General features: G+C 41.7%; 1 protein-coding gene across 1 annotated transcript; it reads right to left on the bottom strand.

The window, feature by feature from the left end:
* Positions 1-35,711: 35,711 nt before the first annotated feature.
* On the bottom strand, positions 35,712-89,801 carry WSCD1 (WSC domain sialate O sulfotransferase 1). The gene is made up of 9 exons (XM_007426936.3): positions 89,595-89,801; positions 68,307-69,000; positions 58,644-58,758; positions 56,001-56,185; positions 50,904-51,025; positions 42,153-42,330; positions 39,419-39,583; positions 38,902-39,102; positions 35,712-36,543 (listed from the first exon to the last, which is right to left on the bottom strand). Exons 2-9 carry the CDS (start codon positions 68,731-68,733, stop codon positions 36,191-36,193), a joined length of 1,746 nt encoding a protein of 581 aa, XP_007426998.1. The 5' UTR covers positions 68,734-69,000; positions 89,595-89,801; the 3' UTR covers positions 35,712-36,190.
* Between the last annotated feature and the right edge of the window lie 54,378 nt (positions 89,802-144,179).

Consider the following 144,179-nt stretch of genomic DNA (forward strand, 5'->3'; position numbering starts at 1 on the left):
AATGGAGAACTTGGCAGTAAAATCGCAAGTCACAGTCATGTGATGTCTTGCTTAACGGCCTCAGGTGATTTGCAAACAACTGCAGTGGAAGTGAGGCTGTAAGTCTGTCATGGTCATGTGATATTTCGCCTAGCAATCACATCCCTTAGCAGCAGAGTTCCCAGTCCCAATTGTGGTCACTACATGAGAACTACCTGCAGTCATTTATTTGTTACTATATTTCTATACTGCCAATGTCACAAGGGATCCTGTTAGATTGCAAGATATTCATTACAAACCATAAGATAAAGAATTGAAAGCATAAAAGCAGTCAGGCCTCGTTTGGTATCCAAATCTCAGCAGCTTTCGAGATTAAAAACCTTATCAAATATTTTGAGAGGCAGTTTGGTGTAATGGTTAAAGGTACCAAGCTAGAAACCAGGGGATTTATGAGTTCTAGTCCTGCCTTAGGCATAAAGCCAGGGAGGTGACTTTCAGACAGTCACTCTCCCTCAGCCCCAGGAGGAAGGCAATGGCAAATCACCTACAGAAAACTGCAAGGACTTCCTCATGCAGCAGTCAGGAGCCAAGACTGACTTAAAGGCACCCGAAAACGTTTCCCTGTTTTCCTAATGTCATCAGAGAGGGTGTCTAGGGGCAAGCTATGGGAGTAAAAATGGATAAGGTTTGTCTCCTGCCCCCTCCTCCCCAAACCTCTCATTGGAATAGGATCCTCAACATGTCTACTTAGGATTTTAACTTAGCCTAGCCCAGTGTTTCTCAACCTTAGCAAATTTAAGATGCCTGGACTTCAACTCCCAGAATTCACCAGCCAGCTTGCTGGCTAGGGAATTCTGGGAGTTGAAATCCAGACAACTTAAAGTTGCCAAGGTTGAGAAGTATTGGTTTAGCCTGTGTAAAATCATTCATTGTGTTACTACTTCCTCTGTTATATTGGGGAAATGATAAGGATGTTCTCAAATCAAGCTTTACTCCTAGTGACTTCAGGGAGTTTGCTTGGCATTGAGTGAATTAAAATGCCCAAAGAACTTCAGTGACACGGCAGTCCTTTTTCCATAGCAAAGGGGCTTTATTCACCCCACCTTCACCCCAAGTGTGCTAAGCTAAATTCAGAGCACAGCTGTCATTTGGTGCCTGGTTAGGCCCATGTAGTTCTTCTGGCCCTCTACACAGACTTCAGACCAAATTTCTTAGGAACATATTTCAAGTCCTCTGCTTTGTCTCCAACGCAGTTCTTCGCTGCGAGGCTGGCATCAGTAGGATTGAGTCCAATGCCTGATTATACATCTTCACATACGGGGCAAAATATATTTTTTGTAAGGTCTGACATCTCGACTGTCACAGACAATTTTCAATCATCCTGGCTCAAAGCAATAGGCAAAAAAATGGAGCTGCTTGGATTTTCACTAACTCAACTCTGCACATTTGACATCCAATTAGACCTGGCAATTCTTCCCAAGGATATGCTCCTGACCAGCTTGTTCACCTCCCTAACCTGCTAGATGCCTAAGTCAAATTGCAATTCCTAAATATAGAGGGGGGATCTCCTCGGCTTAATTTGTTGGCCTCCCTCCTGCGGTCCTAAAAGAGATATACAAAGGTATCCCATTTGGGCTAACGTTTTGCCCTGCGGTGAAGAAACAATTGAAACAATGATAATACATTTTATTGTATTACCCATTTTATGCTGGCACATGGTCATAGCTGATAACCCCATATTTCAGCAAACTTCCCAGTCATTCTGATCAATTTTACTTTTTTTTTTTTACTTTCAAATACTCATTACTCTAAATGTAGCTAAATTCTGCCACATCATATACAAAATGCACATAGGTATGTTTGTAAACTGTTTTATATTATCTGTTGTATCCTGGTCTTTGACCACAATAAAGACTTCTTCTTTAATAGAAGTAAATTGCCATTGCCTTCGTTCAGGATTTTTTTTTCAACTTCCCAGTAAGATCTCCAACCCTTGGATTTCCTGGTGGCCTCCCATCCTAGTAACTAGGTCCAATTCTGTCTAGTTTTATTTTGTTTTTGGTTTTTTTTAGAACAGCCAAGGTTGACTAGCCTGTCACCTAGGGGAAGCTATATGGAGGGGGTCTTGCTATCTAGATGCCAAATGGCTGCTAGTACACATCAACCCTACCAGGTAGACCAGACCAGGACATCACTCCACAGGAAGGCTAAAACCACTTTTATTGAGATTGGCTATAATAACAGAACTTTGCAAGTCTGGATTTGTGGTACCTCTTCCCCCTTCTTATACTTGAGTGAATCTGGGTGGTGTCTGCCTGAGTCATTTTCCAAATGTCATCTAGTTGCTCCAGACTTTAAAAAAAAATGTTCCAGCCCTTTTTAGCTAGGTAACAGTTCTTGCTTGATGGAAATAAACAAGGTCATCTTCTGTACTCTGTATAGTGCCAGTCTTCAAAAAGGAGAGGACTTTGCTGTCTCACCTCTTTCTCAGATCTGCCAAGACTGGCAATGGATGAAGTCCGTTCATGGAAAATTAGCAAACAACAATTTGACTTCCATCCTTTCCGTTGATCGGTTTCTCCTTATCCTTCAGAGAGCCTACCCATTGAAATTACTCCAAATGTTGGTAGTGACAAGGATAAATGGAGGATTTGCAGCTTACCCAGAGATAAATTGCTACTAAATAGCTGTTTTCATTTCTCTCACATTGATTTTAATATTACCAGGATTTTTCAAATAAGCTAGTGCTGCTTCTGCTAAGAAACTGGCTGGCGTGTTTACATATCGAAGGAGCCATTTGTGCCCATGAGAGATCAATCACATTGAAACACAGCCGTATGGAGGGACACCACCATGCAGTACTTAAATGTGGTCCGGGTGGAGGTGCTTTCAAAACAGATTCAGAAGCATTTTGGCTTCTGCAGACTTCTACAGGCCAATATCTCTTTCCAATCGAAGCAAATAAGTGTAGCTCAGGGTTGAACTGTGGACTCCTTGGGGTTCTCTGAGCTTGGTTGTTTTCTTGCAAATGTTTCATTACCCAGCTAGGTACTGAAGATGTTACCTAGCCAAGTAATGAAACGTTTGCAAGAAAACAACCAAGCTCAGAGAACCCCAAGGAGTCCACAATATCTCTTTTCTGTGCTTCTTTTGAATTGTTTGCACTAGATATGTCAGGTTTTAGCAAGGTTCAAGACATTGGGTTTTGGATCCAGTAGGAGTTTACTGTCAGTCAAAGTACAGTAAAATACTTACGTTAGGGTAATTTAAGAAGACATCCTTCAATAGTAGGAAAGTTTGGCCATATGGCACTGAAATAGCCAGCTCACTTCACAGTGAAGCTCATCTCAGCTGGGTTAATAAAATAAGGTTGCATGTTGAGTCCTTGCATGGCCTGCTTCTCTCCAGCTGATAGAGTATTCACAGCAGTTCTGTTTGTATATAAAAAAGGGGTGAGTGGTCCTAGTGAAATCCATGCAAGGTTCTCTTCTCTTCATTTCAGGAGAGCAGATCAGCTTCCTAACAGTGTAGCAGAAAAACCAGAAACAAATCTTAAAAATCAGGGATGTTCTGGGCTACCTTCTGAGAGGCTCTTGCCCTTGTTGTATTAGCTAGGAATGATGGAAGCTTTGAACTTTGTCTTGAGTTCACCCAAAGGGGTTTTCTTTGCTCAGCCTGAAATCAACCCCCCAAGGAAGCAGGAGAGAGGACACTAAAATCCTAACAAAGACAGGAACCGCTGGGACTGCTAAAATAGGTGGTTCCAACATATATGCCCCAAAAGGCCATCCTGGCTGTCTCTCCAACCAGCAGGACTTCTCATGGCAAGAGGAAGCAGAGCAAAACAGGGTTTTCTGCTTTAGCTGTCAGTTGTTTTGTATATCACTCTGAGCATTTTGAAAGCAGATGCTGTTTCTAACCAACCATAAGCATCATCGCTTCCTTGCTTGTCATCTCCCCCCACTTTCTTTAGAACAGAAATGGCTGCAGCAACCTGTGGGTGTACTTCTGGTCCCACTTCCATTCCTCCAAAGTGAGAAATACATTTGTCCACATCTGTGAACTGTCCCACATTCTCTGTGGCTGAACACAATTATTGGAAGAGACTTCTGCCACAATCGATAGGCCTTGCTTTTAAATAAAAGCATGCAATTTACCAGAGTGCAAATTACTGCAGCCTGGATTGATTGGACTTGGTAAACAGTCTATCAGGGAGAAATAGCTCCTTGACTCAAACTACCAAAGAAAAAATTGGCTCAGATCTCTCTTGTGGAACTAGACTAGAAAGAGTGATCAGCAAAACCTGTTCAGTACAATTTCATTTATTACTATCTTTTATACTGGGAACAAAGCAAAAATGACATCAATTCCTCCTTTCTCCTTTCAGATCACCTCTACCTTTTAAAGGTGTGATTGTGCATGCATGCAGTTATGTGCATCTTTTAACACATGAATACATAACTCCAAATCAACAATCATCTGCTGATATTTCATGGTATCTGATGTTTGGATAGAGTGCTTTGTTCTATGTTGTAAGACTTTGTGGCAGCCCTGGTAGCCAAGAGTTGGAATAAGAGTCCATGTAGACTGCTGGACAAAGCTCTTGGTGAACATGAGGAACATCCCATTGGCACCCTCCACAGTGGTCACCAAAACTTTGAGACAACCATCTGGTGGAAGCTCTAAGGGAGCGCCTTGGCCATGCACTGCATGATTGTCTAAAGCATGTGTTGAAGCAGCTTAGCTTGGATGATCTTCAGGATGTACTAAGGAAGTTCCAGGCTGGCTTTGCTTGATGCTCATCACAGATAAACCCCAACACAGCAAAGCAGAGCAAGGCTCTTGGCCAAAATTTATGGTCATAGATTAATCAGCAGCAAGATGGATGGATTTGATTACAGCAGCAATGGATGCACCATTGGAAGACCTGAAGGACTAGGTTGGGGACAGATCCTCATGGAGAAAATCTGTGTGATCTCTAAGAGTCAACACCAACTTGATGCACATAATCAGGTTAACCATAAGAAGCAGAATTGACAATGGGTTTTGAAGATGTGTTCTATGTAGTCTGTGTGGCACGGCAGACATCAGTAACAAAAATAAGATGCACAAGAAAAGCAGAAGCCAACAATAAATTAGTTCTCGAAAATATATGAGAGAGTTACTGTCCAGCATGACAAATGTGTGCATCAAGTGGTGTATTAAGCTTCCAACCGGGTTACTGAATTAACCCATTTTCTAGATTTACTTGATATATTGAAACACAAGCTAACAAAATGTCCTGGATTCACAAAAGATGCAAGGATGCATGGACACACACACACAAGCTAAACAACATTCAGACCAATCAAATATAGCATGTTATACATGTTCTGTGAACACCACCAGTGAGTCACAATGGCTGCTTGCAAGATGGGTCATGGGCATTGTTCATGTAACATGCAAACACATGCAGCCCCCCCCCCCCCAATCATATCCAGTGATTTTCTGTATTTATCTCTGATCAGGGTAGCATCTCTCAGACATGGAGGTCTTTCTGAACTCATGGCTCCTGTGTGAAGAACAGGTGGCAGCTGTGATTAGGAAAGCTTTTTCCCAAGGTCCATCTTGTGTACCAGCTGTGCTCATTCTCATGCCTTAGTCACCTCCCAGCTGGATTACTGTAACGTGCTCTACATGGGCTGCCCTTGAAGAGCATCCAGAAGCTACAGCAGGTCCAGGATGCAGCCGCGCAGGCATTTGGGCCATTTCATGAAATGCCAATGAAACAGTCTGCTCTTCTGGGTGCAATTCAAGGTACTGGTTGTCACCTATAAAGCCCTCTATGGCATGGGGCCAGGATACTTATGGGATCATCTGTCTCCAGTCATTCCTGCTCATCCCACCAGAACCAGCAGGGTTGGCATCCTCAAGGAAATAACATCTTGTGGGACCTAGGAGTTATGTCTTCTCTGTCAGGGTGACTGCCTATGGAACCATGTCCTCCCAGGGATCAGGATGGTCCTGACCCTTCTGGCCTTTTGTGAAAGGTTGAACACTTGGATGTTTCCTCAGAGGCTTGGGTTGGGAGGTTGAACCAGCCCTGCGGGTAAATTCGTTTGTTTTGGTCTGTATGGATTGAAAATGGAATGTTTTAGACACGGATGTATGTTTTCTCATTATCGTTATCATTTCTATGTTTATGTTTTATTGTTTTTAATCCTCTCTGTACCATCCAGAATCACTGTTGTAAGATGGGCAGCTGTATAAATTGTTTAAATCCATCCATCCATCTGTCCTAGGGCTACAGGCATATGAACAAAGATAATGAAGTTAATGGAGTTTGTTTTTTGATTGATTTATATAGCCGCCTATCTCATGTACATGACTCCAGGTGGCTACAATAAAATAAACAAAATACATAAAATACACATATAAAAAATAAAAATAAAACACATAGCAGCCGGGCATCATCTAACCAATTAGCCACACAGCCAGGAGAGGGGCTCTATTACATGCATAGGGCCCCAGGCTTGGGCACAAAACCAAGTTTTCAAGGCTTTACAGAAGGACAGCATGGATGGGGCCAATCTAATCCCATGCAGGAGGATGTTCCAAAGAGCAGATGTCCTGGCAGAAAAGGCTCTCCTTCTAGGTCCTGCCAGCCAACCCTCCTTGGCTGATGGTACCCACAGCATGCCTCTCCTGCCAGATTGGGTAGGATGGCTAGAGACAATTGGGGAGAGATGTTCCTGTAAGTAACTCAGTCCCAAGCCATGAAGGACTTTAAAGGTGATGGCAGCTCCTTGAGTTGCACCCAAAAGCACACTGGAAGCCAATGAGCCTTGTGGAGCAATGGTGTTACATGTGCCGAGTAACCAGCGCCAGTAACTGCCCGTGCTGCCACATTCTGCGCCAGCTGAAGCTTCCAAATACTCTTCAAGGGCAGTCACAGGTAGAGTGTATTGCAGTAGTTCAGTCTGGAGGTCACAAGGACAGGAGTGACCATAAGCAGCCCCCCCCCCTTCCATTCAGGAACATGCACAACTGACACACAACTCAGAGTTGTGCAAAGGCCGTCCTAGCCACAGTGCCACCTACTCTTCAAGCAGGAGCCACAAGTCTAGGAGGACCCCCAGATTGTGCACTGGTTCTGTCTGGGGCAATGCTACCCCATCCAGAACCAAAGATTGAAGGTCCCTGGAACCAGGAGGTCCAAAAACCTAGAGCCACTTGGTTTTGCTTGGGTTGAGCTGAAGTCTGTTGTACTCCATCCAGGTCCCCACAGTCACCAGGTACTGAGACAGAACCTCCACAGCATCACTCAGGTAGCCTGGGGTGGAGATATAAAGTTGGTTATCATCAGCCTACTGATAATACCTCATCCCAAACCATCAGATGACCTCACCCAGTGGCTCAATGTAGATGTTAAGCAGGTCAACATCATGTAGATGTTAAACAGGTTAACACCTTCTTTCTGCTACCAGCACAGAGACAAAGTTCTAGAGCAGTATTTCTCAACCTTGGCAACTTTAAGATGGGTGGACTTCAACTCCCAGAATTCCTCAGCCAACCATGCTCCATACTGGGAATCAGTAAGCCTCTCTGACTACTAGTGGTGACATCCATTTGGACGACATTTTTATTTAATGTAAAAAAAAAAAGCTGAAATTGCTAACCAGTTGTGCAGTTGCTAATAACATGTTGATGATGGTCACTTCCCATTTAACCAGGGTGTCTGTGATCATGCAGGGTTAGCAGAAGAACATTCTTCTTTGTTTACTACTCACTTAAGCTTGTAGGCTTCTTCAATTATGGCTACCCCCTGGATTTTTGCAATCCAGCCCTAATTAAGCAGGATATCAAACACCACTTGCTGGGATCCAGCTGATTGTTCTCTTCTGTCATGTTATGGTAGGGACAATTAATCTCTCTAGGCCAGTAAAGCATATTTAAAATTTGGAGAGCTAACTCCAGGTGCTTCCACAAAATGAGCAAGGCCTTGCTCTTTTGCAACCTGGCTCAGGTGGGTTGAAACTGAGATGGTTGAAAGAAATCAATCTTTCAAAATATAATATATATTCAAAATATATAATCGATCAAGTTACTGTTAGAATTATCCCCTTGCATTTCTTTCATTTATTTAATTAACAGGCCAGCCAACTCCCATATGACTGTGGGCAGCTTTTTAGTAGGTTATGGGGGAAAGCTCTAGCCTGATTACACAACTTTCTAAGGACAAAAAGAAATATTCTTCATCTACAGGTAGAGTGACTGGATGGGTACCAAAGATGCTCATTACTCCCTACTGTATGCTCCCTTATTTTTTAACTTCCTTTTATTCTTTGTTTTATTTTTATTTTTATATTTTAATGTATTTATTGACTGTTTTTAGCTTTGTTGTATGCCGCCCAGAGTCGCCTGTGGTGAGATGGGCAGCTATATAAATTGGAATAATAATAATAATAATAATAATAATAATAATAATAATAATAATAATATTAAAAAATAGAAAGATTCATTTTGGGGATGGATCAGAAACCCTTTGAATTGCAAAGATGAGAAAATGTCTTCAGGGCAGTCTGCAGGATGGGTCAATAAAGAAATTATGACCTCATGATTGAAACTGCCCTTTTTTACTTGATCTGTAAGGGGCGGGCTTCAATCACACAGTCCCAGCTGCCATCTTGACTTTTTCCTCCCTTTCAGAGCAGATAAATGGTCATTTCTGGCCAAGAGAAAATTGTCTTGACCATCCAGGAGGAGAGATTGACTTGAATTCTCACTAAAATCATCTCTGAGTAATCACGTGCCCTTAATATGTAATGCAATTAACTCAAGTCAAACTAGAAGGGCCTTCTCGAAAAGTGAAAAAATCAAAAACATGTTTTTTTCCTCTCTCTTCATGCCATGATAAACTCAATTTCTTAGACTGAGAAATATTTTATACACCCTTGATCCTGTTGTGATGATTTTCAATGGGTTCTGGCACTTCTGCTTTGCAGAAGAATGCCTCGCCTTATTAAGCTGTCAGTTCACATACTTGAAAATCAGTTAATTTCCAGATAAATATGCTACTGACTTAAAAGATAGGGAAGATATTTTTCAATCTTCTGACCTTCCTACCTGCTCCCTGCTTCTCTGCTGTACGTCTCCACTTATTTTGTAGCATCTGTGAAACACTCACAGATTTTTGCTTTTTAATGACATTTGGTTTGGCCTTTAGTGTCTATTCTCTATGTCTGAATGACTGCCAAACTGAAGCGTTGCTTCATGTATCTACGGCCTTTACTATTTGATCAGCAAACACCTGGAAATCAGCCCAGAAATCAGTCAGTGCAATAGCCTAGTCTTCACTGAAATCATATACAGTAAATCTAGGTATGACTTCTAGTTTGAGTCCTTTATCATATGAATTGCAGGGATACTATATCTGGCTGCAGGGATTTGGATGAGCACTGGATGGCGGCAAAGAGAAGAGAAGAGAAAGCCCTCTGCTGCCATCTAACCACCATCCAAAGTTTTGCAGCCCAGATTTGGAACTCTGAACTCCAAGGTTGCCACTGTTCTGGCAGAAAAGCTAGATCAGGTGTACAACCACTGTCCCCTGTTGGGCCCTGCATGACCTGGGATAGACTCATAGTTGCCATGGAGGCCACAAACCCCCAAGCTACCCCAGACCCTACTCCCAGAGAAGGCAAAGTGAAGTCCACCAGGACCATAAGCCTGGGAATCTCCAATGCCAGCCTATGGAGTCTAGGAGCTCAGCCAGGGAGGTTACTACACATCAGGGAGGCTGGTACCGCAGCAACAGTTCCAACTGATCCCTAGAACCCATCTATCTAGCTAGCTGGATGGAGTATCTAGAAGGCCCTGGGAATATAGGGAAGAAGAGCTAGCTATCATCTATTTCTACAGAGGAAAAACAGTACAAATTTTAAGTTAAACGTAAAAGAAACAGAGAAAAGTAATAGAAAAGTGAAAAAGAAATAAAGAAAAAGAGATGGAAAAGAAGGGAAAAAATGAAAGGAAGAATAATAAGAAACGGCTTCCAATCTTAAGAGCAGTTATAAGTATATTTATATTTTACTCTCTCTCCCTCTCTCTCTCTCTCTCTCTCTCTAAGGTTACATCAAGGTTTCCTTCTTCCCATAATCTACCCTATCTAATCATCAAATCCATAAATCTTCATTTGTTTTCTTTTTTTCAGCAAAAAGTCCATAAGGGTTTCCAGTCACTAATAAATGTAGAAGTTGATCTTTCTCTAAGCAAGCAAGTTAATTTTGCCGTCTCTGCTAGTTCCATCATCTTCACCAACCATTCCTCCAGTGTAGGTATTTCAGAATCTTTCCAGTTTTGTGCATATAGTAGTCTTGCAATGGTGATCTTCCATGGCTTTTTTCTAGTTGTCTCTCTACTAATTCCAACAAAAAAAGTTCTGGTTTCAGATGAATCTTAGTCTTTAAAATTCTTTGTATCAGTATGTATTTGAACCCAAACTTTTCTGGCTTTTTTATGTCCCCCAGGCATGATAAAATGACCCTTCATGTTATCCACATTTCCAACATAAATTTGAAGTACCTTTATACATTCAAGATAATTTTTGTGGAGTCATATACCAACGGTACATCATTTTATAAAAATCCTCTTTTAAATAATAACATAATGTGAATTTCAATCCTTTCAACCACATTTTCCCACTGTTCCATCAATATGCTGTGTCCAAAATTCTTAGACCATTTTATCATACACATTTTATCATATTCGTCCTCCATTTCAAATTTCAGCAAGAGTTTATACATTTTGTCAATTGCATGCTCATCATTTGTACATAATTCAACTTCAAATTCTGTCTTCCGTTGCTCAATTCCAAATGTTCTGTTATCTACCTTGAATCTTTCTCTTAACTGTGCATATGAAAACCATTGAAAACAGAATCCCTCTGCAACCAGCTGTTCTCTTGATTTCATCTTATATTCTCTATGCTCTTGTTCTAACAGCTCTCAGTAGGTTAACCATTTCTCTTTACCTGCTGTTTCTTTCCTATAAAATGCCTAGAACCCAACTTAACTGACAGGATATCACATCCAGCAATCTGAGGAGCAGCACCCCTGAAAGCCAACAGAGACTCTCGGATGACAATCGCCACACCCCCACCCCTGCCCTGGAGTCATGGCTGATGCCACACCCAAAACCCAGCTGTACACATCTCTGAGAGGGGGACGTCCCCCTCAAAACCAAACCAAGTTTTGTTGGTACATGCCAGGTCAGCTCTCTCATCTGTAATCAAGTCACAGATGTGGGAGGCCTTATTACTGACTGACTTGGCATCCAGTAACAGCAGCCAGAATCCAGGGGCTCTGACAGCCTGTTGACTGGGAACTGGGGCTGGCACAGGCAGCTGAGCTCGTGTCATCAATAGAAATCATGCTTGACTTGAGGGAGATTCTACCAGTTTGTTTATATCGGATGAGCCCTATGTTCTTCACCTTGGCATTGTGGGTTCAATTTGTAGAAAGTCTCATGGTGACAACCCATGTATGGAGGAGTAGGGCGATGTATTAGACAGGATGCTTCAGTCTTTGCTTCCAAGAATTTTCTGCTTCTTCACTGACAGATTTTGAAATAGTTCTGAAATGTTCTCACTGACTTCTTCACGCCATTGCTATTGAATTGGCTGAAATATTCAATTAGTTCCATTCCAAGAATTTCTAATCAATATGGCATTGTAGCTGTGGAATAACATAATAACAGTAATCATTAGGATAATTCTATCCTCAACTTGTTGACATTCACAGCTGACAGCACATCTTTAATTAACACTTGAGATATTACTCCAAGATAAATTGTTCTTCTTTCAAATTTATTTGATCTTCTTTTTTGTGTTTCTGTAGCATATGTGAGAAATAAACTGGGTTGACCAGTATTTAGCTCTTGAGTTTACTGTTCAGAATATTAATGTGTTTTTCTTGTGGTGTTCACTCAGACAGCTAATCATAGGAACACTTAAGAAGTCTGAGAGGGAATATAATAGCAGTTTTCAACTATCTAGAAGGCTGGTCTCATAAAGACAGATGAGCTGTTTGTAACTGTGAACCATCATTTATTTGCAGTACCTGTGGCTTCCCTAAACCATGGTGGAAAAATTGTAGCACCACTTCCTAGTGATTTCTCAGCAGAAACAAAAAAGAAAGAATTAAAAACTGTGGTCTTAAGCTATGCTTAATACACATGGGGAAAGCCACCTCAGAACTCCCCAAGTGGAAAGTGAGAGAGAGAGAGAGAGAGAGAGAGAGAGAGAGAGAGAGAGAGAGAGAGAGAGAGACCAGCCATCAACCCAACAGCATCCTCAAAGAGAAGGGAAGATCCAAGGGGTACAGAATTATGAAAGCATGTGTTGCACTGTCATGACATTGCAGACATGTTCCAAAAGGGCAGGCCTTGTGATGTGACAGTGTGATGCTGCTTTTGTCAACCTGAGAAAAGCAGGAAGCTTCTGCAGAGACCCACAGGCCAATTCCAACTGTACCTCTTCTTATGATTTATTATCTGGCTGTCAGCATCCAGTGGTCCTTGGTCACCATTTTTTTAATGTGTCCCTTCACTAGCAAAATGGAACCTCTGGAACATCATCCCACCCAAGGTGAGACTGGCCCCATCTCTGCCAACATTCTGGAAGTCCATCAAAACCTGGCTGTGTCAACAGGTACGGTGGTCTCAAAGGAATGGTGATTTGATGAGGTGGCTCCATTGTCTGTAACATTGAATGCCCTCTCCTAGCCTTTTAATAACAATACTAATGTTTTTAATTGTAGAATGCCTTTTAATGTTGTTATTTTATGGGGTTTTTTATTGTACACCACCCAGAGTCATGTTTTGTGAGATGGGTGGCCATATAAATATGATAAATAAAATAAATAAATAAAATGTGCTCAATCTTTCTGAAAAAGATGGCAAATGCTTTTTTTTTCCTTAAAGACTCAGAGGATAGGACCTAGGTTCCATTGAGGATAGGACCTAGGTCCCCATTAATCTGCAAGATTGTGGTGGAACACCCTAAGAAAGATCTTGATAGGAAGATCAATTTAGCAGTAGAACTCATCACCTCAAAGTGAAGTGTGTTCTTCTCAGTGAAGAGAACAGCTGAGTACTGGGCATTCCCTCATTCTGTTTTTCCTCCATTCAGTAAGAACTGGATTAGACAGCCTATACTGTACAGGTGTGACCTGCATATTTAAGGAGAAATGTACAGTTTTCATGGTTTTCTCACCTCAAAATAGTGGGACGTTATTCAGCAATCCTGGTCAGAGTGATGTTCTAGGTCCACCAAAACAGAACTTGAGAAATACAGATTTTACCCACCTTTGGCCTACAAACATCCTTCAAAATTTCAGGGAAGGAAGGACAGAAGGAACAAAGGAAAGGGGGGGGGGAAATCTTCCTTGAATAAAGTCTAGGTAAATGCATGAAATGTGTTCCCTCAAAGATTGCCCCAGCCCTCCACTGCCTCCTTATTTAGAAAAGGAAAATTATAGTATTATTCTAGCTTTTGCATTTGTCTTTTATTATGCTGCAACTGCTTTGCAATCACCTTACCTGTATAACTGTTGCATGCTTACATATATCTTGTTAAACCCCTTTGTTGCTCCAGTTAGATTCAAAGGCAGAATATAAATCAATCAAATAAACAGTCAGGCAGAGTGGGTGTGTTCCATGTCCCCTCAATAAAACAAGGTCACCTTATGGGGCTGAGAATGCATACCTTCTCTCTCACAGTCCCTGCCCTCTGAAATGTGCATGGTGCCCACCTCTCAGTGTTATGGAAGGCTCGTTAAGACCCGGCTCTGTTTCCACGCTTGGGGTTAGTGTATTAGTGGAGCCCCTGTTGTGGTTTTTTTTTTTTATTGTTATAGTTGCTTTGTGGTCCAGGCTATTATGTTTCGTTGTCATGTTTTAACTGCCCAGGGTATTTTGGAGTGGGAGGCTATAATAAGCCATCATCATCATCATCATCATCATCATCATCAAGATCACCCATCTAGACATTCACCCAAACCATCCCTGCTTAACATCAAGGTATATTGTACATCTTCCCTCCTGAGATTAGGATGGCCCCAACCCTTTTGGCTTTTCAGAAGGCCTTGGAGACCTGGCTTTATGCCTGGACTTGACACCGACATTTTTTTTAAGATCTCTTGGCTGTATTTATATTTAATTTTCTGTATTGTTTTAATTGTTTAATTGTTTTTATTATTGTTAGCCACCCAGAGCCACTGGTCTGAGATGGGTGGCTATATGAATGAATGAATGAATGAATGAATGAATGAATGAATGAATGAATGAATGAATGAATGAATATTGAATGTTCTTAACTTTCCCAGTAGGAGTCATAGGAATGGAGGAATAGAGGAGGGGGGGGGGGGAGAGAATTCTATCCTTAATTCCATCCTTAATGTGAGCATGTGAGCCATGGAATAAAATCAGATTATACAGCTGAAGTGAACTAAGGCCAAATTTAGACTGAAGCTGAAGTGGGAACCCTGTATCTCTATACCTTTGATGAAAGAAGCATATATCCTCTTTTCCTTTCTGATTCATGCTCTTCACTGTTTGATTAATATTATTCTTGCATATTTTCCCCCCGTATAATTTTAATGGTGATTGTCAGAGAGACCAGGCTGTTCAGATCTTTAGCCAGGAGCCCTCAGGGCCTAATTAATTTTAAAAATCTAACAAACTGGCGGTTATTCTTCGGCTGGCCTGATCCTAGGTTTCTAATCCTCAATCAATCAAGTATTTGAGGATTTTAAAAATGGGTGTCTGCCATAGGCAAATGACAACTTGTACATCATGATGTCATTGATTGATTGATTGATTGATTGATTGATTGATTGATTGATTGATTGATTTAAACTTCCACAACTCTGGGCAGCTAACAATAATTTAAAACCATAACAATCAAACCAAAACATTTCTAAAAATGCCAAGACTTATAGTATATACTGCCTTTAAATGCCAGGATGCAAGTTACACAATGATGTCATTCCATGTGTCTTCATTTTGGCATTATCACGGTTTGCTGTAGATGCCACTAATGTCCACACAATATGTTTTCTTCTCATGTGTGTCCCATGAAGATTATTTGGTTGACTCAACTGAACTAGCAAAATCCAGCATGAACAACAGGGCCACATGTTGGTCCAGCAGGAAAGAGCCTATGTTTTCATAGGCCTCTGATCTTCTTCTTTTCTCACTAGTAAGCTTTCTGCAACTGAACATATCCCATGGCTCAGCAAAATGTTTACAGGGCTAGGCAACTCATGGGTATCCTGGTTCCCTTTACTTCCCCAGAATGGGACACTAGGAGCAGTTTCTTCCTAAATGATCCAAATAGATGGGACATTCTGGTTGAAGCAAGCAGTCCTGAACCCAGAAGCCTTGCCATAAAACTTTGTAGGTCAAAGCCAGCACTTTAAATAGCATCTGGAAGCTAACAGGTAGCCAGTGCAGGGTCCATAGTAGGGGTGTAATATGCTCCAAAGATGGGCACTCTTTAGCACACAGGGTACTAATTGCAGCTGCCAAGTGATCATTAAAGGCAGCTCCATGTAAAACGTGTTGCTCTAGTCTAACCAGGTGGTAATGAGGGCTTGAGTTACTATAGCAAGGTCATCTTGTACTGTGGTACACAACTGGCAGACCACTGAAGCTAGTCCGAGGACCTTTTAGCTATGGCCTCCACCTGCTGCACTAACAGGAACCACGTCTAGAACAACCCCCAAACCACAAGATTTAGGGGTTACTGCCTGTCCATTCAGAGATAATACTGCTATGGAAAGTTCAATGGACAAATAATATCCCCCATCTTGTCTGGACTCAGCTTCAGCCTTTGTTGTCCAATCCAGATCCTGACAGCCTCCAAGCATTGGGAAAGAACATCAAAAGTTTCTCCCCATACCATGCAGTGGTGATGTAAAATTAGGCATTATCGGCATACCACACCCTGAACTGTGAGATGGCCCCTCCCAGTGGTCTTCTACAGATATTAAACAGCAGGGGGGAGAGGACCAACCCCTATGGAATTTTGCAAAGTGGGAGCTACTATGCTGACCTCTCCTCTTCCGCCTGACTGAAACCACCTCCTGAAGAAGGAGTGGAACTATGACAAAGCAGGGCAGTCTCTAACCCAGTAAGGTGCCATGATTGGTGGTATTGAAGGCCACTGAGAAATCTAAAAGGATCAGGAGAAGCACAGTCCCCTTACCCAGGTCCTGATAGAGGTCATCCAGAGTGATCCATGCTGTCTCTTTCCCATACCTGGGCTTGATCCCTGACTAAAAAGGATCCAGATAATCCACTTCATCTAGGGTGCTCCATAGTTATCTGCCACTAACCATCTCAACAACCTCCCCAAATAATGAAGCTTGGAGACCAGGCAATAATTATCTAAGTCCTACAGTTCCAGGAGGATCTCTACAGGAGGAGTTCACCATTGCCTCTTGCTGGCAAAAGTCTCTCAAACAGAGGCATTGACAATCTCAGGGATCGAGATGGTCACAGTACCCCTGGCCCCACAAAGGAGCCAAGATGGGCTAGGGTAAGCCCACAAGTAACAACACACAGCCTAGACAGCACCCCATTCACTTTCTTGTTGCTCACAGGTCAAAAGGAGCCCCAAGTAATGTGATAAAATTACTTTGGCAAGTGTAATTGAAGCCCCCTGTTTTTGTTTTTGTTTTCTTTGTTCCCATCTGGGTGTGCTGTTTTCTTATTTTTAAATATTTTTAACCATTTGTAAACCGCTGGGAGTCGGGTGGCATATAAATTTGATGATGATGATCCAGATACCACCTGTAGAGGAATACTGAGATAGCCTTGAAGAAAAGATGTGGCTCCCATTAGAAAAGCACCATTTTAGCCCTGAAAAGGAGAAGGAAGTGAGGAAGAAACTCAAGGGTAAAACAGGGAGAAAAGGAAAGCCAGGCTTTCAAGATTTTGTTATTATTCTCTTTAATAATGAAATAGAGTTAAAACTGTGGTGTTTTCCTGACCTGGCCTGCCTCTTTTTGTAACAACTGTCACATATTTTCTTCAACACTATCTCCATGTTCCTCTATACCATCAAAGATTCTGCCCATGTGGAATCAGGATTCTGGTGAATATGAACCACCTTTTCAGCAAAATGCTGTGCAAATTAGCAGAGGATAAACAACTCCAAATAAGGCCACTGCATGACAGCCAGCCAATGCAATAAGAGAGAAGTAATGATGCTCCACCTCCCTTATTGGCACAATGTAGGCATGAATGTGGGGATGTTCTCAATCAGAATCATTTTGCCTCTTTCTCCACCAGTGCTCCAGGCATCGTTACTGTCATTTCATTTCCCAGGGTCCTCAATAAATTAAGGCACCGACTGCAATCAGCCAACAGAAAGAGGCCATAATAAAGCAATCTCACCATGGCATGACATCATGACATAAATGGGCTATCTGTGTGACGACATCTTGATTGATCGGTCATCATTTTGACATCACTGTGGGATTGTTACAGATGCTACTCGATTCTCCTGATGTTGAACCAGCTCCCACAAGCCTCCACTAGCAATGACCAATAGACAGGAATGATGGGAGCTACCATTCATAATACACAAGCAGCAGTCACCAGCTTTCCCTTGATGTGGACCACCACATTTTTTAAAAAACTTGTAAGGACCGTGACATAAACCAGGGGGCGTAAATAGGATGCCTGTGGACCATAGCACATGTCATCCTTCCCAAGTGATATCTATGGGCCCCCAAATTATTTATTTATTTATTTATTTATATACACACACACACACACACACATATATATAGTCTTAAAACATAATAAATGGCCAGATCTCACAAGATTACTAGGGGCAAGAACAGTAGCATCTTATGACAGCTCAGGTGAGAATTCCAAATCTTGCAAGATTTGGCATATACCAGACCAGAGACCACCTGCAGTATCCTCATAGATCTCCATTAATCTCCAGGTGCCAGCCTGGAAATAATTTATCCTATAGAACTCTATCTTGCCCATCTTGAGTTATGGGAATCCAACTTCAGATTCATGATGGGCAAAGCAACTCTTAGTTCATAATTTGTTTAACAAGTTAGGAATCCAACTCAATAAATGTGGGGATAATTCGTATCCCACAGGTTAAATATAAGAGGGTAATGAAGTGAATCAGATTCCTCCTGCATTTCACATGATCTAAAAGTCTCTGAATGCAGAATGATACGAATTCCAACCTGATTGATTAATTATAAATTTACCTACCTCTGACTTGTCCAGGATTAGAACTGGGGGCTAAGAGCAGGTAAAGTGAATCTGAGTTCTTATTCCCACCCCCACCAAAGGGGTTACTCATGGCCACAGAGGCACATAAAAACATAGTCAGTCTAAGGATCATAGCCAAACCAATCCAAATTCTACTCAGGTCTCAGAGGATAAAGGCAATGAAGGTCAGTCTAGGCTGACATTGGGAAGGTCTGTCAAGTAGGTAAGTTTCAAAGCAAAAGTGTAATGGGTCACATAGACCTGTAAGGAACAGATGTACCTGAACTTTTGTGCAAAATGTTCAGGAGAGCACTTGACACCTTAAACAGTTACCAGCCTCCAAAGAGTCAACCAACATTTTTATTTTATTTTATTTATGTTATTATTTTATTTTTTTCAATAAATTAAAAACCATTCCCATCATGAATACAAAAATTAAAATACACAGCAGCTAAGGACAATACCACAATCAACAGTCACTAGTGCAGCCAGGAGACGGGACCCTTCACACACACAGGCCCCAGACCTGGGCACTATTACTTTAAAGATACAGCAACCAGTTGTTTTTCTTCCCCTCCTCCTTCTCCTTCTCCTTCTCCTTCTCCTTCTCCTTCTCCTTCTCCTTCTCCTTCTCCTTCTCCTTCTCTTGAGATTGGAACTTTCACACAAGTTGAAGATATTTAATTACAACTTGTTCCCAACATACTTATCTTGGTTTTCATGGAGAACATTCACAGAACCTGTTGAAAGTTTCAATTGTCCATCTACTTAGCACAAGGAGTAGATGGATGACACTTTCTTGTCTTTCACTGTGGGCACCATCAAAATACTTGGTTAGCCTTTCCATTAGGAGTTTGATCCAAGCAATGGGAACTTCTAGATCCTAGTAATAATTTACATTACTCAACTTAGAAATTTAACATTGTTGCACATAATTCCTTTACTATTGTCACACAAAGACACATATAGGGACTGAAAGATTTTAGTGAGAATATTCTTTTTCATCTTCTTTTTTTCTTTTTAGAAAGTCTAATTTAGAAAGTCAAATCCTTCAGGACAGAATTTCATTGCCACAGTGATACCAGAAGACCATGAAGAAACACAGGCAGAGTTTCTGTGTGGAAACTGACAAACACATTATGCTAATTATGTAAACTCCTCAAATAAGAAGATTATCAACCAGAAACTCCTTTGACAGGGTGACAGTTTAACTGCAAGTCAAGGTATGTTTTTTAAAAAAATATATAGCTGAGCTGGAAGAAAAAAGTGACATTGCTACAGGAATTCATTGCTAAAGCAATACATTATGCTCCATATTCTATGTTTAATTTCCCATATTTTGACTGTGCTAACTAAATATCTGTGTATGTGTTTAATACATGCATATGCATTATATGAAAAGCAATATTTTATGCATAAGATCATATAAAATGTGTTTTTCCGATGTTTTATCAATGCTCATGTGAAAAGAATCATGGGGAAAAGGAAAAAATATCCATTTGTTTGCCTAAAGTGATAACCCAACTCTCTACCCCAAAAAATTTGTTCTAGGCTACTATTTGCAACATATTAATGAATTAACTGAAGTAGGAGTCAAACTATTCATGTTCCATTTCTGGAATTAATTTAAGGTTGTGCCACTTTCTTTTTTTTCTTTTTCTTTTTCTTTTTCTTTTTCTTTTTCTTTTTCTTTTTTTGCAAATATTTTCAGTATATTTGTGTACCTAGTGGGAAAAAGTCAGGGCTGTTATTTTAAAGGCAGGCATGCAGGCAGGCAGGACAGGAGGAAGGAAGGAAGGAAGGGAGGGAGGGAGGGAGGGAGGGAGGGAGGGAGGGAGGGAGAGAGGACATTTCCATAGCATACTTCATTTACTGAATTGTAGGTTGAGATAGCCTTGGCAACAGAATGTCAAGAAGGAGGGGGAGGAGGAGGAGGAGGAGAAGAAGAAGAAGAGGAGGAGGAGGAGGAAATAGGAAGTAAGATGACTTTACTATTCTCCCTGCTGAAAAATAAAAAAGCTAAGTTCCTTGCCTTACATTTTCAAAAGAATAAAAAATGAAACATGTCCTGCCTCTTCCACCCACCACTACGTTTTTCCAGAGGGCAACAAAGCTGTAATTAAACTTAAAAATGCCAATAAAGTTAGAAACCAGGAGGAGTGCAGTTCTGGGCTGAATCCATGAAACAGAAAGGAAATGAAACGGAAGCAATGGAAAGGCAGTTTCCAGTACAACACCAGCCCCCCAGTGTTGAGAAATGAAGCAGTGTTACAGGATATTTTCCTCTCCTTCCTTGAAGAGGGTAATGGTCCCTTGAGGGCAATCTGTCAGTCAGGGGCCTCTAAAGAAAGGGGATCAAAAAAGTCAAAATGGCAGCTGTGACCACATGACTGATACCCCACACTTTTTTATGTGCATCATGGCTACAGTAACCATACATCCTTTACTATAAAGGGCAGCCCTTTATTTCGGAAAGCTGTCCTTTAGATTTCTTTATATTTCAAAAACTCACTTTTGTCTTTTATTTTGGTTATTTAACTTTTACTAGACCAAAGGATACCCCTTAATGCAGTCTTTCATGTTCATGGGAAAAATATGGGAATTGATTTGTCTTTTTAAAATAAATGTACCTATACAGTTTGATTTTAGATATGTTTTATGAGAATAGGCGTTTTTGTAAAGCTTTTCTTGGTTTTGCTCTTGAATTTTCCTTTGTAAAGCAAAGTTATAAACATAAACAATTAAAAAACATTATCCTTATGAATCACTTTCAGATTTGCCTCTTTTTCAGGTTTGTCCTTTACTTTTTCCCAGAAAATATGGTCACCATAACCATGACACACATTAAAAAAGATGGGGCTTCAGCTGTGTGGCCATGATTGCCACACTGATGTCTTTTTACCCTTCCTCACAGATGCCCTTGCTGTCAGGGGCCACATACCACTAGTGGGAGGGCTAAGCCATTTTGGGAAGGCCTAGAGTTAGGGATGTTTTTCTCCTTACAGACAATGCTTTTTTTTGTACTGTGTGATCTATTATTTTTTCCAATATTCCCTTTTCCTTCTGTGAGAAGGCAGGGAGAAGTGAGGGCCTCAAACGAACCATGTTTGCTAGGGGAGAGCGCTGTGCACCATGGGGCAGCCTTGGGGGGACGGCAGGAGGGAGGATGGGCAGAAGGCACACTCGCACCAGAGTGGAGAGGGACGGCAGGAGGGAGGAAAGACTGCAGGCAAGAGGCACGTTCGCACCAGAGTGAAGAGAAACGGCAGGGGGCGGCTGTCGGGTCAAGTGGGGATTGGAATGTGTATTGCGCTGATTGGATTCGGAAAGTGGAATGTCTGCGGTTTTGCGGTTAATTAGCGGCGCTCCGGGGCAGTAAAAAAGGTGAGATTGTGAGCCAAGCCCTCGCAGGAGGGGGAGGACAGATAGGGGGTATAAAAACCTGTCAGACCTTGCTTCGGGGTTCCTCCATTGCTGCGGGAGGGACCCACCTTTGCAAACGTGCCCAATAAAAACTTCTGTCTACTGGACAACCGAACCCGTGTCTGTCGTTTTCTGACACTTCCTTTCCCTTTCTTTTCCTTTCTTTCTTTTTTTCCTTTCTCTTTTTTTCCTTTCACACTTGTTTTTCCTTGCTTTATTCCTCTCCATCATCCATCTTTTCTTTCTCTTTCTCCTTCCCTCCCTGTCCCTTCCTTCATTCTTCTCCCTCCCTTTCTCTCTCTTCCTTCCTTCCTCCCACCCTTTTTCTCCCTCCCTCTCTTCCTCCCTTCCTCCCCCTCCCTCCCTCCCTTTCTCTTCCCCTCCCTCCCTTTCTCTCCCCTCTTCCTTTGTCTTCCTTCCTTCCTTCCTTCCTTCCTTCCTTCCTTCCTTCCTTCCTTCCTTCCTTCCTTCCTTCCTTCCTTCCTTCCTTCCTTCCTTCCTTCCTTCCTTCCTTCCCTGATAAATGTACTTCTTGTCTTTTCCCTAATCAAACAAGTCAATTTTTCCATTTCTGCAGATTCTGTCACTTCCACTAACCATTCCTCCGTTGTTGTTGCTATTTCAGAACCTTTCCATCTTTGTGCATGTAATAATCTTGCTGCAGTTACCATATAAAAGACTTTGTGAAGGACTTTTTAAAATTAGAGTTGGGGGTTGAAGCTTTTGAATTTTGCATGGGGGACTCCTGCCCTTAGAAAATTGTAGAGGAATTTCTCTTCCCTTGATGTAATTTAGAGAAAATCACCCACCTGATTTCTATGCCTACAAATTTCTCTGAGAATTTAGGCCTTCCCTGTTTCCTAGATAGATCTGGAAGGAGGAGCAATGCATTCAATTGACATGGAATTCCATGAAAGACATGGAATATGTTCCAGAACCTAAGAGCAATTTCTCCACTCTAAGGAGGACATTTGAACTCCAGACCTTCTTCTTCTCACAGGGCAAGTCTTCATCTTTAATCCTCACCATTTGGCCCTGCTTTATTAATTTTCCATTAAACTAATTCCTATGGAAATCTAATATTCACTCTTAAAGCAGAGCAACTCTAGGCACATTAACCTCCACAAAATAATTGAAGGCTAAATGTTAGCAGGATAGCCCCCTCAGTGTCACCTCCCAAGAAACTAATATGTCTTTCACTGGCATGGAATATAATGAGATGTTCAAATATAGAAAACTGAGTTACTGCTTCTTTCACTTAGAACATTTATCCAGCCTGGTCCTTCCAACTCCTTAACTGCATTGCTTATAATTTACTTTTGACCTTGTTTCATCAAGATCAATCTGTATGGAGGCTATCTTTTGAATTCTTCTTTATTTTATTAGTCCTGAATTGCAGAACATCTTTACACGCACAAATTACATAGTACTGTAAGTTGTTGTGTATATTTGGTGTATTTGGTTGAATACACACACACACACACATATATATATACAGTACATACATACACCTCACTATATATATACCAGGTAGTTGCAATATATAGTTGTTAGTTGGGATATATATATTGCTGTTTGCCGTAGAGCTGACATGAATTTACTTAAGGGGAGAGGAAGGAAGAGGAAAATCTCCACTGTAAATTTGTAGATCTTGATGAGATTTATAAATATTTCATAAAGAATTGACTGTGTTATTAGGAAGAGCATATTTCCCCAGCTCCAAAGGAATGTTGGCTGTGGCTACCAGCCTGAGAAATAAGATAATGATCAGATTTGGTTGGTTTGTTTCAAAAGATTATTACATCCAAGGAGTGAGGAAGGGCAGATTGTTTCTCATGTAGTTAGGTCTTACCTGGTTTGGCTATCAGCTGGTGGTTGGTTTAATAGTGGTTGGTTTAATAACCTTCTGGAAACCAACAGGCCAGGCCCCCTTGGTTTCTCCTGCCTGGGGCAAATAGGACTTCCCAGACACCCATTCCCAACTCTTGCAGCCTGTTCTCATTAATCTTAAGAATTAAATTAAATACATTAAAAAGTTCTCATGAGAAGGCTCCTTGTGTAATGCCCTCATTGGAGCTTATGGATAACGTGGGAAGCTAGAGAGTCCGTAGGACCCTGGAGAACTGATTGCCTATGTAAATTACAGTAGAAAAATCACACCCCTGAGAATTTCACTAATACTTTCCTCCATTCTTTGGTTCCATCATAACTGCTCAGAGAAGAGTCAGATAATTTGAACAGATACCTTGCAGAGGGCTTTTAAAATTAGGATGAGGGCTAACCTTGAGAATGCAGGTTGTTCTTCCTTGGGCTCTTGTGCCACAGTGCAAATAGGATCAGTTTGCATAAGCATGTTTCTGTCCCATCCTAACATGTTTTGATTGTTCAGGAGCAAATTGGGCTGTGTAAAATTTCTAAGGGGTGGATTGCTTTGATGCAGGTTTATGAAAAGCACTTCTTCAAAATTACTTTGCAACATAACGTGCTTCCCTGTTACAAGGAGTGAAGCCAATGAAACAGTCGTATGTTTTGGATTGCTTTGAGCCAGAGCCATCCATGGAGGAGGGGGTCAAATAAGTCAAGATGGAAGCCATGTTCCATTAGTACATCCAAGGAGTGAGGAAGGGCTTCATACAATTGAAGCTTCACTCCTTTTTGCATGACAGATATAAAAAAGAAGGAAGGCTTTGATTGCAGGGTTACCCCACCATCTTGACTTGATTTCATCTCCCTGTGGATACCTTTGTTGGGAGCCAGGCACTGCTAGAGACATTACAAGAGACTTCTGTGCATGCATAAAAGGCTCTTCCAGCTCCCAAGATGGCTGGCTGAGGCAATGTACAGCCAGCTGGGGAATTCTGGGAGTTGAAGCCCATGCATCTTCAAGTTTTGTTTGTTTATTATGTATTTATTCAATTTGTATGGCTGCCCATCTCAACAGGTGACTCTGGCTGGCGAACCATCTTAAAATAATTAAAAACACTCCCAATCCCAAATACAAAGACTAAAATATGCAGCAGCCAAGGAAGATACCACAATCAGGTCACTAGCACAGACAGGAGATGGGTCCTTTCACACACTTGGAGTCCCAGGCCTGGGCACAGAACCAGGTTTTTAGGGTCTTATGAAAGGTCAGCAGGGTGGGGGCCATCCTAATCTCTGGAGGGAAAATGTGCCATGGGGCAAGTGCTACAACAGAAAAGGGTCTCCTTCTGGGCCCCGCCAACTGGCATTCCTTAGCCTATGGGACCCAAAGCATGCCCTTCCTGCCAGACTGTATCGGATGGGTAGAAACAACTGGGAGAAGACAGTCCCTCAGGTAACCCGGTCCCAAACCATGAAGGGCTTTAAAGGTGACCACCAACGCCTTGAATTGCACTGGGAAGCCCACCGTCAGCCAATACAGCTCACAAAGTAGTAATGTTACATGTGCTGAGTAACCGGCGCCATTTACTGCCCCTGCAGCTACATTCTGCACCAGTTGAAGCTCCTGGATGCTCTTCAAGGGCAGCTCCATGTAGAGCGCATTGCGGTAGTCCAATGGGAAGTCACAATGGCAAGTTGCTGAGATTGAGGAATACTGCTTAGCGACCACAATTGGGACCGGTAATTCAGTCACTAAGCAATGTGGTCGCTAAGCAGAAAGTCATGTGACTGCAACTGGGCTTACAACCTCACTTCCCCTTCAGTTGTTAAGCAAAGCAACTCGGTCGCTAAGTGAGCCACAACTGGGCTTACGATTTTGCAGCACTGTATTAACTCTGCTTGCCGCAAGCAAAAATGCACACCTGTTGCAAAGGATGCAAATGATGATCACATGACTGCGGAACACCACGGCTGTCATAAATGTGAGGACTGGTTGCAAAGTTATTTTTTTAATGGTCACTACATGTGGCAGTTGGTAAGTGAGGACTACTTGTAGAGTAAAGCTCTATGAGATGGTCCACATTTTTGAACCAGTTTTTAGATCTCTATTTAATTTGATTTTTTAAAAAATATATAATGGTAATTCTTTCAATGTTTCAAGAATTCATAAAGATTGGTTTTGTCAAATATGTATGCAAGCCTAATCAGCCACCATTTATCTTGTTTTTTAAAGGTTCCAGTGTGGTTCTTTGTATTCAAAGTATACCAACATTAATTTAAAAAATAATCTAAAATTACATTTTGAAGTTCACACACATGCAAACACACTGAGAGAGTCTCAGCAGGTCTGGGCTGGGACATATAAAGCGTTCAACTGGAAAATAATAATAAAAAAACAAATTTCAGAAAAAAACAGCAGCAAAATGTTCCTCCATTTTTGCCAAGAAAACTACACAGACGTGTCCTTAAGTCATCAGAAGTCAGGCTTGATTTAAAGGAGAGAGGCCTGCGTGCGCATACACATATATACATTGTATATTTAGTCACATTTTAAAATGTGTACTTTTTTAGGGTGTTTTTTTTAATGGCAGATTGATGTGATTCAAAATGGAACTGCATAATAAGTGGACATTTCAGGAAAACTCTAAATAATTGGGGGGCATGTTCCTTAAAAGCCAAGTCATGTTTTAACAAATAGGGCCTCCAGCACTTTTATAATCGAAGAGTCATCTATTAACAATAGCTTTTCACTGACGTTTTTAGAATGCCAGATTTTTTATACCTGAATACACTATATGGTAGACCTCAGTGGCTTGGAATGGGCATGTGACGAGGGCCTTGGAGAGGATCACTCCTACATAGCCTCTTGCTGCGGATCGATCCTGGGATGCTCCTTGATTCTCCGAGTTGCTCCAGGAGATGAAGTGCCAGAACAGATGCTTAGAGCCCTGTTGGAGAAAAACAAAAAATGAACCCAACTAAGAACAAGTAAGATCCCACATTAGGGATTACATCCTGTTGATAAGACCAGCAAAACATAGCTGAAGTTCTGCTTTATCATGTCAACAGATTGCTGGGAGGGAATGAACTATAGGATCATCTGGATGACCTTCAGATGAGCAATTTTCTAGGCATCTGGTAAGTAAAGTTGCTCAGATTCACTCGGAGTTGAACTCTGACTGGGTAAGCTTTGCCAAAGTGATGAAAGCTGGGGCTTGTGTGGTTACTTGGGGCACGTCTGAGCTGAAATGCCTGAGATGATGGACAGGGTCCTTGAGTCTGGGCACCTGTTTATTAGAGCCATGCTCCTCCTGGCTGGTGAAGGTCATTAGTGGGGAGTGACATGTGAAGTGATAATATCTGCTTCACTGAGAGAGGGGCTGGTACTGTCTGTTTTGAAGGAGGTGTTGGGCTACAAGAAGTCTTTGCTGGACTGACCATCCTGGGCAATTTTTATCCAGTCTCTAACCTTACCTTTCTGGAGAAGGTGGTCAAGAAGGTGGTTGGGCTACAGCTTCAGAGGGATCTGGAAGATATGGATCATCTAGATTCCTTTCATGCAGGTTTCAGACTGGGACATAGTACTGAGATGGTATTGGTCACCCTTGATCTCTCAGCAGCTTTCAGTACTATCAACCATAGTATTCTTCTGGACTGCCTGTGGGGGGTACATTGTTCTCGTAGTTCTCCTCCTTTCTCTGTTCTTAGGTCCGACCATGGTTAGCAGGAGGGGAAGTGATTGAGTCAGTTGCCCCTGACAAGTGGGAGCCTCAGAACTTAATGTTCTCGCTCCTCCTGTTTAACAGTTGCATATGGCTACTGGGTAGGTCATCCATCAATCCGGGTCAGTTGTACATCTCAACCTCAGGCCACTCAGGTAATGCCATCAAGTCTTATCCCAGTGTCTGGAGGCTATGCTGGTCTGAATGGGGAAGAACCGGCTCAAACTCAACCCTGGCAAGACTAAGTGACTATGAGTATTTGGATCACCTGGTCCATATTTACTCCTGAAAAGAGTTGCACTTCTGCTTTCAGGACCTGGGCACAATTTGGGGGTTTTCTTGGGTGCACAAGTCCTGCTCAAGGAGCAGGTGGCAGCTATGCCCTGGAAGGCCTTTGCACAAACTCATCTACTATGCCAGGTGCATATACCTGGACTGAGAGACTCTTAAGACAGTTACTCATGCTTTAATCACCTTGAATTTGGACTATTGCAGTGTGGTCTACAGGTGGCCGCCCTTGAAGACCACTCAGAAATTGTAGCCAATCTGGAATGTAGCAGCATGGGCACTTATGGGCATGCCACGTTAGGCCCACATAATACTTCTGCTTTGTGAGCTGCACTGGTTACAAGAAGGCTTCTGGATGCAATTCAGAACCTGGGGGTTCTCCTGGACTCACGACTCCTGCTCAAAGAGCAGGTGGCAATCGTGGCCAGGAGGGCCTTTGCTCAACTACATGTTGTGCCCTTTCCTGGATCGGGAGTCCCTCCAATCAGTCACTCATGCCCTAGTCATCTCCCGTATAGACTATTGCAATGCGCTCTACATGGGGCTACCCTTGAAAAGTATCTGGAAGCTTCAGCTGGTTCAAAACGCAGTTGCGCAGGCAATTTTAGGTGGCCCAAGGATGGCACATGTAACATCTTTGGTACGTGAGCTGCATTGGATCCCAGTTTGCTTCTGGGTCCAATTCAAGGTGTTGGTTATCACCTTTAAAGCCCTACATGGCATGGGACTGGGTTACCTGAGGGACCGTCTCACCCCCATTATATCCACCCGTCCCACCTGGTCAGGCAGGGAGGATATGCTGCGGACCCCGTCGATGAAAGAATGTCAACTGGCAGGGTCCAGAAAGAGAGCCTTCTCTGCCGTGGCCCCCGCCCTATGGAATACTCTCCCTTCAGAGGTGAGGCAGGCCCCAGCTCTCTTGTCCTTCCAGAAAGCAGTCAAGACCTGGCTCTGCCAACTGGCATGGGGTGAAAAAAAGGGCAACCAAACCTGGTTTGGTTTGGGGGTGGCCAGCACCTTGAAGACGCTCCCATAGGTTAACATCTTACTGATCATCAACATCGTGGAAGGTATTATTTGTGTATGTGTTTGGTTTTTATTCTATTTTTATTGTCTTTTACATTGTTTTTATTGTATTTTAATATTTATTGCTGTTTTATTGTAAACCACCCAGAGTCACTTTTTGTGAGATGGGCAGTATCTAAATTTGAAATAGAAATAAATAGAAATTCAAAATAGCTATTATCACCTAAAAAGCCCTTCATGACATAGGGCCTGGTTATCTGAGGGTCCATCTGTGTTCTATGGTTTTTGCACATCCTATATGATCCAACAGCATTGGTGTGCATCAGTTAAACAGTGTGACCTGATGGGACCCAGGAAGCGGTCCTTCTCTGTCACAGTGGTTGCTGTCTGGAATGATTCTCTCCCTGCCCAAGTTCCATACGGCCCCCACCCTGACCCTATTTAAAAGACCCCTTACAGCCTGGTTCTTCCCTTAGGCCTTGGGCTAGAGTGGGATATTCGATTTGCTAATGTTGGTATTCTTCTTCCAGGCATATGTCTCTGTATTGTTTGTATTGTGTTATTTAAAATTGTCCAGATTTTGTGGTTTCCAAAGTTGGGATAGGATCAGGCAGCTTATTCAACAAACAAGGATACATGGAGAGATGTGCCACAGAAAACAAGCCGTAACATATTCTGCCTCAAAGCCATAAAATAAGCTCAAAACACCGCCAGAAGAAATTCTCAAGAAATTCTCAAGCATCCTGGGAATGTGAGAAGGGAGAAGCAGGAGCTTTTTCATAGATGACAGGTTTGAATTAACATTGAAATCTGCCTCACGTTTTTCCTCTGTGAAAGGCATATTTGTTTCTCTACTGTGCTTCTCTATAAATCTGTACACTTTGGGCATGGAATATGTTTCTGCTTTGACCTTTGGAACGATTAGGCTGATGAGTGTTTTTTAGCTCAGCGGCTGCCTTTGTGTGTATTTTTTTTTTTTAATTGTCATGCATTTTATGGCGTTTTATCTATTGTTAGACATTCAGTATCATGAATTTGAGACGGGCAGTCACAATAAATAAATAAATAAACAAACAAACTAGAGATCCTTCCTTCATTATTCTTAAATACAATGAATAATATGTACATTCAGAAGATACATTTCCCACTATTATTTCTCAGAGTCTGGTAGAATCTAGATCAGTGTTTCTCAACCTGGACAACTTTAAGTTGTGTGGACTTCAACTCCCAGAATTCCCCAGCCAGCATGCTGGCTGGGGAATTCTGGGAGTTGAAGTCCACACAACTTAAAGTTGTCCAGGTTGAGAAACACTGATCTAAATGATCTAGATGATGATAGATGATGGATAGATAGACAGACAGACAGACAGACGTGTTTTCTCCTCCATCTTTATCCTTAATGAAAAAAATCACTCCAAATTTCAAAGCGGATTTTAACCTGGGTTGGGATTAAAAAGAGGCATACAAGAAGGAGAGCAGAGCTCATTGAAATGAATGTGAAAGAAGTCCAAGTTTAAAAAAAATCAAATGCTCTCCATAGCATTAAAGAAAGGAGAGGACAGTTCAGCAAATAAGTCTTTATTGCCTTCCTTTGTTTTCCCCTTGAACAAATCCATCTCAGTTGGATAGTAGAAAGTGCGCCATTAAATAAGCATTCCTGCTACAGGGAGGTGATTCAAGATTTTCCAAAGGATTCACAATTGCAGTCGTGACATTCACTGGACTGAACAAGAGCTAGGCACAATTAGCCACAGTCCAAAACTCCAGCTCCTGGATGTGGCATGGTGTGGATGGAAAACAGGATCACAGTCTCATTATCATTCACCGTGCAGATTTTATTCAGGATGGGAAATGAACAAGGAGCTGGCCCCTCCACCTAAAGCAAACCATCTGCAGGGGGGCAGGCTTGGTGGGTTGTGTGAATGTAGCCCAAGGGTAAAATCGGCACCTTCAGATCTGAATGGTAGAAGGGTTGAACACTGGGATGCAAGAACAGCACTGTGGACAGAAAGCTGACTGCTAAGAAATACAAGAAGGTAGGACTTTGAGCATGGGACTGAGCTGACAGGAAGGAGAGTGGTGGGTATACAAAGTCAGTGCTGCACAAGCTTACCACTTGGGGTAGACACTGCAGGTAGTCCTCGTTTAGCAACTGCCTCATTTAGCAACCATTCACAGTTACAACGGTGATGAAAGAGTAACTTTATGACCAGTCCTCACATTTATGACCTTTGCAGGTCTGTAAAGCAAAAGAAAGCTGAAGTAAGATTGTAAGCATAGTCCTGGTTTCACTTAGTGACCACTTTGCTTAATGACCTATTGCCGGCCCCAGTCATGGTTGCTAAACAAGGACTATCTGTAGTAAAAAAACTGTGTGCTCGCTAGGTCCACCACCATATAATCATTATTCATGGTGCGGGGTCATACAAATGAAATTTATTATTTTAGGGAGTCACTGCAGCATCACACTTGAGAAACCCCATTGTAATACAAGGGCATCTGCAGCAATGGTCACTGGCTTCCAAATGGTGGGTGTGGCCAGACAATGAAGCCCCACCCCTTTTGAACACATGATGTACCCACCCTATTGAAGCCAATGACTGTCACTGTGGATTATTATGGTTGGTTGCACAGTCAGCCAGATGTTCAGACTGGATTTGGCATTTTTATCCACCTATCGAGTCCTTCCCAAGGACCTGGGATAGGCACATGTTATTGTTTGATGGTGTTAAAGGTTATTATTATTATTATTATTATTATTATTATTATTATTATTATTAAACTTGTATCCCACCCAACTCTCAACCACTCTGGGTGGCTCATAACAATCAAACAAAGAAATTATAATTCAATCAATCAAACATAAAAAATAAAGATAAAAGATGGCAAGTGTGATGAAGTCAGGGGTCTCTCGCCAAAGGCCTGGGTGAAGAGCCATGTCTTTGTAGATCTTCTAAACAACAGCAAAGTGGGGGCCATGCAGATCTCAGGAGGAATCTCATTCCAGAGGACAGGCCCTCACTGCTTAAGCAGAGAGAAGAGGGCTGCTACTAAAAATCCCTGGGGAGGAGTTCCCCTCCCATTAAGGTTTTTCTGTGGGAATGAATGGAAACCTAGAAAGGCAGGGAGAGATGATTTGCAATGAAAGCTGGGAAGACACTGACACAGTCTCTTGGCTGCAGTCACTACATAAACTACAATGGCCCCATATCCCCCCCCCCCACCCCCAACTTCTCAGGAATGCTCTTCTCCTTTTGAAAGAATTTCTAAAGCCAATTCTTTTCCATCACATTGAATGAGAATTGATGGGGGGGGGGGGACGGAGGAGAATTTTCAGGCTTGGCACTAATTTAAGCCTTTGGGCTCTGTTGTTACTGGAGATGTGTTGGACGGGCAACACAATTCGTGATTTGACAGCACTATCTTTAAAGGAATTGATTAACACAGCAAAGATGTATAAAAAGATAGGCTAGTGGAATAATTAAGTCAACTCTTTCTCTTTTGTATTTTTTTTTTTTAAATAGAAGAGTGCATAAGATTTCTAGCCTCTGTCACAGCAAAATGCCCTGACAGATTGCTTGCCGTGGTTCCTAATGCTCCTTTTCATGGAAAACAAAGAAAGGTATTACAGAAGCAATAGCTAAATTTCTGTCTTCTGCATGAAAAAGCATGCAGCGGGCTAGGTTTTGTCCTGGGTCGCTGAGCTGGTTGATCATTATATATGCCAGTGTCTGCTGGATTATTTGGTTATACTGAGATTCATGCTTTTAATTTTGGCACCTTTTTGCTGGGAAATTTCTATAGGCCTCTGACCTTCATAAGTGGATTGATTGACTGAGAAACTGGTTGAAGATGTTGAAGGTTCAACATTTGCAGGAGCTGAAAGAGCCGTGGGTAAGGGCTCTCTCTGTCTTTAGCACCCACCCCAAGTATTCTGAAGTCCCTCTCTCTCTCTTTCCCCATCACCTTTCTTCCCCAGAAGAGAATTCAGGTGTTCTCCTTCTCTTTCTCTTTTATTTCTCTTTAACTTTTAGAAGACCTGAGTAGATTACAATAACCTCATCCATTCTTTTTTCTTTAGAGTGCCTTTAGGGAAGAAATGGGGAGGGGAGGATTGGGTCTACCAAGCGCTGAAGTTGCAAGTGGCATGCTATATCTGGAAGCTCTCTGGGCTGAAGACTCTGCACTTACACTTATTGTCCCAACTCTGGTGACCAGCTAAATCAGACCACCCATCCTCAGTTCTTCTATTTCCCAGAAAGCTTCTCCCTCTCCAGCATCTCCAACCAAACCTACATTTTCAGTCCTTTCAGCTAGAGAGTGGTGGAAGCTTATTGAGACTAGGGTACAGTCTGTCTGTCAGATCAACCTGCTTATAGGGTGGTGGTGGTTGTGAGGAAATCATTACAGGAGGAGTATTTGAGCGCCAAGAGGAAAGGCAGGATATAAACTAACAAATTGAGAAAAAAAAGGTGTGGCTAATCAGAAAGGCGGTGCTTCAAAGCATCTATCACTTCTCAGAAGTGAGTAATCTCACTGGAAAGGGGATTTGAGCTCCTCCCCCACCCCCCAATGCCATCATTATCCAACCCAGTGTTTTTCAAACTTGGTAACTTTAAGATGTGTGGACTTCAACTCCCAGGATTCCCTAGCCAGCAAGGGAATCTGGGAGTTGAAGTCCACACATCTTAAAGTTGCCAAGTTTGAGAAACACTGATCCAATCTGTAGAAAGAGAACATAGAAGAATCTGTACTGAGAGTTCCATTCTCTTTCCTACTGTTCTAGATCACTGAGAACCTGTTTTTCACCTTCATTTCCAGAACAGAAGCTCACTGTCCACACATGTCTTTATCTAAAGAATTCACAGGTCAAAATGGGTGGAAAAACAATCTTGTGCACTGGGCCCTTCCTGGAAGATTGAGCTATTGAAAAATTCAGGCACATTTAAGTACTAATGACTAAGTCAAGATTCATCCATACTTTGCCCATGTTTGGTTTGACAATAGGAATAATAACCAAGATTAAGCTGGTCAATTCATCCCAATTAGCTCCTTTAAAAGGGATGTTAGGCCTTTTTCTAATATATTTTATGATTCTGCTGGAGGACTCCTTATGTGAAGAAGAGGAATGAAAGATTGAAAACCAAGAAAACTGATATGCTTGTAACTTCCAGAAGTTGAGCCAAGCAGCACTGTGGAGGATGCAGAAGTAGTAGATGAACTAATAGAGCTTCTGCTAGATCCTACAGCGAAGACTTTTGTAAATGCAGGCTATTTGCTGACCTGAAATAAGCTTTGCAAGACTAGAGATTCTCCCACAGTCTCAGAAGTTAGTCACAGGAGTAACAGGACAGGGAGGGAACTCTTTAAACTTCAGTATATACACAGTTCCTTCCCATTTTTCCTGCTGTATCAAAATCTGTATATTCTGACCTTCTCTGCTCTCTATGCTTGTGGATGCATCTTCGTTTTTATTCTCATTTAACTTGGACAATTTGGAATCTGGTAGTTCCTGGACTACTCTGGACTTCTTATCAGTTCACAGTTTGCCCCTGTATTTTATTGCTTGTTTAGGTCAAAACTGTTACAATTCCTTTAATAACGTGGATTCATGTGATCCGTAGAGGGTAGAGTTGCCCTACCTGTGCAGCAAAAATCATGGTGACCACCTGAGGGCAGCAATGAGATACAGGATTCTCTATTTTGCCATGTAGCAGTCACATAGATAGATAGATAGATAGATAGATAGATAGATAGATAGATAGATAGATAGATAGATAGATATTGCAATCCAGATATGGCAACTCTTGAAGCTGCTTCATAAGGTAGCACAGCTCTTCCACCCACACCCCTCTTCCAGGACCAGAGCAAAGCCTCCATATTGCTTTACCTCACCTCCTCCAGCAGTTCCAACAGCCGCAGGATACTTTTATTCCTGTGCTGTTCAAAAGCAGAAGCCTTTTTCAATTACTTGAACTCCCAAATCAGGCTGGAAGGTGATGCAAAAAACTTGTTGAAATAAATTGTGTTACATTTTCACATCCACCAGAAGAATCATGTTACCTCTGGTATACAAAGCACCTTGTTCAGACAAATTGAAGCCACCTAGACCTAATAAGGATCAGAATTTCCTAGACCTAATAAGGATCAGAATTATAGAAAGATCGTTTATAACAGTGTGCTGTTACTGGCTGGGGAATTCTGGTAGTTGAAGTCCACACATCTTAATGATGAGTTTGTAATCAGAGATTCCCTGAGCCTTTATGGCAACACAGGGGAAAACTGCAAGATCTGAGCTGGAAATTCTACTACATTTCATATTGTTGGTTTCCATACGCACTGTCCTTTTGTGGCTGTTTCAATCGACTTCTAAACAGTGAAAATATATTCTCCCTAATTTTTGTTAAATTTGTTAAACCATTTCTCTTTCTGACACCCTGACAGTTTGGCTTGTGTAAATCAGTGGCTTACTGCAAGGATTTCTACGTTCTGTTTTGCAAATGGCCATTGTCAATCATCCGTGCTTATCCATGTCTATACCTTATGCATTTTATTTCTCTATTATTTCTCAACATAGAACTCAGAGCCTAAGCAATTGGCAGTACTTAACTAACCTTGGCTGATCTCAGAATAGGGATGGACCTAGTCTTTAGCTCTACCTCTTGAGTATCCAAAATTCCTTATATATACCTTATTCAGGGTCACAATCCATGTCTCTTAAAATGAACACACTCCACATATTTGATTTTTTTAGGTGCCAGAAAGCCATTGTGTTTGCAAGGTTTCCGGAAATGTTATTGTTGCTATTATAAGCCAATTAAAGAAATATGTTCGTGAGAATAATTTCCTCCAGATTAATTTCATTCCTAAGGCTATAATCACCAACACACCTACCTGGGAGTAAATTCCATTCTACTCAGTGAGACTTAGAGCTAAATACACACATACAGGATTATACTATAAATAAGGAATAACGAGGACAACTGAACTATCTTCAGCTATCATATCCCAGTTGAAAAGTAACCCCAACCTTCTCCTAAGGGTAGAGACAAACCTTTTAAAAAGCCATGAACAAAGAAGGAAAAAAAGACAAAGACAATTATTTTTTTCCCATTAACTTGCTTCACTAAAAATATTTATCAGGATGAGTTTAAAACAAAGGAACAAATGAACAAAAATCTCAGGGGAAAAATACACATTTGAATTGCCAAAAACTTCTATAAAAATGTTTGATACTCTTGAGAAAGTATTGCTAGTAGGCAGTTAGGATAAGACAAAGGACACTGTTGCTTCCCCGCCCCCAGCCACATTTCCCAGAATTAGCAGTGCACAAAAATGTTAAAATTTGTAGCCATTTATAGAGAAAAGGACACACACAGGCAGAGATGCTAATGGCTTTTGCCTTGGTTTATAACCTAATTTCCATCCTTCATTGCTTGCCTTTCATAGCACTTAGTGCCCTGAAGACGGTCCAAGTCTTGAGAATTTGCATTCATCAGCAGACTCTGTGCAAATCTTGCTTTTAAATGCTATAAAAGCCTGGCCTTTTCTTTAATTTCATTATTCGGATTTCCTTAACAATGCGCCAAGCTGGCTGCAGGGCATCATCTGGGCAAATACATTTTTGGCAGCCCAGTAAAGTTACTGTCATGTAGGGCTTTGTCCACAATCACAATAAATTGATCTATCAAGTCTTTCATTTCCTTTGTGAATGGTTCAAAACTCTTCTGCTTGGCTCCCGATCGCTTGAAATTCCCATCTCGGTTGTTTTCCACACAGAGGAGCCGGTCGTAAGTCACTGTAATGTTCAGAAATTCAACCATTTCCTTCAGTTTGGGGAGAAGAGCTTCTTCTAAGTCTTCATAATGAACAACAAGGAGACGTTTGCCATATTTAAGCCAGTCAAGCACATGAGAGGCCCACCATGAAGCATAGCTGTTTACAAAATCAGGCCATTCTGTGGGGTGAGAAATACAATAACGATGTATTATACATCTGCAGATGTGGCTTTTCAGAGGACTGTGCAGAAAAATGCTCTTGCATCTTTTTCCTGTCAGTGTTCATACAGTTTGAGGAAGGAGAATTTGCCTTGCAAATTTCCTCCCTGGGTAGGATGTTCCTGGCACTTATTTAGTCATGAGATGGTCAAGAGATTACATCTCGTTTCATTGTAGCATCCTCTCCAGAAGGATGAAGTCTCTCTTATTCCAAATGATAAAAATAACCAAAGAGCTCTGCTGATTGCACACATTCATGTTCTCTATCAGTTGAAGCCAACTGCCTCTAATACTTAGGTAGTAGGTAGCCATAAGGACTACTACCTTTGTAAATGTGTCTAATCCATTTTTTTTTTTTTTTTGCCATTTAAACTGGTAGCCTTAGTTTTAGGGTGTGTCTGGCCCTCGGATTCATTCTCCAAAAGCTGCTTCTGAAAGTGCAGGTGAATGAATGTAACACCCATCTGCCACACCTTAAAGCAGCCAAGCCTTTTCCTAGGATTGTGCAACAGTTGCGCAACAGTTGCACAATGTGGCAGCTGTGTGATCTGGAGAAAGGACGCAGCTGCTTTAAAGAGTGCAGATGATGCTACATTCATATTCTAGAGCAATTGGAGGGGCTTGAATCAAAACCACTCAAAAGCCCTCATTTGTTTCTGGTTAAAGACCCAGCATGACTTGCTGTATGTATGTTATGTGAATGATATCCTGTTGTGTCTGTTTTGGCTCATTGGCCAGATGGAAAAGGAGGGCTTTGATAAGACTTCTGGACAGCGAGCAAAGAGAATTAATTGCTTTGGTGCCACACTGAGATGTTTCCAGAACTTCAGAGCAATCCCTGAAAATATCTGGCTTTCAAAGGGAGATGTTTATATTGCAGAATTGGATGGTGTCTGAAGGACGGCTTAACAATTGGTGCATCCCCTTCTACAGCTGAATTCTTCTGAGGAGGAATGAAATATATAATACATGGAATAGAGTGGGATTGGGTTACTTAAGAAATGAGTATGATAAAACAAGAAGAGATACAGTAGAGTCATAAATGTGCAGGTGTAGAGGAATCTGCAGGATCTGAAAGCAGTGTCTCATCATTACGTTGCAAGCTCCTCCCCTTCCATGCATATGTGTGACGTCATAATGCATATGCAAAAGAAGTGGCCATTCCAGCACAATGGAGGTGCTGAATGAATGTGGATTGAAGATGAGAGTGAATGCCCAGTGCATAAGAAGCACATTGAGATGCTCTGATCATACAGAGGAAATGAAGGAAGGCTCAGGTGCAAAGCAAAAAGCTGCAGGAAGAGGGATTGGGTTGTGAGGAATGGGGAAACAAAAAAAGAAAGTCATGCTTGGATGGGGTTGATGAGATCCTGAAAATGAGAGAGGTGAGAAATGTGAAGAACAAAAGGTGCATAGGTGTAGTGGAAACGAGGATGGTTTGCAAGTTAGAAATGTTAGAGGCACCCTGCTTGGTACTGAAATTTTCTTAATTTCCTTTCTTTTTTTCTTTCCTTTAATTTCTTTGCTCACTACGTGTTATTCTTTTGCTGTGCTCTGCTTACCCTGAAAGGAAACAACGTGATGGGTATGTATTTGTGCATATACTGTACATATGCAGATAAGAACGAGAATCAAGAATGTGGTTTATGTGGTCATTTTGGAATATACACGTGCAATGAAATGGCCATCTAGTCTGGCAAGTCTCTTTCCCTGCCAGAGGACAATTCAATGTTAGTGGGAAGCCCAGACACTGCACAAAGTCAAGAGTGTTCCATCTCTGTTGCTTTCCAACCACTGATCCAGAACCATTGATAACTAATGCTGGATAAAGTCAATAGCCATAATGTCTAGAAGCCAAAAATCTCATTCTGCAAATGCTGTCATAGAACAGTATAAATAACATTTTAAAATAAAGCCATTCAGCTGGCTAACACAAGAGAGAAGGCCTTTTCTGCAGTGGTCCCATTTCTCTGGAAGGGTTTGCTCTCAGGTTGGTCATGGGAAGGATTCAAAGAGGTCTGATACATCTACATTGAAAGTGACAGCAGCTCCCGATTTATTTGTGGGCGAGAAAAAAACTGCTATCGCTCACTTTAAAGCCCGATACGTTCTCATCCCAGAATTGATTAATCATCTGGGGAGTTGCCAACAGATGCTATAGGCTGATCTGGTGATGATTCAAATTGAGCCTTCTCTGTCACCATCCTGAACCTCATTTAGACTGACCCCAATCCTCCCATGGTAGGGAGAAATGTTCATAGTGGATGTAGGCCAGAAAGATGGTAAGAAAGCTAACTTTGCTGAGCTGGCTTGGTTACCTTTACTTTTCCAGTTTTGATCTGTGGCATATCCAAGATGGCCAGCACACTTCCGGTTGAATTCTGCCACCAGCGATTTGTACGGGTTGCGTATCAATAAGATGGCTGAGTCAAACATTTCAATTTCCTTTCTGCCACTCTCATGTGTTTTGACACAAATGGTTCTTCTGCTTCTCCAATGATCCTTTTCTCCTTTGAAACCTGGGCAAGATGTAAAGGCTTGGTTACCATTTTCAAAGTCTTAAAGAGTCTTGGATACATGTAACCTGAGAAAATACCTTCTTCTCTATAATTCCTCTCCCTGTTCATTGAAATCATCAGAAGTTCACTTACAAATGACATAATTGTCATCAGGTGGTGACTCAGGTCAAGCCTTTTCTGTAGCCACCCTAGTCCAGAGTTGTAGATTGCCCGTTGACCCACAAAAGATTGCCTGCTTCTAATCCACAGCCTGATCCAACTTGGCTCAGGCCAAGTTAATTTCAGAAATGCAATCTAAGGAGTAGTCAACACTTACCTTTATTATATAGAGTTCCATCAAAGTAATAGCTCCCTGTATAGGATCCTGTGGCATGCTCTATTAAATGGCGAACCCACGTATTTCCAGCTCCTGGGAAGCTCGACAAAGCAACAAGGGCTTTCGATTTGGTGGGGAGAAAATTCCGGTCAATACAACGGGTATCTGCAAGCAAATATAGATGACACATTTGGACCATAGTAAAATCAAAACTACTCCTGTCATTACTTATTAAGTTGCCTTTTTGCTAATACTGTCATAGACTCATATAATGTAATAGTTGAAAGAGTCTTTCAGGATGATCTGTTCCAGCCCTCCATCCAGTTCACCTACTATTACAGCATTCTCAACAGATGGTCATCCAGCTTCTGTTAAAATGCTTCCAGTGAAGGTGGTTGTGTCACCTCTCAAGGTAGTCTGTTCCATTGTTGATCAGCTCTCACCTTTAGGACTTTTTCCTTGATGTCCAACCAAAATCTAATTCCTTGTGGTTTAAACCCATTTTTCCTTGCCCTGTTTTCTGAACAGCCCTGAATAATTCTGCCCCATCTTCAGATACTTGAAGACATCTATCAGGTCTCCCTACAGCTTTCTTTTCTCCAGGTTAAGCATGCTCCAGATTGTCAATGTCTTTTTTAAAATGTGAGTCAGATCTGGGTCCAATATTCTAGGTCACACGGGCATTCCTGAGGGAGGAGAGGCAAGAGGGGGAATGACAAAATGGTTTAATGACAACATTATGCAAATGTTGCCAATTATGTATTTGTATCAGAGATCATTTTAGTATCATAATTTGCTGTGGATCCAGCCAATACAGATAGAAAAGAATGATATCCTCTTATTTTAAAGTCATGTTCACTACATATATCGTTAGTTTGACTTAGAGAAGATGGGCAGCTATTTCAATGTGATAAATAAATTTAAAAATAAAATAATAAACAGGCAGACCAGCTCCTTCTTCCTCACCCACAAGAACTTCTGCAGAGATCTTGCTGAAACTGTCTGTAGAAGGCGGACCTAGCTCACAAAAACTAAGCTATAATGTGGTTCATTGATCTTTAGCTCACAAAGATTGTGTCTATCTCCCCATTATGGTATATTATTACTAGTGAACCAGGCCATCATAGCTTGCTCAAAGAACCAGGATTAATAAAACCTGGCTTAGTGTTATGGTTTTGTTTTTTTCAGTTCTGGGCTCAGAAACGTTCTTCTAGGCTAAGCTCATATGAAGTTAGGTAATCTGTCAACCAGCATGTTGCGGGAGTCTTCAGATCCTGAGTGAACCAAGTCAATATGTTAAGCTGTGATATATTTTTTGGGTATAGCATGCTACGTAAACGTAACAATTGTGTGCTATGAAACCAGGTTTAGACTTAAGGGTATTTTGTGAACCTAGTCAGACTAAATAGGAGGTATTGCTTATTTTTAAAACATTAACATTTATTTATATTTATTGATTTTATAGCCTATCTTTCTTCAAGGGAATTGGCAAACTTTTTTATTTTTTTATTTTTTTGCTAGAAGCTGTACTTTTTATTCTATTTTTTCTGGGGCTATTGGCCAAAGGAGTGGACCACTGATGTAACAAGAGGAGGACTGGAATTTGGAAATGATTTCCCTCCCTTTCTCTAGAAAGGGCAGTTAGAGATCTTTTTATAGATGGGTGTGTTCACACTTGGACACATAGGCCCACAGACTGACATTCTGTGGTCTTTCACTACAAATGGCTTCCAGACAACATAAAACAAGATGAACTCTGGTAAAATACAGTTTCAAGGGGGAATGCTCTGCAGCCGTGAAATGAATGCAGCTCAACCGGGGGGGGGGGGTGTGGACAGGAGTTTAAAAAAAAACTGTAAGTCACTCTAAAAACAGCACTAAAAGCACAGGGAAGCAGAACAGAATATAGGGTGAGAGTTTATTTACTTATTACATTTATCCTCTGCCTTTCCTCCAGGAGCTTAACATAGTAAACAAAACATTTTCTCCTTCAATGTTAAGCCCACAATAACCTCATAAAGGTGGTTGGCTAAGTGTGTGTGTGTGTGAGAGAGAGAGAGAGAGAGACTTGCCCAAAGTCATCCAATTTGACCTTTCTCTATCAGGTGACAGATTTGAAACTTGTGTCCTGGTCCCAATTCAACATAGTAACTGCTACACTGCACCATACCAATTTGGACTCTGTGTCACCCTACCTTATCACATACGCCCTTGGACATTTTTAGTGGAATGTTAAATTGTGCTCTAAAAAAAGGGCAGGACCTCTAGAAACAAATCATTCCTAATCACGACGATGAAATGTGTGTGGTGATGTCACAATGCAAGCTTCACCTTTTTCTATCTGTGTTGTGACATCGCGTGCAAGTATGTAAGGAGTGGATCTTGTGTCACCATGTTACAACACGTTTCACCCCTTTTCTCCCCCTTGTGTCCCCCTGTCCCCATGTGTCTGCAAGGGTAGCAAGTAAGGGGGGGAATGACAAAAGATGGGCAATTTCCAGATGTGCGGTCTTTACTTCCCAGAATTCTCCAGCCAGGATGAGCATTGCTGACAATTCTAGGAGTTGAAATCTGGATGTTGTGCAAGTCTAGAGTGTTGTAGAAACACAGTATATTTCTTTCTTCATTTCTCAATCCCTGTGTGTTTGTATGTGTATATACTATACAAATATTGATATGATGATAGATGATATAAATATAAGCAAAGTAGGTCTCAATGGACTTTCTCTCCTACCTTGGACTGGAGTTTGATAAACAAAGCGATGGTCTTCTGCATTTGAAACTTCAGCTGTACCGCTGACATTTTCAAGCCTGCTGCAAAATGATCTGTCGGAGCTATTATGCAGTGGGAAATTAATTGTTGCAAAGCCACAGTGGCATTGGGGTCTTCTAATGACTGCCAAAGGGAATTCCTAGTGAGGAAGAAAGTGGAGAAAAGCAGGCTGTCAACTGTAGTCGCAAACATCAGCGAATATCAGCTAATGATAGAAATTAAATTCTGCACTCTTTTGAACTTCATTTGCAATCTCTTGGGACCTTTCCAGGGGTAGATTGTATCAGATGAAGAGGATTAATGACGGTGTCAACTGATCAAAACTCTAACAGTGCAATCTAACACAGCATATGTCTACTCAGAAGTAAGCCCCATTGAGTTCAATGGGACCTACCCCAGCAAATACACAATGAATGATAGTGTTTGTAAATTAGTGATAAGACTTGTCCTCAGATATTCATTTTGACACAAAACAATGTATTAAAGATGCATACATCTGTAAATAGGTCAAAGTAATTACTATGATTAAAGAAAAATTATTCAGTTACAATTCCATTTGCTTCTTTTCTCCCTAACTTGCATCCATTCATAAGTCCACTGCATGAGCTTGTTCTGGTTTTGCATTAAACCTATATTTTTAACTAAAGAAAGGATGTGTGTATGTAATAAGTGGTATTTGAATAAATACCTGTGATAGAGATGAGAAGTATTTTTACTGATCTGTATTTAATGATGGGCAGAGCAATGCTAAAGGATGCTGAAATTATCAAACAATTGCACATATTGCAAATGCTTATAAAATAATCCTCAAGGTTTTGCAAAATAGACTTTATGAAATGAGAACTGTCAGGGGTAAAAGCTAAATTCAGAAAAGGAATGGATCACATTGCCAGCATCTGACGGATAAGAGAAAAAGCAAGGGAATCCAAAAATATGCCTATTTGTTTAATTGACTATATATTAGCTTTTTGGATGGACTACAACTAATTATGCATAGTGTTTAAAAACATGGATGCAACAGACCATTTCAACTGCTTATTATAGAATTTGGATGATGAACAGGAAACAAGAATTAGAATATTACAGTGACAATGAGTTCATCACTTGAAGACCTGAAAGATCAGGTTATGGACAGATCGTCATGGAGAAAATCTATCTACGTGGTCACTAGGAGTCAACAAGAACTTCATGGCACTTACTAATCAAATGGTTCAAAATGGAAAAGGAGTGTGTCAGGGTTGTATACAGTCACCTTATTTATGTAATATCTATGTGAAACATATCGTGAGAAATGATGGACTAGAAAAAATAAAAACTGGAATTAAAATTGCTGGGAGAAATTTCCACAACCTTAGATGTGGAGCTAGGCTTTCAGATGATATTGTTCTGTAGATTATTACTGAACGTGTCTGTATTTAGGTGGTTTAACCTGAATTACTATATGTATGGATTGTAAATTGCTCAAAATCTGATTGAAGTGATATAGAAGCCCAAATACCCTAAGCGAGGCATCATTTTGATAGATGGAAGCAACAAGGAAGACTTTTCATGTTGAAGGTGAAAAAAGACAATGCAAAAACTGCCCAGTATTAAAAACTAAGGTTATGTCAACAGGCAATGCCAATCCAGAGCAAACAGGCAGAGAAGAGGTTGAAATAGTAATAGACTTTCTCTTCCTAGGCTCAGTCATTCAGAGGGATGATAGTTGTAGCAATGAGTATAGGAACATCTACTACTTGGGAGAAAGTCTATGATGAATCTAGACAAACTAATATAGTGCAGAGACTTCACACTGACGACAAAGGTACTTATTGTCAAGGGCATGGTTCTTCCTGTTGTAACACATGGCTGTGAAAGCTAGATTATCAGAAAGGGTGAGCAAAGAATGATCAATGTCTTTGAATTGTGGTGCTAGGAAAGATTGGAGAATATCTTGGACACCAAGAAGAACAAATCATTCAGTGCCAGATGAAGTAAAACCAGATAGTAATAATAAGCTAAAGTTTAGATACTTTGGGCCCATATTGTGAAGGCAAGAGTTATTGGGAAAGATCTTGATGAAAACAGAAAGCAATAGAAAAGGGTGCCCACAGAAGACAAGGTAGCTAGATAATATCACTGATGACAGAAGTAGAACTTGAGAAACAATTACTGACCAAATCCTGGTGAAATTACATCTGTCATGCCCAGGGATGTCAACACGGGACATACATTAAAAAGGGGTGGGCTTCAATTGGCTATCATCATCTTGACTTGGAAGATCTTGTCTCAGAAGCTGCTCCCAGCAATGTCTCACAGGAAAAGATTAATTTGGATTAAGATGCTGTAGAGATGCATGACTTTGCACCCTGTGAAGTTTTGTCTTCAAATCCAAAGCACTACCAGCCCTAATACCTGCCATTATTCGTACAAAGTTTGCTGTAGTGAACCTTTTCTTTTCATATAATTTTAAAGAAATAAAAGAAGACATTTATTTGGTCCTACTGGAACTGGAACACCTAAATATCAATCTGAATAAATGTATACCTCTATCTGTATATTATGGAACAGATATGACACATACTTTCCAAATTAACAGAAACTGCTTTTTTTGAGTGTGGTCCTCTCAGAATAATCACCTACAAAGCTTTTATATATATATATATATATATATATATATATATATATATATATATATATATAATTTGTGCATTTGTGTGTATGTGTAGAATTATCTGCTAAAAGCCATTTTATGCTAGAAAACATTGCATGCCATTTTGGATGATTTGGGGTGATTTTTTTAAAAGAAATTCAGACTGATCTGGAATTTGGATGGAACAAACCCATCCTGATACGTAACAATGAAGGCCCAGTCTACAGGTACTGTGCTATCTCCCAAAACAAATCTTTCTAAAGATCTTCTCTCTCAATTACTATAAATATTTCAGTGTAGTTTTTTTCCCTCCAGAAGTTGCATCACAACATTTCATGATGCAAAAGTCTGAAAGGGACCATATTCCAATCTACCTATTATTCCAGGAAGTATAAAACATGGGGAGGTTACTTTTGCCATGCAAACCAAACAAAATCACCCAATAGAGTGTCCATGTTTGTTGGGACTTCTGGGAGGTGCAACTGCAACGTATTTGGGGGCACTAAGCTGGAGAAGGAGGTTCTCTAGGATTACAACCTAAATCTCCCCCAAACTCTACCTTTGGAAGAACTGTGTCCATTAAATAATATAACACATTGGCGAAATTGTTGCTTTCTTCTCATTTTATGCAGTGAAAGGCTTGGGTAGACTTTGGAAGGAAGCCCCATGATCCAGTAGGCCTTATGGCTAAGTACGTGTGTTTAGGGTCATCTTTACGGATCAGGGCATCAGGAAAGAATGAGTCTAACCTTCTCCTACCCAAGCAATACAGAAGGTCAATTCAAAGCAGGCAGCAGCTATCAATAACATTGAATGTGTCTGGTGAAAAGGACCTAATGCTGTTCTCCTGAAGAGAACATAGGCTCTGTCGGTAATGATCCCCTCCTAATGAGGTAATTTATGGAGAGTCCCTAAGGCTCTTTTTCCAATGTTCCATCAGCATGACAAGGCATTAAATAGTTGTCAACATAATTGGGTTCAAACTGTCCCCTTCGGACTTTCCCTTTAGGTTAAAACCATGGCAGGGGAGAAAACAAACTGTGTGGGTCTCATTAGTCCATTTTTACAGGATAGAAAGTAATTCAGTTTGATTACATGTAAAAATCCATTTTCTAAGAGAAAGGCATTTGCAGATTTCCTTTTTCTTGGTAGAGATGAAGTCTAAGAAAATAGTGAGGACTATCTGAACAGTGCTGAGCTGTGATTTGGACTGTTAAATTGTATGCTCTGGATACACAATGCGACTAAGCAGCTCAGTGGAAAAGCTTATTAGCTGCCTTTGCATGATATGCTAAGTTTGGTTAGTGTTAACCATAATTGAGTTTTCTGTGGCTTAGCATATTACCTAATCTACTGGTTAGATTATGGTTCAATGTGTAGTGCAAATCCAGAAAACAGGTTAATTTAGTAACGAGGTTAAGAATAGTGTGTGAACACCACCATTGAGTTGGAAGAGACTACTTAGGTCATCAAGTTCAACTTCTCACTCAGACAAGAGGACAGATTAAAGAATCTCCTACAGATAAACACCCCCATCAAAGTGGTGTTCACCTCCAGTATGGATGGTTCAATTGTTCTAACCACTGGCGTGCGTTTCCTAATGTTCAACCAGAAGTTGCCTCCCTGTAACTTAAAGACATTATTCTGTGTCCTGCATTCAGTGAACACAGAAAACAAGACTTGATCTTTTCCCATGTGATACCCCTTCTGTCAGTTGTCTTTGTTGAAAGTTAAATACACTAGATCCTTCAAGAGTATGGCAAGACATTTAAAATTCACAGCAGTGGTTTTGAGTCCAAAATGTATTCTTCTGACATCCCAGTGAGCTTCTGACACTATTCAGGACATCCTGGAAGTGTTTTGAGCTGAAAACAGCCCCACTCAAACTGGAAATGTCTCATGCTCACTATGAAAACATTTCTGGAAGGGCAAAACAACCTGTTTTGAACTCAAAACAATTGCTTCCTCCTCAAAAGAGATGTTTTGAGCCCAAAATGTTTTGAATGTGAAATTTGTACACTCCCACCCTCAACCTCTCCTAATAGGACTTGGATCTTCCTAACCCTAACCTTATTAAAACTCCTGGAACCACATACAATCGGAATAGTAGAACCCTGCCCACATTTTATTAATCCTTTTGTTATTTAATCCTCGTTGTACAGATTAGCATTTGCTCAGGAGTGTCTGGAGGAAGGGTCAAAAATGTCAAGATGTTGATCACACCCCTGCAATCAAAACCCAGCCTAGTTTTACATGTGTGTGATGCCTAAAAAAGGAACAGGTTTTTTTGGTGCAATTGCAGTCTTGATATTTTGACTGCCCCCAGAAGGCCACCCCAGGGCAGAAGATAGGACCTGGGGAAAACAGAACTAGCTACAAGCATCTGCCTTGACACTTTGGATGGACATGATGGTTTCTTTGGAGCTGTCACCCTGTTCAGCCATAGGCAAGCAGGCATGTGCGTTATTTCAAATGCTTATTTTTATCTTTTGTTTTTAAATCTGAAAAACAGCATCCCTTTCTCAGAGAAAGCCATGATCCATCTGACATTAAATGAAGACAGCAGGAGCAAACTCCTTTTTGTTCCTGTGGAAGTGAGGAAGAGAAATGTGAAAAATGTTTGTTATCATGGAAATAGTACTTAAGGTGAGGTGAACCCCAGACACCTGGGGGTTGGGGCTCTAAGAAAAACTAGTTGCACCATAATGGGTCCAGGCCTGTAGACTCAAAAAGGGGGCTGGATGTCTTCCTCACTTTAACATTGCATCTGAGCTCCTGCCATCCTCCTTAAATTTTAAATTGTCCTTAATGGGCTATTTGTGGGTGGTAACAATGACTGGTGCTCTCTCCAGATGGCCATTTAGGTGGGTCCCCTCTTATGAAGATATCCATCTGATGAGCCATTTTAATTTTTTACAATACTATCAGAAGACTGCATTGAGGGAAATTGCATGCTGACACTGAAAAATAATCTTCTAGTATAGCTTAAGGGTCTGCGTAGGAGAGTCAATGTGATATAGTATGATTGAAGTGTTGGATGAGGGCTGATAGAATCCACATTTTGGTCCCTGCGTAGCTCCAAAAACATATGGGTTTCAGATTAGTCATTCTTAATCAGCCTGTCCATCTTGTAGGATTGTTGCAAAGATGAAATGGAAAAGGAAAAACCATATATGCTACCTTGAAGGGGAATATTTTGGGAGCTTTGGGAGAGGTGGTTGGTAGGAAGAAGCTAAAAGGGTTACAACAGATATTTACATCAACTGACCCTTTTCATTTAAAATGTAGAAAACCCAGCAGTGAAAATCAGATATTTGCAGGCTACTTTGGGGGTTACAACTTGGGGCCAGGTGCCTCATGCAGCCCTCAGTTAAAGGTTGCCCATCTCTGTCCTCAAAGAAAAGGCAGTTTTACTATCTAACTAATAAATAGTAGATGATACTCTGTCATGCTCAACTTAGATGCAGATCTAAACACTTAGGAGCACAGCATGATTTTTTTAAAAAATTCAGACAATAAATAGATTTAGGTTCCTGTCGAGTGTTTAGAAAATATGATAGAACCAAAGTGTAATCTCTGAAATGTCACCAAATTTAATTTATTGGCTATTGGTCTGTCAAAGGAAGCCATCTCGTTCAACATGCAAGTCTCTTACTTATTTCAGGAGATGAATCTCTTCTCTGGATGTTTTACCCAACAACTGGAACATTTGGAGATAATCGCACTACTTTGTTTACAATATTGTGATTTATTTTATTCACCTGCTCAGACAAAAAGCAATATTCAGTTCTGGAGAGGACCTCTTAGAGTTCCTGTCTCTAAGACAGGCAGACCTAATTATCTTTCTCTTTTTATTGGTGAAAAAGATTGAGGGAGAATGCTTGAAGGGTGGAATTTGATCAAATGAGAACATCTTTGGGAACTACAAAAAGGTAACATTTTGTAGGAAAGAGACTATGTGCAGAATGGGAATATGTGAAGAATCATAATTACAAGACTAAATAGAGCTGATGGTAAATGTATTGATTTGTTTGTTTATTCAATTTATATAGCTTACATACATGACTCTAGGCAGCTTGATATCCATGAAACTGGCAGTCATATACTCCACCATGAAATTGTCCTAATCTATCATGAAAGTGTTGGTTTTTTAAAGAAATGTTTTCACTGAAACTTTGAATAAGTAGCAAATCATATTCTTGTTTTTGACATATCCTGAAGTTTTCCACAGGGCAGAACTAAAATATATTGTCCTGGTGGGGGGGGGGACTCTTCTTATTACCAAATTTTCTATATGAAATTTCCCTCTTTTTGTGGTTTACAGGAAGGGAGACATTAACAGGTACCATTTTAACCAAATAGGTTTCCATCACAAGGACTAAACATAAATAAGCCATTAAAGTCCCATTACTAGTAATCATGTAGCTTTATATCCTGGATCTTAATTGTTTTAAGTGATTTGTGGAACTGGAAGATTCTCCAGATCACAAAGGAAGCTAGAATAAACATATGTGACGGGGATTGGTCATAACAATAAGCTCGACAGTATTAGACCAAAAGTTTCTTTATTACATTTGAATGAAGTTTCACTTTGAATTGTCAGTTTGTAGTTGATCTACTGAACCTCTGCTTCAAATCAAATCTTAAATCACCAAATCATTTTCAGTCATCAAATTGAATTAGGTGCCTTCCAGTCAATTTGGTAATTCAGTGGATTGTTGTACAAGCATACATATTAGCAAATCAGATCAAGTAAATCAAATCAGACCAGATCTATGTTTTGGTACTGAATTGACCTGACTCTGCAGATCAAAGAAATTATTCAAATCAAATTGTTGGGAGTCAAGTTGATAACAGTGAGAGAGGGAGAGGGGGAGAGGGATGGATGGATGGATGGATGAATGGAAGTCGCAGTGACCAACTTTTGGATTTGGGGTAGACAACTGCGAGTAAAAACAAGCCTTCTCACATGTTGTTCTTAATGTGCAAAGGCTCAGGCAGTGAAGAGAATAGAATCACATGTATTGGTATAATGCCCAAGGTCTGCATTTTGTGACTGCCCCACCTTTTCAGTCCTAAATTTCTCTAAATGGATTTTCCATCTGATACCATTAGGTGCCTCTGCATGATGGCAAACTCTGGAATTTGCAAAGCAAATGAAGCAAATTTTGCAAAGCAAAAGCTGTATAATCAATGTGTATTTTGTTCTGATACAAACAAATGAATATGCGTGGGAGGAGGGAGGGAGGGAGGGTGGGAAGGAGGCATTTATGTTGCAAATCACATTTCTATAATTCTAAAAGGTACAAATCCTGCATTTTTTGACTATGAAAAATGAAGTGTTGGGTGAGCATAAAATAGGTACCCTAATCAACAACTGTTCAATGGAGTTGCAGATATGCATCCTACAGCCTGCTTTGGTTGCCATTAATAGGCTCATATTACATCTTAAATGCAATTACAGATATATTTTCCATCCCAGAAGCTTCTAGCTTAGGGGAGAAGTTAGGAATCTGAAGACTCAGAACTTACAAACTTCTTTCACAGATACTATATATCCCAAGAGACTTATCTGACCTCAATTGTCAAGGATTGGTGATATAGGTTGCTGTAATTTTGTAGCAGAAAACATAGGAAAACTGTAGTGTGATGTGATGTGATGTAATAATAATAACAATAATAACAATAATAATAATGGAGCAGAATAGAAGAGAAAGAAGTGGAGAAAATCACAAAATATAAAGACCTGCAAATAGAAGTAGAATGACTATAGCAAAAGAAAGCAAAGATAGTACCAATAGTTATAGGCGTCTTGGGTGCAATCCCGAAACATCTGGAGCACCACTTGAAGACCATCGGCATTGATAAAATCACCATCAGTCAGTTGCAAAAGGCAGCTTGACTTGGAACAGCTTCCATCCTGTGACAATACCTTTAACCCCATCAAACAACATCTGCCTATCCCAGGTCCTTGGGAAGGTCTCAATAGGTGGATAAAAATGCCACATCCAGTCTAAACATCTGGCTGACTGTGTGACCAACCATAATAATATGGAAGGCAGGAAGAAAGTAATTCTTACTTTTTGGGAGCAAAATTCAGAGCACATCTCCACTGTCAAATTGGAATGTATCAATGAGGCTGGTAAGATGTTTGTTAAATTTTCTGGTATTTTAAAACATCCTCGATAGATAATATTTTGCCCTGCAAAGAAAGGCAAGAAGTTTCTCTTGAGTAACAGCAACCAGGATATCCTCTCACTATCACAAGGAATGTGCATACACAGACACACACACACACACTGTATATAGTTATATGATAAAAATATGCTTTTGTTTCTATGAGGCTGCACACAATCCCTGATTTCTAGTTTGGTCCACCTGCTTGTTCCAAAGCTTGGTTTGAAATTAAACCCCGCTCTGAGGGGAGGCAACACCATTTTTTCTTTTGAAAAGGTCCCCTCTATTCTATCCCCTCCTTATTCTCTCTGCAAGGCTTTGAAAAGCTCTTGATAAAAATCTGCAAAGTTGTTCCTGTTCTCTTCCAGGAAAGACCTGGAATTTCAATGACTTGCAAAACAGCTTCAGGAAGCCCCTTGTGTATTTGTGTGGGGGCCCTTTTACCCACATCACTTCTTCATATTTATTCCTTTTCAAAGGCAGGAAGATTATTTCATCTTTCAAATATAGAACAGATTTCTACTGTGATGATCAGAAATAAAAACATCTAAGTCCAGGGGGGTCCATTTCCAAAAGTCTGAAAAGTTTGAATGATATTCAATTAAATAAAATAAGGTATCTAGGAAGGTCTGCCAAGCATCCTTGAAAGCTGGGAGACTTTAATGAAGGAGGAATCCATCGATTGTACAAAGACATAATGTTATATGTTTCAGTTTGGCTTTTGTCCTTTAAAAGGGGACTGGATAAATACATGGAGGACAGGTCTATTGAGGGTTATTGGTCTTGAAGAAGCAGAACCAACTGTGGGTTGGAAGCAGCATGCTCCAAACACCAGTTGCCAGGGAGACAACAGTGAAAAACAGTTATATCTCCCTCAAATGCATAGAATCATGGAATTGTGGGATTGGAAGGTACCACAAGGATCAACTAGTGCAGGGTCTCCAAATTCTTCAGCTCATCGACCCCTTCATGAAGTTTCACATTGTTTATTGACCCCCAAACATTTATTATATGAAAACAATTTAGTAAATAATACTTTAACTAATAGTACTACAAATAACAATAATAACAATAACAATAATAATTGACCTCTTGGATAGTCCCATCAACCCTTGGGTGTCGATACTGGCCACTTTGGGGAACTTTGATCTTCTGCAATGTGCAGGAAAACCATTAAGCCATCCAATAGAGAGGTTCTTCAGCCTCCAGAGATGGAGAACCTTCAACCTCCATAACTGGTGTCCTGCTTACAACACTCCAATGGGATCTGCTTGGCTGCTGTAAGAAACAAATGCTAGAGAACTAAGGTAAACCTCAGCTTGGTCTAGCAGGAATATTCTCATGTTCTAATCATGATTTATGGGCTTTTTGTGTTGGACCAACCATATAACTGTGTTTTATTTTGATGAACATTTCCTGCCTTTGTACCAGTTTTTGATTCCAGTTACTGACAGAAAATTCCGAGTGGTAGGGTTTTATTATATTTTGTTCTGACATTCTAATTTTAAAAAAAGAGGATAAATAAATTAGTCCATTGCTAAGGAAACATGCCAAGGAAGTAATATCAGATGATCAAAACATTTCATAGGGCAAAGCAGGGTTGTGCTTGCTTTCTGAGTATTTTGCAATGAGTCAAACTCCCCAAAGTGAGTGATGCTATAAAAATATATGGGCGAGAATAAAAATGAATGTTGATGTAATTAAATATAAAGGTAATATAATTAAAATAATTAATATGACTATGCACACATACACATTAGCTTTTCCTTCCCAACCAATTCAAAATTGCAAGGTGTTTGTAAGTTTTTTAGGGATTCTAGGAGTCGCATCCAAGAACCTGAGCTTCTGCATTTCCAGCAGAAAACAAGAAAAACCTGGGGGGGAAAAATTTATTCTTGATCATTAGGCTTTTAAGTGAAGTGTTTAAAAAGTCCTGGTTTCATTAGAGAAAAGGCAGGCTTCAGGAGACTCTAACTCCCTTATTAGAGAGTTCTTAACCAACTGATTTTATTTGATGAATCAATTAACCTTGATTAAATCTGCATATGAATGACAACAAAAAGTGCTCTCGCTCTCTCGCTCTCTCTCTTGCTCTCTCTCTCTCTCTCTCTCTCCAGATAGGGTGCAAAACTGCCACATCAGGACAGAAGAGGAAAAGTCAGACAGAATGGGAAAGTGCTTTTTTGGATACACACACAGACACACACAGACACACACTTCCCTTTCGGAATCTGTAAATACCACTATTAAAAACAGTTTACCCCCCAAAAAGTTTCCAAAAAAATGCAGAGACTGCAGTTCTGCAGCCAGATATTTTTGATTAAGCTCCATTGAACTCTGTAGGCTTTATTTCTAAGTCAGTAAGAATAGGATAGGAATGTCAGTCGCTTAATATTCTCCCCAATTCGTCAATTAAACGGCCCAACTATTTTAATCAATAATAACACTTTTTAAACATTTATTTTTGGTGTCTCACAGAGCCCAAGTGGTCTCTATGATACCACAGTTTAAAAATCAGAATTTTGAAAGGTTCGGGAATATTCCCCATGCTACTCCCACATCCCTAATACGGGGAACAAATAAGTAAATAAATCCATAAACCCTAGGCGGCTTTCATACTTGGACAAGTGTTAGCACTGGTGCAAATTTGGAAAATGGGCCAAGAAGTAGGTTAAACTCTGCAGGTTATATGTCCTTTTTATTTGCAGAAGCAACAGTTTTAGCATTCCTGCTCCACAAATAGTATTCATGGGGAGCTATATATTTGAGCAAAATAAGAATGAATCAGAGATTGAGATATATTATTCCCCACTCTCTCTAACAGGATAACTAGAAAAGAATGAAGAAGAAAAGGGTTTTGTTTAAAAACAAAAAGAGGAACAAATTTTGCCCTGAATGCCCTATTCATTGCAAAGTTAACTCTTATTCATTATAGGTATTTTGCAGAATCTTCCATTTTTTTTTTTCCTTTGGTTCAGTCCCTCTTTCTATCTATTATGCTTTAAAGTCATGTCTTAGAGCATATGGGGAAAGGGGTGCAAAATACCCCATAATTTAGAACATAGCATCCATAATTTAATTTCAGAGCATCTGCCAGCACTCTGAATTTATGCAGAAATTTGGTACCAATACCAGTGCAATTTTCTTCCTTATTTTATTAGTTTAACCCCACCTCTGTAAACCAACAATAATTAGGGCTGGAAGTATGGAAATGGCTGAAATTACTGTGTTACCAGATATACCATCTCTGGCCCTTGACAGCAGGGAGAAAAATTCACAAGGTTTTGGGCTCTGTCACCTAGCTTTCAGTGAGGACAAGTTGGAGAAGTAATTTTCTGACCAGATCATGTTAGCTAGATTTCCCAATCTATGGCTTCTTCTGCTCTGAAAATCTTAAAGCAGAGATGTGAAAAGTGAAGCCATTTAGCTGCTTATTCCCACCAAGGTTCTTTTTGCAGCCCCTCGAGTCCCCCAGAATTAACCAACCAGTTGAAAAGGTAAAGACAGGTTCATATAGTTTTCTTGGCAACCATAAAGGGGCATCCTATTGCATTCATCTATTATTTCTTGGAAAGGCATGACAATTGATTGAAAAGGGGGTTCCCTTTAAATATTTAAATATTCTATATTTAATACAGTGAAGGTCACTTGTTGATTTGCATCTTACTCTGAATAAATCTTATACACATAACCCTTGACTGCAGACTTAGTAATTTGATTTAGATTTAGAATCTTTCTATTTTCAGAGATCATCCTTTTGATAAGATGCAAACTTATCACCTTCCTAAAAAAAATGGTTCCACTAAGTCCCCCCCCCCCCCCCATGATGTGCACTTGAAATCTGCCTTCTTTTAAGTTAAGGAAAGTTCCATGCACCACATCAAGAGCACAATGTATGTATGGGTGTGTGTTGATAGCTGCAGTATCTTATATGTTAATTTTATATCCACTCTCTCTTCTTGGAGGAAATATTGTACGCTCACTACAACTTATAACATTTGTCCATTACATGTCTTGTAATGTCTGACAGGACAAAAATTCATTCCCACAGGAGAAAAATACTTTCCTTTAGAAAATGAACTTAGATGTCCCACTCAAGAGATACCCTTGGTAATTTTATGTAGATAGTCATCTTCTTCTGCATTCCAAAGAGTCAACATAACTGCCTACTAATTCCAAAGCATAGCAAGACCTCAATTCTGAACAGTTCATTTCTACTCCATGATCTGCCACTAGAGATCAAGAAAAACAATTCTTCTGCAGATGGAGACTGAACATTTTTTTAATACAAAATGGATTTTGAAAAGTGGGGAAGGTCCCCAAGGTGTGTCGGGGGGAGAGAGATGGAATTGTACCTGCCCCTTTTTCAGTATTTGAGGTTTGGGGATTTTTTTTTAAAAAAATTGAAATAGGGACATAAGTCTATTGGAGGCCTAGTGCACTTATCTGAATGCTTTTTGTTCTTTTCAGCTCAACAAAATGTTGGAAAGAACTTATGGGGAGGACTGCATGCTTGTTTAAAGTGACCCCATATTTGCACCATTTGCTGCTTAAGTTTGACCTGGGGGATTCTGAGGTCTGCAAAAGAGGAGGGGCAAAGGAGACACCAAAGCCTATGGATGACTGGTTTTCCATTTGTACTACAGATGGTATATTATTCAATGAGCCAATGGCATTCATCAGCTATATGCCTTACAGAGGAATGATTAGCCGTACGTCTGTAGTGTTCCAAGTTACTCATTTTTGAGGCTTAATTTGGCTATGAAACCTTTCCCAAGGTTTAGGAAATGTTCTTTTGATAGCCCAGACATGTCAAACTGGAAGTCATCTTGGAGAAAGTAGGCCATCTTGGGAACAAAGGCCCCATGCTGTCCATAGGGCAACCATGATCATATTTCATCTCTGCGATTTTGGAAATAAAAGATCATTAAGGAAGCATGCATTCTGTTGCCCATCCCTATTGGGAATAAGTACTGACTTAAGAAGCTTACATCACTTACGTCGTTTAGGCCCTGCCTGGGATTCCTCCACCTGGTAAACAGAAAGCCTGTTGATGCCTCCACAGATGGTCCCTTTCTCCCCTTTACACTCATTGTTGCACTCTTCCTGCTTTGCAATATTGACCGGCAGCTTGTTTCCACAATAGCATTCTGCTCCATATTCCAAGCCAGCATATTTATAAGCCCTGGACAAAACCAAAAACAAAATTCTTCCAATGTAATCATTGTAACCTACAGCGAAAACAAATATTGAGTGATATTCAACAGGAGAGAAAAAGAGAGAGAGACCTGGGAGTTGAAGGTGGGGGGAGTCAAGGGGGAACATGAACTTTGATTATTTTTAACCTGAATTAAGTTTACTATAGCTTATCAATGTATTGAAAATCCATACTGTTTAGAGAGTTTCTCATTCAAACTATTGTACAGAACCCAGAAAAAAAAACAAAACTTAATTCTGTAACCAGGTTAAATATTTTGTACAAATGCAATAAGAGGAATCAAATATATTTCTCTACCCTCTCTAAATGTGATATGGAGCCTTAGATGATTATAGACCCTGATGAATCTACCTCTTTTGTCATATATTATACAGTATATACATATACATATATATTAGGTGGCCCTTCAAAAAATTATCTGAGCGGCTACTATATTGACTTTAACTTTGAGACCAGGACTATTCTGATCCTGAGCTGTTCCAAAAATAACGTATGTTTCCAGTAAAAAAGAAATCCTGGGATTTGGCATTCAGAAACCCTCTTTTCTGAGTAAGACCCTTACAGATCTGTCCCAAAGTCCTATCTGATGACTTTGCTTTGAGGAGGGTTGCCAACTGTAGTGAGATGCTTGCATCACAACTGCCACTTGAAGAAGGACAATACTTTGTGGGACAGGTGGATAGGCGCACTGATTAAAAGAAAGAGAAAACTTATACAGTGATACCTCTACTTACGAACGCCCCTACTTATGAATTTTTCGAGATACGACCAGCTCCGGCCCCAAAAATTTACCTTGACTTACGAACTCTGCCTCTACTTACGAACCGGATCCGCGGCCATTTTCCCTGCTGCCACGTGGTCGTGGCTTCCTGTGGGTGAGATCGCGGTAGCAAGGAGACGTTCGGTGAGGCTTGTGGTGTGTTTTGTGGCGTTTGGAAGGTTTTTGTGGCGTTTGGAAGGTTTTTGAGGTTTAAAAATAAAATGCATATGTTTCAGAACTGTTTAGCCGTATTTACATTGAACCTTATGGGGGAAATTTACCTCGGGGTGCGACCAAATTCGGAGGGCGGATTAGCGGTATTTACATTGAACCTTATGGGGAAATTTGCCTCGTGGTGCGACCAAATTCGGAAGCCGGAACGGATTAACCAGATTTACATTGAACCTTATGGGAAACTTTACCTCGACTTGAGACCAACTCGAGTTGCAACCAGAGTCATGGAACGGATTAAGTTCGTAACTAGAGGTACCACTGTATATACAGCCAGCAAATTCCACTCCTACATCCCCTGCTGATGTTTACCTAATTCTAAGAGGTTTCTTTTTCTCACTCTTCACCCAAGAAATATTTGGACTGCCAAAATCCAGACAGCCACTAGGCAGCGGCTAAGAATGAGCCTGTCCCTGAATACATCCATTTAAGCCCATCCCTTGCTGAATTATTGTTTTTTCTTAACATTCAGCTACAGTCTGCCTTCTTGCGACTAAAGACCAGGATTTCATGTCCTGCATGCTGGAACAAAAGAGAACAGATTTTGGCTTTCTTTGGTCTCCGTTATACCTGCTGAATCATGTGAGGATCAAAACAGAATTATTTTCTCTAAATTTAGTGATGCAGTTTTTGATTCTAAACTTCCATGCAAAAGTGTGGACACTCAGGAAAGTTGCACGCAAAAATAATTGAAAGTGGAAAAATTAAATGCTACTTGTAGCTACAGGAACATCCTCAGGAGGCCAACAGCTGATCAAAACCTGAGCTTCCTACATGCATGCAATGCTTGCAACCCACATTGGGCAGGGCGTTGATGGCTCAATCACACCCACCATTTTGAGGCTGTTGGCCCTCTTTGCCAATGCTGCTGTGTAATAGTGTGTAGGAATGACCTTGGGAGATAGGAGACAGGGCCACAGACTAGGCAACAGTTGGACAAACAGCAGCTGAGTCAGCAGAAGGAATGGGGGCATGGCAAACGTCTCAGAAGAGACCCTTTCTAGTTTCTTGGACTGTAAAGGCGAGGGGGGGGAGATGTACTTTCAGACAAGAAGCACACCCAGAAGTACTAGCTCTATCTTTACTGTAAGGTTGCATTAACAAAATCTTGCAAGTCTGAAAGTACATTTCTCCCCCCTCGCCTTTACAGTCCAAGAAACTAGAAAGGGTCCCTTCTGAGACTTTCCCCCACCCCCCTTCATTGCTTCTGCTGGCTCGGCTGCCTCTTATCTGACCATTGCCCAGTCTGCGGTTACTCCTCCTGTCTCCCAAGGTCATTCCCACATACCACTGACCAGCATGAGAGTCAATATATACAAAACAGGGACTCATTCATGTTAGACTGGTTTGTCCATTGCTATTCTGAACACTATAGGAGAAACAGCATGCACAAGAAATCAAATACTTCCTTTTTTTCTTTTTCTTATTTTTTACCTCTCAGCGCAGGCTTCTTGGCAATGGGAAATGGTCATTTTTCTCAAGTCATAGAACACAGCTCCTTTCAGCGTCCTTTTTCTTGAGTCGTCGCCAAAACATCCAATATAAGTGCCTTGAGCATACGAAAATATTACAGACAGTTAGAAAGAAACTTGAGAGTAGAGCAACTGAATACAAAAAACTAAGGTTCTCCCTTATAAAGAACAGCCTTGCATTTCTCTCACATAATATCAACAGCACCATGTTCTGCCAGGAAGAACCAATAAAATATGATTAAGAACTAAACTTTATGCGACAAAATATGCAGCCCTTTTATCTTGTTTTTTTCCTCTTCTGCCTCTTCCTCGTTCTGTGCAGTATTAGCAGTGCGAATCTTTAAAAATGATTTTTTTAAAAAATAATATTATTTATTATGTATTGAATATTAACAGAACTCAAGTACATTCTCTGAAACTTACTGAGGGTAGATTTGTGACCAAATAAAGGAGGACATCTTTACCCGAGGCAGAGATAATATGGAATTGGTGGGGTGACAGCCACCATCTTAGGTGACTTTCAAAGAAGACCAGATGAATTCATGGAAGATCAAGCTCCAGAATGATCTCTGGAGGTGATCTAGTGCAACAGTGGAAAATTATGACCATTCTGTCCTGCTTATAAACTTTCTGTGTGCTTCTACTGGTACTGTAAGGATACGTTCACCCCACACATTAGAAAGAGCTAAAATCAGGTTGGTTAGTTTGTGGATCAGCATATGGTGGGAAAGCCAGCCACTTCTTGGTGAAGCAGTTCCAAACCACGATTCATTCAAAGCATTATGGAAGCAAAGAACTCTGTCAAGGATTTGCAAAGACTTACTAAGCATTCGCTGAAGTCACCCACCATCTCCCAGCAATGCTGCCAGGGCAAGATCCTCATACCTATCTCCAGGAACCCACAAAGTAGAAGAAGCCTCCTATTTCAGCACCACACAAGTCTTAAAAAAGCACCAGAGGTTCTGTCCCTCTCCAGAAGGAGAAAATGTGCCGTGTGGGAGAGAAGCAGCATCAAGGGCAGCAGTGTTCCTAAGAAGCCATGATGACATTAAAATGAGAACAAGTGCATCATGATGTCACTGCACAAACATCTCGATTATATAATTGCATTGTACCATCTGATGCACTTACACAAGTCACATCATTTGCGTGGTGGTGTCAAGAAGCATGTGTTGGCCATCATCTAAGAGGAAATAGAGGAGCCCCGTAGAGGCTGTTTCCCAGGGCCTTGGAAGTATCACTCAACTCTGGCTGCATTGCTACCCTGTTTTGAAAAATAGTCTTTTATAATGTTGTGCAATTCACAGCAAGACCTTACAGGCACAGCAAGACCTTTTCGCCAGCTTCTGAGCACGCTCAGAAATCTCCTTTCCCCTTGGAGTGATAAAATCACTGTTCCCTGACCTAGAGCGTAGGATCGTTGCTCCTGGGCACTTGAGAGAACTGTAGCTGAATGGCAGAACACTCACTTTGCATACAGAAGACCCTACACTCAATGCTGTGACTCTTCTGCTGAGATTGCTCTTGTCTAACACCAAAGAGAATTGTTGCAAGTCAATATAAACGCTATCAGGCTCGTTAAACCACTGGTATGACTGGCATGAGGGAGCAGCCTATGTTTCTTAGGACTGGCTAAGCTGATATTGATGCAACAGCTTCATGTTCCACCTAAATTCCAGTGACCAGCTCACTCTCCCCAGTGTCCAGATGTTCTTGTCTCATTTTCAAGGTCTGAGGAAGAATTTTGCATAGCTTTCATTTTTCCTTCCCCCGCTCTCCTTTTTATGCATTCCCCTCAAACTTCCTCCTTTGTTCATGTTAGTGGGATTGGATAAGATGTACAAGTGAGCAATGCTCAATATACCATCAACGTATTAGGAAACATCCCTTTTCAGATGTTTTAGTCCCTGAATAGAAGGTTCCACTTACTGTAGTTTTTATGATGCAAAATCCATTCCCATATCTAACCTGATGCATGGTCTCCCCTCTGTTGGCATTTTCCCAATGAAGAAAAGCAGATTATTCCTTTGAAACCCACAATCGTGCCGGCATTATTATTACATCAGAAACCTCAGATGGACTGCTGCAGCCCATGGGTCATCTGTTTCCTGTTGGAAAGATTTCTCCCTATGCTTCCCCATGCCTGTGCTCAACTTCAGCATTTCATTTTTGTTTGAAATGATGACCATTTATAATCAACTTTCTCTCTTCCTCCATAAAAGTTGACTGGTGCGTTCATAAAGCTTCTCATATCAGTTGTAAACTGTTGTAATCCATTCCCTGATCCCAGTCAGACTTTAAAGGACACCTGTTTAGAGAAATGAACCAATCCAGATTTTGGAATTAACCAGAGAAACAAGAAAAGGGATGAGAACAATGGGTAGAAAGCAGAAGTGATTCAATTTCTTCTGGTAAATTGTTAAGGTTTGTCTGTAGCTCTTCCCTGACTTTGACACCTTACTTGGAAAATCTTCAAGCAATGCAACATTTATTTAAAACCAATCTTCCTTCATTCCCCCACTGCCCCCCTTCTGTAATGCAAGATTAAAATGAAACCATCAAATTCGCATCTCCTTGATAAAGCTTCTGAATTCAGTCTTGCAAACTGTCAGGCAAACATAGAGAAAAGAAGGCAGAGAAAATCATACAGGGAAAAATGAAGGCTAGCCATTTATTTCATTTCTTGTAAAAGGCCATGAAAAGAATTTTTAATTATATATGACCTATGCAGATGTAAGTGCTAGAGGTGGGTCTTTTAGGCAGGTGGAAAAATTCACCCCTTGGTTAATGTGTAGCAGCAGCTCTGAACATGGATCAGCTAACATTTTCTGTAAGACTTCCAAAACTAAATACAAGTGCATTATTATAGCACTTTATCATATCGACTAGAAAAATGTAGTACAGGTAATTCCCAGTTTAAGAAAGAGTTCCATTTGCAAGGTCTGTCCTTAAGTCAATTTGTACATAAACCGGAATAGAATTATTGTATAATACTGAATAAATAGTATTGTGTAATGAACTTGAACCATTGTGTATTTAACTCGAATCATGGTGTATTTAACTTGAATTTTGCTACAAAAGGCTCCATTCTTAACTATGGGTTGTCTGTAAACCAGGTGTTCTTAACCCGTGGACTACCTGTGCTCAAGAATGTCCCCTTTGCATTTAAGTGCGTGTTGTGAAAGCTTGGGAAATGGATAGGCTGATGATTCATAAAGGCTCTTTTCCCATGACATCAGCTGCCTTCTTAGAAATCTCTTCAACTGCTTACATTATCCTACACAGGATCTGACAGCGACACAAATGCGCAGAGTGCTTTCTAAAAGCATAGCTAAATTTTATCGGATTGGGTTGAATCATGGAAGATAAAGACATACAAGGAAATCTCCATCGCAGAGTTTTGATGCAAAGGGAAGCGCCTGAAAACAATAAAAAAAAAAGAGAGAGAGAGATGGAGCTTCATTGGAGAAGTCAGTTTATTCATGCAAGCATTTGTGGGTAAAAATGATTATTGACAGATCCCCCGTTTCCCATCTTCCATATGCACACACACCTTTGTGAACAATTTCATTTCTGAGAATGGAGGATTCATGCAATGTAGTTAAAATATTTCCGCACCAAGAGTTCATTAGGGAAGATTCTAGATCAGTGTTTCTCAACCTTGGCAATTTTAAGATGTGTGGACTTCAATTCCCAGAATTCCCCAGCCAGCCTGGACTTCCCCAATCAAAACCCAGTACCTTATCCACTACACCAGTGTTTCCCAATCTTGGCAATTTTAAGATGTGTGGACTTCCACTCCCACACGTGGCTGGGGAATTCTGGGAGTGGAAGTCCACACATCTTAAAATGTTTAAGTTTGAAAAACACTTTTCTAGGTATTTCCCATTTCCCATTTGGGTGTTTTAAGGTAGGGAAAAGATATTTGAAGAGAGATGGCTTAACATTTTTTCTTTATGTTGTCATTTAATCATTTATTTCAGTTCAAACCTGCAGACCCTGCCTCTTCAGCTTTCAATGCTTTTTTTTTTTCTTGAAGGGAGAGAGAAGTGGAAAGAATTGTACGGTTGCTGAAATTGCATACATCGTCCTGTTTCGACAGGAGTTTCACACCTCTGCACACCTCTTCCATTTTTTGGCTATGGTAGAGCTCTATGAGCCTGTTGTGCAACAGGTCAAGCCACCCATCATAGTTTCAAACAAGTTGGAAGAAATCTGGATGATCATTTAGTCCAACAGCCTGCTTAGCATAAGACTACAGTGACTATATGTCACTTTTTATAAAGGATATTCCTTTAGTTCAGAAATAGAGTCCACCGGAGATGGGTAGTCAATAAATTCAAAGAAGAAAGAAAGAAAGAAAGAAAGAAAGAAAGAAAGAAAGAAAGAAAGAAAGAAAGAAAGAAAGAAAGAAAGAGGGAGGGAGGGAGGGAGGGAGGGAGGAAGGAAGGAAGGAAGGAAGGAAGGAAGGAAGGAAGGAAGGAAGGAAGGAAGGAAGGAAGGAAGGAAGGAAATAGATGTATTTCTTTTTCAAAAATTCACCTTTGTCCTTTATTTTGGTCATTTAACTTTTCCCGTACATAGGGTACCACTTAATGCGCAGTCTTTCCCAGCCATGTGAAAAATAAGGAAATGGAATGGTTGTTTCAAAATGAATTTACATATACCGTGTGATTTTAGATATGTTTTTCATTAGAATATGTGTTTCTCTAAAGCTTTTCTTGGTTTCGCTCTTGAATGTTTCCTTGTCAAGCACACTTAGAAACTTAAGCAGTTAAAATGGTTTATCCTTATGAGCCTCTTTCGAATGTGCCCCTTTCTCAGGTTTGTCTTTTATTTTTTCCAAGAAAATATGGCTGCCATACATTAGACCTGCCTCCATGGAGATGTTTGTGAAAGATGCTGGCTTGTTGTTGTTGTTGTTTAGTCGTTAAGTCATGTCTGACTCTTCATGACCCCATGAACCGCATCGCGCCAGGCCTTCCTGTCCTTCATTGCCTCCCTGAGTTTGCTCAGTTTCATGCTCATTGCTTCAGTGATGCTATCTAACCATCTCATCCTCTGCCGTCCTTTTCTCCTTTTGCCTTCAATAAGCCGATGCTTAAATATCTATACCAAAAATGAGGCCATTTCCCGGTCTCTTGATCAAATAACTTTCTGTTTAATAATAGATGGAAGGTCTAACCAGTGTTTCTCACTTGGCAACTTTAAGATGAGTGGACTTCAACTCCCAGAATTCCCCAGCCAGCATGGCTGGCTGGGGAATTCTGGGAGTTGAAGACCACTCATCTTAAAGTTGCCAAGGTTGAGAAACACTGGTCTAGATGAGGTTAGCAGCCATGTTCATACCCACATCCCTTGCAGGATTCCCTGCAAATGGTATGGACAGTACTGACCATTTTTGACCAGCATGCCATGCACGAAGTCAAAGCCCTCTTTTATTCCAAGTCTGCTTTTTGGTGTGGCCAAGAAGATCAAGGTGGTGGCTGCAACCATGTGGTCAAAGCTCCACCTGTTTGTTACGTGTGTTGCGTGGGTGACCCACAAAAATGGCCAATGCTTTGATTGCAGCAGTGCCCTGTCTTTTTCGATCCTACTCCCAGCTTGTGCTATTCTGTGCAAGCTAGGATCCCTAATCTAGAGACTACCTTGCAAGCCAAGCTATGGTTGCTCACATCTCATACAGGTCATAGGTTGTTCTTTGTCACCCCAGGCAGCGGGACAGAGAGGAAGGAAGTGATAGGAGGATGAATGCAGCTCCAATGTTATGGAAAATGTGCTAATGGTAGGAATGGTCCAAGAATGCAACTAGTGACCCATCCGTAGTGACCCATCCATCAGTAGGGGTGCTTTAATTTGGATTCCTGCCTAGATCAGAATTTAAACTTGAGGCAGTTAACAGCCTTTTTCAACTTGAAGCCCAGCAAGATTTTTTTTAAAAAAATGAACAGCTGGATTTTTCCATGTGCAGACCCATTTTTGTTTAAGCATGAAAGGAGAAAGGGGATCCAACCTGTTGTTCCTAATGTCCTAAACTCCTTCATAAACTCTATGCTGAGTCTCAATAGTTAATCTGCATAAACCTTGGCATCTGTAGGGGTATAAAGCCATGCAGAGCTGACCGTCTTGACGGGTTGCTCATACCTTTCCCAAAGTCAATTCTATGTTCCTTGACAGGGAACAGACTCAGGAAAATCAAGACGGTGACTTTGAATAATTGCAGCTACCATCTTGACTTTTTTGACACACACACACCCCTCCATGGATGTCTGGGTATTCAAGCTTTTTAGACTTAACTGGAGGCTTTGCTTTCTTATTCTTTTTTCCTTGTTTTTTTTTTTTTTTTCAATTATTTCCAGTCTTGTGTTTAGTCAACTCCAGTACAGTCTCTGAACGAAGGCTTTTCACAGATGGATCCAAAATAAATCACTCAATCTTCAGCTGCTGTTTTTTTTGCTAAAAATAACCAACAGAATCTACATCTCTCTCCCTTTGAAAAAAAGAAAAAAAGGAAGAAACAAAAAAGGAAAGAAGCAAAAGAAAAAAGAAATCAGCATTGTAGGAGGAAAAGCGAGAACTCTTGAATTAAGATGTTGAGACAAGGTGAATGCTATGTTTCTTCTGAAGAGGTGAACATTGGCAATTTGCAAACATGCAATTAGGAAGTTCACAAGCTGTGAACAGACACCCACAATAACCTGCTAAGAAGGTGGGAGTTTGTCTCTGAGCTTCATTTCACAGGTTTGAATTTTTTTTGTCCTTTGCAGCTGCAGATTCCAAGCCATCTGGGTTCATCAGGTTGTGGTTGCATGGTGAGGTAGATAGAATATTGTGTTTTAGCCTCCCTCCCTTCTGCTTTATGTTAGTCAGTATTTTTAATTAAGACTAATATTACAACAGGCTTCTTAAGATGCAAACAGGCCTGCTCTGATATTTTGAGCCTTGTCCTCTCACTACATCCAGGGCTCATACAGTTCACATCTTTGCTGATGTTGCCTTTGGCTCACCTAGGGGGCAATCGGTAGCCAATTTTAGCTGATCCAGAAATGCTAAGCGGTGTTGGACCTGGTTGGTGCTGGGTTGAGAGGCCACCAGGAAATGGCTGAGCTGTGGTCTAACTTGGGAAGGAGAAACACATTCTGGAGGAAACCATATGGAGCAGACCATTTTTCTACCATTGCCAAAAATAGGACATGGACACAAAGCCACTGCGGGGGGTGGGGGGTGCTCAAAGGAGGCAAGATGTGAGCATGACAACATGATCAAAGCTCTTCTGAACATGCGTGTAACATCAGTGCGTATGCCAAAGGAGCAGGTTTTACTCATGCTGTCACGCCGTCCTCCTTGCCCGTTTTGATTTCCCTGCAGGTGCCGCTGCGTAGATGTGTCCATGAAGTCCCCAGCAGGTGAGCTCAGTTCATGGGAGACTCTACCTTCGATAGCCCAATCAAAAGGATTGTATGGAAGACTATGGAAGTGACTCGTGGGATTGCATTTTTCAATGGATTAGCTTCACTGCTTTGAATGAAAAGGATTGATTGAGTTAGATGTCACAAAATCAACTATATTTTGGATCAGTCCTTTGCCGTATTTGGGCCTGGGGCATTAACCCCCATTGCCAGTTGCTACCCAAAGGGCATTTCCAGGAATGGATATTCATTCGTTTGTTCATTCATTCATTCATACATACATACATATTAGTCAATTCATAAAGGGCATTTCCAGGAATGGGTATTCATTCATTCATTCATTCATTCATCCATACATACATACATACATATTAGTCAATTCATAAAGGGCATTTCCAGGAATGGGTATTCATTCATTCATTCATTCATTCATTCATTCATACATACATACATACATACATACATACATACATACATACATATTAGTCAATTCATAAAGGGCATTTCCAGGAATGGGTATTCATTCATTCATTCATTCATTCATTCATTCATCCATCCATACATACATACATATTAGTCAATTCATAAAGGGCATTTCCAGGAATGGGTATTCATTCATTCATTCATTCATTCATTCATTCATTCATTCATTCATTCATATTAGTCAATTCATAGGACAGTCCATCTTGTACAATATACAGACAGAATGCAATGTGGGTGGAGCTATGGCTGTGTATTTTATTTACGATCATTATTCCCCTAGGGCTTTAGGGGGATTTTGTGGGGAGTTACCTTTGTATAATAATTTGATATCCATTATGGGGCTACAATAGTTTGTTTTATTTTAGGTTTCATACTTCATAATGGAGAGAAACTGCGCTGCCCAATTTCAGCCACAGTAGTCAAGGGGGTCAGTAAACACTACAAGTAAGAAAACTAGGAGTGGCATACACCCCTAAGTTGTGGTCCTGAGTTCAACATTTGAACAAATCTTATGGATAGGCAGGTCCAAATCCTTGGCATCCAGAAGCAGTTCTATAATGGACTGTGAGAATAACCTTGAGGAACAGGAGGAAGTGTCTCAGCCAAGGCAATAGTCAGATAAGAGAGATCAGTGTCCAAAGCAGGAATGGAATTTGGGAAAGTGTCTTAGACGTGACCCTCCCTAGTTCCCTTTAGGATAAATGCGGGGAGGGGGAGAGGCACATTCCAAGTTGCAAGATTCTGTTACTGTAGCCCTACAATAAAAGTAGTTTTAATATTCATGACTTTGGTGTTCAAGTCTGATCTATCTCAAAGGGCTGACAGGTTAGGACAACAACAGGTGCAGAAGATGCATGTGTTAAGCCCAGTGGGGCAGGAAAGTATCATAGAAAGAGACTCAGGCTGGCTTCCCCCTCCCCCAGCTGCCTGGAAATAAGAAGTAAGGAAAGGACAACATGGGTATGCCTGCAAGATTTGTTACTATAGCCCAGTGTTTCTCAACCTTAGCAACTTTAAGCTGTGTGGACTTCAATTCCCAGAATTCCCCAGCCAGCATGGCTGGCTGGGGAATTCTGGGAGTTGAAGTCCACACAGCTTAAAGTTGCCAAGGTTGAGAAACACTGCCCTATGTTATAAAAGGGAAGGAAGGGACAATATGGGCAAACTTGCAAGATTCTGTTACTAGACTCTATCTCAATAAAATATAGTTCTAGTCATCTTGTGGAGTCAATTTCCTGGTCTGTCTACTTGTAGGGCTGACCAGTTACTAACTATAATTTAGCCTAAATTATCCCATGGAGCTGTTGTGAAAGTAAAATGGCAGATGGTGAATTATAACCCACTCAAAGGAAATGTGGACTATAAATGAAATGCTTTCCTCATCTTGTTTTTGGTATCATCATCATCATCATCATCACCATCATCACCATCACCATCATCATCATCATCATCATCATCACCACCATCATCATCATGATGATGTTTTAATAGTAGCAATTAAATGTTAATTTAAATTTTGATTTAGATCTTTATTGATTTCTTGGTGGTGTTTTATATTTTGCATTTCAGGTTATTGTAAACCACCGAATGTGCTTTTATAATGCCTTTATAGTGAAAGATGGGGAATAATAGTAACAAATAATGTCACCCACAGAAGGCAGTGCAAAGTAATCTGTTTCTCCTTTCAAAAATGCTTCTGCAAAGTTTAGCACAAGCTTCAGAACCATATTTACCTTTGCTTTTGGAGGTGTGCTTCAGTGTTTTTGCTCCAGAAGCCAGGACCGGCTCTTGATCATTTACAAACCGGAGAAACCAGCGCCTCCGTAATTGTCTCAGTTCAGAGTTTCTGGAGATCAGCCACCGCGGTCCATCTTTCTGGTCTGGTGTGGATCCATAGACTGTATCCATGTTCATGAGAAGCTTAGAAGTCGAGTGAGGCATCTGCACTGGTCTGCTATCTGCATTTGTGTCCCTTAGCAAAGCTTCAGCGACTGGTAGGCCTTGATTCCTGGAGGTCCCCCGGGAGCCTTGCTGTAGAACGAAGCGGGATCGTTGTAGGAGGAGAATGCTGCCTGCCATCAGATAAGCTGCTGTGAGGAAAAAGAGCAGAAACTGGGTCCTCCGAAGAAACTTCTGTGGTCTGAAAAAGGATCTGGCCATACCCTTCCTGGGAATCTGAGCCGTTCACACCTTTAGAACAGCTTTGAAGCCACCCCTTGGCTTCTTGCTAGTTCCTCCCATTGGTTCGTCTCATCATCTTAGAACTTTTCCTGTCTCAAATATGCTTTCTTCCGCAATCACCGCTAGGCATGATGCCATAGTTCTCTGCACTGAGGAGGTGTCAGAGGACCAGATCATCTGGTCAACCATTCACAAGCATCTTCTTGATTGTAGCCTGTCACACTTCAAAGTCTCCAATCCCTAGATCTGCAACAAGAAAGCAAAGTCTGTTGAGTTCCAGTTATCAATTTGTTCTCCTAATCTGTTCCATTCCCCTTTGCTAAAACTTTCTCCATCTGTAATTTACCACAGTCTACTGCTATCCCAGTCTAAAGCAATAATCCTGCAGAAATGCTGGATGAGACGTTGGGTAGGAGAGAACCAGCAAGAGATCTTCAGCTGGTCCTAGCTCATCTTCCCTCTGCTTTCTCTGAATTTAACCAAAATTCAAACTGAGAAAGTTTGGGCTGTTAAAAAATGTGTTCTTTTGGCAGCCATGGTACTTTCATTTCAATGACTAAAATAGGAACCATGGAGAAATATATTTGGTCCCTATTTTAAAGCGGGCTGCATAACCTAGTTTGAGCCAAGGTTATACTTGGAGTTTGGGTGGCCAGCAAAGGGACTACTTCCAAAATGAAGGCAAGGCCAGGAAAAGTTAAAACTTAATTTAAATTAAAACCTAATTAAAACTGAGTGAAATTAATTGAATAGAGTTGATAGGATTGTTCCCCATGTATTTAACAATTATCCCCTTCTGGAACATTAAAATTACATCACTGCCAGTTGTTTCAAGAGCTCTGAGCTTCAACCAAGTCTCAGATGGAACTGTAGATTGGGTATTCCTCTTTAAAGCAAAGCAGCCCAATTTGCATTTCCAGGATTCATAAATCAGAATATAGTTGCCCATATTTCACACTCCTCCACATTTTCCATTTCGCTTCTTTCTTAAAAAAAAATGTGTACAAGCATCCATATTTTAAGCAAATATTGATACAAAAATTAGTATTTTAGGGGAAATGCAAATTAGAGAGAGTAAATGTATATGATGTAAATGCAGATGTTCAAATGAAGAAAAGTTTTATGCTTGACCTTATGCAAAACTGACACAAATTAGAAATAGATTGATTTATCTGTTCCTAAAGCAGTAAATATGCCCTTGGGCCAAGCCCAGTTCCTGATAACTGAATCCATGTAGTTTTCTTGGAAAGAATATAGAAGTGGTTTACCATGGCCTTTTTCTAGGGTGTTTTTTCAACTTCCCAGACTAGCCTATGGGGATTTGGGGGTGGGCTCTCATCCAAGTACAAACTGAGGCCAACTCTGCACAGCTTCCAAAATCAGCCAGGTCAGCTAGGTGCTTCCACCTGCTGAGGCTTGTCCACCCTATCGTGGCTATAACTAGAGTTGAGCCAAACTTGTCTGAAGCCATTACTTTCTAATAAATTGACTGCTATCTTTTTCCACTCAAGCACAAAGAGGTAGCCTATTTGCAGACTGTTTTTGCTAAACATTTCCCTTGTTTTTTGGGAGGCAGATCCATTTCTCCCATAATGTCTTGGAATCATGCTAAAGCTCTGTTCAGACCCTTTCCTCAACATCTGGAAGACTCAAAGTGGAGAGAGAATGGGAACATGCAAGCAACATAGACCTGCTTAGAGGGAATTCTGCTCTGTAGGAGAGCTTTACACATGTTTATAGGGATCAGAGCACAGTGGGGTCAGATGTGGAACCCTGCTGTGAGAAGGCAGGGAGAAGTGAGGGCCTCAAACGAACCATGTTTGCTAGGGGAGAGCGCTGTGCACCATGGGGCAGCCTTGGGGGGGACGGCAGGAGGGAGGAAATACTGTAGGCAGGAGGCACGTTCGCACCAGAGTGAAGAGGGACGGCAGGGGGCGGCTGTCGGGTCAAGTGGGGATTGGAATGTGTATGGCGCTGATTGGATTAGGAAGTGGAATGTCTGCGGTTTTGCGGTTAATTAGCAGCGCTCCGGGACGGTAAAAAAGGTAAGATTATGAGCCAAGCCCTCGTAGGAGGGGGAGGACAGATAGGGGGTATAAAAAAACCTGTCAGACCTTGTTTCGGGGTTCCTCCATTGCTGCGGGAGGGACCCACCTTTGCAAACGTGCCCAATAAAAAAACTTCTGTTTACTGGACAACCGAACCCGTGTCTGTCGTTTTCTGACACTGCTTCATTCAGATCCTGGACATGGGGAAAGCTGAACTTATACTGGTGTGAACCTATACTGAACCACTTCCCCCATTATGGATTTGCTACAATTCAGCTCTGTCCAGACTTCTGTGCATTTTGCTCATAAGCCTTTTGCTGGCACCTGAGGTACCCACAGGAGTATAGCATAGTGTTTGGAAAACACTAGCTTTTTCAGTCCTTTCTCCTCTGTTGTTGTATGTTCCTCCACATCCATGTCCAGGTCACCAGGCAGTTCAGATCTCTTTCTAGGACCTGGGACAGGGGTCATATTCTGTACCCAGCAAAAGCCCTTCACATGTTCAGACGAACACTAAAGTGGGTTTTCAGCCTGGGGAGGATGCAAGATGACATTCAGACTTTGGATAGAGTTATTGCTTTTCTCAGCATCAGAGGGGGAAAAAACATAATCATGCAAATTCCAGGGCTTGTTTAAACAGTGACATCATAATAGACTTTGTAAATGCCAAAAGAGAAGAAGCTATTCAAATATCAAGGAAAATTAAACAAACTATGTAAATTATATGTGACATACATGTATTCACACATTTATTCCAACCTCCCTGCCCATCAAAAATCCATAAATAATTATAACTCTTCTTCCACATATACATAAACATCAATGTCAGATGCAGAAGGCAGACAAGAAAAGTTACATAGAGATGTACACAGTGTGTTGTGCTAGTGGCCAACAGAACCTAGGACATATAAGTAACCACCCTATATACCACTTCAAGCCCCTGGAGATCTTCATGCAGGCTCAGGCCACAAGTGATGCACCAATATTGTAGATCCTTGCTGTTTATTAATGAAGTTGTGACTCCTTACCAAAAATTCTACTTTCTGTGTTCATTCCACAGTGCTGATGGTGTCCCTAGATTGGTCAACAATGAATCAAAAAAGAGGCAGTCCCCTAATGTGCAAAAGATCATTTGTGAATTGAACAAACCATCAAACTTTCAGCTGAAAACAACTCTGTCTTTTTCAGGAGTTGTAAATCTCAAAACATCTAGAAATCTTTGAGACAATAACTTGTCCACCTCTGTTATTGATTACATTATGATCTTTTGATATCTATCCATACTCCCCACCAAAGGCACTTCTTTAAAATATTTTTGTTCCCTCTATGGAAATTTTCCTGTTGTCTTTATTCTCAGTGGATGGTTTCTGAATGTTCACGTCAGCTACAATGGTCAAATAAACTACCAAAGGTCAAATAAACTACTAAAAGGTTGAGTGGCTTGTCTTTAAAACTCTAAAGCCTATTCAGAGGTATCCACAGAATATGGTAAAAAAAAAGTCAAGACAACAGCTATAACATTGTGATTGAAGCTCTGCCCATTTTTATGTGGGCAACACACATTAAAAAAATGGGCAGAGCTTCAATCACACCATCGTAGCTTCCACCTTGACTTATCTGACCACACCCTGCAAAACCCCCCTAGGCCTGTCTTTAGCTACAGGGTTGTTTCCAGTTGAAAGATTTACAGCTTGCTAAGTCCATAAAATATCATTTTAGCCTCTTTTTGCCACTTGAAGCACTATTGTGCTTCAGCCACAATGCAGGCACTAAGAAATAGCTGAACTCTGGTGATTTTGGTGATCCTGTTCTACGCTCTCATGTAAGAATGCTGAAAAATTGGTGTGAGAATCCCAAAATCTAATGCAAATTTGCCATTCTCACTTAAGAGCTTGTAAGGTTTCTCCCGTTTTTAGTTTAAATTAATTGGGGGTGGGTCTGTCAGTGGTCTATGGGGGTGTTGTTGACTCCCTTTGGTGCCATTTTGCCAACTCTTGAGATAGATGCACTGCATTTCCATTTGTTTAAGCTTCTTATTCATGGGGGAGTTTTCAGTGTGACATTGTTTTGGTGTTGGAGAAGACTCTGGAAAGATTATGGATAGCCAAGAAAATAAACAAATAGATCATAAAACAAATCAATCCAGAGTTCTTACTTGAGGCATAAATGACCAGGCTCAAACTATCATTCTTTAAAAGACCCAACTCTCTTGAGAAGTGCATCATGCTGGGAAAGGTGGAAGGAAAGAAAAGAAGATGATGACCAGCAGCAAGGTGGGTGGACCACAAAGACACCAATGAAAGAATAAAAAGGCCAGACTGAGGATAGATCAACTTGGAGAAAGATTGTCTCTGTGTTTGCTAAGTCTCAACACTGATGTGATGGCACCAGATCTAATCCAATCCAATCATTGTTTTATCTCTCTTTCCAAGCGGCACCTAACATTTTGCCTGACATCCTTACAATCAGAGAGAGAGAAAGCTCTCACTGTGGAAATGTTTCCTGCCCTCTCATACGAAGCTGAACAAGGAACATGTTTTCTTTTCCTTCCTCCAAGCTGCTTTCACAGAAAAGATGCTCCTTGGAAACCCAAGAAAACTCTTGGCCAGAAACTGCCTTTCATTTGCAAGAAGGGGTTAAAGGTTACCCGGAGCATAAACAGTTTTCTTCTCATTCAGAGACAGGCCTGCCACTGTTCAGAACATTGAAACAAAGGGCCCAGTGAGAGCCTCCAAGCCTGCAAGGAATGCCTGATGTTTCTTGGACACTGAGGGAGGAAGGAAACTTTCTAATTACATGCATGGGTGCTTGAATTCTCCACCTTTTCAAATCCATGCATATAACAAGGATCTCAGGTTTAGGACATAATTCACCCAACTTGCTAAATTGCCACCAGTTCATTGTCCCATCAATTTCAGTGCCATGCAGATGAGGAAGGCTTTTAAATTGAAATTGAAATGTATTAGAACTTTCACAGTTCCAAGGACTGCGAGCAAGTCCTAAACCCTCCAATGTATAATAGAGTTAAAATAGTAAAATAAGCAAATGCATAAATAAATAGCAAATACAATTGACTCTATGCACTTTGGTGTGGGAAGTAGCGTATTCTTCAATCATTCCCAGATGGTGTGGGCCTCCATGTAGCAAATACAACACATTAAAATTCAGTATGATGATCTGTGTGGTTCTAAGGTTTTACCAATAGCAAGAACTGGGGCTGATGGGAGTTGTGCAGGTTTTTTTTCCTCCCTGGGTCATGTAGAAATGGACTGATGATTAAATATAAATTAATCAGATGCAGATTGGAAATCAATTTGGTTCCTACCTCTCTAGCCACTTGCGTCCTTTCCTTATCTCTCCAACATCCCTCACTTAACATCCAGATCTTCAAATGGACTGATTAGGGAGACAATGATCTGTACCCTGGACATTACCCTTGACAAACCATAGGTTGCATGCCCCCTTATTTATTTTATTGTATTTCACTTTAGATTTCTTCATTAAAATAATAGGTGTCAGCATGTTGCAAAACATTCATCTGTAAACTTATTTCTGGCTCTCATATATTGTATAGTGGTTAAAGGTTGGGACCTGTTTCTGTAAATCCAGTTTCAACTCAATCATAGAGGTCATTGGGGGACTTGGTGGCAGTCCCCCTCTCTCACCTGAACTTACCTCAAGGATTATTGAAAGGAGACAATTAGAGGTGAACTCCATGAAAGCCCTCTGCAGCTCTCACCAAAAAGATGGGCAATAATTGTAGTAAATAACGACAATCACAGCAACAACAAATAACAGGGAATTGATGGGATCACAATATTGAAAAAGTGGTTGAGAACAAGGAGATTAAGATTCTATGGGACTCCCAAATACAAACTGATAAACATTTACCCCATAATAAGCCAGACATGAATGTAGTTACAAAGAAACAAGAACGGATAATTGACCTTGAAGTAACTGGAGACGATAGAGTCAATGAGAGAGAACTAGAAAAAAAGAGGGAAATATAAAGGCCTTCAAACAGAGATCAAGCAAATGTGGAAAAAGAAACTTGTAGAAGTGCCAGTAGTGGTTAGTGCACTGGAAGCCATCTCAAAGGTCTGGAAAAACACTTGGACACAACAGGAATGGACAGAATCTCAACTCATCAATTACAAAAAGTTGCATTACAGTACTTGGAACAGCACTTATATTATGATGGTTTCTTTGGCTATCTTAGATCCTTGGGAAGGATCCAATAGTCAGGAGGATCAAAACCAGTCAGAACTATCTGTTAGACCATGTGTAAATATCAACAATAACAATGTTATTGTTGTTATTCAAACTGATAGATATTTCAAATGTAATACACCAGATATTTTTGTTATAGAAAATAAGGTATGGTCCATTGATGTGGCAATACCTGGAGACAGGTTGAATTGATAAAAAACAACAGAAGAAAATAACCAAATATTGTGATTTACAAATTGAGGTTGAAAGGTCATAGAGGGAAAAACAATTGTCATACCAGTCATAATTGGAGCTCCTGATTCAATACCAAAAGGATTCCTAAACGTTTAGAAATGTTAAGCTGAATAGACTTATTTGGAGCAGCATACGATCTAAATCATTGGACTCAACACCCAATTAGTTAGACTGTGAACAATCTGGATGAATAGAAATGACAACAATGCAGAGGTATTCTTAGAAAATAAAAATTAGAAGAAGCTACAACCCAATGGTTTGTTTGCAAGAGTAAAAGGGGACTCATGTCCAGGAATGGGAGAGAATATCTGAGGAAGCCAGAAAGGGTGGAAGAACTACACCAACTTATCCCCTGATAAAAGGGTGCTTTGTGAGTGGTGGTCCCCACAACCACCATTTTTTGAAGGTGACCATAACCCATTCTCAAAATTGCAAATGTGTCCACTACCTCAACAGGTTGTGATAACAGCCTCACTCGGCCTGTTGGTATGGCTGGTTTCAGACATGTCCAAGATGAAGCAGAGGGTGTAGAGCAGTGTTTTTCAAACCTGGCAACTTTAAGGTCTGTGGAGTTCAACTCCCAGAATTGAAGATGATGTTAAGAATTACTACTTAGTAGTAACATTAATCCTTGAGAATGATTTTGAACAGACAGCTTGTCAGATCCCGTTTTATGACCTTTGTTTGACATGTAGGCCAGATAGCTCTACAACCAGATAAAGGGTTTAGAACAAATTTCTGGAGAAGAACAGTCTGCCTCCTTAGGAACCAGTAAAGAACTTCCCATTCTTTCCTTATCACTTACAAACACATTTCCTCTGTGTGTACCCTACTAGCATCATGCAGATCTGTTTCTTTTGAAGATACATTTGCTATCTATAAGCCTTCCCACTTCACTCTGACCCTGTGCAGAGTCCAATGGCTCACTGATATTTACCAAGCTAAAATAGTCCTTAGATCCTCTTCTTCTCTTATCTGTTAGTTTTTCTAGGTGAGATTTCCACTATTAGGGGAAAGATGTGATGATGGTACCAGGTCAAGGAGGAAGGTGCAGAAATACGCAGAGATCTATTTGTCCAGCTGTTCCCAGTTTCTTTTTGAAGAAATAATATGAGGCAGCCATTCAAATTCACATCCCCTTCGTAATGACCCACAGTGAAATTAATACATTCCTGGGATCCATTTTTTTATCCATAAACCAAGACAAATTAGATCATTGGAACTTTCTGTCACCTTCTAATTAGAGCAGTGTTTCTCAGCCTTGGCAACTTTAAGCTGTGTGGACTTTAATTCTGAGAATTCCCCAGCCAGCATGCTGGGAGTTGAAATCCACACATCTTAGAGTTGCCAAATCTGAGAAATGCTGCCCTAAGGAGTCAGGGGGAGCTGGTCTTGGGATTAATGTGTCTTCTGCACCTCTCATTGTCCTGACAGCTTCTGGATACCTTCTCCAAGGTCATTTCTATGGCTCCCTACAGGATTGCAGAGTGTGGCAGTGAAAGCAGTAGAGTTAGGCCAAAGAGAACTGGATTCAAGCCTTCCTTTGGCCACAGAACTAAAGAGAGAATGGATGTCAGTTACAAGAGGGCAGATTCGGAGGGAATGTTAGAAACATTGGCAGCAGCAGTTCAACATTTCAACCGATTATCCAAAGAAGTTGGTTCTCATTCCCTGGATGGGTCCAAGCTGAGGATACAAAAGCCATCTATCAGGGTTGCTTGAATTTGGATTCCTTCACTGAGCAGGAGGGTGAACTTCTCAGACTCAATAGCCCTTCCCCACTGAGGATGACATTATTTGTCAGCCCTACAAGGTAGGCGGGCCAGGAAACTGACTCCACAGAATAATGAAAACTATATTTTGTTAAGATAAGCTATAGCAGTGTTTCTCAACCTTGGCAACTTTAAGCTGTGCGGACTTCAACTCCCAGAATTCTCCAGCCAGCATCCACACAGCTTAAAGTTGCCAAGGTTGAGAAACACTGAATTAGAGAGAAAACCAGCTGTGAGCTGCTTCAATCAGGTATGATAATAAGCCATCCTCTCCGCTCAGAAGAAACAGAGGATCCTGTCTTGCGGAAGAACATTTAATAACTAAAATGACATGCTCCAATTGTGTCCATTTGAGTGTGTTTCCTCCTCCCTCCGCTGGACTCCGAAGGCCATGAATTCCATAGCGTGGTCAGAAAACTGCTCAGCTGCATTAGTGCATTTTAACACCTTTCCAGCAATGGTGCATAAATTAGCCGCACATTTATTTCAGCTCAAAACAACTGTCATTACGGAAAGTAACTTGTTCTATTACAATCCCTTCCCATGACCACCCTCTGCAAAACATAGTTGGAATAACTGCAATAAAAGTGTCACACGTAAAGAAGAAAAGCATGTATATATATACATGCATACATATTTAACAAAGACTGTTATTAGTAGAGCCGAGCTCAGCTAACAAAAGGTTACTCCAGAAGGCACCCAATGGAGAGAGATGTCTGAAAGAACTGAACTGTTCCATATACTGTATATCAAAATATCCATAGATATGAACAGGAACATGTGGACTGATATTAGCCTGACCCATTTTGGCTGTTTTCCAGTCAAGCATTTCCTCCCAGATTCTTAGTTTAAAATAGCCAGAGAACAGGGGGCGGGGGGGGGGGGGGCTTAAATAGGCAGTGGGATTTTACTTTTCAATTTTATTTCAAAGGATCTCATTCTTTTCTCTTCTTTAAAAGTAAGCAGGACCACTTGCTCCTTGCAAGGTTGTCTGGTCACATGGTCATTCCAGGAAACTCCGCCAAGGCAGAGAGGCCTTGAGGAAGAAGCCTACACCCCATGAGTGTGTGAGGCATTTTCACTGTTCAAAGAAAGAAAATGGTGAGTTCCAGGCTAAGTTGAACATTTTAAAAATACTAGGTAGACTTTATTCTTGTTGGTTTTCTGAAAGTAAAATATCTGAACTACCCCAAGCATGGTCCATTGCCGAATTCAGTTGCATCTGAAATACAGACTTACTTATGGATGACATCAGAGGGCCAGCTAGTTCAGCACTGTATTTTGCACAGTAATTCCTCCAATATTTAGAGTCCTATCAGTGGAAAGGACATTAAAGGTCACCTTGTCCCAAGGCCCTACAAATGTGGGAAACTGACCATACAGGATAACCTTTAGGTGGCAATCCAATTGTCAGGCCTAGCCCAAGGAACTCCAAGAGACAATGCCAATTCAGTCCAGCTATGTTTATTAGCTACAACCTCTAGCAAGAATCTTCCCAGACTAAAACCCCAGTTCCCAAAGTCCTTCAGCCACAACAGTGTGAATTCCTCAGGGAGGTGCCAGTCTCATCCTCTTGTTCCTCCCACACGGTTCTGCTGAGCTAAGAAAATGTTTATCTCCCTGAGCTTGGCTTTCATCATTCCATTCCATCACATCAATCTCTGCTTAGACCATCAAGGAGAAGGTCAAAAGTAAGGCAAAAAAGTAAACTCTTTCTTTCCAGCTGGATGTTTCCATTCCTATTTATGGTCAAAAGTTGAGATCACTGGGTTTCTTATAAAACAAGCTTCCCAAGAAAAACATAATTTCTCTGTATTCCAAACTAGGCAGGTAGAATCTCTAACTTGCAGTTAATGTCTCAAATGTTGATTTCAACTTCCCTATCAGTTCAACAAGGGCAATTATTATTTTTTATTTTTTTATTTATATTTCAAATTTAGATACCACCCATCTCACAAAAAGTGACTCTGGTCGGTTCACAATAAAACAGCAATAAATATTAAAATACAATAAAAACAATATAAAATACAATAAAAATAGAATAGAATAGAATAGAATAGAATAGAATAGAATAGAATAGAATAGAATAGAATAGAATAGAATAGAATAGAAACCAAACACATACACAAATAATATATTCCAAGATGTTGATGGTCAGTAAGATGTTAATATATGGGAGTGTCCAATTGCATTATCCGTTGCATTTCTCCCCAGAGCTCCTAAATTGCAACTAACTTCATGTCCTCCCCAACTTTTTCTTCTCTTCTTCAGATCAAGCCATCTAAGCAGCAGTTAATCTTTCCACACCCCATCCCTGGCCTTCCTGGGGTAGGTCAGAACAGGGGTACCTTACTTAAGGTAGGAGATAGAAAGATATGGCCCTTAAACTGTCTTTTTCCTTCTGTAGTTCCCAGAGCCCACTCTGCCTGGGCCACGGAAAACCTGTCACAACCTTCAGATTAAAAATCTGCAGCCCCTTTGTCTGCTCTCTTAAGGATTATTTTAATATTTTAGATTTTAGAATAAGTTTCACATATTAAGATTGCTTTCTAATACCCCCAAAGGGTGAGGAAGTGGAATAGCTAAGTGGTGCCTGATGTGGGAAGATCAACTGTAATAAACGTGTGGACTGATTCCACCCAGTCTGGTCACTGGCTAGCTTTTGATACTATAAAAAGCTTCCTGTCTCAGTGGAACAAAAGAATAAATCTGTGATTTGGGGGCTTTGCCTACTGGCTTTGCTCCTAATAGCAGTTTGGCCCTTCCTTAAGTGTTGTTTTCTGGCATTGTCTTCTAGTTTGTCCTAATTGGTCTTAATGCTCCGATCGCAGCTGTTGATTTATTTCAGACTGTCACTGTTGGCTCAACTCAGAACCAAGGGTCCTTTGGTCTCTGGACTTTCCCCCTTGGGTATCCCCACTGAATATTTTTCAGTGGATTATTGTACCATGATGGTGAGTAAGCAAAGTTGGAAATCCCAGCACAGCAACCCATATGGTACGTACTGGGGAGAACTATAGGATCTTCTCTCAACATAAATTTGCCTATAGCATTAGACTGCACCCAAGTATTTCTGCAAAGACTTCAGAGACTTTGGGGCAGGGGCAGACGATCAGGAGATACCACCAGAACATTATCCATATCCCTCAAATTGATTGAGGGCAGAGGAATCCAGCCTGAGGTCTCCAGGTATGTTGGATTGTCTTTCCCACCAGAAGCAACGTCAGGGAAAGGTCCAAAAGGCCAAGATGGTCGCTGGGACTGAATATCAGCCCTACAAGGTGGACCATACTGAGAAACGAATGCCATACACGTCAGGGCTACTTTTATGGTAACAGCTATAGAAACAGAATCTTGCAAGCTTGAATGTGCTCCCCGCCCCCTTTATCTTTGTGTGAACTAGGGAGGGGCTGGTCTGAGATGTTTTCTCAAGTCACTTTCTTGGAATGGGCTGAAGCCCCTCTTATCTGACAATTGCCTTGGTATTATCTTCCTCCTTTCCTTCAAGGCCATTCCCCATGCCCTCTACACTGCATGATTGAAGCCCTGCCCCTTTTGAACATGTCACAACTCACATAAAAAGGGGTGGGGCTTCAATTGAATGGTTGCAGCTGCCATTTTGACTTTTGGGGACCCCTCTTCCTATGATCTATGGTCCCCTATGATCCTTTTGCCACTGATCATCCTGGCATGGGCATAAATTCAAAACAGCTATAGGGTACTCACTCTAAGCTTAAGGAATGAACCAATCTGATTCCTGTTTGGTTGGGAAGAAACCTATTCCCTGTCACTCTGGGAGAGTCAGAAATGGAAAAAATATATATTGGCCATTATTTTTATCATATTGATCCTTGTGGGATCCTCATCGAATGTCTCCCCATCCAATTCCAATTTAAAAAAAAAATATTTTTTTTTTAAATTTAAAATTTAAAAATTTAAAAATCCAATTTTTAGTAATGTTTTAAATTAAGGTTTTATGTATTTCTATATTTTATGTTTTTCATGTTTGTTGTGAATCGCCCAGAGTTCCCCCATTGGGGGGAGATGGGTGGCTGAAAAATTAAATAAATAAATTCCACAAATTCCACATTCCAGACCACGGCTAGGATGGTGTTGAACCCCTATGGGTTTTTGGGTTCTGTCACCGGTCAGCTGTATTCCTTTTCTCTGATATAAGTTATTTTTGTTTACATTTTTAAAAAAAATATAAATCATTATAAGCTGCCCAGAGTCACTGTGAAGTTGGACAGCCTTGAAATTGAAATAAATAAATAAATATCTACCATGGATGTTGCTGGCCATTCTGTTGTGCCTTTGTATCTCTGCTGGGTGATAAGAGTTTTCTGCTGTTTCATGCAGCCTTCAAAATTTGATAGTCTTTGTTGTGGTAGACTACAACTCCTATCAGATCCAGCCTGAGAAATGTTGGCTGAGTTCTGCTGTGCTCAAAGTAGGTTGCATGGCAATTGCTCAGGAAGCCAGCTCTTCCTGTTTGTCAAAAACCACAACTTCACTATCCTGGTCATCTTCTTTGACTCGCTCTATAACAGTGTTTCTCAACTTCAGCAACTTCAAGATGCATGGACTTCAACTCCCAGAAATCCCCAGCTAGCCATGCTGGCTGAGGAATTCTGGGAGTTGAAGTCCACACATCTTGAAGTTGTTGAGGTTGAGAAACACCACTCTATAAACTTCAGTTTGGATGATGTACCACCAGACAATATATTTTATAAAAATCCAGGGGTGCTTTTCCCTTTTCTCCATCTTTTAAGCCACACTTTTCTTGAACTTTTCATTATTATAATTGGAGGTGCTTTGCATTTTAATACTTTTCACATTTAAACTATATACATTTTTATATTGCCTCCAGAATCATCATGATGAGGAATGGACAACATTTTGATAATCCGGCAGGTGTTTTTCCAAAATGGGATTGGCAGAAGGCATCTCCTATATATTGTAGAGTTTCTGTTCTGTTCTGGTCCTTCAAACAGAAATTGCAATGACTTATTTTGCCTCTTTTTTAACAACATTGATGTATCACCCAAACATGTTTTGATGACTGGTCAATAAAAGCAGTGGGAAATGGCTGTCAAGGGAGGTCATTGGAGGCATGAGGGATCGATTTGTTTTTCCTTGTACTAAATGTCTAGATGGTGAGGTTCTAAATCTGCTAATATAGGAAGGACAAACAAACCAAAGGAGATTATGGGCTTACATAAAAAGAAATCTCTTCTGCCCTCAGGTTATGCTTTTTGTGTGTGTTTGGGTGCCTATGCCTTCAAGTTGGTTTATGACTTCTAGCAACTACTGGACTAGTCCCTGCAGTTTTCTTGGCAACATTTCAGAAGTGGTTTGCCATTGCCTGCTTCCTGGGGCTGAGAGAGAGGGACTGGCCCAAGGTCACTCACTTGGCTTTACACCTAAAGCAGGACTAGAACTCACAGTCCTCCGGTTTCTAACCCAATGCCTTTAACGACTACACCAAACTGGCTTTCACAAAGGTATGGTTACCAGGTGGAATTTATCTCCTGTGCCAAACTTAGAGAAGAACTAGTCAAAAACCTCTTTTGCATTTAGTTGCTGTCTGCTCCTATTTATTCTGATAAAACAGAAATTGAGTTCAACGTTTCTTTCCAAGAAGAAAAAGACGGTGAATTCATCATGGAAGGAAAGTCGTATCCTTGCACTTACTTAATGACAAGGTGGGCAAGGTTGTTTTTGTGATTGCCTTGTCTGTCATTGTGCAGTCTTCTTTCCAATGATTGACAGCTTCCTTGGCTTTCTATCCTTACCTTCAACCACAAGGGAAGACATCTAGAGAGATCTCTTCCCAGAGGCCTTAACCACATTGGGAAGTATCAGGAAACTATGACAGCTGTAGAGCAACAGAATGATGTGCCACAGAAGTGACACCCTCACCAGTAGCACCCTCACCGTGTCTGAGAATCAAGTAAGCTCAAAGACCTATCCCCAAGGGAAATTCTAAAGAAATTCTCAAGCATGCTGAGAATGAGGTAGAAAAACAGAAGCCCTCTTTGTGGGGGGAGGGGGAGGAGATTGGAGAAATTTCTGATTTGAGTTCCGCATTAATCAGGATGGCTAATTTGAGATTCTTCTGGTATCTTGAAGGAAAATGTGACCCGGTAGTAGGAATGATGAGTTAATTTTCTATCCTGAAGATGTTAAAATACTTCCTCAAATTGCAACTCTTCCCAATGAAGCTAAAGCTTTAGATTAAATACAGAAAGAGGCCATCCTCCCAGATGTTTTGGATTACCATTCCCTTAATCCATGACCTATCATGGCTATTTTAAAATCTCTGAAAAGGATCACCATGCACAGTCCCTCGGTCTATGTCAGCCTTGCTAGAGAATTCTGGGAATTGAAGTCCACACACCTTAAAGTTGCTGAGGTTGAGAAATGCTGGTCTGTGTGACAGCTGCAAAGGACTAAAGTTTCTATACATTTTTATAAGTACCAACAAGGTGGGACAATGTTAGTCCCACTAAGAATCACTAGAATGGGGTCAGTTCAGCTTCTCTATCCCCAGGATAAATAAAGCGGTTTCTGGAAATTTAAAAAAAAAAAACAAAACTGAAACTCAAACAGTGATGCATTTTCCATCATAATAGCCATGAGGAATGCCTCATTTAAAGCTTTCTTCTCTCCCTCCCTTCCCTCAAGAAGCCATGAGTCACCCAAACGTGGACAGAGTGGGTGTCAGGAAACAACAGAAAACTATACTTCCTGTCTTTCCCACCACTCCATGAATCTAGCATCATTTTGTTATGTAAGAGTTACAACTTAACTCTGATTAAAAAGAAAAAGATCTCCGAGAGGCACCAAACGTCTTCCCACTCCTCCTGGGTGAAAAGTATTTTGCACATGCTCAGCGGAACTCTCTACATTGGTATTTCTCAACCTTGGCCACTTTAAGAGGGGTGGACTTCAACTCCCAGAATTCCCCAGCCAGCATGCTGGCTGGGGAATTCTGGGAGTTGAAGTCCACCCCTCTTAAAGTGGTCAAGTTGAGAAACGCTGCTCTACATGATAACCATTTCATATGTTCTCTTGCTGAAGAGATCCTGGGAGTTAGACAATACCAAAGACACTTTTTAAAAAGTACTTCAGTTAAGAGCCGTGTGTGCACACAATAAGAGCACTCGTATTGCTTTTAGTGGTGCCATCAAGGATTTATTTATTTAAAAGATGTACATAGCCCCCCCTCTTGTAAAACACAACTCTAGGCAGCTCCCAACCAATCATAAAAACCACCCCAATACTAATAATTAAAAAAAAACAACTGAAGACCATAAAAACGAGGCGCCTAACCCACAATCTCTAGTTGATCAGGCAGTACAACCCCCAGGGTCCAACCTTAGGCTATCCCAGCGCCTGAGGGTGGGGTGGGAAGCCAACCCTTTACAGCCCTTGATTAGACTTATGTTCCATCTTTCCCCTCAGGAGTTCAAGGCAGATAACATGGGGAACACCCTTTATTTTATCCCCAACAACCCTGTGAGGTAGGTGCGGCTGGCTTATAGTCACCCGGGGAGCATCTGTGGCCCAGGGAAACTTGGGTCTCCCTTCTTGTTCTGGCCCTTCATCACTACCCCAACTGGCTCTGTGAAATCTAAAATAAAAGAAGGAATAGCGTATGAGGGGTGGTGGGATAACATTCATTCAAGGGTATATTTCACCCTGGATCTACCCGCCTTGTTGCCCAGATCACCGCTTCCTCTAGGACATATGGATTAGGTTACTATCGTCTTTATGAGTTTTCATGATTGTAAATGTTGGTTTTTTAGTTGTTTTTGGTTTCTGTTGTTAATTGCTGGAAATCTGTTGTGGGATTATAGCAGTAGTATACAAAATGACTAAATAAAAATAATACCTTCTACTTTCTAAAAATGGTGCCTATCCCTATTAGTTAATTTTTCTGAGGATAGGCATGGACCAACCAATATTGGCTGAAAGAAATCCTGCAGGCACTTTTCGGCCCATTGTTACAGGATGAATTTCAGGTAGGGTTGCGGAACTGAGAGCTGGTAAATTATATGCAGCGACAAGCCTTCAAAGCACACCAGTTCACATCACTGAAATACAACGGCAGAACTCAACAACTTGGTTTGCACTGAATGAAACCTCCTTCAAGTCAAGCCTAAAGCTGATGACTTCCTGAACATATCTATATAGTTTCCTTGGCAGAAATACTGAAGTGGTATGACATTGCCTTCCTTTCTTCCAGGATTTTTTTTTTTTTTTACTTTCTATTCTAGCCAACAGATCTAGGATCCCCTGGTGGTCTCCCATCCAAGCACTAAGCAAGCCTGACCCTGCTTAGCTTCCAATCCCAGTTTGCATTGTTCATGTGCTTCCACCTGCTGAGAAGGACACAAATTAGGTCTTGTAGTTCTTCCATGAGACATCAAGCATACATTTTCAACTGCCCTCTAGTGATGTTGCGGCATCACTGGACATGTCCCTCTCAAAAGCTGACATACCAATGAATGCATGAAATGCCCTGTGCCCAAATCATTGCCCACTCATGGTGCAATGTTGGCTGGAAGAAGGAAAATGGTTGGAAGGAGATGGAAGGATCAGCCTTGTGGATGCCTTCCCTGAACGTACGGCTTTCAAACCAGGCGGTGGTTAGAAGAAAGTGCAAGAGCAGAGCTAAATTAGCCCTCAAAGTCCATCTCAAAATTCTGCATGATTTGCTACACAGTTTTCAGTTGCTTTAGTTCTACCTTGACTGAACCTTTTTATGCACTTATTCATTTTGGTGCCTTCAAGTCAGTCTTGACCCTGGACAACTACAGGACAGGTCCCTGCAGTTTTCTAGGCAGGATTTTCAGAAGCGGACTGCCCTTGATTTCTTCCTAGGGTCACCCACTGGCTTTGTGTCGAAAGCAGGACCAGAACTCACAGCCTCCCACTTTCTAGCCTGGTGCCTTTAATCACCTGGCTCTCTTGACTGAACATTACTGATGCACCTATGGTGCTTTAGCAAAGGGCAAAGAAATCAAGGGTCCATCTTTCAAAGACAAGGTCTTTTTCTTCTGCAGGAAATCAAATTACAGTCGCGTCAAATTTGCTTTTGTCTCAAGGGGAGGAGCAGCATTTATCTTATTTTAATGTATTGTATGTACATCAGTAGCATAGAAGGGGAAAGATACAAATGAACGAAATTAGCAGAGAGTTGCAGAATCCAAATAGGAGACTGCTGTCTTTAAACCAGAAAGAAAGAAGAGTGGAAGAGAGGGCTGCTAATTCTCCAGGTTCTCCCTGTTCAGATGATCAGGTTTCTGATTTATTCCATTCATTACTGAATAAAACAATGAGTGCAGTTTTAGGTATTTGTGGGAAAAGTTGTGTCTCATTTTCTTCCACCATCTTGTAGGTGCCCAGTGAGTCCAACTGATGTACAACATTTAGACAGCCTCAGTCATAAACTGGAATTATTCTGCCTAGCCTGCTGCTCTCATCAAGCCTCAAACCATGCTACTATTTGGTAGTTTTTCTTGGGTTTTTTTTAAAAAAAAAACTTTGGGGGGGTTGTATTTTTTTCTACATTGAAACAAGAACACAGAAGAACAGCAGTGACCTATCTTCAAATAAAAATATTTCCCAAGGACCACGTTCCCTGGAGCATAATTTGTAGGGAGCTGGGAAGTCGATGGTGGGTGGAACCTAAGCAAAGATTGAGCTGGGTCTAGAGCCAAACGTTGATAAGAATAACAGATTTGGTCAGTTTTGGGAGCTTGGGGGTGTCCACACTGGGAGAGTCAAATTTAGCAAAACGGTGGACAGAATGTCACAATGCAAGCCCCGGCCCTTCCAATGTCCACATTCAAAAGGGGAGGGGCTTGCACTGCCTAGTTCTGTCCACCGTCTTGCTGATTTTGACCCTCCCAATGTGGACACCCTTGCTCTTCCCTCTCTTCCCTTTTTTGACCCTTTCTTTGGTGTGTCACTCATCATTCTCTTCATCCCACTTCTCCCCAGCCATCTAAAAGGAATTCTTCTTAGGCAGACACACTAAACATTTTAGTTATTGAATTTAAGAACATTGGCATAATCCGGATGAATTATATCTAAGACCATCCAGCCAAGTTTTCTCTTTCTTATAGCGGCCAGCCAGATCTCTTTGCATTGCTTACAAGGAGGATTCAAAAGCAATTGAACCTCCTCTGTTGCTTATGCCTGGTTCTCAAAGGTAGACTGTCTCTGAACACGAGTATTCTCTCCCAAATAGCCATGGAGAATTAAACTGAGCTCTGCACAATTATACCCCCGGTTTAGCTCTTTGAGCATCCTGATATTTATCCTTATAAACCAGAGACTTCCTAGAAGTCACTTAACAGGTCAACAGATGATATGAGCTTACCTGATTGTCACCCACTGGCAAATAACATTTGGTTAGGACCATGCTCCCTCTGACTCTTGACATCCTACATAAGAATGTGGGGCTTATTCCGAATCTATTCTGTGTCAGGTTGCATATCTCCAATTATTATTCTGTCCTATCTTTCTGCAAAGATAGATAGATAGATAGATAGATAGATAGATAGATAGATAGATAGATAGATAGATAGATAGATAGATAGATAGATAGAATCAAGAAAATCAGGTCACCTTTTTCTATGCAACTTCCCCAGATAAATACATCTTTGTACACAAAGTTTCCTAATATACACTCTGCATGTTGTACAGTTTCCTCAGATCTCTGTGTTTTTACTCATGCATCTATCATGACTCCCTCATGTGGCTTTTTCTTTTGGGGGGGATGTGTGGCTACATCTTTCTCTAATGCACATTGTTTTGTACAAAAGTTTTGAGGACATTCGGTAAATTTCCACCAGCCGTGCTATGACTCAGACTGCACTGGTGGATTGTATCTCTCTGTTCTAAAGGAAATAGGCAATTATTTCTTTTACATCCTTAATGTCCTAGAGTCTTTAAGAAGAATAGTCATTGATGGACCTATTTCCTATAAGGAAGCTTTGCTTCCAATTTGTCTTGGGCAACAACCTCTCCATCTGATGACCTACATGTCTCATTTGCACTCTTCTCCATGTTGCAAGGATCAGAAGCTGATTTTCACCTGCATGAGCTGGCAAGCATTTATGACTTAAAGGGCACCTAATAGATACAGAAGTGGCAAAGGGCAATCAGACCTTCTGTCTGGAGAATACACTGAGCAGAACAGTGAAAGGAAAGCAGATACAACAGTAGAGATGCAGAAAATTACAAGGATGCCCAAGGAGATGGTGGAAAGCAGTAAATAAACATGGCATTGTAGAGAAACTATCAAATTGAACCTGCACTGGTCATCAACAATACCATCAGCAACAATTTGAGATTGCTATTACTTAGCATGGCTCCTTCGTCAAAGTCAATGTTTAATGGGAAAAGATAAGTTTGGAGAAGGAAATGGAATTCTTGGAATTACTTTCAAGAACATCATTGTTACCCTGGAGAAATAAGGATAGAGATTGATTGAAATGGAAGGACAGAATTCCTTCCCTTCCTTCCAGCTCTCCTGGAGTGATCTAAAGTAGAACTGTATGATTCCTTTTGGCAATCTTGCAATGACCCATTGAGTCAATAGCAACATTTGCAAATTATGGGCTGAAAAATATAGTCCGGCACGAGATGAAGCCATACATCTCTATAGGAACAAACTTGAGCCTTAGTATATGAGTGTGTGCATGCGTGTGTGTGTGTGTTTGGCATCCTTATGAGCATATGTGTAAGTCTCTATTGTCTTTTACATAAAAATTTAAAAGGGGAAGGAAGGCTGCGAAAGAAGAATTCTTATAAAACTTGCAATATAAACTGAGTTTAAACAAAAACAAATAAGCCCTTCCTTTGGATCGCCCAGAACAGAATGAAAAGACTTCCCTGTGACCAATTCTGCAAGCCAATATGATTTTAAGAGATGGAGTAGTAAGTTTCTCTCCTAAAGAGCGAGCCCCTAGAAGAAGCTTTGCATAACTCTCATTTCAGAGAAACAGCTTTCTCCAGCATGAGAGAACACTGTTGCCAATGAATCTGGAAAGAGGCCTGATGGTTGAAAGCTTCCAAAATGCCCAAAGACCCTCTGAGCGATGGAGCCCTAAAAGCAATAGATGCTATTTATAAAGTCCTAGAAAATATAGCTGTGCCTTGAGAAGGGTGCTTAAAAGAAAGACCCAATTCTATGTGCAGTTATTCAAAACATGCCCAGATAACCATCGTTCTGTAACAGAGACAGACACAATTGGTCCTTCCAAAGGTCCTTTGGTGCCCTACATAGGAGAGATGAACCCTTAGCCACTAACCACAACCTTCATGAGACCGTCATGTTCTTCCCCCACATTGGAATCAGCACAGATGATTGTCATCCTTCCTTAGAGATGCTTACTTCTAGCATACATGCAATCCCTTATGGCTGAAAACTGTGGTGAAGAAGCCCCCGAAAAGTTCTCCAGTCCCGAGTCAGACAGTGAAGGATGGAAATGTGCAAAGGCTTTGCCATGTGCCAGGAAGAAGGGAAAGAAACACTCACCTTTTCAAACAATATTCCAAACTCCGATTCTGGAAGAGAGAAAGTCCCTGGCAAATCCCATGAAAGACAACCCCAAACTGTAATGCAGCGTTGAAAAGCAGATCTTCGGGTGCCCTTGACTAATCCTTCTTCTGCCAGCCCGATGTAAGTACACAGAAGCACTAATCCTCCCGCATCTCCGCTCTCACAGCTCTGCTTGGTCTCTAAACTCAGCATTTGAATACCTCCAGCTGTTTATATCAGTAACTAACCGAGCCTTAAGAGAGCAGACCCAGTTCTGCACATGCTCAGTGGGTACCAGCCTTTGTTTCTGCACAAGCTGGAGCTCTCCGGGGTCCTAAGTGACTCACTCGGCCACGGTTCGACATGACAATCCAGGATGCAAAATATCACCCGCGTCGCTTCAGGAGACCAGGGAAGAAAGCTGTGTTTTTAGCTTTTGTTTGCAAGGCGTACAGGCTGCAGGAAAAGGAATGGTGAGCCCGTGGGAGCAGCGTGGGGGGATTGATCTGATGACATGTAAACTGTGAATCCTTCCTCCGTTTTTTTGACCACATTTTCACCACTGTCGCTCTACATTTCTGGATGAATTCCTCCAAAGCAGTCCAAACAAACAATTGTAGAAGCTGTGCCAGTGTGCCCCTGGTCTGCTAAACCTCCAACTCAAATAAAGCAGAAAAAGCACATCGTCTAAACGTTTTATCGTTTCAAACCATTTAAGTGTGCAAATAAAAAACAGATGCTGAGTTAAATTCGAAAAGTTCCATTTGATCCATGAATTGACATTAAATTGAAAATGATTTCTTTATTTCCAGAAGAGGGGGGGATTCAAGATTTGTTGAAAGGTACTTTAACAGGTATGGAACCCAAGTTTCTCTAATGTGTAGGGAAGAAGAGGGATGTGTAGAGCAGAATGAAAAATTCAGCTCACCAGAATTTTTATACAGACAATTGGGATCTGCCAATGAAATTAAAAAAAAATAAAAAAGTGCCAAAATCTGCACTCTTCAGAAATCCCAACATAATGCCCAATTCAAATTATATACACAAAATATGTATATCCAAGAGAGAGATGGATGGATGGATGGATGGATGGATGGATGGATGGATGGATGGATGGATGATAGATAGACAGACGTGAATGCATAAATTAAAAGCAGGCACAAATGCAGTTTCCTATGGAAAAATGGAAAAAAGTGTGAATGCTATGAACATTTATGCAAAGATACATGCTAATATACAGTATATATGATTGTTTTTTTCTCCCGAATTGGTGAGCAGCAGGCAGGAACAGACATTGTGACGAACAAAATGAAGAATTCAAAGAAAATGAGCTGACGGTATTGTGTGTTGCGAAGGTGTGAAGGGTAATTACAGTTCCTCGTGTGATGAGAAAAAAGCACTCTTAATAAGCTCAGATGCTGGGTGAGCAACTGTATTGGTTTTACTTCCTCCCACATTCATAGTGTTTTCATCTCAAAATCATTCTGTCTTATTTATGAAGAAACCTGGAAATATCTGTACATTGCTTTTCAGGACAATAATAAATAAATAAACCCATTCAATTCTTATCCAACTGCATTAACTGAATAGAATAGCGACAGTTCTTTCCAGCAAGAAGAGGAGGGTATTTTAAAGATGAGAAGTAAGTGAGAAATGACGACCACAAATCTAATTCAGCCTTATAAGCGTGGTTGACTTGATCCCAGCATTCAGAGCTACATTTAAAAGCCCTTTCCAATGTCAGTCGCTGTGATCAGGTTAGATATATCACTTTCTCAGATCCTCAAAGTGATCCAGTTCACAGTGACATTTCAGTTAGAAAAATCAGATTACTTTATTTGGGCGCTTCAAATGGATGTGGACATTCAATGTGACTCATCTCTATATTCTGGAGAAAAGGGGGCTGTGGAACATGTGCTCATATGTACCAAAGCCCCTTTTAATCATCTTGGATCAAAGTTACACAGCACCATTAATGTTATGCTAACATCTAGGACATGCTTTGAAGAAATGCTGAGATGGAAGCTTCATCAATTCAGAGTGTTCCTTTGAAACTCAGCATAGTTGCACTGATCATGTTCTATATTCCTGGAGTTTCTTGTGCAGCAAGTACAGAAAATATTAAATGGCCTACATCTTTCAAGATCACCACATTTTTGAGATTTCAGCTCAAAAGATCTTTTATGTAATTTTAAGAGATTTCAGAACTCATCTGACACAGGAACCCTAAATATTCAAAGCCTTCTGTCCATATTGCTTTCTTCCCTATTTCATTTTTAACATTGTTTTTTACATCTTCTTGTCTAATATTAGTTCTTTCAAAAAAATAAGTGACCAAACACACATTCCTCAGTCAGGATTGTCTTTCCACCCTGAATAACCTCCAGATGAATGTGGACTTCCTCTTCCAGAACTCCCAATTGCTGAGAATTCTGGGAATTGAAGTCCACAAATGTTGGGGGTCATTTGAGTTGGGGAAGGGTAAGTGAGAACATTGGAGAGTTTGGAGAAAATCTTATTTGGACAACAATGAACTGATCTACTTTATACCTTCTAAACAAATTCCTGAACTACTGCAAGTATGGTATATATAATTTTCCTACAACTGTCACACCATTCTGAATTTTGTGGTGTAGTTTTTCAATCAGGGAATACGTTCAATGATACACTAGAGAAAATTGCATTTGAAAGGTCAAGTATCAGATGAAATATTTTGCAAAAACATGTATAGTAGGAAAAACTATATATAAAATATGCATATGAGGAAATGTGTACTGAAAAAGCCTGTATGAAGGGGACTGCAGACAAAAGGGCATAAAAGATTCATGACAACATTTAATCAAAATATGCTCAAATGGATGCAAAAAAGGCATGAAACAAATGTAGGCTTTAAAAGGAAAACTCATCAAAAGCCAAATACTTGTTTCCATTCTTAGTAAGATACATAGTTCTACCAGTTGTAGGGTTACCTAGATGCCTTGAGAAGAGAAAACCAAGGAAGAGATATCATAGCATTCCTCAAGAGAACTTAAGAGCTGTCAGCCAGAAGAACAGGCTGTCCCACTAGAGGTCTTGAACAGAGGCCAGATGGTCATCTCTCAGAGACATTCTAGTGGATCCTGCACTGAACCAGCAGTTGGACTAGAAAATCTTCCAGTAATAATTCTGTGATTCTGTGAAGGAGAACTTTCAGAGATGCCTTATGAAGGTCATAATTTGTTCTCTCTCATTCCAGAGGTCAGGGCAAAGAGAAAGGGCTTTCAGTCACAGGAAGGCAAATTTTGCTTAAATGTTGCCAAAAGCAATAGTAAAAGCAATTTGACAGTAGAAGCAAATGTTTGGAGAAGTGGTGGACTTGCCTTCATTGGGTAAGTTCAAGAGAAGCCTGGATGTTTCGGTCTGGATTTCTACACTGAACAGTGGTTGGACAATATAATTGTAGCTGGGATTGTAGATTTGGTTTGGAAAGACAATGAGATTCGGTTCTGATATTGTTAAAAATGAATTGATGCTAACTCTCAAAAGTCATTTCCAAAGGAAGGTGGAGCAATCATGAGGGCTGGTTGAAAGCAAATCTGAAGATTGTTGATTCCCGCTTCTTTCCTTCCCTTGCCACACACCTGCACCCATCTTTACATTTATGATTGCTCCGCATCCAAAATCCTTCTGCGAGAAATTTCTGCAGAGTTGTTTATAAAGTCTCACAATGGGAGTTATGAAGTAACGATGTTGACGGGTGTGTAAATGTAATGAGTGTTTTTTTTTTAATTCCCTGAAAATTGTATATCTGTGGGTGGATATGGGTGGGCGGGTAGGCGTTACAGGCATCTATCTCAATGATCCCTATTTTTTCTTTTTAAAAAATCGTTTTTTTTTTTTAATCTCAGTTCCTCAGTTTCTCTTTTACGTGCAAAATCAAAGCTGTGTACACCACCTAATATTTTTAGGAAGAATATTTTCTTTAATTTGCTAGACTTATAAACTCCATTTAAAGTGGGGGGAGGTGGAACCCAAGGGTTTTAGAGAGCCAAAATACAACTATATATAACAACAAAAGAACATGGTTTGTGTGTGTACCATAATACACACAGATGAGATGACCAAACAAGCAAACATAAAAATAATTTAGAACCAATGTAGTTATCCAATCATAAAATTTGCATTTCCCTCTGTAGCCAGTAACCTGCAGGACAGGATTTCAGCTTTAGAGGGAAAAATTAGAGCAGGGCTCTCTAAATTCTCTGCCCGGTTTATTTTTTTTATAACAGTTTTATTAAAGTTTACAAATGGAAAGATAAAAAACAAATACGAGCTATACAAATTTCCTAACCCAGAAGTTCTCCAACTGTGGGTTGGAATAGTTGCATGCAAATTTGAGATGGGCTGGGTTGTCACACATTTTTAAATCTAATCAGGTTCATGCAGGCAAAGTGGGGGTAGGTCAAAATTCATTTTCGGATGTGCTCCCCTATGCAAGTCTGCTTATGATTTGCCATTTCATATCATGGCTAGCTTCTGCATTTTCACTGGTATATCAGAAGCTCAGAGGAGCCACAGATGTTTATTTAAGTCATGGTAAAGCTTGGCTGTTCAGTAACTCAATAGATGTAATGCATATGAAATGCTATCCCCCTTCGGGAGGGAGGGAGGGAGGGAGGAAGGAAGGAAGGAAGGAAGGAAGGAAGGAAGGAAGGAAGGAAGGAAGGAAGGAAGGAAGGAAGGAAGGAAAATGTATCACTTCACTTTGCTCAAATGATCTCCAAGCAGGAAAGACAGGGTATGAATTTATAATAAATCAATGAGTTGTTAATAATGGAAACACACTGTGTTCTGGCAACAGTCACTCCAACCATTAACCATTAACTCTTAACCACTTTGCAACAAACCGTCCATATCTATAATGATTATTTCAGACCTTTCAAGCTTGCATTTATTTTTGCCAATGAACAAAACATGTATAGGAACACCATGAAAGTTTCATGATGACTATGGAAGACATTACAAAGTGTCCCTATGAGTACAACCCCCCTGCCCTCCCCAAGTCCTGCTATGCTGTCTTATCATGGCAGGGGGTGGTCCTGGGAGGGATGAGTGAAGAATGCCAGGAATGTATGCCAAGGGTATACACTCCTAGCAGGGTCACCCAAGGCATGAAGATCATCCCAGCTGCCCACCTAAAGCAGGTAGGCACCTAGGTTGGACAGCAGTGATATAGGAAGATGCCAGAGGCAGAGGATCGCTTTGGTGGCAATGGCAAAGGCATCAATTCATACTGTGCAGGAGAAGGCAATGGTAAACCACTCCTGTATTTTTAGCAACAAAACCACATGTATAGAAAATATAAAATGATTGGTGACATAGTGCCAGATGATGGGCCCCTCAGGTCGGATGACATTCAACCTGCTACTGATGAAGAGCTGAAGATCTTTTGGAGTACCAGTGGTGTTTATGACACAGCTAGATTGAAGCCTTTGGGATGTCTAGTTGCTGATGATGCCATGCAGGACAAGAAAATCTGAAGCCGCAAAGGCAGAATTACAGTGGGAACATGGAACGTAAAAAGCATGAAGATTGGAAAACTCAGTGCAGTGAAAGCTGAAATGACACATAGACATCTTAGGCATTGGTGATTTGAAATGGACTGGGATTGGACCCTTTCAGTCAGAAAATCATAGTGTTTGCTACTCAAGACATGAAAAACGACAAAAGAACAGTGCTGTTTTTATAGTCAGGAAGGACATTGCAAAGATAGTACTTGGGTACAATGCAGTCAGTGGTCAAATAATACGAATTAGACTTTATGGACAATCTTTTAATAAGTTTATCCAAGTTTATGCTTCAACCACGGAAGCCAAAGAAGAGGTAAAGTTCAATCTGAAATTGACAGAACATGCCAGCAAGATGTGCTGCTTATGGGTGGAGACTGGAATGCCGAAACTGGAAATAGTAAGGAGTAAAATATTTCCTATGGCCTAAGAAATAAAAATAAAGCAGGTGAATGCTTCTGTATTTAGATTCCTCCCTTTGCATGTACGCGTATGAGTAGACATATGCCTGCACTTAAAGCCATATAGTTAAACTAAACACACCTTTTTCTAAGCCAATTCTCACCAAACAAATTTCACTTCAGCTGAATAGCCAAATCACTTTTTACTGCACTCTCTCATCTTGTTCCCTCCCATCCATTCATGTCACTTGGCAGAACACTCTTTTCCCCCTGATCATTTTCATTCCAAATTTTTTCCCAATTTCCCCTAGCCCTCTCTCTGGTTCTTCTATTACTGTGATTCCTGGAAGGGTAGCATGCAACTGCCACCAGCCTATGAATATCCCCACTTTCATAAGCATCCAATCTAAATAACACATAATAACATCAATTCATGCTTTCTCATTTTAGCACCTCCATTCATAATTATGCCTATACCCTCACTTCCATACATGTATTCATCAATTCTACTGCACGAGTTCAGAGATCATTATTAAAATCTATTGCATCCATCTCCTTTTTTTAGCTTCACAAATACACAACATATCTGTTTTCTTTCATTGGTGAACTCACGTTCTTTACCATTTTATCCTCTTACCATGCAAGCTGCAATCTTCTATATAGCATGATTGTCACCAGTCAGCCTCTAAATATTGACCTCTGCTTCCCATCCAAATTGAAGTTTTCACATGTTTTTTAATAAGGGAAGGGAATAGTAAGTCAGATTCCTAACTTTAGCTGCACCTGTCCTACATTCCCTGCTAACCATAAGGATTATACTGTTTATTTGGGACACATTTTACCCAGTATGCCATACTGCGCACCCAAACCTCAGTTTTTTCCCAAGCACGAACATACTCTTCCATGCAAGCTGGGATTTCTCATCTAGAGGCTGCCTTACAAGCCAACATATGTTACCTAAATCCCACCAACTGGAAGACACATGCAGTGTAGGAATGCACACAAATTGGATATGCACACGTTCAGGATATGCACACAAATCCTCACCAAAATAAACACCTAGGGATTTTCTGCTTAGGTGCAATACAAAACCCATTATGTAGGGTTTCAGCATATGCAGAATGCATACTCAAACAACACAAAACAAGCCTACAGACCCTCATGGTTGCTGGGGGGAAAAAGTCCATTCCACAGATGAATTTTCCATTGCTCCAAGCTGGAAAAGCTGAATTTGAAATGCCAATATCTCATATGTTAGTATCAACAACATATATTCAGATTGATATACATATTTTCCCCTTTACAGCTGCTGTGTGTGTATAATCCCACTGCAATTTGTAATTCTGAGCACAGGTGGAAGTAAATTATTTATAAACAACAACAGCGGAAAGAGTTTGCTTCCTGCCTCGAGGGTGGGCTGATCAAGAATGCCGCTCCATTCCCTCTTTCCCATGACTTTGAAGCATTCTAGACAGGCCTCCTCCAGGTCAGCCAGATCTGCAAGAGGTGGCTCTGGAAGATTGAGGTGTCCCTCAGGAGAAAGCACTCAGTGCTTGAGGCGTCAGTCAGGAGATGATACCGGAGATTTGGAGTGTCAGTCAGGAGACAGCACGGAAGACTTGAGCTGTCAGGAGATAGTGCTAGAAGTCTGAAGTATCACTCAGGAGCTGATCCAGCGGGCTAGACATTTCAGATGGAAGATGGCATTGATGGCATGGGAGACTTGGGGTGTCAGTTACCATTACTTGTGAGATCTCAGGGGTCCTAAAATTCATATGTGAGATTCAAAGGGAAGAACCTGGAAGTAGAAGCTCCTTATAAATCCAGAGCTTTTGAGGGATGAAGGACAGCTTGGAAAGTGCTGTTTTCTTAAAGTGACTGTGACACCTACCACAGATGTATATTACTATTAGTAACAGTAATATCATATTTACATCCATTCTTATTTCCACCCTAGAACTTAAAGAGAACTTTTTTCAATAGAGATGTACAGATTCTCTTTCTTCATTCTTCTGGCTTCTTTTTCCCACCTTTCCCATGACTTAACAGGCTTTCTCCCTTGTATGTTTTGGCTTTGAAGGTGGGCTACTGTGAGTTGTAGACATAACTGACATCTCTATCCTGAAAACCTGGCTCTTAACTCCTTAAATCTGCTTCCTTAGTTAATCCATTTTCTGGGTTTGCTCAATATAAGATAGTCATAAACCATAAGCTGACCAACATCCAACAAGTTAAACCCCAAAGATCTAATCCAGGCTAACACTAATTAACCTTAGCATGTTGTGCAGCTGTAACCACTGGGCTTTAACTGACCTAGTTAAAATGTGGTGTCAACATATCCAGTTAAATAAACTGGTCAGCCTTACCAGGTGGACCAGACAGGAAACACAACCAGATGAGCTAATTCTACTTTATTGTAAGGCTACATTAACAGAATCTTGCAAGTCTGAAAGTACAATCCTCCAGCCTTCATCTTTACAGCCCAAGAAACTAGGGAGGGTCCCTTCTGAGCCTTTTGCCCCATCCACTATCCAACTGCAGGCTATGCTCTCTCTTATCTGACCATTCTCTAGGCAGCATCTCTTCACCCCGTCTCCCAAGATTTGTCCCACATACCATTATAAACTAGAAGGCTAAGTTCTTTTTGGGTGTTGCAGCAATACAATGAGATGAACCATAATTTTTAGCCCACCTTGTGAACTATTTTACAAAAATAAACCCTTATCCTTATGCAAAATCCTTTGTAACCTATTTTGAGGTTTATTTTAATGGAAAGGAACACAGAAATGTTTTAAATTAACAAACAAATGTATCCATGGGAATATCAGCAGTTGTTCACAGGCAAAGCATGGGCTTCTTTTTTTTTTTTTTTCCTGGTACACAGCTAAAAATGTAACTTGAGTGAATGGTAGATGTATATAAGAGGTGAAGCACGCCATGGAAACTTCTTCAGCCTGCTCCACTAAGAGAGGTATAACCAGGGACATCTCCATATGCAAGAAGGAGATTCATAATGTAAGAATGAGGATCAAGATCTAAAGCAAAGAACAGACGGAAACTTTATGCAAAAGATGCAACCAGACCTGGAAGGAAGAACTATGGGTTTTGCTTTTTGTCTTAAATTTTGAGCCATGGGGATCACAGGGAAGTGGGAAGGAATTGTGAGATGGTTATGAGAATGACCAAGCCCAAACCTCACTCAGTTGCCTTATCTGTTGATGTGGAAGCAAAAGATGCTTGATCTAATACAGTGTTTCTCAACCTCAGCAACTTTTAAGATGTGTGGATTTCAATGCTGGCTGGGGAATTCTGGGAGTTGAAGTCCACACATCTTAAAGTTGCTGAGGTTGAGAAACACCGGTCTAATACATCAAGGATTTTCTTTAAATTTTTAATGAAGATAAAACCGGAGGAGATCTGTCTCCTACCAGATAGTCTGTGTTGAAAATGCCCCCTGCATTTTTTGGTACTATTCTCGTTCTGTTTCATGGATAAGAAATTGCTTTTTTAACCCCACCCATCCACCCACCCAGCTTGGAAAAGAAAAGGTAAATCACCTTAGAACTGAGCTCAGTTTCTTGTGATTTCATGGAAATATCCATCTGCTGTAGTTTTCTTGGCAGCAATGAAGAAATGGTTTGCCTCTGCCTTCTTGCACCTTATTTCTCAATCTAGTCTACTGAAATTCCCTGGTAGTCTCCCATACATATATTAACCAGGCCTGACCCTGTTTCACTTCTGACAAGGTCAGTCAGGTGCCGTTACTTTATTTGAAAAGGTAAAGGAAAGGACAATTGAGTTGACTTCTACTTTTGGAAGTTCCACGGATGCATCCATGTTGTTCTCTTGGGCACACTGTTTGTCACTTTGGAGGGATTTTTATTTTTTTGAAAAAAAACATTCCTAGTCAATGAGAGAAAAATCTACAGAGGCTTTTATTAAAGACTGGCCTCTGTTTATGGATTATATTACCAGAGTAGAGCTTCATGATAAAGGGTTTTCCAGATTAAGCAAGGGGACATAACAGAAAAATTAAGTAGTGTTTACAACAGTATAAAAGAATAAGAAAAGGTGAATGGATCCATGAGGAAACTGAAGGGCAGAAGTAGAGTGTGTGTGTGTATGTGTTAGAAGTTTAGTTTTATGTTTGCAGGTTTAAGTTTTTGTATATGTATTGTGGGTTTTTAAATGTCTATTTTATGTGTAGAATTTTAATAATGTTTATATACCCCCCCAAAAAAGGAAAAAAAATGGTCCTAGTCCAGCCTTCAGCTGTGAGAATTCCTGTGTTTCTTTTTTTTTTTTAATATACAGTAGAGACTTGCTTATCCGACATAAACGGGCCGGCAGAACGTCAGATAAGCGAAAATGTCGGATAACACACAGTAACGATTGAGTGCGGTAAAAAAAAAAAACCGATCTGCTGTGCCTGTTGCAATCGATTTTTGCGTTGCGGTACCACACCATCAGGAGCAACAAGAAAGAGTACACTCACGCTCGCAAACAAGCGGCACACTTTTCTCATCGCCGATTTATGCGTGTTGTGTTTTTTTCAGGGGCGTCGGATAAGACGGAATGTTGGATAAGCGAAGGTTGGTTAAACGAGACTCTACTGTGTATACAAGTCCTAACCTAATCCGATTTGGAAAAGTGGAAGATTGGACATTCTGACTCTGTCACCATACTCAATTGAAGAAAAATAAATTAAAAAAAAAGACGAGAGGAAGACGTATCTCTTCAGAGGGCAATACCGCAGAGAGAAACGTCAAATATTTTATAATGCAACCCAACTGTCATTGGCTGGATGTAGATCACTCTACTTGCCTTAACATAGTCAAACTGGTCAGAGTTGTGTTAAAAAACTGGAAACAAACAGTTATTTCTGTTGATCCCCAGGTGGCTCCCTTCTATCATCCTTCAGTTCTACTGAACTGGTTCTTGACATAGATAACTCTAGCAACGTCTTTATACTAATAGACTGTTAAGGAAAAGATACCATGGGGGGGTTACAGTGGGGGTGAGAGAATCAATAAAGTGAAGCTTAAAAAGAAAGGAGAGGTGGGAAGAAAAGAGGGAGAAAGGAAAGGAAGTAAATCAAAGTGAGCTTCCATTTTATTCATGCAGAGAACAGGATTTTCAATCCTAAAAACAAAAGAGGAAACAAGTAGGTGCAAAAAGAGAAGCAGAATGTGCACTGGAATGTCTTACAAAGGGCCAAAAGTCAATCATGGTTTAGCTATATGTTCACCAGCATTGGGGGAAGGATCTATTGGGTTTGTATTCTAACGTGTGCTTTCTGCATTTGCATTTCCACAGAGTGCATGCATCTGTGGCAAAATGCTTCAGCCCCGTGACCTCCCATGCCGGGTTACCCCAAATGGTCAAGAAAATGGTCAAGTTTCATGTAACTAGAGGAGAACAGTTTGGGTTTTGATTTGACCTGCAAGATTTGACCTGCAAGAGTCAAAGGAATATGTGGAGGACTGCATGATGGTTATCAGAATGGACAGAGCCAAAATATTTGGTCTTTAAAAAAAAAATTGCAGGGGGTAAGAGGATTTAAGAGGTGAAATGGATATTGCAAGACTTGTGTAGGGTTAAGGCACTTATTTTGTTCTCTGAACCTTGAAAAAGGTTGGTATTTTGGGGTGGGGGATGACACAAAGAACATCAAAGTCTTTAAGAGACTTTGCCCTACCTTCTGCCTTCTACTGTTCCAATTTTTTTTTTTAAAAAAAGGGCTGAAAATGGACTCACTCATTTGGGGATTGCTCTGAAGAGGCTCTAGAGGCTGCAGACAACTCATAAAGCATTTGCCCACTCCTGATCTCTGGGTGGATGGATGGAGAGCATTCAGATTTTGCTTAATGCTAAAAACTAGAACTGGTCAAAGATTCAGTTTGGAGATTCAAGGTGGAGATAAATTGGAAGTACATAGTTTGTAGTTCTCCTGGCAAATAGAAGGGGTAGAAATGGAAGCAGTAACAGACTTCATTTATTTGGGCTCCAAGATCACCGCAGACGGAGACTGCAGCCATGAAATTAAAAGACGCTTGCTCCTTGGGAGGAAAGCTATGGCAAGCCTAGATAGCATATTAAAAAGCAGAGACGTCACCTTGCCGACAAAGATCCGCATAGTCAAAGCTATGGTTTTTCCAGTAGTAATGTATGGCTGTGAGAGCTGGACCATAAAAAAGGCCGAGCGCCGAAGAATTGATGCCTTTGAACTGTGGTGCTGGAGAAGACTCTTAAGAGTTCCCTGGACTGCTAGGAGGTCAAACCAGTCAATCTTAAAGGAAATCAACCCTGATTGCTCATTGGAAGGATCGATAATGAAGCTCAAGCTCAGATATTTTGGCCACCTAATGCGAAGAGAGATCTCTTTGGAGAAGACCCTGATGCTGGGAAAGATTGAAGGCAAAAGGAGAAGAGGACGGCAGAGGATGAGATGGTTAGATAGCATCACTGAAGCAATGCGCATGAAACTGAGCAAACTCAGGGAGGCAGTGAAGGACAGGAAGGCCTGGCGCAATATGGTTCATGGGGTCACGAAGAGTCGGACACGACTTAACGACTAAACAACAACAACAACAGTTTGTAGTTCAGAGTGCTGTAAACATACAGCCAAAGGCCAACAGAGTAGGGGCTGTCCATATTTCAAGTGTGGAAGTTGTTGCACAGGGCATGAACCATAATAAAGAAGGATGCTTCTGGGACCCACTGGAAGATCATGTTTTGGTACCTGGAGCATGCCCAGTCTGCCAGATCTGGTGGAGTGGGCAGAAATCACTGGGGAGAGGCACAAGTAACCTGGTTCCATTTCATGAAGTGCTTTAAAGGCGACACCTAGCATCTTGAATTGTACCCAGAAGTGTACTAGGAGCCAGTGCAGCTCATGTAGCAGTGGTGTCACATGGGACTACCACAGTGCACCCAAAACTGCCTGGGCCACTGCATTCTGGAGAAGCTCTGAATGCTCTTCAAGGGCAGTCCCATGTGGACCGTGTTGCAATAGTCCTGTTGGGAGGTAAGTAAGGCATGAGTGCCTCCCAATCCAGGAATGGGCACAATTGATGTACAGGTTGTATTTTTTCAAAAGTTCTCCTGGCCCCAGCTACCACCTGCTCCTTGAGCAGAAGCCCTGAGTCCAACAGAACACCCAGATTGTGCACTGACTCTGAGTGGAGGAGTATAACCCCATTCAGAGTTAACAATGGAAAGTCCCTAGATCCAGGCAGCCCTAAAACCCACAGCCACTCAGTCTTGTCATGATTGAGCCAAAGCCAGATCTTCCCAGTCCAAATCTGCAGAGCCTCCAGGCACTGGGAAACACCTCAGCAGCGTCACTTGGCGGGCCCAGAGCCGAGAAGTCCAACTGACCATCATCAGCATACTGATGGTATTTAACCATATCGGTTTCCTATAAATGTTAAATAGGAGTTGGGAGAGAGTCGAGCCGTGCAGCACCCCGCAAAGCAGGGACTTCTCTCCCCAATCAATGCCAACTAGAACTGGCCTCAGAGGAAAGAAGAGAATTACTGAAGAGTAGTGGCCCTTACTCCCAACCCCCTCAATCAGTCCAAAAGGATACCATGATTAATGGTATCAAAAGTTGCTGAGAAATCAAGGAGGGACCCATCACAAGCCTGCCAGTGGACATCAACAAGCACAAACAATGTCATCTCAGTACTATACCCCAGACTGAACCCCAACTGACAAAGCTCCAGATAATCTGCTTCCTCCTTTGAAGCTGCAAGCCTACTACCTTCTCAACAATCTTCCCTAAAAAGGGAAGATTGGAGACTGGACATTGTCCAGTGCAGCCAGGTCCAGTGATGGCCTCTTGAGGAGGGGGCAAACCACTTCATCCTTCAAAGCAGGTGGAACCATCCCTTTCCTCAAAAGAGGCATTTTCCATCACTTGAACCCTGCCATATATCACTAGGCAGCCAAGACCAACCAGGCAGTACATGGATCTAATACACAGATGGCAGAGCTCAACTTCCCAAGGACTCTGTCCAGGTCTTCCAAAGTAACTGGATTGAAGTTGTCCAGATAACTGGACAAGACTGGACCTCAGTCATCTCTACTGGACCAACTCAGCTGTGGTCCAATTGTGGCATCTAAATGTCTTTTCAAGACCTTTATTGCTACCTACCAAGTGTTAGTTTATATTTCTTGACTGCCCACCCAAAGGTAGCAATTTAGATTTGCCTCTCTGTGTTCCTGTGAAGTCATCTTAAATCCTTTCTACCCCATGGCTGTGTTCACATAACCTGTATAACATACTCATCCCATTTCTAGGTTTGAATGATGAACTAACTAACCAACCAACCAAGCAGGTTCACAAAACATGCTACAACAACAAAACAAAGTTAAACTGAACCAAGCTTTGTCTGAATGTATCTGCTGAGTTTTTCCTTGAACTTAAGTGTGGTGTGTGAACCCAGCCTGGAAGGAACCCCATTACTATTGTAGTTCTAGCTTTCATGCACCCAAGTTGCAAAACCAAGGCTTCATATGAAACACAAATGTATTCTCCAGCATTTATAAAACAGCTTTTTGGCAATGGGAAGTGAAGAATTTAAAAAGTACCATTCAGTAAATATGGTTGTCTTTTACATCACAGGGTTTATTTATCTTTTTTTTTAAGTTCTATTAAAAATTAGCATTTATTTCTGTTACTTTCCCTAGTGTTCACAGCTTTTGCCTGTGGCATATAGGTTTTCTCAGAGAAAACTTTAACTTATGTTTCTCTGTTGTTGTCTTTTTTATGTAAATATCTGCACTGCAGATTCAGACTTTTAAAATACACAATTCCCTGATCTAATCTCTCTCTCTCTCTCTCTCTCTCTCATTCTCTCTTATCATTTTCATATGCACTTTACATAAACATATTTTTTTCAGATGCCTTGTCACAAATAAATATTTGTGTTTCTTGTGTGCACATGTTAGTGCATGTGTGGGTGTGTTTATGTGTGACTGTATTTTGGATGAGAACAAAGGGAACTCTCTTTAAGAGTTCTGCTTCATGGTTTTGGGTGCAGATTTCTTCTTTATCCATGTGCTCCTCCTAGGAAACACCTTGTGAGGCCAGAAATAAGCTCAGTTGCAACAATCAAGGAAAGGAACCATTTCAAAGAGAGTCTGCCTTAATTGGCTTGCTATAAGTCTACCTGGGAATTTACTTTTACAGTTTTCAAGTTTATGTTTTTATCTCTGACTAGCAGGGACACATAGAGATGAACCACATTTACAAACCATTCAAAAGAGATAATAAAAACATTTAGGAAGGAAACGAGAACAGTAGAACACACACAACCCCCAGCAGCCAACACTCAGATAAGCGGGGATTAACACCAGATAAACAATCAGGTAGAAAACAATACTCCAATCAAGGAACCACCCAGGAGGAAACCACACACACCCATACACACACACAGCTTGCAGAGCAACTATAAACAGGCAGCAAACTCCACACTCACTTGCATTGATGATATCACCTGGTTGGGTAATGAAATGTCTACAAGCAAACAACCAAGCTCAGTACCAAGAATCCCACAGTTCAACACTGAGCTACAGATATTCTCTTCTATTAGAAGAATATTTCTTCTTAATCACTGAACTTCAGCTGTCTGATAATGGAGAGAAAATACTAGTAGTCAAATTTCTCCAGTGAAATTAAATGGTCAATATATGTGGCCATGTAAAACTCCTACCTCTAGATCATTAATTCCATTAAGAAAAGAGAAGGAGAAGGAGAAGTCCTTCTAAGGACTATGTTGATGGTTAATAGAGCTGTACAGGGAAATCCATAAAGGGGGTGGAGTCAACATCTACAAGGTGGCAGGTGCAGCAATGTGATCTACCCCTTTTGTACATCTTGGGTCCAAGATCCAAGGTCTTGGATCTCAACATTGTGCCTGCCATCTTGCAAATTTAATAGAGCTGTACAGGGAAATCCATAAAGGGGGTGGAGTCAACATCTACAAGGTGGCAGGTGCAGCAATGTGATCTACCCCTTTTGTACATCTTGGGTCCAAGATCCAAGGTCTTGGATCTCAACATTGTGCCTGCCATCTTGCAAATTTAATAGAGCTGTACAGGGAAATCCATAAAGGGGGTGGAGTCAACATCTGCAAGGTGGCAGGTGCAGCAATGTGATCTACCCCTTTTGTACATCTTGGGTTCAAGATCCAAGGTCTTGAATCTCAGCATTGTGCCTGCCATCTTGCACATTTTGACACACAAACACACTGTGAACTCTGCTGAGGCCAAATGAAAATTCCATTCAGTGATTTAATTAGAATGTGGTTCAGCTGAAGCTGCATATTGACATCCCAGGTGGGACCTGTAATTCAGACTGAATCATTGGATGCATCTGTATCAATTCAAGGATTCAGAGGACTTTGCCCACGAACAAAAGCCTTTCTTTTTTCTTTCTGTATCGTTTGAAAACATCAAATCCACTCAGTCTGATTGGATTATTTTAACTGATCTGCAACCATCAGATTGAATGGATGATCTGAATCACACTTTTAATCAGAGCTAATCTACACACCCCAGTTACTCTGTGTAATCAGCTACTAAAAGATGTAGTGATCCAAAAGGCAGTAAAACAAATTCACGAGGACAGGACTATAACAGCTGCTGAGATCATAAACGCTTATTCTCAAAGGAGAAAAATGGGTAGAAACCCTCATGTTCAGATACATTTAAGGATGTGGCACCCAAGATACCTGAGCAGAATCCTCAGCATGTGATACCTAGCTTTGACATAAAGGAAGACACCTTGGCAGGCTCCTGAAAGCTTAGACATGTGGACTACATTTACAAAGTGTGTTTAAGCTAATTGCTAAATCCAGGCATTTTCTGAGTTTGCAGAGTGCACTAACTCTAACCTATATCACAGCAAGCCAGAAAAACCTACCTGGGTAAGACTAAACCTAGTGTCTCTAATTGACCTGAGTAGGTTAGTAGTATGAACACAGTCTTCAGGGCAAAGAAGGAGAAGATAGATGTGTGCTTACCTACAGTGTAGCTTTCCTCAGGAGTAACAGGACATCATGAATAGGCTTCTGGTTTATTGAAGCCTAATTGCTGAATCTGGGTAGGATGCAAATATGATCATGAAAGCTCTATGCCTTATCAACCAGTGCTGAAACATCTATTAACTTGGTTGACATCATGGAATAGGATCCCTCTGCCCATTCCTCAATTATTTTTCCACTGAGCTTGTGTTGGAGTGGACATGAGCTCCTGGAGAAAAGAGGGGATACAAATGTAATAAATCAATTTTTAAAAATACAATGGATTTCTGTTTGTCACTTCATCTAAGCTTACTATGTCTGGGGGCTGCACTAATGCAGATGACCATTGGATGGCAGCAAAGAGATACAGAAACCCCTTATCTTTGGTGCCATCTAGTGATCATCTGCATTTTTGAAGTCCAGATGGCCTGATCTCATCTTTATGTCAGAAGTTGGAGGGAGAACTGTGTTGTGTTCTGTTGTTTTGGGGAGGGGAGGGGAGGGGAGGGGAGGGGAGGGGAGGGGTTTACCTGCCTTTTGGCCTTGCAGACCCAGGCCTGGGAGTTACAATAATTTCCTCAACTCAGTCTACTGTGCCTTTATCCAGAGCGCTACTGCTTCAAACTTCACAATTCCTGAGCAAAACAGTTCAGCATTATGACTCCATATAATTCTCAGTAATGGAAAAAGAAGATCTCTTATTATCACTTGATTGGAAATATCAACCAACAAGTCTAGCATCTTGTTGCTACTGATGTGCTGGGCAGAAATGTTTTCCTTTTTTTCTTCTTCTATCAATTCTCATGCAGTTGGATGTAAGAAAACTTGCATTTTCAGGGTCTTCTTTTCTTCACTTTCAAAAGAAAAGAGAATTTGGGGACATTATCATGGGTGGGATGAAGTGTTCCTGTATTTAATGAGGTGAGCAATGTACAAATGTCCTTCCATGTACAAATGTCCTTCCTATGATTTCTAGCTCTCCTAGGTTCCTGTGCTTCCATTAAATTCAAGGCAAGGCATCAAAGAGGGAAGGGCTACCATCACCTCCAAGGGGGAAGTCCTGCCTTTGAGAAATGATTTGAGAATATCTCCTATCCCAGAAAAATTGCTCTCCCCACAAATCAGGGGTCAGAGGTCAGTTTGGCTCAGCGTTAGATAACTTAGAGCAAAGAAACAGTGAGGTGTGTTATTGGAACCTCTCTTGGAAAATCACCTTACACTGATGTGATCGACTGCCTCCAAAAAACTGGCTTGATAGAGTGGCAGGTCAAAGTTCCCCAGTTTTAAATAAGGGGATGTTTATGTATAGGTATTGACATTCCTTGGAAATACAACATCAAACAGTGCAGTGTATCATCTATTTGCAGAGTTAAATCTGTTGTGCCTTGAATTTCTCTTCCTTCCTTCCTTCCTTCCTTCCTCTGTCCTTCCTTCCTTATTCTCTCTCCTCCCTCCCTTCCTTCTGTTTTCTCTCTTCCTTCCTTCCTTCCTTCCTTGTATGACATGCTGACTCAGTCATCTGTTATGGGGACTTGACAGTAGCAATTAATGAACTGCTGTCATCGGGAGCACCAGCAAGTACACCAATCCAGACTCCAAATTAGAGCAGGCAACAATCTGGCAGGACTCCTTCATGGGTCAGCTCATGTCGTTAGCATTCCCCACCTCACTGGCATCAGAAGGAGAAATAGTAGAGACTGGACAATTAGTCTCTCTTGGTCAATTTCAACTTAATTACCACCGTGTTTCAGGGCAGGAGCGAATCAGGCTAATTAGTAATGACCCCATCCTGGGAAGGGTTTTTTTCTTCTTCTTAAAGGACATAACCAATCAATTCAAACAACAGTTAGACATGTCATCAAGAGTGAGAAGAGAGAGATTATCAATTAATCACAACAGAAACAAGGCAAATGTGAATGTTGTGTTGTATTTATTAGTTACTTCTTTATTATTTATCAAAATAATCAAAAATAATGATAATATAGCACCCAATTTTGGGTAGTGTACACCACAATAAAAGAGGAATGCCAAACCTGTCTCAATTAAAATTCACTTAAAACCCATACAGTATGATAAAAATTATAGCAGTGACCCTCTATCACAATTCAATATCAAAAGCGGGTTTTAAAAAAGAGTTTTAGAATACCAGTAGTGAGGGGTGCACAACTTAGACATAATATGGGTGCAGCCATTAAGAAGGCCTGACTTTTGTTCTTTACCTTCTACCAAGGCAGGACATCTCTTAGCAGAATCATATTGGCTAAAGCAGTGTTTCCCAGCCTGGCCAGTTCCCAGATATGTGGACTTTCACTCCCAGAATTCTCTGCAATGGTCAAGTTGGCTGGGATATTCTGGGAGATGAAGTCCAGTTGGGAAACTCTGGGCTAAGTGTCCCATAAATATGTTGCATCTTTTTGGTAGGCAGGCAAAACGGTATCACAGCGTGCCAGAGTTGGAAGATGCCCATTGAGGCCATCCAGTTGAATAGTAAACAAACTTGTTGAGGATGAGAAAGAAAAGAAGAGTATTTTAAAATATCATTAAGAAAAAGCATATGGATATTTCAGTGGCAGGCTTATCTGGGACAGGAGAGTTAGCTGGGTTTAATGAAGTCACTCATAAATGAGGACAGGAGTTTTGCTTAACCACATTCCAGGATTCTGTATTCTAACCCCTTATTAAGCCTGATTAATGAAAGTCTGTGTGAGTCTCACTTCCCTGATCATGCCGATCTGTGAGGGGCTTGACATCAACCTCCTGTCCAGTGCAAGAATCCAAATTCAGGCACCCCTGATGAATGACTATCTAGCCTCCATTTGGACACATCCAATGAGCACCAGGTCCCTTGAACATTGGTAATCGCTTCTTCCTAACATTCAACTGGAAGCTGTCATCCTGTAATAGAACTCCCTTATTCCATGTCTTGCAATCTATGATGAAAGAGAATAAATCCTGACCCTCTTCGGTGTGACATCCTATCAGAGTATGATTCAAGAGGGCTTTAGGAGAAAGGAACTCAAAGACAGAGACAATATGCAGCCAAGCTGCAGAATGACATGAAGTCATCCAATGGGAAATCTGAGCAAAGCTTCACTTTAACTATGTTTTGAATGGAGCACCACTTTGGAGTCCCTCCTTCTTTCTCCACCCCCATCATCTGCATACACAGAAACATCTTCTGGTTAGTATCTGTGCTGGAGGAGGCCTCTGAAGCCACACAGAGTATCTCAGTGGGGAAAACTATATCAGTGCAATACCTCAACAAAGGGTGCCCAAATTAGGAAAGAAGCTTTGCATAACATTTATTTACTGACATATTTGTTGAATTTATATTCTGCGGAGCAAAAGGCAGTGTATATAGTATTCCCTCCTCCCATTTTCCCCATAACAACAATGCTGTGAGATAGGTTGGGCTGGGAGAGAGAGTGTGACTGGCCAAAGTCATCCAGTAAATGTCCACGGCTGAGTTGGCACTAGAACCTGGATCTCCCTGGTGGGAGTTCAACACCTTCACAACTCTATGTGAAGGAAAGGCCATAATACCAAAATAATACCTAGAATTATCATTTACTTTCTTCCATGAACATTAGCATGCCAACTGGGAAGGTCCATAGGTGTTCTTTTCTACACTTGGAACAGTTTCCCCCAGAAACTCAATCTGCCCCCACACTGTTAACTTTGTGCAAATTATTTTAGGCTTTCCCACATGGGATTATAGTTCCCCACAACTAAAATCGGGATTATATCAAATTAGAGCTTGGTCCAAATCTCTTTCACACTTCTCCACCACAGTTGTGTTCAGGAAAGATAGACAGAACATTTCTCTAAATTTCTTCAGGGGAAGAGAAAGGCTCTCAAAACTTTCTCTATGGCAAGATTTCCCACTGAGATTAGCATCCAGCTGAACACACACACCCTCCCCCTTGGAGAAGATTCCTATGGACTTCTTCCTTGGGATTGATTGGAAGTGTGCGAAGCCAGAGGGGAGGGAAGGCTAACAACAGGATATTCTTATGAATGCCTTGGCCAACTTAGAATTTAATTCATGAGAATTTCACCCAAGTTCTTTCTACTCTGAAAGATTTACAAGAGTGTAGGGGGAGGTGGGGGGAAATCCCAGAGAATTTGTTCTTGTCACTAATGCTGAACACAAGCAAAAGCTTTAATCCAAACACCCTATTAAAAGCACAAAGGGGAAGCTGATGAAAAGAGAATAAGAAACATATGAACCCCTTCTTTTGCTGTGGAATGATAATTGTTCACCTCTCAAAGGGAAAAGAAAGGGGTTCACTCCCACTCTCCTTTGAAAAGCAACACATTTGGATTCCACACCAGACCAAGCCAAAGGCAAAGAGGATTTTTTTTAAGCCCAGATGTGAATATATGTACTTGCCTCTGAAAGAAGAATTAAAAAGATATATACAAAATGATCCTGAAAGAACAACTGTTCTCTTTCAGAGTCATTAGTTTGGAAAGCTTCATTGAAAAGCAAGGTTTCTTCTTCTTTTTTTTTTGAAATGTCACAGCCAGTTACCAAGCAACAACTGCAATATCTTTGCTGCATTCGCAACAAGAGCACACTTTCAAAATTTGGGAACTGGCATGCTAGACAAGCAAGAGAGAGGCAGAGATGCAACCATATAGGTCCTCCTAGGAAAAAAATTCTGGAAAACAAAGGATAACAGATGCCTATCTGTAGGCAAGGCCACCAGACATTATCTTCTACCCCTGTTGTCGCTTTTAAATTAAGCCAATGCTCAACTCTGTCAACACTTACAGTGGCTGGTTCACACAACATGAGAAGCCTTAACCCTGAATTAACAGAATGTATTTCCTCTGCTCAAATAAATACACCATATTCAGGCTTAATAGGGTGAATTCACATGAGCAATGTGTGACAATGAGCAAGGTTTCACCACTAAGCCATCAACAACCCAAACCCAATTTTAGTCTAGTCTAGAGCAAGGACATCTGCTTGGGAGGATAAAATACATTAACATGTTGGCCATAACTGTATGATCAACACATGTAAAGAAGGTGTGAGTCTTCGCCTGATCGTGATTGCCATTTTCATTTATTGACATCCCACCCCAAGATGACCCTGCTGTGGATTGTTGTGGAAACTCAGCCTCTATGTGATGTTTTCATTTGTTCACTCCATTCTCCTATAAAATAGGCTGTGATTAGATTATTTCCAGATATTCTCAACAGTTGTTAAGTGATGGGTCTGTTTATGTGTCTGTGGTACATCCCATTTTCTTCCCCTGAAAAATGTTCTGCAAAGCCATTAGATCTGGAATGTTTTGAAGAATTCAGAAGAGTTACCAAGACTAATGGCTACCTTTGCATGATATGCTTATCCATGGTTAACTTAACTCTGGCTTATACAAGTGACCCAATTTTCTGGGCTCACTTGACCCACAGAATCATGAAGGAACTGTGCAGGCATCTTTACACTCCACAGCCATGTTTTACAGCTCTTGAAACTAAGAAGTCCACAGGAACTGGTGCTTTCATCATTTCCTCTCCTTTGACCCTCCCACCTCCCTGCAAATGCCTCTTCTTGAAAAGTATCTGGAAGTTGCAGCTGATGTAACATGTGGCAGCTAGGCTGCTAACCATGACAAAAGACAAGAATCACAAGATGCCTGCACCAAAAGAGCTGGAGGGGTTACTTATTGTGCACAATTAAATTAAATTAAATTAAATTTTAATTAATTAAATGGTGCATGATTTAAGATGTTAGAATTAACCTTGAAAGCCCAAATTGAATTTTGTCCTGATTATTTTTATTTATTTTAACAAACAAATTTATTCAACAAATTCATATAGCAGCCCATCTCACAAATCATGACTCTGGGCGCATACAATACATAAAAACAATAAACATCCTAAAACACTAAGTAAAAACAAAAAAAAAAAGATAAAAACTCAAGATAGTGGGAAAGACAACCATCCCTTAACATCACACAACCATCTTGCTGGCTCACCATGGGACCCCCAAGGTTGATGGAAAAACCTTGTCTTGACGGCCCAATAGAACAAAATCTATGTAGCTCAGGGTTGCATTGTGGAGTCCTTGAGATTCTCTGAACTTGGTTGTTTTTTTGCAGACATTTCATGACCCAACTAGGTAACATCTTCAGTGCTAGAAGGAAGTGGGGTTTGCTCTCTGTTTACATACAGTAGCTTGCCCTTTCCATGTTGGTGAGGAGCTGTTTTCTCTTTGGTAGTCCCTTGATTAGGCTGTTGTTTACTGCTTGATTGTCTGTCTGAGTTGGTAGTTCCTTGATTAGGATATTGTTTACTGCTTGATTGGCACATAGAGATAAATAAAATCTACACACTATTCAAAAGAGACAGTGAAAAGGAAACAAAAAGATCAGAACACCTCCTCCCCAGCAATCAACACCCAGATTGCAGAGATTAACACCAGGATTAACACCAGACAAATAACCAGCTGAAGCTTCCGGATACTCTTCAAGGGCAGCCCCATGTAGAGCGCATTGCAGTAATCCGTTCTAGAGGTGACCAGGGCATGAGTAACTGTGAGTAGACCCTCACGGTCCAGGAAAAGGCGCAACTGATGCACAACATGAAGTTGTGCAAAGGCCTTCCTAGCCACGACTGCCATCTGCTCCTCGAGACTCTATGATTGCACACTGGATCTCTCTGGCATAGTGCCAGCCCATCCAGCACCAAAGATGGTAAAATCCCAGATCCAGAAGCCCCCAAAACCCAGAACCACAACAGTCTTGCCAGGGTTCAGCTGAAGCCTGTTGCTTCCCATCCAGACCCCTACAGCCTCCAGGCACCAGCACAGGACATCAACAGCATCACTTAATTTGCCCGGGGTGGAAATATACAACTGGGTATCATCAGCATACTGTCCCACTCCCACCAGAGACCATCCAAAAGTACGACCAATGCCATCTCTATCCCAGGCCCAGGTCTGAATCCCAACTGAAAGGAGTCCAGATAATCTGCTTCATCCAGGGCTCACCGAAGCTGTTGCACAGCCACCTTCTTCACAACCTTCTCCCAAAAAAGGAGGTTAGACACCAGACAAACATTGTCCAGCATGGTCAGATCCAGCGATGCTTTCTTGAGGAGGGGGCAAACCACCGCCTCCTTACAAAGCAATGGAACAACCCCCTCTCTCAAAGAAGAATTCACCACTGCTAGGATCCAGTCCACGACACCATCCAGGCAGCCTTAACTACCCAGGAGGGGCGTGGATTTAAGGAACAGGTGGCTGAGCTCATAGTCAAGCAATCCAGGAAGACAGAGCGCCCCTCTCATTGGCCCCTACATCCGAGCCTCCAACAACAGCTTCTGGCATTGTGACTTGGATTGAATGGCTCTGAAAAATCTCCCACTGCCAATCTAAGTCTGTGGGAGCAGTGTGCACACACACGCCTCTGTTCCCCCACAGCACACTGCCCTAGAAGCAAATACGCAAATACGAGACGTGTGGTCCAGCTGATCCAGCCTGGAAGCCAGTCCAGGTTCACCGATCCAAAAATGGGTCAAAACACGAGTGAGTGCAGAAACTCACCCACTGTCACATAGTCCATTCCCTCACTACCTCAATCATTCTCAAACCCTCTGCAACATTCAAAACACCCCCCCCCCAAATATACAAGTCCCTCTAATACAGTGTTGTCCAAACTTGGCCACTTTAAGATGAGTGGAATTCAATTTCCCAGAATTCCCCAGCCCCATGCTGGCTGGGGAATTCTGGGAATTGAAGTCCACTCATCTTAAAGTGGCCAAGTTTGGACAACACTGCTCTAATACAAGCAGAGCCTACGATGCACATCCCCCACTCTCGCCACCATCTTCCTCTAATGTCACAATGTCTTCATCTCAGCAGTGTCTTTCCTGCCCCAAAGCTACCAGGCTGGGGGAATCCACAGAAAACACCAAAAGAAGTCAAGATGGCGGGGCAAGTATGCGATTGAAGCCCCACCCCTTGATGCACGTCTGTGACACTGAAGCACATACAAAAGAGGGGGGCCTTCAATCCCACAGTTGCAACTACCATCTTGACTTTTCTGACCTCTCCCCCAATGGATGCCCCAGTGTCCAGCTGCTGAAATTTGTAGAAAAGGCCTTTTGGAAAACGTCCTCGTTGCCAGAGATGCATCCATCTGGTACCTGGGAGGTGGCCTCTCCATGTGTTTTGCTGCAGACTATGAAATGCATTTTCTGAAATTGCATTTGGCTTCCACTCATTCTTCCTTTAGAAGCTCCGCCAAGGCTCACCTCTTTCATCTGGCTTTTCATTGTTAATTGATGTCCGGATTGGTTGTAACTTATGTTTTTGATTTTTTTTTTTCCTTTTGGAATCCCACCTTCTGTTTATTTATTGCCAACCAATATGAGTGTTCCGACTGAGTAGAAAGGTGGGACATAAATCAAATAAATACATACATAAATAAGTGAGCGAACAGGTGCATGAAATAATAATGGAGCAGAATGGATAAAACTGTCCATTTCAAATCCCTAACCTTTGGTCTGAAGGTAAATTCTACCAGCGCTGCATAAGAAGTGCTTGACGAATTGACTTAGAATCGGTAGATTCTAAGTAAAGGGTTGAAGGAATCATCCTTTGATTTCAAAGGAGATGAAATCAGGGATCTTTGGAGGGGAGTCAAAAAAAAAAAAGTCAAGATGGCAGACACAATCATGTGGTCGAGTTCTCACCCCTTATTTATATCCATTGTAGGTGTAATACCCATTTAAAGGAGTAGAGCTTTGATTGCAAAGTTGCTGTCATTAACTTCGCTTTTTTAAATTCTCATGGACACCCCTGGATGAAATGGTGTGATCTTCCAAAATGGAATCTATTAGAAGAATAGACCACAGCTAATAGTATCTATCATATGTATATGATGATTGATATGACATGATATGATGTGATGTGATGTGATATGATATATTATATATATTAGTGAAAGCTGCCTAAGTCTAGAGTCATTTGTATAGTGAGATGGGTGGCATATGTAAAATTGAAAAATAAATAAAATAAATAAGAATTCCATCCAACTGGGGAAATTCCCTGTGTTAGAAAAAGATGTCAATCACAATGAATGTGGATTTTTGAACATTTTTAAAATACAAGAACAAAAGAGGAGCAACCCAGAATTATTTATTCATGGCCTCACACTAGTTGGAACAGCTGGCTGATTTTCTTTGGATTCAGAAGCTAAGCAGGTTTGAGCCTGGTTAATATCCGAGTATGAAACTACTAGGAAATTACAGGGTTGTGGGCTAAATTATGAAATCAAAAGCAAACTTTGAAAGAAGGTGCCAAAACATGTCTTTATTCTGCCAAGAAAATTGCATGGATGTATCCATGTCATTACTAAGTACTTAGTTTGCCTTGAAGGCATTGTTACCTTTACCTGTGCAGGTAGTCCTCGCTTACCAATCATTCGTTCAGTGACCCTTCGAAGTTACCACAGCGCTGAAAAAATAACTCTATGGCCCATTTGCAACCATCTACAACCTTCATAGCATCTCTCAGTCACGTGATCACCATTACGGTCAGCATGCATTGACCTCTGCCTGACCTGTGTTTTTTTTTCTCCCCCCCTCCTTGTAGAGCAGAGAGATTGGAGAAAAAGGGATTTCAAGAAAGTAAGCTGTATGCTTTTCTACAAACAAAAGCGATGCAACTGGGCCAGCAGCTCAAAGCTGGGAGCCGTAGGTCTGCTACACAAACACTTACAGTACTCTCTTGAAATCTCTTTCTCTCCAGTCTCTCCATCCTGCAAAGGGGGGGGGGGGGGAGGGCAGAAGAAAAAGCAAGTGATTTCCATAGACAATCTCTCTTGTGCCTCCCTCTCCCTCCCCCTTGCAGAATGGAAAAATTGGAGAGGAAGAGATTTCAAGAAAGTAAGCTGTTAGCTCTTCTATGCATCAAAAGCAATGCGATCACACTGGCCGTGGGAAAAGGTCAGGCAAAGGAGAGATTGCCTACAGAAATCATTTGCTTTTTTTTCCCTCTCCCCACCCCTGCAGAGCAAAGAAATTGGAGACAAAGAGATTTCAAGAGAGTAAATTGTTTGCATAACATGCCTGTGGCTACCAGCCCTGGGCTGTGGCGTAATCACATTGCTTTCGATGTGTACAAGACAATAAGCAGGCACTTGAGCATTTCAAAGGATGGAGGAGTGGTTAGGAGGCAAACAAAAGCCGAAGGTGTACAGGTAGTCCTTGCTTAACGACCGCAATAGGGACTGGAAAATTTGTTGTTAAGCAGGGTGGTTGTTAAGCGAGTTATGCCCGATTTTACAACCTTTTTTTGCAATGGTCATTAAGCAAATCACCATGGCTGTTAAGTGAATTACATGGTTGGTAAGTGAATCATGCAGTTCCCCATTGATTTTGCTTGCTGGAAGCTGGCAGGGAAGGTTGCAAATGGTGATTACGTGACCCCGGGATGCTGCAACCGTCATAAGGGAGAGCTGGTTGCCAAGCACCTGGATCATGATCACGTGACCGCAGGGGTGCTGCAACAGTTGTAAGTGGGAGGACCAGTGGTTAAGTCCCTTTGTTCAGCACCATTCTAACTTCAGATGGTCACTAAACAAATGGTTGTCATATGAGGACTACCTGTAGTCTTGTCTCTTTCCAGCCAGAGAGCGCAATCACAGTCATATGAATTCCCACTTAGCGACCGCTTTGCTTAGTGATAGAGTTGCTGGTCCCAGTTAGGGTCATTAAGCAAGGACTACTTGTAATATAGCTCAAACAAAATCCTTTGCTACGATTTAAATAAAATGTTTAGCCAAATATGGGGGATTAGAATACACCCATAAATTGTTTTATTGTAAGACAAATGGCCAAAGTTGGTAAAAACAAATTATAGGCATGTTAAATAACAGATGAAGAGCCAGAAAAGCAAGAGCAAAAAGATCAGTTTTCTTTTAATGCACCTTTTAATAATTTTATTAGGGTAAACTAACAACAGAAAACATGTAAAATACATATAATAGTAGTTATTAAATTATGATTGATTATGTGCCATCAAATTGTTTTTGACTCCTAGCGACGACATAGATAGATTTTCTCCATGACAATCTATCCCTAACCTTTCAGGTCTTCCAATGGTGCACCCATCGTCAGGTAACTGAGTCCATCCATCTTGTTGCTGGTTGTCCTCTTCTTCTCTATCCTTCCACTTTTCCCAGCATTAGAGCCTTCTCCAGAGAGCTGGGTCTTTGCATAATGTGTCCAAAGTAGGATAATTTGACCCTGGTCATTTGTGCTTCAAGTAAGAACCCTGGATTGATTTGTTCAATGATCCATCGGTTTGTTTTCTTGGCTGTCCACGGTATTCTCAGGACTCTTTCCAACATCAAAGTTCAAAGGCATCTTCCTATCCAGCTTCTTCAAAGTCCAACTTTCACTTCCATAGAGCACCACGGGGAATACCATGGCTTGCATGATTCTTATCTTTGTAGGTATGGACACATCACGGCATTTGAATGTCTTTTCCATGGCCTTCATGGCTGCTCTACCGAGTACTCATCTGTGGCATATTTCTTGACTGCTGGTTCCTTTACTGTTGATGGTTGATCCTAAAAGGCAGAAGCTATCTACCACTTCAACATCTTCATTATCAGTTCTAAGGCTGGTTGGTCTACCTGTTGTCGTAAATTTGGTGTTCCTTATATTTAATCACAGTCACATTTTTTTGCTGTGCTCCTTGACTTTCATTACTACAGCTTGCAGATCCTTTGCACTCTCAGCTATCAGAGTAGCGGCATTAGCACAGCACAGATGACTGATGTTTCTTCTTCCAGTTTTCAAACCATGGTCATTTTCTTCCAATCAAGCTTCCCTCAATACATATTCAGCATATAACTTGAATAAATAAGGAGAGGCTATACAGTCTTGTCTCACTCCTTTGCTTACCTGGAGCCAATCTGTTTTGTCATGTTTAGTCGGTAGTGTGGCTTCCTGTCCTTCAAAATTAGTGATCGTCATACTAATACAGGTTTAAAAAGCATGAAAATTAGGACCGGAAAATTATATTACAAACAAAATAACTTGTAGAACATTGACCATATTGCTCAGACATCTTTGTTCTTGTCTCTTGGTCAGGAAAAAAAAGTTTCTTTTCAGGGTTAAAAAATATACATATAAATAGCAAGTTAAGGCAAAATACTAAGTTTTCAGACATTTGGATCCACCTCTGTTTATGTCTGAATGCTTGGGCCCACCTTTCTACATCTGATTTAAAAACACAGGGACACAAATCATGGATGAAATGAACCCTGCATAAAAACAGAATGTAAAGTTAATTGAATTCAGGTATTTATTTATTTATTTATTTATTTATTTATTTATTTAATAGTATTTGCCTGCCATCCTCATCAGAAATTCCAGGCAGGTCACATATATGAGATACTTTGAGAGAAAATCCATTTTAAAATGTATTTAATTCTGTATCTTGATGTTGATTTTGAAGGAAAAAAATACACACACAAAATTTGAAATCTCAGGTAGATGCACCAGCCCAAAGGAACGGAATTAGGAGTGACACAGATGGAAAGAGCTGATACAGACATATATGCCCATCATATTATTCCTTTTCGAGATCCACACATTATGCAAAATGGAGAAAAGGTTGAAGAAAGAAAATCCGTATTTCCTGTCCCCGTGAACCATCTTTGCTTCCACCACATTTATGCACGTTTGGTTCTTTAAATCCCTCCTTTTCAGGATCTTCCTCTTAATTCATCTACTCTTCTTTCATTGATTTGTGATTCATTCCTCATTTATTTTCTTTATATGACCAAACCAGCTGTAATGGTATGTGGGAATGACCTTGGGAGACAGGAGGAAGAATCGCAGACTAGACAATGGTCAGACAAGTGGCAGCTGATCCTGCAGAAGGAATGTGGACATGGCAAATGTCTCAGAAGAGACCCTCCCTAGTTTCTTGGGCTGTAAAGGTGAAGGGGAGAGATGTACTTTCAGACTTGCAAGATTCTGTTAATGTAACATTACAGTAAAGTAAGAGCTAGTACTTTTGGGTATACCTTGGAATACCTCACAAGGCCAACACCACCCCAGCCCACTTTTCTCACAGTGGTCACTCCATGTTGTATTCAATCCACATTCATTCATCATCCATTCATTCTAGACCTGACTTCTTCATAAGCTCCCTATTCCCCCTGCATACAACTGACTTGTATGGTTTTCCGTCTATCTAATGTAGTGTTTTCTTCTTGTTGAAGTGAACCAAATGCCTCCAGATAGGTTGGCATACAACCTCTTTTGTTAGTAGTTACTGAGAGGCTTCTCCTTCATGGATTGACCTGTTCCCTTTTTAAAGCCGTGCAAGCCGGCAGCCACTTTACCATCTTAGCAGTTGATTCTACAGTTTAAATATGTACTGTGAGAAGATGAACTTCTTTTATCTCCTTCTAGAATCTCCCACTCTTCAACCTCCTTGGATGATTCAGTGATCCAGCCTCATTGGATGATTGTAGTATTATGAAACAAGGAGAAAAAAATATCTCTACTTTCTCCCTACCATTCATAATTTTACATTCCGATACCATGTCCTCACCTCTATTTACTGCCAAGCTACAAAGCCTCTGGAGGAGCTGTTCAGCCTTCTTGTTTCTTTTGATTGGCCCGTTCTGTGTTGCTTCTGGCTTGACAAGTTCTCTTTTGAGATGTGGTGATCAGAAAGATACACCAATATTTCAAGTTTCCTCAAGCCACAGATGCATCAAAAGACATCACAACCTTGTCACTTTTATTTGAAAGCTTTTTCTTCATGAGCCACCAGATGGATTTTAATCTCTCTCACAGCATTTTTCACATACATTGGTTGCCATTTTCATTCCACTATCATCTTTGATTACAATATCCATTTCCAGGTCAGTCCCTACCAACAGTACAACAAAACTGTTGGCTGGTTATCAGAATTTATATTCCACCTTCTCACCAAATTCAGATGTCAGCTAACAGCTAGAAATGCAATTACAAAATGACAATGACAAGTACAAAATTGCTATGGTCTGTGAAAATAGCCAGTAAACAAACAGCTAAATAATGTACATGTTGGTGATGAATTAAAAGATTGATCCCAATGTTAAAAGGAGGGAATTGCAAACATATTTAAAGGTCATTAGATGCATTAAGAAGGAAGTGTCTTTGGACAAGTGTTATAAAATATTGTGTATTACAAAACATGCTAAAGCAATTCACAAATGGAACAGCTAGTTCATTCAAGATTAAATCAATAAAAGCACACAGAGCAAAAAGTGAGCTACGAGCTTCTTCAGAGGGAGCTTCAAACAATAAGGAGAATTCTGAATTTAGGAGAGGAGATCTGGGACAGAGAGTTCCAACACTTAAGAATCACTCTCAAGAAGCCCATGGGTGTGTGTGTGTGTGTGTGTGTGCGTGCACACACCTGCTTGGCTGTGAGGAACATGGGGAAGCTCTTCCCATTCATCCAACATACTTCTTTCTCAATGGTACTTGTGTTGTGCCAGGCATTCTCCCGTATGTGGAAATAGATGCCATCAGGGATGGCTCTTAATGGAAGAACATAACTCCTGATGTCACTCTGTTAAACCTCCTCTCACTATGAGGCCACTTAGCCTACCAGAGTAAATGGAAGCTTCAGTTTGGGCCTCTAACTGACTCCAGTTCCCTATCTGCAGTGGGAAACAGTACAGGATAAAGCATGCACTGGAATAGGCATCATTTGCTCACACAGCATTAATTTCTTGCGATCACCACCCATCTCTCTCTTAAGACTCTGTTCCCCTGTAGTTGGGATTCACAACCCACGTAGCTGTATTGATTCTCATAAGGACAATTTGGGGGAGATCAAAATCTGCAAAATGCCCAGTGAGGCATTGTGATTAAACACCACCTATGTGTGTGACATTGCCACATGTACAAAAGGGATGGATCTTGGCATGTGATGCCATACCTACCATCTTGCAGACTTTGACACAGGCACTCTGTGGACACTGATGGGACATAAGAGGAGCTCTGATGGATCATGACACAGCTATGTGCCAGTCAGATACAGTTTGGAAGCTCACAAACAAGAACAAGAAGGCAAACATCATCTTCTACTACTGAGCCCCAGAACCTTGAGTTTAATGGAAGTTGCCCATGGTTCTGAGATAGTAAGGCATTAGCTGATAGCTCAATCCTCTATAAAGTTACCATCTCCTCTTAAAATCATGTAAAGTGGTATCCAACTCCACTTCTGATGACAGTCAAGTCTAGAGCCTGTTGTGTAAAGACATCTTATCAATTGAATCTCTCAACAGGAAACTGTAATAGAGAACTCCAATTTTTAACATTGTGTGAGAGGAAAAAGAAACTTCTCTGCATCACATCTCATACCATGCCTGGGCTCCTTCACCCTGAGCTACAACTTCCTAGATTCTGGTCATTCTCTTTTTTGCATCTTTTCCACCTGCTAAGCAAACATGCAGAAAATGGAATTGTACCCATCTTTTTTCTATGAATCTGCTACTTTCCTTTCTGGTTTTGCTGATACATGCTGTTTATCAATAATAACATCTTCCATCTCAGGGCAGAATGGAGATGCCTCTCTCTTACATCAGAAGGGTGACCAAATGTCAATCAGCACTGTTATAAACAGTACATAAGCAGCTCAATTAAAAATAGATACAATGAATGGTTGTACTTCAGTATAGATCAAAACCCTTTCTACCACAAAGGAAGCATGGGGAGGCTAAAAAAAATCTTTTGCATGCATTAAACATTGGTCCAAATGTTTTCTAGCCAAACATTTCAACCGTGCAGTGTGCCGAACTCGATTCTTTTGTGTACTTACAAGTATGCTCGCTCTATGAAAGACGTGGCTTTTTCTATCTCATCTTCAGGGTGCTTCAGTGTTTATTTTAGGAATGTTGTGAGAGGTTTACTGCTGTTTATTTCCTTGCCATGTTAATGGATTGATCCCACTTCTTCCCTTACATTTGCCAGTGACCCATTCCTTCTCAACTGAAATACATTCAGGCAAGTGCAATGTTTACAGAACGTACACGGGATATTCTCTGTGGAGTCCTTGGTGCTCTCTGAGCTTGGCTGTTTGCTTGCAGACACTTCATTACCCAACTAGGTAACATCATCCAAGGACTCCACAGTTCAAGCCTGAGCTACATACATTCTCTTGAGCGCATTTTCTCTTCGTGTCTTCCATGATCCTTACTTTACCATAGATTCACAGTATTGAAAGGAGCCATCTAGGCCACGCTGTCCACTTCAGCAATCCTTATAAAACCATATCAGAGAGAGACATGTCTGTCTATCCTCCAGGGAAGAGAAACCCACAACTGAATCATTGGTTTCACTGTCAAACTGGTTTTACTGTTAGGAAGTTGTTCGCGAATGTTCAACTGGAGTCTGCTTTCCTCTAATTTAAATCCATGATTCCACATCCTGCATTGTGGAATGATAGAGAGCAGTCTTTCAGATAGTTGAACAATACCATTATATCCATTCTTGGTCTTCTATTCTCATGGAGAAACATATCTTCAATCTTTCTTCATTTGTCTGTGGCCCTGATCACTCTCATTGCCCTTCTTTGGACCTGTTCTAATTTTTCAGACCTGGCCTCAGTAATTAAGGCAGTGGGGTCTGCTCAAGGTACAATATAGGAGATCTGTTTCTTCCCACAATCTGAGAAGAACTAAACTTCTTTTGATGCTTCCTAAAATTGCATTTGTCTTTTATTGCAGGCACCAATATACTGTTAGACAGTTTGGTTGAAAGTGGTGAGAAATATTGAGAATGAACTGAATCACATAAGTCAGGCCATACTTATAAAACCATATCCTTTCAAGATGCAAATAAATGCATGTAGAAATCTATGTGCATTTAAATAAACCAATATAAGTAGCACATTTAGAATACAGCATTCAGTTTTAGGCATCGCATATTTAGGACAGACGGTGACAACCTGGAGCATATCCAGAAGACAGCAAAACAGAAGATAAGAGGCTGGAAGAAAATAATTGTAAGTAACAGATGGAGGTGTTGGGTATGCTTAGTCAAAAGAAGAGAAGACTTTTGGAAAACATGGTCGCTGCCTTCAAGTATCTGAAGCGCTGTCTTTTAGAAGATGGCGTTCAGCGATGGTGCTTAGTTCCAAGTGGTTCCAGAAAGCAAGACAAGAAGCAACAGACTTTGATTTTGATTAAATACAGAAGAAAGGTCCTAATGGTAAGAGAAGTTCACTGATGGGACAGTTTGCTTTGGGGAGTGGTGGGCTCTCTTTGCTTCAAGGCCTTTAAGCAGAGGCTGGATGACCAGCTGTCAGATAGAACATAGAAGTGGATTCATGCACTAAACAGGGGTTGAACCTTTTGAGCTCAAAGGTCCCTTCCACCCATTTTATTCTATGATTCTATGAAATACATAGGAAAACAACAGAGTGTATGGAAGCTATAAATAATTAAATTAAATTAAATTAAATTAATGGTGAATGTTACTGCCCTATTCAAGCATCATGAATCATTTTTCTCTTACATCCTTGGATTTCCCAAGATAGTTTAATCTTTCCCACCAAAAGTCAAAAGAGAGTTCATGTTTTGCATATATTTTAATGATTTTTTTTCCTGCGACACTGTGGGAATATATTAGAAGGCTGAAAATGGCAACGCAAAACCAATTTCAACAAAACTAATTCAAGCCAATTGTTGATTTCAGGGAACAGCCCTATTTTTTAGCACTCTATTTTTTTATAAGGTTTGCTGAAAAAAATGAGTCAGCATATACTGAAACATATATTAGGATAGATATGGGGGCTCTTTTCCCTATCATTTTCTCATGTTACTCTGTCTCGCTTATGTGCATTTCAGGATCTAGATCCTTGATTACGGAATTCTCATCCTATCCAGCTTGAGATGTCCTTGGAAGCGTTTAATAAGGATTGGAAAACTGATTTATTCAGTCAAGCAGATTGACTGGTGGAAGAGGTTGTGACCAGGTGCTAAAGGGGCTTTACTAAAAATCGAACTAGTAAAGTTAGATGGTAGGTAGATTTGTAGAGCACTTTTTTCACGGATTGTAAATAGCCTGAGACAGGGACTTCAGTGAGGGGATTCAAACAAGGTGAAAATGGCAGCTGCAATCACATAACCTTGTTTTGACTTATGTTAGTTATTTCATAGTTTTAACTGGCTTTTATATTCTGTTTTAACAGTTGGTTTTATTGTACACCACCCAGAGTCACCTTGCATAAAGCGGGTGGCCATAGAAATTTGACAAATAAATAAAAATAAATAAATAAATAAGCATAACCCATCCTTTTTTTTATGTGTGATGCATGTAAAAAGGAGTGAGACTTCAGCTGTGCATTTGCAACCACCATCTTGACTTTTTTGACCCCCCCACAGATGCTCTGTATGATGGAATATATTGATTTTCTTCATTTTGTGTCATTTTAATTGCTGGTGAGTTCTTACTTGTTAATTTTTCCAGTGGTTGGACTGTGTCCCAGTGGGGGAGGGAGGTGTTAAAAGTCAACATTTTGATGACTTGGTTTTGTTCATTTATTTGTTACATGTTATGTGTCTTTTTATAACTGTGGAGCTTCCATGGCTGCCCTGCTTTCCTCATCTGAAAAAGTCCTGTGCAGTTTCTTTGGTCATAGTTCAAGACTGAATTCAAGAGGAGCAAACATGGGAAACTGAAGCCTGCAAAGAAATATTGAAGAAAAGTTGGACACTATTGAAAACTGCATTCTGTTATAATTCCATAATCCCTCCAGCATTTTCTCTTTTGGTGGGGGGGAAGAGGACCATTTGTTTTTCAACAGATTGAATGAGAATGCACATGATTTTGGGGTGGACAGCCCAGCTGTGAGCAATGCACCTTCAACCAGCCATGTCTCTGTTCCCCTATTTATGTTCAGGCCATTGACAGTGGAGAAGAGAGGAATGTCCAGGTAAAAAAATGCAGTTAAAGTTAAAGTTAAAGTTAAAGTTAAAGTTAAAGTTAAAGTTAAAGTTAAAGTTAAAGTTAAAGTTAAAGTTAAAGTTAAAGTTAAAGTTAAAGTTAAAGTTAAAGTTAAAGTTAAAGTTAAAGTGTCAATGAACACCTTCCTGGGGCTGCTTTTTTTGTGTAATGGAGAAAATCCTTGACTATTTCAAAGGAGACATTTGAAGGCTCCTCCAATTGTACATTTCCCCTCCAGCTGGTTTATATGACTATATGCACACAAAATATCCCAAGGTAGCTTGCAAGAATATTCAAATATAAGGATGATTAATCCACAATCAAGGTAAAAGCAGAAACAGCTATGAGTCAGTACACACAGCATCTCTGAAAAGAAGTTGCAATCTTTTAAAGTTAGTTTTAGATCAGATAAAAATATGTACAGTAGCAGTTTGGAGAGAGAACTCCCAACCTATGGGGCTCCCACTGAAAAGATCCCTTCTTTGGTATACACCAACCTGATGGTCCAGAGTAATAGGGTGCATTTCCTCAAACCCAGTCAAGTTTGTAGAAAGCACATAGCCTTTACTATGGGCCTATAGAAGCTGATTTGAAAGCTAGATGGGCTGAGATCTTCTTAACACTCAGAGAAGCTCCAGTATACTGGGCCCATCATAAGTCTCCAAGCCTTCTCCAGTCATATACAGGGCCATGCAAAGCTTTGATTCAGTCAAAGATCAGATTGACTTTCCAAATTGGATCAAAGCAAAGCAGATGCCTCTGAATCAAACAGATTGACACACTCTGATCCAGCCATTTCATTATGCAGTTTGAAGTGCTGTATCAAAGATAATCATGTTTCCAAACTGAATCAACCATTCGGTTTGGATCAAAGTGACAGTCTGAATCAAATCAATGATCTGAATCAGATGAGAAGTGATCTGCATACTGTATCAAGTATCTTCAGGGAATATCACTACCCAGATTCACAAGTAGTCTGTCCCAAGCTATTGAGAGTTTGAAATTCCGGGATTTTCATTCTTAATATATTTTGAGGGCCCCTGGCTGAAAAAGGCTGGATCATATATTCTACATCAGCAGGACCAAATCTATCAACCCTTGTAATTTTATTGAAAGTCAAATGTACATAATTAAATGGCCTTGTAGAGTTGCTTCTCCTTGGAGTATTTTATATGCTGAAACTGATGTATTTACAGTGCTTTTAGTTCTGGTTGAATCCACATCTCCAAATGGTTTGTGAGATGTATTTTTTTAATGGATATTAGGTTTTCTCTAGCAAAAACCTTCTTAATGAAAATGAAAAAGCTTTCTCATTCATAGTGGTTCTGGCCTAACTGATCCACAAAGCCAGGACTGTATTTGGCTGCCTATTAAGAAAAGCAAAAGCAAAGATATAAGAGAAAAGATTTATATAGCCACCATTGTATATTGAAATACAGTATTAAGGGCATATATTTATGTATTGCTTTCCAGAAAAGAAGGAAGGAAGGAAGGAAAAGAAGAAGGAAAGGAAGAAAGGACAGAAGGACAGAAGGAAGGGGGAGGATGGATATAGGTTATATCACAAAACTTTAAATCCATGAAGATTTAATAATTTTGTGACATTCTTTGCTCCCTCATGTGATCTCTAATAGGTATGCTATCTAATAGGTTTTAAATTTTGAATGTTTTATATGTTTTAGATATATTTATAATTTTAATGCTTTTTGTAAGTCGCCCAGAGTCCCCTATTGTGGGGGAGATGGGCGGGGGAAAAAATCCAATCAATCAATCAATCAATCAATATGCTAGTGTTTCAGGCAGCAACTAACAGCCAACTAGATCCTGTGTTTCCTTTAAAACACAGAAATATAGAGGCAAAAACCAGGATGGGCACTGGAACTTTGGGGGTTCCTCCTCCTCCTCCTCCTCTTTTCCCTTTTTACTTCCCTCTTTTCTTTCTCTTCCTTTTTTCTTTCAATTTCAAGTTCCAGAAGCATTTGTGAATTTGTACAAATGTTGATCCAACTACATCCAAATCCCAAATCCTTACCCATCTATGTCAGGCAAGTGGTGAGGACTTTAACTATTAAAGAAGAGGAGCCTCTCAAGATATTTTTTTAAAAAGTGGAAACTGTAATTCAGCACATAAACATGCTATAAATACTAGGTATGTGCTGATCAGCCAAGATCCAATTCAGACTTTGAGATTCAGTTGGAAAGCTGATTTCATTTGATTCAGATTTGCAATTCAAATGGTTGAATCAAGTCAATTAGATTCAAATATTCTGTTGGTGGAAAACGTACATACATAGGCACATCCATCTGATATTGTATTTGGTCTGAAAGCATGATGCAATGTATCAAATTAAATTGACAGTTTGATTCAAAAGGTTTAATTGTTTTGCTTGCAAAAGGAAACTTCTCAGAGCCTTACTAAATATGCAAAGCCAGTTCTTTAAGACATAAGACTCTGTCCTCTACCTGGGTAGATGAATCTGTTGACTTTGTTTTCTGTTATATTTATTTCTAAATCTATAATAACTCTCAAATTCTTTCTGTCCTGGTTATGTTGAAATCTGATCATGCAATTATACGATTGTGCAGATGGATTACCATAAGGATCTTCTTGCATAAGGATCTTCTAGTCCAGCCCTTTGCAATCTGCAGGAAAACCAAATAAACTATCCAGGAGACCTGCCTGTCCAGCCTCATCTAAAAACCTCCAGAGATGGAGAACCCCTACCCTCCATAGGAAGACTGTTCCATATCTTACCAACAGGGATTTTTGCCTTACATTTAAACAAAATCTGGGTGATTACAACTTGTATCCATTATTTCTAGTCCTACTTTCTACTGCAATGGAAGTTCCTGTCATCTTCCCTAGGGCATCCTTTTATTTGCTTGAACACTGACATCATATCTCTCCTCTGTCTTCTTTCCTCCAGAAAGACCATCTTAAGTTTCTCCAGCCTACCCTCATAAGGCATGTCCTCAGATCCCCATGTCGTCTTTGCTACCCTTCTCTGGACCTCTACTAACCTGTCAATATCCTTCTGGAGAGATGGCATCCAGAAATGTACATATTATTCCAGGGGAGGTCTCATCAGTCCAGAACAGAGGGGAATAAGGACTTCATGCTCCTTATATCATGTTGCTACAATGCTTCTTCTAATGCAAGCCAGAACTGTATTAGCCATTCATATTCAGCTTGCTGTCAGCAACCACTGTATGTCCTTCTCTGATGTCCCCTGTCTTGTTTATATGCCCTACATTTTTCTTGCCTAAATATAAAATGTTTCTTTCCCCCAGTTGAGTGAGGAAATGCTAAGAACATATCAACAAGCATCCCCTTCTTAGCATTCCCTTCTTAGCATCCCCATCGGTTAGTCTGTGTTCCAAACACAGAGGTTACCAAGCTTTATATATTTGTCTACCCATAACTAGAAGGGCAGGGCTGTCTGTCATGACTCAGCTTTCTACAGCAGCTTTGACATTGATCCAAAGGGACAATAACAGCAGCCAAGGAAACAGAAAGACCACAGACATAATGTCCAGAAGCACTAGAGGGACCATTCTTTGTCATAACTGGATGTCATAAGAAATTACACCACTGACATCATGAAGTCTGAACTCAACTGTCAGGGATTTTTTGAATGCAGGACACTAGACCAAGTTTCCTAAATACCAACAATCCAGCATCTTTGACCTTAAGGCTCACCTGTGCTGCTGAGTCTATGCATGAGGAAAGGCAATGTGGAGAGTGAACATGTGAGTAAACTGTTAACACCAGGCTTCAAGCTAGAGACCTCTCAATTAAGAATACTTCTTCACTAGCCTATGAAAAAGAACAATCAGGCAGAGAGCTTTAATTTCCAAGTCTTTCTTGGAGTCTGACCAGGAACCTGACTCTGCCCTTGACCTGCTAACTTGTTACACATTGGAGATTTTTTTTATCTTGCCTTTATTATTTTTTTTATAAATAACTCAAGGCAGTGAGCATACCTAATACTCCTTCCTACTCCTATTTTCCCAGCAGCAACAACCCTGTGAGGTGAATTGGGCTGAGAGAGGGTAACTCACCCAAAATCACCCAGCCAGCTTTCATGCCTAAGGCAGGACTAGAACTCACCGTCTCCTGGTTTCTAGGCCAGCTCCTTATCCACCACACCAAAGTGGCTCTCCTATTTTATTTTCAATTCTTTAAATTTATTTTCAATTATTTCTCAATTTCCACTCCTATCCTTGTGCACTGAAAGGGATTTGAACAGACCCCTTCTTCACATGGAAAATTTCTTCACTTGCATATTGCTACACATAGAAGTTGGGTTCACGCAAAACATTAGACCCTAAATCCAGCTTAACAAATGTTATGTTGACATAAAATGCTGTTGCCCAAGCAAATAAACCATACTGTGGCATGTTGTGTGAACCAACTCTGAGTTCTTTATGAAGTGTTCTGAACATGGGGTGGTGCTAACCATAAGCATGTCAGCAACAGAGGGGAGCCTGGTGCGTTTTGTCTTCTTATCAGATTTCTACCCTGAGCCTGGTAATAAATGCAAATATGTATTCATGAACTTTATTTATTTATTTATTAAATTTTTCAACCGCCCATCTCCCCCCAATGGGGGGACTCTGGGCGATTCACAACAAACATTAGAACATAAAATATATAAACACATAAAACCTTAATTTAAAACATTACTAAAAAGAAGAAGGAGAGACCAAGAGGATGAAAAATCTGAGGCTGAAAGCAGAAGGACTCTATGGGGCTAGCCATCCCCATGCTCGAGGTATTCCCTCCCCGCCCCAGGCCAAGTGGCAGAACCAGGTCTTCAAAGCCTTACGGAAGGCCAGGAGTGTGGGGGCCAATCGCACCTCTGGGGGCAGGATGTTCCAAACAGCAGGGGCTACCGCAGAGGAGGCCCACCTTCTGGACCCCGCTAATCGGAGTTCTTTCACTGAGGGGGTCCGAAGCATGCCCTCTCTGTTTGAACGGGTGGGATGGGTTGAAGAGATAGGGGAGAGGCGGTCCCTTAGATAACTTAACAGATGAAGACTCAAGGATGAGATTCTGATGTTGCTTTTACTACAAATGCGAAAAAGCTCTTATAATGATGAAGATACGCTACTGCAAAACCTGGAAATCTAGCATATACAGCAGCTCCTGGGTTTAAACCTTGCATCTTTCCCCCCACCCTTATGTGTTAGTGGACTTTTTGCCATTTTCTCAGCCTTGGATATGGACAGCATCTGCACAGCATTTTGATCATGGCCTTGTGGAGTTTCTAATCTCTCAAATTGGTCTTATTCGACATGCCAAGGGTTCCAACACCAAACTGAAAATTAAAGGTGATAAAAGACAACCTTAAGAGTTCCATGTTGCATTTTAATAACTGGTGACATAATCCCATCAGGAACTATGCAAATTGAAAGATTAAAATAATACATTGTAATCCAAGAAATAAATTCTAAACTTCGGCAACACATGAACCCAAAGCGTGATTCAATAGCTTTTGGCACCTCAGATACTTTGGTCTTGCCAGCTTCAGCCCTCACCCCCTTTCCTGCATTCATTTTTAACAAAGAGGATGTGTTAATCCTCCTAAAATCCCCGCAGGTGGTTGGTTTCCTGTCCTTATTGTTTGCTTCTGATCATCACTGACATGTTTCCTGCAGTTTCCCCAGCTGAACATCTTTTGTGGATTCTCTCTCTCTCTCTCCCTCATTCCCCTACCCCACTCCCACCATTAGCTGTTAAAGATGGGGTGCCAGGACATATTTGGGGTTAACATTCACATGAAAGTATCTGGTTGAGAATTAACATCCAAAATCAGTAACTTAGAAATGACAAATTCCCAGTCGTTCTCATTCCTAAGAGGTACTATAGATGTTTGGAGCCTCCAAATCTAATGGTCTTTCTTTCTTTCTTTCTTTCTTTCTTTCTTTCTTTCTTTCTTTCTTTCTTTCTTTCTTTCTTTCTTTCTTTCTTTCTCTCTCTCTCTCTCTCTCTCTCTCTCTCTCTCTCTCCCTCATTCCCCTACCCCACTCCCACCATTAGCTGTTAAAGATGGGGTGCCAGGACATATTTGGGGTTAAAATTCACATGAAAGTATTTGGTTGAGAATTAACATCCAAAATCAGTAACTTAGAAATGACAAATTCCCAGTCATTCTCATTCCTAAGAGGTACTATAGATATTTGGACCCTCCAAATCTAATGGTCTGTCTGTCTCTCTCTCTCTCTCTCTCTCTTTTCTTTCCTGCTTTCCTTTCATCAGAGAGGTTTTGTTGTGTGAGAGTTCATTAAAGTGTGACCTGCATGCAAAAGATGAACATTTAGCTTTGGAAACGCTCAGCCTATTTACCATGGATCGTTATGCCTGGTAGAGCTGAGTTGCTTAATGTTCTTGATTGAGCAAATGGTTTAGGCATTTTTCATGCAAGGTATTTAAAAAAAAAAAAAAGTGTTGCAGAGGTATTTTGAATAGCTAGAATCAGTGGCTGCTATTCTTCGGGGTTCCAATTGCGGAAGCCAACACAGAAATTAAGGAGTCTGGCGAGAACTCTCTGGAAGGCTAGAATTTCCCGATTGTTCTTGCCAAAGGTGCCAGAACATGCAATGAACCGGTTCCTCCTGGGGCTGCACTGCTAACACCTCAGCTTAAAACCCATTAGAAGCAAACAAATGTGTACAGCAAGACTTGTACACCTGGGAGCCTATTTAATCTGAATGTTCTGTCGAACATATGTTTCCTCCTTACCGTAGCACACGCCAACCACAGCACTAAAATGTTAAAGCAAGGCTGTGCCTCTGTGCGTGCAGCACAGATATCTACAACAGGCAAAAGGGGCCTACAGCCTACGGGAGCTTCAGCCTCATTCCCATTTGATTGGGCCCCACCTTTAAGTTGATCTGTCCCTTTGCTACTCCTTGAGGAGGAAGGGGAGAGGGAGATAAAAGATATCAGAAGGAGAAGGGAGAGGGAGAGGGAGAGGGAAGGAAAAAGAGGAGGAGGAGGAGGAGGAAGAGGAAGTGGAGGGGGAGTAGAGAGAGAGAGAGTGAATTGTTTCTACCCATTGGGGCCTCTCCTCTCTCCCTTAACAAATTACTCCTGGGGAAATAATGCTTTCTGAAGAAAAAAGAAAAAGGCTTACTAGAAAAATAGTCAGAGAAGGCTATTTGCATGGATATGCCAAAGGTCCACATAGATGGGAATCTTGTCCTATTTGGTTTCGTAAACATAGATTAAGTATTCACAGAGGGTTATGCTCTCTGACAGAGCTCCGCATACATATTGCTCATACGGACAACAGGCCTCTGCGGCACTTTGGACAGGAAGGCGCTTCAGAATATGCTGGGGAGAGCTCACGATAGCTGTCTGCAACTCCATCTTTTTCCAGGTTCGTGCAGTTGCCGTGTAGGAGTTACATTCAAGGGCTACGTGGCTGCCCGTGCACACTTCACATTGTGCATAGTGTAATTTAAGTGTGCGTGCGTTTCATCTTCTCAGCCTTTGGGGACTGCGAGATTTAAAGGTGGTTGTCAAGGGGTTGTGAGTTCTCAGGATTTGAGGGAAAACATAGTACAAAACATACCTTGAGTCCCCCCCCCCCTTTTATTGAAACCACATCTGCTTTCCATTTAGCCACATTCCTTAATGTTCTTCTGCCTTCTCCTGCCTGTTTTTACTAGTAACTAGGAGGGAGGAAATGAAGCCGGAACTTGACATCTTAAAATGCAATGAAAAGAGAACTTTTTTTCTTTACTGAACATTAAGCAGCTTAAATGTTCTCTAATAGCATATGTATTACTCTATAATGTTGGCTTAATATGTACGTAGAGGCAGTTTTTGATTAACGACCACAATTGGGACTGGAGTTTCTGTCACTATGCAATGCGGTCATAAAGTGAGGTGTCACGTGACCGCATCGCATCGCTTAGTGACAGCAACCCCCTTTGCCATCGTTAAGCAAATTTCACCGGTTGTTAGCTGAGGACCCACCCCAATCCAAGCCATTCCAGCTTGGTCCGTCCCAGCCCCGAGCCTCAGTAAGATAAGGGACTGTCTCCAACTCCCCCCACCTGCCTATCGCCCCCCATCTCTGCCCTTCTGGCTGTGAGATTTGCCCCGTTCGACAGAGAAACTCTCGTGACACGTGTGGTTCACAAAGAAGGTTTACTCATGCGTAACGTAGTAGTCACAAGCAAAGCCAGGACTGGCTTGGTACAATTGCATCACTTGTTATATTCCCCCCTTCCCGCGCTTTTTCCCGCCTCGTGATCGCGTTGCGGCTGTGGGCTATTAGGCCCCCCAATGTCCCCCCTGATCGTTCATGATGGCAGGGTCGGTCAGAGTCCATTGTCCTTGATTGCCAGTCCCCCTCCGGCTGGGTTGGCCCCTCCCTGCTACGTGCAGACCGCAGGTTCTGTGCTGCGTTGCGATCTTGTTTCGCTGCCCTGCGGCCCCGTTCCTTGCTTGCTCGCGCCGTTATCAGTTCGTAATTAAAAGCTTCCGCTGCGGTTTTCCTGTTTAGCTGGCCGCAGGTGGCTCGTTAATTAGCGGCGCTTTCGGTTCCTCTTTTCCCCGCTAGCTACCGCCGGTGGATTCCGCGTGGTCTGGTTGCGAGCTTCCCTGCAGCCCCGTGCTTCCCTGAAACCTCGTGCTGACCGAACCTGACATGCCGCCCCCCTGACGACAACTCCCCCCCTCGGTCCTATTTCGGCTTCCCGGGGTATTTACTGTAAAAGTCCCGCACTAGGTCCGGCGCCCTTATGTGGGTTTTACTCACCCATTCGCTGTGGGACTTGGGGAAATGTTTCCATTGCACTAGGAGCTGGGTCTGCCCCTTGTGCCTCCGGGCGTCCAGTATCCGGTTGATTTCGAAATGCTGCTCCCCCCCGACCATGATGGGTGGTGGTACTCCCTCCGCCTTGTGCCAGGCGTTCCCCGGCTGGTGCAACTTTAGCAGGCTGCAATGGAACACCGGGTGGATCTTCCCGAGGCTTTTCGGGAGCGTCAGCCTGACGGTCACCGGATTGATGATCTCCGAAATGGGGAACGGCCCCACAAACCTCGGGCTGAGTTTTTTCGATGCCTGGTGCGTCTTTAGGTTTTTGGTTGACAGATACACCTGGTCCCCCACTTTCCACTTTTCCTCGGGGAGCCTCTTGCGGTCCGCGTGCTTCTTGTAGTCGGCTTTGGCTCTTTGCAATGCCGCGTGCGCCGCTCGCCGGGTCTCGTCGATTTGGGCGAACCAGGCGTCCAGGGAGTTGATCTGGGATTCCGGCTGAGGCAGCTCCGGCATGGGGACGAATTCTCTCCCGGTGGCTACTTTGAACGGAGAGAACCCGGTGCTCTTGTGGACGGCGTTGTTGTATGCCACCTCCGCGAATGGTAGTAGCTCCGCCCAATCGTCCTGTTGGTGCCCCACGTAGCAGCGCAGGTACTGTTCGAGCCCCCGTTCAGGCGTTCCGTGGCTCCGTCCGTCTGCGGGTGCGCCGCGGAGGATAGGGCTTGTTTCGTCCCCACCCGCTTCAGGAACTCCCGCCAGAACCGCGCGATGAAGTTGCCGCCCCGATCGCTGACGATACGTCGAGGTGCACCGTGGAGTCGGTAGACATGTTGCACGAACAGTTTCGCCAGCCCCTCGGCCGTGGGGACTCGCCGGCACGCTACAAAGTGCGCTTGTTTGGAGAATAAGTCCGTGACCACCCAAATGGCGGTCTTCCCCTTACTCTCCGGGAGCTCCACTATGAAGTCCATGGCGACCTCTTGCCAAGGGCCGTCGGGTTCCGCTACCGGCTGGAGTAGGCCTCTAGGTTTGCCTTTGGCTCCTTTCGCTGTTGCGCACACCGGGCAACCCCCGAGTACGCCTCCACGTCCTTCCGGAGCGTGGGCCACCAAAACTGCCGCCGGATTAAGTGGAGTGTCTTTACGAAGCCGTAATGCCCCGCGCTCCGGCTGTCGTGGGCTCTCTCCATGACCTCCCGTCGGCAACCCTCGGGCACGTACAGCTTTCCTTCGTGCCACCACAACCCCTCTTGGCCGGTTAGCGCCTCTCGGTTCTGCTTGAGCCAACCGTCCCGCTCCGCTGCCTCCGCGAACCCTTGCCTTACTTCAGACGCCGCGTCCCGTCGCTCCCCCTTGGTCTGGCTTCGGGTCACCGCCTTTGCAGCCAGCCTGCTGGCGGGGATGACGGAGTCCACGATCTCCTCCCGTAGGCTGGCGTGCTGGGGCATGCGAGACAGTCCATCCGCTAAGAAGTTGCGCTTCCCGGGGATGTGTTTCAGTGTGAACCTGAACCTCCCGAAGTATTGGGACCACCGTGCCTGTTTGGGGGATAGCTTACGCGGGGTCTTCAGGGCCTCGAGGTTCTTATGGTCCGTCCACACCTCGAACGGTTCAGTTGCCCCCTCCAGTAGATGCCTCCACGTGGCCAGCGCCCACTTGACCGCGTACGCCTCTTTCTCCCACACCATCCACCTCCTCTCCGTCTCGGTGAATTTGCGGGAGGCGTAGGCGCACGGGTGGATGGCCCCTCCGGGCTGGGTTGGAGCAGGACTGCTCCCGTTGCCACGTCTGATGCATCCACTTGGATTATAAACCGCCGGTCTGGGTCGGGATGGCGCAGGATCGGCTCCGCGGTGAACCGCTGTTTTAGTTCCTCAAACGCCCCCTGGCATTCTGCAGTCCACGCGAGTGCCATGCTGGGCTTGGGGGTTTCCCAGTGCCCTTGGTTTTTAGCAGGTCGGTTAGGGGAAGGGCGATTTGGGCGAAGTTCGGGATGAACTGACGATAGAAGTTCGCAAACCCTAGGAAGCTTTGGAGTTGCCTCCGGGTTCGCGGCGCTTCCCAGCCCAGGACATCCCTTACTTTCGCCGGGTCCATCTCAATTCCCCGGCTGGATATTCGGTAGCCGAGGTAGTCTAGTTGCTCTCGGTGGAACTCGCATTTCGAGAGCTTTGCGTACAGCTGTGCCTTCAGCAGTCTCTGGAGCACCGTGCGCACCAGGCTCACGTGCTCCGCCAGGGTCTCGGTGTAGATGAGGATGTCGTCCAGGTAGACCAGGACGCCCCGGTAGAGTAGGTCGTGCAGTACCTCATTAATTAGCTGCATAAATACCCCCGGGGCCCCTTTTAATCCGAACGGCATCACGGAAAACTGGTAGCTTCCGAGCGGGGTGTTGAACGCCGTCTTCCACTCATCTTTTGCGCGGATCCTAACTCTGAAGTAGGCTTCGCGCAAGTCCAGTTTTGTGAACACCCTCCCCTTCGACAGATGCGACATCAAGTCCTTCATCAGGGGAGGGGGTATTTGTACTCCGTGCTGATTGCGTTCAGCCCCCGGTAGTCTACGCACATACGGAGCGAGCCGTCCTTCTTCTCCCGGAATAACACCGGGGCCGCTAATGGTGACTTCGCGGGTTGGATGAATCCCCGTGCTAGGTTCTTGTCTATGAACTCGCGCAGGGCTCCCATCTCCCTCCTCGACAGGGAGTACATTTTTGGCTTAGGCAGGGTCGCTCCTGGCTCTAGCTCGATGGCGCAATCACTGGGCCGGTGTGGTGGGAGCTGGTCAGACTCCTTCTCCCCGAACGCTGCCGCCAGGTCTCGATACTGCCTCGGGATTCCGCCGCCCGTCGGGGGTTCCCCGGGTCCGGCCCCTCGCTTTGCGGTTGCCTCGCCAGTCGCCGCTGCCTCCCCCTCGCCTCGGGATCGTGGCGGGTCTCCGGGGTCCCGGCGCTGCTGCTGCTGCTGTTGCTGTTGCCGCCCGGGTCTCGGGCCCCATCTGCTCTCGCCCCGTCTCCCGGTGTCCCGGACCCTCCGCTTGTCCGCCGGTGGTTGCGGCTGCCTCCGTCTCCACGGCTCGGTCCCCTCTGCTCTCGCCCCTCGCCGGTCTGTCGACCCCGAACCGCACTGCCTCCGCCGTCCAGTCGACTCGTGGGTTCCGCCGCCGCAGCCACGCCAAGCCGAGTACCACCGCGTAGTCGGCCACCGGGACCACCACGAACCTCAGTTCTTCCCGGTGACTCCCGATCGTCATCTGGACCGGCTCGGTGTAATACTGAGCTGGCCCCCCTGCCAGCGTGCCATCTAACTGGCTGAATGAAATGGGCTCCCGGAGGCGCCTCAGCTGTAGCCCGAGCCCCGAGACCACCGCTGGGTGCATCAAGCAGTGGGTGCAGCCCGAGTCCAGTAGCGCCCGTAGCTGCGCCTCCCCTCCGGATCTCACCCCCGGACGTGTATCCTCACCCGGAACGGTGGGCAGTCCTCGTCTCCTATTGGGTCCGCGCGCCTCGACTCCCCTGCTCGCACTGGGACGCCGTTCAGTGCGAGCGCGCCTCGTTTCCCGCCGGCTCCGAGTCCTCTCCGGAGGATGCTGTCTCCGGGGTCGACCACCCCCCGCGTCCTTTCTCGGTCACCGCCGCCACTGCCCCCTTCCGCGGTCGGTCACCGGTCCTTTTCCCGTTCGCACGCGGGGTTTTGACTTCGGGCCGTGGTGGGGCGCCTTCCCGCTCCGTCGGGCACTGCGCCGCTCGGTGGCCTCTGCCTCCGCATCGGAAGCACAGATTCGGGGCTCTGGTCGCCTCTCGCCTCCCGGTGGACTGCCGTCGACCGCTCCGTCTCTCCTCGGGGGTCCTCTCCCTCGGCCGGTCCCTCGTCTGGTCCCGTCGTCTTGTGCTCTGTTGGATCTGCCGCCACGCCGATTCCGCCGTTCCGGCCAGCCAGATCCAATCCTTCACTGTGGCCGGGTCGTCCCGCCCCAGTGCCTTCCGCTGCGGTTTTCCTGTTTAGCCGGCCGCAGGTGGCTCGTTAATTAGCGGCGCTTTCGGTTCCTCTTTTCCCCGCTAGCTACCGCCGGTGGATTCCGCGTGGTCTGGTTGCGAGCTTCCCTGCAGCCCCGTGCTTCCCTGAAACCTCGTGCTGACCGAACCTGACACTGGCCACCCTGCACCCTGCCTTGCAGGGCGGCAAACAGCCCCAGAACTGCGTGGCTCTGGGGCTGCTGGCCACACTGCGGCTCAGGGGCTTCTTGGTGCTCCATGGCTCTGGGGCTGCAAGAAACCCCTGACCTACAGCAAAGCATGAAGCGTCAGCTGCCCCAGCCCAGCCCGCAAGCGCCAGCAAGCATTCGTTGGCCCAGCTGCCTTCTCTCCCAGGTCTCCACACTGATCTTTCGCCTTTTGCAACCAGCCACTGTGGCTGAAGCAGAAGCGACTCAGTGCCTTTGCTGTCTCCTTTTCGGATGCAGCTTCTCTGGTGAATGTTTCCTATGTGTGGGTCCCTGACGCTTCAGAAAGACTTTGAAAAGACAGCACAGCTTTCCAAAGACAGCACATCCTTCAGAAAACTGCACTGTCTTCCCAAAGTCTTTCTGATTGGGCAAAACCACTTCTGGCCTTCCCCATTCACTGGCATTTTTATTTGTGCTGTGCTGCTGGGTGGGGCTGAGGAGCCACATGTAGGAAACATTTGCCGGAGAAGCTGGGTCTGAAAAGGAGACAGCAAAAGCGGTGAGGGGCTTCTGCTTTGGCCTCAGTGGCTGGGCACAAAAGATGAAAGGTTGGTGTGGAGAATTGGGAGAGAAGGCAGCTGGGCGAACAAATGCTTGCTGGCACTTCCTGGGACTTCCTGGGCACTCCGGTGTGCTGGCACTTACTGGGGCAGGTGGGGTGACTGAGGCTTCCAGGGACAGCTGCAGCTTCGTGCTGTGCTGCAGCTCAGGGGCTTCTTGCAGCCCCAGAGCTGCGAGGTGCCAAGAAGCCCCTGAACTGCAGCATGGTAAGCAGTCACAGAGCCACACTGTTCTGGGGTTGCTTGCCACCCCACAAGGCAGGGTGCAGGGTGACCAAAAGGGCAGAGAAGGGCGGTGAGATAGGTGGGGGATGTTGAAGCATCCCTACGTTGTAAATGTGGGTCGGCTGCCAAGTGCCCGAATTTTGACCATGTGACTGCAGGGTAGCTGCAATGGCCATAACTTTGGGGACCAGTCATAAGTCCATTTTTTCAGCACCATCGTAACTTTGAATGGTTGCTGAACGAATGGTCATAAGTCGAGGACTATGTGTCTGTTTGTTGATGCCATGTCAAAGTGATTCTTTGAGTCCCGCAAAGCTTTGTGTTTCCTCTCTGCCAAACCTGTTGTCCTTTTGCAATTTTTCTCTGCTGTTTTCCAGCACATTTCTCTTTGTTATTAATGACGCTTTAGCTGATGTATCCATTTATTCTTCTGATTTTGCTCCATTTAAAAGGATGTAAGGAGGTTTCTTTCTCCTAAGTAAAATCAATGGTCCATCATGCTCAGTCACATAAACCATGACAGCTGGCACCCATCCAAGGCACCCAAGGGAGGAGTTGCCCATTTCTGTTGCCTTTGATTCTCTTTAGATGTAATTGTGAATATGTGGCGGGTGCAGAAATCTCAAATAGGAATGTGGATGAAATAGTGACAACAGTTCAATACTTAACCAGGAACTGGGCGAAATAGGAAATGACAAGCAACCATAATATTATATTAATGGGGTGAGCTTTACCCTTCACTTTACTATCTCTAACTAGGTGGCCACAGCTACAGGTACTGAAATAGTTATGTATAGCTCACTAATTCTCTGCAAGATCCATGGTTTTAGATGTGTGGCTAAGTCAAGGCCAAGCAGAGATCTGTCCCTTCCATCTAAAATCCCATAGCCCCAACAGGGAATCTTTGACCACCATAAAGGTTCCTCCAAGGGCTTATCAAGCATTCTACTACGCTTGTTTTTGCTGTATTGTCTTGAAGTTTCTGGACAATCTACTCAAATCAGACATTACCCATGACATTGTTCTGTCTTATTTCAGGATACAGTACATCAAGAGATACCATATATCCTCAAAAAAAAAAAAATCCTTTTCATTTAAAGGGACCGGTCCTGCCAATTCTAGGAATACAAGTCAATATTGAGAACTACCTCTAGAATGGGATAGTTAGCAGTGGGTTGAACTTTTGCGCGTCCTCATTCATGAAAAGGAAAGGACAAAGTCAAAAGGGATCAAAGATTGAGGAGCAGAATTTTGTTTCAAATTTGGAGTGAGTGGGAAAGTGAAGCCTTTGAACTTTTGAAGCATTTTTTTTTTTTGGCCTTCTTAAAAAACAAAAAAAACCCCTACCTCTTCTCATGTTCTTCAACCTTGTATCTTCTCTTCTATTTACCTGAAACTGAAAAGAGAAGGTGAAGGATAGAAGTGGGCACCATTGTTCAATCCATGGATATGATGTGCTAGCCCAGGGCTTTGTGGACAGCGACCAGGTTGTTCACACAATCATGAGAGTTGTTTTGTTGTTGTTGTTGTTGTTGTTGTTGTTAAGGAAGATGTTGAGGAAAACAGAGCTGTCCCAAGATATTTTATACCTCAGGCAAAGACCAAGATGGCATTCCTTCCCTTCCATGTACAAAAGCTGACTGGACTGACAGTTGAATCTTTCTTCAGAAATGGCCGTTGGGCCATTTGCAGGCTGACTCCAAGAGTGTGAGAAGACCTACGTAATAATAACATTCTCCATCATCCTCTAGCAATCGCCCACTATTTTTCATCTGAGATGACCATGTCATTCTGCCTAATGGAAGGGCTGTGTCTGGAAACAAAGAAAGAAGCTGTGCTGAAACTACTGCTAACGGGGAGCCCCACTCTTGAGAAATTGATGCCTTTGAACCGTGGTGCTGGAGAAGACTCTTGAGAGTCCCCTGGACTGCTAGGAGGTCAAACCAGTCAATCTTAAAGGAAATCAACCCTGATTGCTCATTGGAAGGATCGATAATGAAGCTCAAGCTCAGATACTTTGGTCACCTAATGCGAAGAGAGGACTCTTTGGAAAAGACCCTGATGCTGGGAAAGATTGAAGGCAAAAGGAGAAGAGGACGGCAGAGGATGAGATGGTTAGATGGCATCACTAAAGCAATGAGCATGAAACTGAGCAAACTCAGGGAGGCAGTGAAGGACAGGAAGGCCTGGTGCGATATGGTTCATGGGGTCACGAAGAGTCGGACACGACTTAACGACTGAACAACAACAACTCTTGAGAAAGCATCCTAGCTGGGGAATTCTGGGAGTTGAAGTCCACACATCTTAAAGTTGCCAAGGTTGAGAAATATGGCTCTAGGCCTAGGTTCTCCTGTAGCCCAAAGATAGGCAAACCTTTTGTTGTGGCAACCCCCCCCCCCAATTTTTATTGCTTTGTTGTCTTCTAGTGGTCACTCAGATTTTTGGGTAACATTAATCATGGTTTGGGGGGGGAGTTTCATTATACTAATTATCAAAGCTAATTAAATGGAATCCATCACTATTTTTCACCTGAGATGAGTATGTCAATCTGCCAGACTGTGTCTGGAAACAAAGAAATAAACTGTGCTCAGATCACTGCCAAAGGGGAGTCCCACTCTTGAGGAAGCGTCACCAAATGTTTCCACAGGGAGAAAATCAAGTACAGTGGTTGTCCCAGATGCCCAATTTCAAAGGGCCATCTGCAGGCATTTCGGACCAAAGAGCCCACACCCTGCTTTATTCTGAACGTTTAAATAGCTCAGGTTTGGATTACTTCTATCCAGCCTCTTTTTCTTCTGGTTTTCTTCTTTCCGTTCTTCTTTCTTCAGAAGCATGGGTGATGCTATCAAAGAGTTCCCCCATTGGGGGGAGATGGGCGGTTGAAAAATTTAATAAAGAAAATAAATAAATAAATAAATAAATAAATAAAGCCAATAATTCAAAAGCACCCCTGATTCTACAGCTTGTAAACTGCAGCAGAAGCTAGCTCTGGTAGCTTTTGGAAGTGTTGTGTTTAATGAGCATTCTTCTGCCTAATTTCAACCCACTTTCTAAATTCCTTTAGATAAACCACCTTTTGCACAGAGATCAGTGCACTTTATATATTATACAGGTAGGCCCAGGGTTAAGAATACTCAGGTTATGGACAGCCCACAGTTTAGAATGGAGTCTATTTTAGCAAAATTTCAGTTAAATGCACCATGATTTTTTTTAAAATACACAATGGTTCGAGTTCATTACACAACACTACTTATACGGTATTATACAATAATAGTGTTCCGGCTTACATACAAATTCAACTTAAGGACAGAGCTTGGGAGCAGAACTCATTCTTCAACTGGGGACTACCTGTATATATCACCTTCATTGCCATTCACCAAATCAAGATAACACTGTACAGTAAGCAGATTCAAGATGGGATAATAACACACCAGAGCAATAAAGCATTCATCTGAATAAGGTTGGATCCAGCTAATACTCTTTTCTATTCCATTCAACCTGCCACAATGAAACCCAACAGACCTTTTCAAGAACAGTTAGCTTGAGCAAATTGTGCTGCTCTGAAAAACTGAAAGATTATTCCAGCAACGCTGGGGAAATGTGTTGGAGGATATACATGGAAAGATATCAATACATATTTAGACTTTTGAAGGTCTAAGTCTGACCCTAGAAAAACATGCTGAGATGCAAACCCCAGAGTAGGTGGCTTCTCCCCTAGACTGACACTGTGCTCCCACATGAAAGAAGGGATGAGGCATGGGCAGAAGGTTGAACCCAGATCTGTGATGAATCCCACCTAGGAAGAAATGAGATGAGGTGGGTCAGCCAAGGATGGCTGCTACTTGTTTACTCACTTAGCTGAAGACTCGTCCCCAATAGAGTTTGCCTTGCGATGACTCAGATCTGTAGTTCATCTGGTCTAATAACATCTGTTCTGAGAGACGCTGACTTTTCAAAGATTCAAGCAGAGGAAGTTCTTTCATATCACTAATCATTAAAGAGCATTTAAATACAGTTATCAGAGATTGTGTCTAGAACTCTCTAGAAGCAAGCCACCTGCTTCATTATTATACTGTTATCCAGGGCTTAGATCAGTGTTTCTCAACCTTGGCAACTTTAAGACGGGTGGACTTCAACTCCCAGAATTCCCCAGCCAGCCCTGCTGGCTGGGGAATTCTGGGAGTTGAAGTCCACCCGTCTTAAAGTTGTCAAGGTTGAGAAACACTGGCTTAGATTATCCTGTCCCGGGAAATGAGCTTTATTTGGGAAGTGAAAGTAATCAAATTGTTCCTTTCAAGCAGGCCAAGTTAGATCTTTTTAAGCCATTTAGGAACATAGATGGACTCTTCTCTGCTAGAAATGTTCTTACAGCAAAGGACAGAAGCTACCTGAAGGCTGATGGGAGATAGGAAATCATGCTGTATACTTGGCACAAGGAGCCACTTTGGTCTAGTGGTGAAGGCCCCAGGCTAGAAACCAGGAGACGGTGAGTTCTAGTCCTGTCTTAGGTATGAAAGCCAGCTGGGTGACTTTGGGCCAGTCCTTCTCTCTCAGCCCAACTCATCTCACAGGGTTGTTGCTTTTGGGAAAATAGGAGGAGGAAGGAGTATTAGGTACGTTCACTGCCTTGACTTATTTATAAAAATAATAAAGGTGGGATTAAAAAAAATCTTTAAAAAACCCACTGGCCTTATAGCTATAATAAAGTTATTTGATTTGATTTATTTGGGCACAACTGGAACAGCATCCCCACAGAGATAAGGACTGCACCCTCTCTCCTGGGGTTAATGTATTGTATTTTGGGGAGGGCTGTTTTGTTTTTTTGATTGGTGTCAT

The sequence above is a fragment of the Python bivittatus genome, unplaced genomic scaffold, assembly GCF_059951505.1.
Source record: "Python bivittatus isolate LINGU-HERP-01145 unplaced genomic scaffold, Pbiv_v1 ctg000690_np1212, whole genome shotgun sequence".
Lineage (NCBI taxonomy): Eukaryota > Metazoa > Chordata > Lepidosauria > Squamata > Pythonidae > Python > Python bivittatus.

Coding starts and splice junctions, on each gene's coding strand:
- WSCD1 (XM_007426936.3), bottom strand. CDS start 68,733: ATGGCCAGATCCTTTTTCAGACCACAGAAGTTTCTTCGGAGGACCCAG. Junction 56,186..58,643: donor CAAGAAGCCTGCGCTGAGAG/GTAAAAAATAAG, acceptor GGTTTTGTCCAG/GGCTTATAAATATGCTGGCT. Junction 42,331..50,903: donor CTGAATTTTGCTCCCAAAAA/GTAAGAATTACT, acceptor CTTCCTCACTAG/GAATTCCCTTTGGCAGTCAT.